The following is a 121,896-nucleotide window of genomic DNA, read 5'->3' as shown; positions in this document are numbered from 1 at the left end:
TGCACCTAGATGGCTCAAATCTGTCAAGCGTCTTGACTCTTGATTTTGGCTCAGGTCATGATCTCATAGTTCAGGAGTTCGAGCCCTGCATTGGGCTCTGCACTGACAGCACAGAGCTTCTTGGGATTCTCTCTCTCCATCTCTCTGTCCCTCCCCCGCTCATGGTTGCTTTCTCTCGCTCTCTGTTTCTCAAGAATAAACATTAAAATATATATGTTATCTTTATCCATTTCTCTAAATGAAAATGATCTCCAAAAGAGTTTAGTAGGAGTATAGTGATAGCACTATTATTAATGTAGAATATAAACTCCAAGTAGAGGGGGGAAATATGGAGTCAGTGTTGAGAATGAGTGTGGGAGAATGGAAGACCCAGAAAACTAAATTTTTTGAGTTCTCTAGTTAAAATAAAAAGGGTCAAACTTGATTTTTTGAAACCCAACTATATCCTGATTACAAGGCACATACCAAAAGCAAAGTCAGACAATGTTGGGGAAAAAAAGATGAAATAGATCAGGAAGATCCTAAACAAAGGAAATCTGGAATAGCTATATCAATATTAAAATAGACAAAATTTAAGAACATATCAAATAATGTTAAGCCACAATTCTAAACCTGTATGTATATACCAAAATAACCTCAAAGTATAAAAGCAAAAATCCTTAGAAATCAAATTGACACACTTTCATTAAAACAGATTTCAACTCAAGTCAAAGATGTAGAGTATTGAATAACACATCTTAATAATATTAATAAACATCTAGGTCTCTGCACCCTAACAATACACCTTTTTGTCAAGTTAATATGGAAAATTCATAAAAATTGGCAATAATTAGGCTCTAATATTTGCAAATGGCATATCGGACAAAGGGCTAGTATCCAAAATCTATAAAGAACTCACCAAACTCCACACCCGAAAAACAACCCAGTGAAGAAATGGGCAGAAAACATGAGTAGACACTTCTCTAAAGAAGACATCCAGATGGCCAACAGGCACATGAAAAGATGCTCAACGTCGCTCCTCATCAGGGAAATACAAATCAAAACCACACTCAGATACCACCTCACACCGGTCAGAGTGGCTAACATGGTCAGGAGACTATAGATGCTGGTGAGGATGTGGAGAAACGGGAACCCTCTTGCACTGTTGGTGGGAATGCAAAGTGGTGCAGCCGCTCTGGAAAACAGTGTGGAGGTGCCTCAAAAAATTACAAATAGATCTACCCTATGACCCAGCAATAGCACTGCTAGGAATTTACCCAAGGGATACAGGAGTACTGATGCATAGGGGCACTTGTACCCCAATGTTTATAGCAGCACTCTCAACAATAGCCAAATTACGGAAAGAGCCTAAATGTCCATCAACTGATGAATGGATAAAGAAATTGTGGTTTATATACACAATGGAGTACTATGTGGCAATGAGAAAGAATGAAATATGGCCCTTTGTAGCAACGTGGATGGAACTGGAGAGTGTGATGCTAAGTGAAATAAGCCATACAGAGAAAGACAGATACCATATGTTTTCACTCTTATGTGGATCCTGAGAAACTTAACAGAAACCCATGGGGGAGGGGAGGGGAAAAAAAAAAAAAAGGTTAGAGAAGAGAGCCAAAGCATAAGAGACTCTTAAAAACTGAGAACTGAGGGTTGATGGGGGGTGGGAGGGAGGGGAGGGTGAGTGCTGGGTATTGAGGAGGGCACCTTTTGGGATGAGCACTGGGTGTTGTATGGAAACCAATTTGACAATAAATTTCATACATTGAAAAAAAAAAATAGGCTCTAAAGCAAGTCTTAAAATTTTTCAAAAAATTGATACAACACCAAATTCTGACTACAATGTAATTTAGAAAATAGCAAAATTAAGACATGATACTTATGTAGAAAACCTGAAAGACTCCACCAAAAATTTGCTAGAACTGATGCATGAATTCAGTAACATTGCAGGATACAAAATCAACGTACAAAAATCTGTTGCATTTCTATACACCAATAATTAAGCAGCAAAAAGAAAAATCAAGGAATCGATTCCATTTACAATTGCACCAAAAACCGTAAGATACCTAGGAGTAAACCTCACCAAAAGAGGTCAAAGATCTGTACTCTAAAACCTATAGAACACTTATGAAAGAAAGATGGCACGAAGAAATGGAAAAACATTCCATATTCATGGATTGGAAGAAAAATAATAAAATGTTTATACCACCCAAAGCAATCTACACATTTAATGCAATCCTTATCAAAATACCACCAACATTTTTCACAGAACTAGAACAATCCTAGTATTTGTATGGAACCACAAAAGACCCCAGATAGTCAAAGCAATCTTGAAAAAGAAAAGCAAAGCTGATATCACGATTCTGGACTTCAAGTTCTATTGCAAAACTGTGCTGATCAAGTCAATATGGTACTGGCACAAAAACAGACACAGATCAATGGTACAGAATAGGAGACCCAGAAATGGACCCACAACTATTTGGCCAACTAATCTTAGACAAAGCGGGAAAAAATATCCAATGGAAAGTCTCTTCAACGAATAGTGTTGGGAAACTGGACAGCAACATGCAGAAGAATGAAATCGGAATACTTTCTTACACCATACGCAGAAATAAATTCAAAATGGATGAAAGAACTAAATGTGACACAGGAAACCATCAAAATCCTAGAGGAGAACACAGACAACAACCTCTTTGACATTGACCATAGCCACTTCTTACTAGATAATGTCTCCAAAGGCAAGGGAAACAAAAGCAAAAATGAATTACTGGGACTTCATCAAGATAAAAGGCTTCTGAGCAACAAAGTAAACAACAAAACCAAAAGGCAACCTTCAGAATTGGAAAAAATATTTGCAAATGACATTTCCCATAAAGGGTTAGTATCCAAAATGTATAAAGACCTTATACAACTAACACCTAAAATACAAATAATCCAGTTAAGAAATGGGCAGAAGACATCAATAACCATTTTTCCAAAGACATGCAGATGGCTAAATAGACACACGAAAAGATGCTCAACATCACTCATAATCAGGGAAATACAAATCAAAACTACAATGAGGTCATCTCACACCTGTCAGAATGGGTAAGATCAACAACACAGTAAACAACAAATGTTGGTGAGGATGTGGAGAAAGGGGAACCCTCCCTTATACTATTGGTAGGAATGCCAACTGGTACAGGCACTCTGGAAAAAAGCATGGAGATTAGTTAAAAATAGAACTACCCTATAATCCAGTAATTGCACTACTAGGTATTTACCCAAAGGATACAAAAATACTGATTTGAACAGATACACCCCAATGTTTATAGAAGCATTTTCAACAACAGCCAAATTATGGAAGGAGCCCAAGTGTCCATCAACTCATGAATGAAGAGGTAGTATGTATGTGTATACACACATGTGCGTGCGCGCACACACACACACACACACACACAAAATGGAATATTAACCATAAAAAAGAATGAAATCTTGCCATGTACAATGATCTGGATGGAGCTAGAGTGTATTATGCTAAGCAAAATAAGTCAGAGAAAGCTATCGTATTGATTCCATTCATATGTAGAATCTAAGAAATCAAACAGATGAACATAAGCAGGTGGGGGAGAAAGAAAGGCAAACCATAAAACAGACTCTTAACTATAGAGAACAAACAAGGCTGCTAGAGGGGAAGTGGGCAAGTTAAACTGGTGAGGAGTATTAAGGAGAACACTTGTGATGAGCACTGGTTGTTGTGTAAGTGATGAATCACTAAATTCTACTGAAACTAGCATTATGCTATATGTTAACTAAATAGAATTTAAATAGAAACTTGGGGTGCCTGAGTGGCTCAGTTGGTTCAGTGTCCACCTCTTGAATTTGGCTCAGGTCAGGTCATAATCTCAGGGTCATGGGATTGAGCTGTCCTTTGGGCTCCATGCTGAGTGTGGAGCCTGCTTAAGATTCTCTCTTCCTCTGCCCCCTCCCCCCCTCCCCACTGCTCTCTTTTAAAAAATTAAATAAAAATGAAACTATTTTTTTAAAAAAAGCAAAAATATAATTTTTGGATGTATCTATTCTTTTTACTTGAAATTTTAAAAATTAGGGTCAAAGATGAAATAAAGGAAATTTTTAACTCTATAAAATAGAATTTAGAAAAGTTCGTTATGGAAACACATTTTTAAGGGCACCTGGGTGACTCAGTAGGTTGATCATCTTATACTTGGTTTCAGCTCGGATCATGATATTGCAGTTTGCGGGATCAAGTACTGCGTTGGGCTCTGTACTGACCGCCTGGAGCCTGCTTGGGAGTCTTTCTCTCCCTCTGTGCCCCTCCCCAGCTTGGATGTTCTCTCTCTCTCTCTCTCTCTCTCTCTCTCTAGTAAACATTTTGAAAAATAAGTCAAGGGATTCAAAAACAAAAGGGTGGGGGTGCTTGGGTGGCTCAGTTGGTTGGGTATCAGACTTTGGCTCAGGTCATGATCTTGTAGTGTGTGGGTTTGATACTGCATTGGGATCCACACTGATGACGTAGAGCCTGCTTGAGATTCTCTTTATCTCCCTCTCTCTGCCCGTTCCATGCTCTCTTTCTCAAATAAAATTTTTAGAAACTTAAAAAAAAATAAAAGGGTAAAAATTATGACATATACATAAAACTTTGAAGGAGGATAAAAATTAAGTCCACTTAAAATGGATTCAGCAATCCCTATCAAAATAACACCAGCATTCCTTCACAGAGCTATAACAAACAATCCTAAAATTTGTATGGAACCAGAAAAGACCCCATATAGCCCAAGTAATCTTGAAAAAGAAAACCAAAGCTGGAGGCATCACACTCCCGGACTTTAAGCTGTATTACAAAGCTGTAATCATCAAGACAGTATGGTACTGGCACAAAAACAGACACGTGGATGAATGGAACAGAATAGAGAACCCAGAAATGGACCCACAAAAAATGGCCAACTAATCTTTGATAAAACAGGAAAGAATATCCAATGGAATAAAGACAGTCTCTTCAGCAAAATGGTGCTGGGAAAACTGGACAGCGACATGCAGAAGAATAAACCTGGGCCACTCTCTTACACCATACACAAAAGTCAACTCAAAATGGATGAAAGACCTCAATGTGAGACAGGAAGCCATCAAAACCCTCGAGGAGAAAGCAGGCAAAAACCTCTGACCTCAGCTGCAGCAACTTCTTAACACATCTCCAGAGGCAAGGGAAACAAAAGCAAAAATGAACTATTGGGACCTCATCAAAATAAAAATCTTCTGCACAGCGAAGGAAACAATCAGCAAAACTAAAAGTCAACCGACAGAATGGGAGAAGATATTTGCAAATGACGTATCAGATAAAGGGGTAGAATCCAAAATCTTTAAAGAAGTTATCAAACTCCACACCCAAAAAACAAATAATCCATTGAAGAAGTGGGCAAAAGACAGGAATAGACACTTCTCCAAAGAAGACATCCAGATGGCTAACGGACACATGAAAAAATGCTCAACATCCCTCATCATCAGGGAAATACAAATCAAAACCATAATGAGATACCACCTCACACCTGTCAGAATGGCTAAAATTAACAACTCAGGCAAGGACAGATGTTGGTGAGGATGCAGAGAAAGAGGGTATCTTTTCACTGCTGGTGGGAATGCAAACTGGTGCAGCCATTCTGGAAAACAGTATGGAGGTTCTCAAAAAATTAAAAATAGAACTACCCTACGACCCAGCAATTGCACTACTCGGCATTTATCCAAGGGATACAGGTGTGCTGTTTCAAAGGGACACATGCACCCCAATGTTTATAGCAGCACCATCGACAAAAGCCAAAGTATGGAAAGAGCCCAAATGTATATCTACAGATGAATGGATAAAGAAGATGTACATACACACACACACACACACACACACACACACACACACGTACTGGAGTATTACTTGGCAATCAAAAAGAATGAAATCTTGCCATTTGCAACTACGTGGATGGAACTGGAGGGTATTATGCTAAACAAAATCAGTCAGAGAAAGACAAATATATGACTTCTCTCATATGAGGAATTTAAGATACAAAAACATGAACATAAGGGAAGGGAAGCAAAAAGAATATAAAAACAGGGAGGGGGACAAAACATAAGAGACTCTTAAATATAGAGAATAAACAGAGAGTTGCTGGAGGGGTTGTGGGAGGGGGGATGGGCTAAGTGGATAAGGGGCATTAAGAAATCTCCTGAAATCATTGTTGCACCATATGCTAACTAACTTGGATGTAAATTTAAAAATAATTAATTTAAAAAAATGGATTCAAATCTAAGTGACCATCAAGTTCACATAGACTGCTATATACATCGGATGTTAACATTTATTTATTTTTGAGAGACAGAGCGAGACAGAGCACGAGTGGGGGAGGAGCAGAGAGAGAGGGAGACACAGAATCTGAAGCAGGCTCCAGGCTCTGAGCTGCCAGCACAGAGTCCGACGTGGGGCTCGAACTCACAGACTACGAGATCATGACCTGAGTAGAAGTCGGCTGCTTAACCTACTGAGCCACCCAGGTACCCCTGCATGGGATGTTATATATAAACCTATTAGTAATCACAAATAAAAAATCTGTAATAGATATGCAAAAAATAAAGAGGAATCCAAGAATATCATTAGTGAAAACCATCAATTCACAAGGGAAGAGAGCAAGAGAAGAAAGGAACAGAAAAGAATTACAAAAGAAGACCTTAAAATGAGAAACAAAATATCAATAAGCATATATCTATCAATAGTTATTTTGAATGTAAATGTAAAAAGACATAGGGTGACTGAATGGATTAAAAAAACCCACCTCTATGCTGCCTACAAGAGACTCATTTCAGACTTAAAGACACCTGCAGATTGAAAGTGAAATGATGGAAAAATATGCAAGTGTAATAAAAAAGAAAGCAGGGATGGCAATATTTATATTGGATAAAACAGACTTTAAAACAAATACTGTGACAAGAGACAAAGAAGGACACCATATAATAATAAAGGGAGGGGCACCTGGCTGGCTCTGCTGGTGGAGCATGCAACTCTTGATCTCAGGGTTATGAGTTTGAGCCCATGATGGGGATAGAGATTGCTTACAATCCTTAAAACAAACAAACAAAAACCTAGTAACAATTAAGGGAGCAGTAAGAAGATATAACAACTGTAAATATTTATGTACCCGACATGGTAGCACCCAAATACATAAAGCATCTGTTAAGAGACACAAAGGAAGAAATCGATAGTAATACGATAATAGTAGCAGATTAAAAAGAATTTTTTTTTAATGTTTTATTTTTAAGACAGAGCATGAGCGGGGTAGGGGCAGAGAGAGAGAGAGGGAGACACAGAATCTGAAACAGGCTCCAGGCTCTGAGCTGTCAGCACAGAGCCCGATGCGGGGCTCAAACTCACGAACTGTGAGATCATGACCTGAGCCGAAATTGGACACTCAACCGACTGAGTCACCCAGGCGCCCCAATAGTAGCAGACTTTAACACCGCCTAACATCAATGGATAGATCATCCAGAAGAAAATTAACAAGGAAACAGTGACTTTAAATGATACATTGAACTAGATGGATCTAACAGATATAGTCAGAGCATTCCATCCAAAACAGAATATACATTCTTTTCAAATGCACATGGAACATTCTCCAGAATAGATCACATTAGTCCACAAAACAAATTCAAAATTCTCAACGAATTAAAAAAATTAAAGTCCTATCATGCATCTTTTCTGACCACAATGGTATGAAACTGGAAATCAATCACAAGAAAAAGTCTTGGAGGGGCACCTGGATGGCTCAGTCGATTAAGCAGTTAAGTGTTTGACTTTTGGTTTTGGCTCAGGTCATGATCTTGCAGTTCCCGGATCAAGCCCAGCTTTGGGCTCTGTGCTAAGAGTAGAACATGATTGGGATTCTCTCTCTCCTCTCTCTTTGCCCCTTACCAGCTCACACACCCATGCATTCTTTCTCTCTCAAAATAAATAAACATTAAAAACAAATCTGGAAAGAACACAAATACATGAGGGCTAAATAGTTGCTACCAAATGGGTCAACCAAGAAATCAGAGAAGAAATTTAAAAATACTTGGAGACAAATGAAAATGAAAACACAGTGGTCCAAATCTTTACAATGCAGCAAAAGCAATTTTTTTTTAATGTTTTTATTTATTTTTGAGACAGAGAGAAAACACTAGCTGCGGAGGGGCAGAGAGAGAGAGGGAGAGAGAGAACCCCAAGCAGGCTCTACTGTCAGCACAGAGCCTGACGTGGAACTTGATCTCAGAAACCGTGAGATCATGACCTGAGCCACAACTGAGCCACCCAGGTGCCCCAAGCAAAAGCAATTCTAAGAGGGAACCTGATAGCACTATGGGCCTATCTCCTCAAAAAGCAAGAAACATCTGGGGTGCCTGGGTGGCTCAGTGGGTTAAGCGTCCAACTTCAGCTCAGGTCATGATCTTGCAGTTAGTGGGTTCGAGCCTGCGTCAGGCTCTGTGCTGACAGCTCAGATCCTGGAGCCTGCTTCAGATTTTATATCTTGCTCGCTCTCTCTCTCTGCCCCTCCTCTGCTCATGTTCTATCTCAAAAATAAACATTAAAAAAAAAAAAAAAGGCAAGAAACAACCTAACCTTACACCTAAAGCAACGAGAAAAAGAACAAAGCCCAAGACAGTAAAAGGAAAGAAAAAATAAAGATTAGAGCAGAAATAAATGAAATAGAGACTAAAAACACAATTAAACTGGGAGCTAGTTCTTTGAAAAGGTCAACAAAATTGATGAACCTTTAGTAAGACTCATTTAAAAAAAGAGAGAAATCAAATAAATAAAATCAGAATTGAAACAGGAAAAGTAACAATCGACACCACAGAAATATAAAGGATTGTAAGAGTAGTGTTACTAAAAATAATATGCCAACAAATTGGATAATCTAGAGAACATGGATAAATTCCTAGAAACATAAAATCTTCCAAAATTGAATCAGGAAGAAACGGAAAATTTGAACAGACTGATTGCTAGCAAAGAAATTGACTCAGTAATCAAAAATCTCCCAGCAAAAGTCCAGGACCAGATGACTTCACAGGTGAATTCTACCAAACATTTAAAGAAGAGTTAATACCAGGGCACCTGGGTGGCTCAGTCTGTTGGGCGTTTGACCTCGGCTCAGGTTCCATCCCCATGTTGGGCTCTGTATGGGCAGCTCAGAGCCCTCCCCTGCTCATTCTGTCTCCCCTTCTCTCTCAAAAATAAAAAAAATTAAAAAAAACATTTAAAAATAATGAATGAATGAATGAATGAATGAATGAATAAAAATAAAGAAGAGTCAGTACCTACTGTCTCAAACTATTCCAAAAAATACAAGTGGAAGGAAAGCTTCCAAATTCTGAAGCCAGCATTATCCAAATACCAAAACCAGATAAAGACCTCACAAAAAAAAGAAAACTAGAGGCCAATATCTCTGATGAACACAGATGTAAAACTCCTCAACAGAATGTTAGCAAACTGAATCCAACAATACATTAAAAAGTCATTTACCACAATCAAGTGGGATTTATTCCGGGGATGCAAGGGTGGTTCAATGTTTACAAATTAATCAATGTGATACATTCTATCAACAAGAAAAAGAATAAAAACCATATGATCATTTCAATAGATGCAGAAAAACCACTCAATAAAGTACAGCATCCACATCCATTTATGATAAAAACTTTCAACAGAATAGATTTAAAGGAAATAAGCCTCAAAATAATAAAGGCCATATGTGAAAATCTCACAGCTAACATACCCATTGGCAAAAAACAGATTTTCCTCTAAGATCAGGAAAAAGACAAGAATGTCCGCTCTCACCACTTTTATTCAACATTGTACTGGAAGTCCTAGCTGCAGCAATCAGACAAAAAATAAAAGGCATCCAAATTAGTAAAGAAGAAGTAAAACTTTCACTATATGCAGATGATAGGATACTATATAGAGAAAACCCTAAAGACTCCATCAAAAAACTAGAACTGATAAATGAATTCAGTAAGGTCACAGGATACAGTGTTAAATACGGAAATCCACTGCATTTCTATACACTAATAATGACGTAGCAGAAAGAGAAATTAAGAAGACACTCCCATTTAAAATTTAAAAATTTAAACTCCCATTTAAAATTTAAAAAAAGAGTAAAATACTTAAGAATAAACTTAACAAAGGATGTATTCCAAAACCTGTTAAAAACTGATGAAGAAATTGAAGATGACACAAACAAATGGAAAAATATCTATGCTCATGGATTGGGAGAACCAATACTGTTAAAATGTCCCACACTGCTCAAAACAACCTACAAATATAATGCAATCCCTATCAAACTACCAACAGCATTTCTCATAGAACTTGAACAAATAACCCTAAAATTTGTATGGAACCACAAAAAACCCCACATAGGCAAATCAGTGTTGAAAAAGCAGCACAAAACTGGAAGTATCATAATCCCAGATTTAAAAGCTATAGTAATCAGTAAGTTTATCATATAGTAAACAGTATGGTACTGGCACAAAAATAGACATATAGATCGGCAGAACAGGATAGAGAACCTAGAAATAAATCCACAGTTTTATGGTCAATTAACTTACAATGGGAGAGGCAAGAATATACAACAGAAAAAAGGCAAACTCTTCACTAAATGGTACTGGGAAAACTGGACAGTACATGCAAAAGAAACTGGACCCTTTTCGTATACCATACATGCAAAGAAAATTCCAAATGGATTAAAGACCTAAATGTGATACCCGAAACCATAAAATCCCTAGAAGAAAACATAGGCAGCAGTCACTTTGATATCAGCCATAGGAACACTTTTCTGGATAGGTCCCCTTTGGCAATGGAAACAAAACCAAAAATAAACTATGGGGACTACACCAAAATAAAAGTCTTTTGTACAGTGAAGAAAACCATCAACAAGACAAAAAGACAACCTACTGAATGGCAGAAGATACTTGCAAATGATATATCTGAAAAGGGGTTAATATCCAGAATATATAAAAAACTTATACAACTCAATACCAAAAAAACAAATAATCGAATTAAAAATGAGCAGAAGATATGAATAGACATTTTTTCATGGAAGATGTACGGATCGCCAATAGTATTAAAAGGTGTTCATCACCACTTACCATCAGAGAAATGCAAATCAAAACTGCAATGAGATATCACCTCAGTCCTGTCAGAATGACTAATAAAAAACACAAATAACAAGTGTTCACAAGGATGTGAAGAAAAAGGAACTGATGGAAATGTAAGCCGGTACTACTAGCCATTATGGAAAACAGTATGGCAGTTCCTCAAAAAATTAAGAACAGAATTATCATATGATCCAGTAATTCCACTACTGGGTATTTACCCAAAGAAAATAAAAAAAAGAATTTAAGGGGCGCCTGGGTGGCTCAGTCGGTTAAGTATCCGACTTCAGCTCAGGTCACAATCTCGCGGTCCGTGAGTTCGAGCCCCGCATCGGGCTCTGGGCTGATGGCTCAGAGCCTGGAGCCTGTTTCAGATTCTGTGTCTCCCTCTCTCTGACCCTCCCCCGTTCATGCTCTGTCTGTCTCTGTCTCAAAAATAAACGTTAAAAAAAATTTAAAAAACACGAATTTAAGAAGATATGTGCACCCCTATGTTTATTGCAGCATTATTTAAAATAGCCAGGGTATGGTAGCAACCCAAGTGCCCATGGATGCCCTTAGATGAATAGATGAAGATGTGGTGTATAATACAATGGAATATTACTTGGCCATAAAAAATAATGAAATCTTGCCATTTGAAACAATATGGATGGATCAGAGGGTATAATGCTAAGTGAAATAAGTGGGTCAGAGAAAGGAAATACCATATGATTTCACTCATATGTGAAATTTAAGAAATAAATGAATGAAAAAAGAAACAAAAAAACAGACTCTTAAATACAGTGAACAAACTAGTGGTTGCTAGAGGGGAGGCGGTGGGTGAAATAGGTGAAGGGGATTAAGACTACACTTATCTTGATGAGCACCGAGTAGTATACGGAACTGTTGAATCACTATTCGTACACCTGGAACTAATATAACACATCAATAACTGATGTTGGTGAGGACATAGAGAAATTGGAGCCCTCTTACACTGCTATCAAAAAATGTAAGACGGTATAGCCCCTTTGGGAAACTTGGCAGTTTCTTAAGCATAAAATTACCTTGTGACTTAGCAATTTCACTCGTACATATCTACCCAAGAGATACTACAATACATGTTGACACAAAGATAAGTATGCAAATATTTATAGCAACATCAACTATAATAGCCAAAAACTGGAAACAATCTAAATGTCCATCAACTGCTGAATGGATAGACAGAAATGTTATATTCATACAACAGTAAAGTACTATTAATAAAAAGGAAAAAAAGGGGGGCACCTGGGTGGCTCAGTCAGTTAAGCCTTCGACTTCGGCTCAGGTCATGATCTTGTGGTTCCTGGGTTCGAGCCCCGCTTCAGATTCTGTGCTGACAGCTCGGAGCCTGGAGCTTGCTTGGGATTCTGTCCCCCTCTCTCTCTCTCTGCCCCTCCTCCCCCTCTCATACTCTGTCTCTGAAAAATAAATAAACATTGAAAAATAAATAAATGAGGGGTTCCTGGGTGGCTCAGTCAGTTAAGCATCCGACTTCAGCTCAGGCCATGATATCGAGGTTTGTAAGTTCGAGCCCCGCTTGGGGCTCTGTGCTAACAGCTCAGAGCCTGGAGCCTGCTTCAGATTCTGTGTCTCCCTCTCTCTCTGGCCCTCCCCTGTTCAAGCTCTGTCTCTGTCTCAAAAATAAAATAAAAACATTTAAAAAAATTTTTGTTTAAATAATTAAATAAATGCATAAAAGAAATAAATAAAAAGGAATGAACTGAAATGTATTACAACATGAATTTCACAATGTGCTAGTGAAAGAATGAAACATGAGAAACTACATATATTCCACTTATATGAAAATTGCAGAAAAAGGTACATTTATAAGGACAGAAGTAGATTAGTGTTTGCCTTGGGCTGGCCAGTAGAAATGGGAAGTAACTGTAAATAGGCATGAGGGATCTTACTGGAACAATGAAAATGTTCTAAGACTGATTTATTGTCATAGCTGTTTCATTTGATAAATTTACCAAAAATCTCTTTTTCTTTTTAACGTTTATTTATTTTTGAGACAGAGAGAGACAGAGCATGAATGGGGGAGGGTCAGAGAGAGAAGGAGACACAGAATTTGAAACAGGCTCCAGGCTCTGAGCTCTCAGCACAGAGCCCGACACGGGGCTCGAACTCATGGACCGCGAGATCATAACCTGAGCCAAAGTCGGATGCTCAACCGACTGAGCAGCCCAGGCACCCCATCTTTTTTTTTTTTTAATTTTTAAAAAATTTTTTTAACGTTTATTCATTTTTGAGAGACAGAGAGAGACAGAGTATGAGTGGGGAAGGGGCAGAGAGAGAGGAAGACACAGAATCTGAAGCAAGCTCCCGGCTTGGAGCTGTCAGCACAGAGCCCTACACGGGGCTCAAACTCATGAACTGTGAGATCATGACCTGAGCCGAAGTCGGACACTCAACCAATGAGCCACCCAGGTGCCCCATCTTTTTTTTTTTTTAATATATTAAGTAATTTCCACACCCAACCTGTAGCTCGAAACTGCACCCCTAAAATCCAGAGTTGTATGCTCTACTGACTGAGCCAGCCAGGCACTCCCAAAAGTCTTTTATTTGCACCCTGGAAATGGGAAAATGTTATATATAAACTATACCTTAGTGAAGCTGTTTACAGAACAAAATAAAACCTGTGCAATGTAGGGGCAGCTGGGTGGCTCTGTCAGTTGAGTGTTGGACTCTTGATTTCAGGTCATGGTCTCACAGTTCATGGTATGGAGCCCCACGTTGGACTCTGTGCTGACAACTTGGAGCCTGCATGGGTTCTCTCCCTTTTTCTCTCTCTGCTCCTCCCCAACTCTGCTTGTTCATTCTCATTCTCTCTCTCTCTCAAAATAAATAAGTATACATTTAAAAAAACAACAGGGGCACCTGGGTGGCTCAGTCAGTTAAGAGTCGACTTTGGCTCAGGTCATGATCTTGCAGTTCATGAGTTTGAGCCCGCACTGGGTTCTGTGCTGATGGCTCAGAGCCTGGAGCCTGCTTCAGATTCTGTGTCTCCTCTCTCTGCCCCTCCCCCGCTCACACACTGTCTCTCTCTCTCTCTCTCTCTCTCAAAAATAAACATTAAAAAAAAAACACAACAAACTTGTGCAATGTAACCAAACCAGTCTTTAAAGGGAAATTTATAACTAAGTGCTTGTATTATAATAAAGGAAGAGTTTAATATTAATGAACTAAGTGTTTACTACTCCATAAAAGTTAAAAGATTACAGCAAATATTAAAAGAAATAAAATATTCCAAAGAAAAGATCAACAAAACCAAAGCTGATACTTGAAGACTAATAAAATACGAAGGAAAGGAAGACACAAATAAAAGCCTGAGTTTTGCAAAATAGAAGATACAAAAGGGAATAAAAAAATTAAAAGGGTACTATGAATACTATTTGCCAATAAATTGAAAACAAACAATGAGCAAATTACTGGAGTATCTTGACCTTATCAAAACTGACTAAAAAATAAATGGAGTCTAAATACTCATCTTACCAGGGGTGCCCGGCTGGCTCAATCAGTAGAGCATGCAACTCTTGATCTTGGGGTTTTGAGTATGAGCCCCACGTTGCATGTAGAGATTAAAAATAAAATCTGGGGGCACCTGGGTGGCTCAGTTGGTTAAGGGTCCGACTCTTGATTTCAGTTCATTTCAGCTCAGATCATTTCATGAGCTCACGGTTCATGTGTTTGAGCCCTGAGTTGCATTGGGCTCTGTGCTGACGGCATGATGGAACTTGTTTGGGATTCTCTCTCTCTCCTTCTCTCTCTGCCCCTCCCTCACTCTCAAAGTAAATAACTTAAAAAAAATAAATTTATAGTCTACCTTCAAGTGATATCCCACCACTTCACGTACAGAACCTTTCACTAGTATACTTCCATTGATCCCCTCACACTTTCTGCTACCGTTGTCTTACATCTTTCTTTTACAAGTATTAAAAATCCCATAGAACATTATCACTTTGTTTAAACAGTAGACTATCATGTAAAGTGATTTATCTAATAAGGAAAACCTTTTATGTATGTACTCAGGTCAATCTATACCATTTCCACTGCACTTAATTCCTTTATGTAAATTCATATTTCCATCTGGTATGATTTTTTTTTCTTCTGAAAGGCTTACTTGAATATTTCTTGTAAGGCAAGTCTGCTGGTAATGCATTCCTTCAGCTTTTGTATATCTTAAAAAGTATTTGGGGGCGCCTGGGTGGCTCAGTTGGTTGAGCATCCGACTTCGTCTCAGGTCATGATCTCACAGTTCATGGGTTTGAGCCCGGAGTCGGGCTCTGTGCTGAATGCTTGCTTGGAGCCTGAAGCCTGCTTCGGATTCTGTGTCTCCTTCTCTCTCTGCCCCTCCCCCGCTCATGCTCCGTCTCTCAAAAATAAATAAATGTAAAAAAAAAATTTTTTTTTAAGTATTTGTTTCAGGGCACCTGGGTGGCTCAGTTGGTTAAGCAAACGACTTCGGTTCACATCATGATCTTGGGGTTCGTGAGTTCAAGCCCCACATTGGGCTTGCTGCTGTCAGCGTGGAGCCCGTTTTGGAGCCTCTGTCCCCTCCCACTCTCTGCCCCTACCCCACTCACGCTCTCTCTCACAAAAATAAATAAAACATTAAAAATTTTTAAATAAAATTTAAAAAATAAAATAAAGTATTTGTTTCATGTTCTATTTTGAAAGATATTTTCTCCATTGTCCCTGCGTACCTGTATCAGAGAGACGGTTTTCCTCCGTGCTCGGTCTGTGTGTTGTGGTTGCAGCCTGCTGGTGCCTGGGACCGGGTGCCAAGTTCATGGCAGGAGCAGGAGAGATGCCCTATTGTCCTAACTCCGCCTCCATCTCAGGCAGGCCCTTTGTGCTTTGACTTCCCAGGTGAGGTTTTCTCAGGGTTCCTGCTCTTCCTACCTGTGGCAACCAAACTCCGCCTTGTATCTGTGGTTGGTCTAGGGTGGCTGTTTGCTGCGCCGCCCCCAGCAATAGGCAGCATCTGTTTCGTATCTGTATCCAGCCCTCCCCCAGGAATGAGAATTTTTGCTTCTACTCTTCCCCCGGGAGCAATAAATCTTTACCTATGTCTTCGGAGAGGCAGATGGATCTTGCTTTTACTGCTTCTCCAGCCAACAGCAGATCTATGCCAGCGTCCTGAGGTCTTCGTACTTGGTGAACCGCCTATGGTTCCGCCTATGGTCCTTAACAAAGAGGCTTTGTAGAGGAGAAGGATCCTAGAAAGCTAGTGGAGCTTTAAACTTATTCCTCCACAGCCAGCAATCACCTCCTCATTTGCAACCAGGTTGGCCTTTCCTGGTCTCCTGCACCTGTCTTGCTCCCCTCCACAAACACCTGGCGAATGAAGGCTGATAGTGAAGTGCTTTCAGGTGAGTGGAAACTCCCTTTCTGTCTCAGACCACCCGCCAGGACTGGCTTTGAGGCGGATGCCTTGTGCAGCCACATACAGCCCACACCTAGAAGGTCCTCACGCTTGATTTAATGCTCGCTGTCACCATCTGGAATTCTTCATTTTCCAGCGAGGTTTCCCACATTTTCATTTTGCACTAAGACTCACAAATTAAATAGCCAGTCCCATTCCAAAGTGATACAGCGGCTCACGCTTGGCCTTTAAAAATGTTAAAATCTTAGCTGGATTTGTCTTATCTGTTTGTATAGCACCCACAATTCTACCGAACCTCTTCCTGTCTCTCCTTGTAGTGGATTATCCCCTTTGGAATTCTGGTTGCCTGAATCCTTTGCAGCCTCAGCAATCTGAGGCTCAAAAATGTTATGGTTTTGTGCATCATCCAGCTGCTTCTTGTTAGAGAAAAACATTCTTTACAGCTTTATCCTAAGTAAAAGGATACGTACGGTTTAGAAGGATATATATTGTTATTTTTAGGATCTGTTTCAGCTAGCAGAACAATTAACTGATTAAGACTAATCCCCCCCCATCTCCTGCCACCTTTATTTTTAATTTTTAAAAATGTTTTAATGTTTATTTATTTTTGAGAGACAGAGCATCATTGGGGGAGGGGGGGAAAGAGAGAGAGAGAGAGAGAGAGAGAGAGACATAGAATCTGAAGCAGGCTCCAGGCTCTGAGCTGTCAGCACAGAGCCCGACGACGTGGGACTCAAACTCACAAACCACGAGATCATGACCTGAGCTGAAGTTGGTCGCTCAACCGACTGAGTCACCCAGGCGCCCCTGCCCTTTTTTTTTTTTTAATCTTAAGCCTGTTGATATCATTAAACAGTTTATCATGGAAATTATACAGAATTAGAAAGAAGAGTATAAGGTACCCTAATGTACCTTTTATTAGGCTTTAATATTTATTCAGCTATATGCCCACCTACTGTCCTCTCCCCATTATTTTGAAGCAGATTTTTACCATAATTCCTATGATATTGCAGCATATATCTTTAGAGATAAAGATTCTTTTCTTTCTCACCTAACCACAATGCCATCATCATACCTAAAAATAATTCCTTAATTATGTTTCTAATTTTTCCAACTCATTTCAAAGGGACTATAGTATAAAAAATAGTATTATTAACCAAGAATCTAAAAATTTAAGGTTTGTGTCCTTTCTCTCCATCCAGGGTTAGAAATTAGTTTTGTAACCAAGGAAACAACCATCTATCATTAGCGCTTTAGCGGTACAACTAATAGTGTTTTTTCTTTGCTTAAAGAAAAATATATTGCTATGCAAAGAAATAGCCCCAATGATGTTTGTGTTAGAAATTGGGGACACAGGAGGAAACTTTATGCCGCAAATTTTAAAGGCCATTTGCTAATTACTAAAATTTGGCTTTTTAAAAGAGAACAAAGATTGTTCTTTTTTTAAATATGAAATTTATTGTCAAATTGGTTTCCATACAACACCCAGTGCTTATCCCGACACAAAGATTGTTTTTTAACGATAATATTTTCTGTAGTCTGTATCCTTGGAAATGGATGATGATGGACAACTGAAAATAGAGTCTATGAAAGTCTGTGATCAGAACAGGTAAATACGGAAGTGTTTGTTCATTTTCTATTGTATTTCTATCTGCACTTGAGTCTATTTCAAAGAATAGTGGAAGCTTACTGACTGTTTGAAAGGAGCCCTAAGACATAGTGCCAGCTATAGAAGTCAAAGAATCTACACAGAACAGCAAAAGGCATTCATCCTAAGGCCATTTCAACCTGTTAGGGAAAATATCCTGAATGTTTCTTGTACTAGTTCTCCCTTGCCACATAAAAAATTCCCCACCGCGGAGCTGGCTACCACAGTTCCTAAGTAGCATAGTTTCTTGTTAGCTTTCACAATATCAGTTTTTCAAGGGGTCTAAAAATGTGGGGTCCTTTTTTGCTTTTTTAATCAATTGTACATAAGCATAGAAAGTCCAACAGGACATACTTTTAGTATACAATTTTAGTCACACTTATTTCTGGGTATTGAGATTATGGGTTATTTTGTTTTCATAACTTTGTAAAGTTTTGAAACCCTTTGAGGACATCCGACTTCGGCTCAGGCCATGATCTCACAGTTCGTGGGTTGGTTAGAGCCCTGCATTGGGCTCTGGAGCCTGCTTTGGATCTGTCTCCTTCTCTCTCTGCCCCTCCCCGTTCATACTCTCTCTCAAAAATAATTATTTAAAAAAAATTGGGGGGGGGGTCCCTGGGTGGCTCAGTCAGTTAAGCATCCATCTTTGATTCAGGTCATAATCTTGTGGTTCATAGGTTCAAGCCCCGTGTCGGGTTCTGTGCTGACAGCTCACAGCCTGGAGCTTGCTTTGGACTCTGTCTCCCTGTCTCTGCCACACCTCCCCTGTTTGTTGTGTCTCTCTCTCAAAAATAAACATTTTTTTAAAAATTAAAAAAAAAATTGAAACCCTTTCACAATTTGAGTCTTTTTTTTTTCATTAAAATTTTTTTTTAATGTTTATTATTTTTGAGGGAGAGAGAGAGAGAACAAGCAAGGGAACAGCAGAGAGAGAGGGAGGCACAGAATCTGAAGCAAGCTTCAGGCTCTGAGCTGTCAGCAACAGAGCCCCACACAGGGCTCAAAGTAACAGGCTGTGAGATCATGACTTGAGCTGAAGTCGGATGCTCAACTGGCTGAGCCACCCAAGCGCACCCCCTTTTTTCATTTTGTTTTCAATGTGGGATATTCCAGAGACCAAAAAAAAAAAAAAATGTTAAAGGTAAGACAACTTATTTTTTTCAAACATATATTAAGCACATACTGTATACTAAGTACTTCTGGAGGGAGAAAAAGATACAATTCTTGCTTTTAAGGAACTGTTTGGGAAAACAAAAACATACCTATAGTACAGTGTAATAAATTCTACAGAAAAGGTAAAAGGAGCACTAAAGAGGGGCCAAAACACAAGAGGAGTCAAGTTAACTTTCTTAAAATGTTCATTTATTTGTTTTGAGAGACAGAGTGGGGTTAAGGCAGAGAGAGAGGGAGAGAATCCCAAGCAGACTCTGCACCACCAGGGCAGAGCCCAACGCGGGCATCTGTGAGATCCTGACCTGAGCTGAAATAAAGTTCCCCAGAACAAGGAGCTTTTTATACCACACTTGAGAGTGGAACTTGGTATTATCGTACATGAATACACCATTGCAGGAAAATGAAATGACCAGATATGAAAACAAACAAAAAAAACCCACCCAGGGGCGCCTGGGTGGCTCAGTTGGTTAAGTGTCTGACTCTTGGTCTTGGCAGGTCATGATCTTACAATTCATGGGTTTGAGTCCATCAGGCTCTACACTGGCCATGCAGAGCCTGCTTGGGATCTCTTTTCCTCTCTCACTGCTCCTCCCCTGCTCACTCTGTGTCTCTCAAAAGAAGTAAACTTAAAAAAGTGTAAAAAAGCTCACCTGTATTTTCATGTTTTCATTGTTTTACTATTATTTTATTTTTAGAGAGAGAACATGAGTTGGGGAGAAGGACAGAGGGAGAGAAAGAATCATAAGCAAGCATGGAGTCTGACACAGGGCTCGATCCCACAACTCTGGGATCAAGACCTGAGCTGAAATCAGGAGTTGGACGCTCAACTGAGTCACCCAGGCACCTTCCCATTGTTTTATTTATAAAAATATTGATCCACCTGGAACTTCCAAATGTTCCAATTTAATGTAAGGTGAAATGAAATAAACCTTGACACTGATTAAGTAAACAAAACATACCTATCAAAAAGAACTTTATTTTTTTAAGCCTTTTTTTCACCTTGTTTTTATTTTAATCACCCAGTGTTCATCACAAGTGCACTCCTTAATCCCTATCACCTATTTCACCCATCTTCCCACTCACCTCCCCTCTGGCAACTGTCAGTTTGTCCTCTATAGTTAAGAGTCTGTTTCTTGGTTTGTCTTTTTCCCTTTGCTTGTTTCTTAAATTCTACATGAGTGAAATAATATGGTATCTTTCTCTTACTTTGCTTAGCATTATACTCTTTAGCTCCATCCACGTTGTTGCAAATGGCAAGATTTCATTCCTTTTTATGGCTGAATAATATTCCATTGTGTATGTATACCACATCTTCTTTATCCGTTCATCAACTGATGGACACTTGGGCTGCTTCCGTATCTTCGCTATGGTCAATAATGCTGCTATAAACATACAGGGGCATGTATTGCTTTGAATTAGTACTCTTGTGTTCTTCGTCTACTTAGTAGTGTGATTACTGGATCATAAGAGTTCAATTTTTAACGTTATGAAGAACCTCCACACTGTTTTCCACAGTGGCTGCACCAGTTTGCATTCCCACCAACAGTGCAAGAGGGTTCCCCTCCCTTCACATCCTCACCAAAACCTGTTTCCTGTACTATTGATTTTAGCCATTCTGACAGGAGCGAGGTGATACCTCATTATAGTTTCGATTTGCATTTTCCCTGATGATGAGTAATGTTGAGCATCTTTTCATGTGTCTGTTGGCCGTCTGTACGTCTTCTTTGGAGAAATGTCTGTTCATATCTTCTGCCCATTTTTAATTGGATAATTTGTTTTTTGGGTGTTGAGTTTATAAGTTCTTTATATATTTTGGGTACTAACCCTTTATTGGATATCAAAAAGAACTGTAAAGCATTAGAGACCTTTGAAATGTCTTTAAAGTTTCATTTCTAGAAATAAAGCAGAACAAACATTTCTACCTAATAGATTTTAAAGAGTTTGACTGAACTGTGAAATGTTCAGTATGGCAAGGTGGACTGAAGAGGCAGGAAACAAAGTCATATGATTTTGTTTTTCAACACAGTGATAAATGATGTCAGCTAGGAAAAATACAAATCATGGAGTGCCTTACTGTACACATTTTTACCTAGTTTTCAGATGGTACATTATGACGGCACATTCCAAAAACTATTATATGCAGAGATTAATCCTTTTCTAATCCTTCGTGTCCATACATTCCCGAGGATATCAACATTAAAATGTTTATTGCCTTGAGCTCAATCAAGGTATGGCATGATTTTAACGTGAAACCTTTACTGTCCTGTAAGATCATGGCATAACTGATTTTATGTAAAACAGGTCATTCTCATTTCTTAATTAGTTGCTCTGGTCTTTTTCTTCCACATTGAGTACAGTATCCATAGTTATTCCAATGTCCTGCAGGGACCAGCCTTCCTCTACTTCCAGAGGCCTTCTGGGAAAGGAAGTAGAAAGGCTGTATAGAGATATGTGGTACCCAATTTTCATCATCCAGTGAAATAAGACCTAAAAGATAAAAAGTTTAGTTATCAAATACTGTGCACAGTTGTATCCCTCTAGATTACCATGATATTTTACAATTCCTTCATTGTTAAATCATGCCCCGAGGAGTAATAAAACAAAACCTTCTAGAATTTAAAGGAAAATAGCATACCATGAATTGTGAGATGCAAATAACCCTTAGTACCTTTTGGAAGTTTCAGAGAAGGCCTAGGGACTATAGGCATCTATAGACAGCAGAGGCATTTAACAACTAGGAAAGTCCCAACCACAAGGAATGGGGTGGTTATTCAACATAGAAAAGTTGAGAACAAAAGTTTAGCACTTGGGAAAAAAATTATTTAGATCAAAACCTAAGCCAATAGTCCACATCAAAATCACTCAGGAACTTTGTCACCATAGACCTATCCAAGCCCTAGGGACTCTGCCTTAGGATAGTCCAATTGTCAATGGGCCACCCCTATAAATTGAAAACATTTCCTGTTATGAGGATTTCCATAGTAACCATCAAAATGTCCACTTACTATTGCCTAAAAATGCCTGCCAAAGGATAGTTTGCTGCTTTAGGAAGAAACCTGGATACTACAATGTTCTCGAAGGAAGCTGGAGTAGCAACTACAGATAATCTCTGACTTCTCCTGCTAACCACCATCCAAGAACCTACTGATATTCCATGTAACAAATGTACATCTAAGTCATAAAGCTTCCTAATTTTCCAATATTTGGATAGACCTTAATTCAACCAATTCCCACATTATACCTTTGATCATTTATCTTATTTCTACAGAATAAATTCTCATAAATGAAATTAATGAAACAAAAGATCTATTTTAAAGGTTACACGGGTAAATTATCTCATAGGAACAGTGTCCCAATTTATAAATTTATAGTCATAGGAACAGTTAATGAGAATCACCATTGTCTCCACACACTAGCCACAACTGGCTTACTCTTTTTCTTTTTTTAACATTTATTTACTTTTTGGGAAAGTGCAAGTGGGAGAGAGGCAGAGAGAGGGAGACAGGATCCAAAGCAGGCTCCATGCTGTCAGCGCAGAGACTGATGTGGGGCTCAAACTCAAGAGGCGTGAGATCAAGAGTTGCCCCCTTAACCAACTGAGACACCCAGGTGCCTACATTACTCTTCTTTTTAATCTTTGACAATCTGATAGGTAGAAAATTATGTCTCGTTTTAATTTACACTTCTTTGATTCTAAGTAAGGCCAAATATTTTTTCCCTATTTTTATTTGTCACTTTTATTTTTCTTTAGGAAATCCTAAGTGGTTTTTGTTTTTTTTTTTCAACTGCCATCCTACTGAGGTGTTTACCTTTTCCTTGATTTGTATTTTAGCTCTTTATAAAGAAATGACTCTAGGGGTACCTGGGTGGCTTAGTCAGTTGAGCGTCCAACTTTGGCTCGGGTCATGATCTCATGGTTCATGGATTCGAGCCCCACGTCAGGCCCTGTCCTGACAGCGTGGAGCCTGGAACCTGCTTCAGATTCTGTGTCTCCATCTCTCTCTGCTCCTCCCCTACACACTCTCTCTCTCTCTCTCTCTCTCTCAAAAATGAATAAATGTTAAAAAATTGTTAAAAACAAGAAAGAAATGACTCTATCATACATAGATGTAAAATATTTTCTCCAAATATTTCTTTAACTTTACAATTTTTTCTTTATAGAATGTTACATTTCTATGCAGTTGAATCCATCAGTATTTTCCATTATGGTTCATAGCATGCTCATCACAGAAGGTTAAATGCAATCAGGATAGAAAACTAGATATATTTCAATACAGTGCATAATTATATGTTTAAATGCACTTAAAAGTAGAAATACACCAAAATATTAGCAACTGACCTTGGCATTAGACTATAGATCAAGCCTTTTTTCCTCTCTACTTTTCTATGTTTTCCAAATTATTGCTAATGAACACAGCATTGTTTTTAAGAGAAAAAAAAATCCATTGGAACAAAAGGAAATAAGCCCTAAAGAATGATCTGAAAATTACATCTAAGCAATAGGGCTTAAGTTAATCATCTATCAGGGAAAATGGGAACAAAGTTAATACTGTCTGCTTCTGAAGGATATTAAAGCACATTATCTACCAAGCTGTGAAAATGTAATTAATTAAAAAACAACAAATACAAAATAGGAAAAGAACTGGGGAAAAAAAAAAAACTGAAAAAAGATCCAGCATGCTTAATTATCCAAATTTCCACAACACAGAGTATGTATAAATGCCCTTTACCCTTACCTGAAGGGAGCGCCACACAAGGGAGTGGTAATATCTCCCCCACTGCATGGGAGAAAACTATTGTCAAATTCAACAGAAACATTTCTCAAAATATGAATTTTCTCACCTGTGAACTGCAAGACTTAAAAAACCTTCTTCTCAGGACCCTCCCACTTGGACATCGGAGAGCAACAGCAACTACCTGAGGAATAAAAATGTTCAAATAAGAATTCCAATCCAGCGTGCTCTGCAATTCCAAAATACTACTCCTATGAAACATCCGTAATTCTAAAAAGCTGTATGGGGTTTTATAGGCATTTAGCTCTGAGAGCAGTAGATCAACGTGAAGGTCCAGATAAAATTCACCTGAAACATAAAAATGTCTTCTGAAATGGAAGAGAACATCTTTCTCTTGATTGAGATCAATGACACAGCCTTCTGGCAAGGACACCAGAGACTAGATGCTTCTGTCTGTCCAGATAATATCAAGGTTGCACAGGGGCTTCAAGATTCATCTACCAAACCAAGAAGATCCAGTCCACCTTAGAGTCTACAGACAAGAAAAACACCGGGTTGCAAGGAAACAAGTGTCCCAAGTTACTCTATCATCATAAGCTGTGCGCCATGCCTGTGTCCTCCAAGCAAGTGACAGACAGGCGTGGAGTTGGTCCTGGATGCTGGAAACTCTAGGAGACCTCCTCTCCTGGAGGAGCTCCTGCTCCATCTGCTTTACGTATTGTTTCCCCATCAGTTTCCCTTTGATAAAACAGTAAAATAGCTAAAAAGACCTTGCAAACTACCAGTTAATATTATAAGACATTAAAAAAAAAAAAAAAGATGAAGAATTAATAATTTATTCTGATGGGCATTATTTACCAGTCAGGACACCCTTTCTTTTTTAAAATTTATTATTATTATTATTATTATTATTATTATTATTTTAATGTTTATTTTGGGAGAGATGTGGGGGAAGGTACAAAGAGAGGAGGACAGATGATCTGAAACTGGCTCCAAGCTGACAACAGAGAGCCTGATGCAGGGCCCAAACTCACGAACTGCGAGATCGTAACCCAAGCCAAAGTCGGATGCTTAACCGACTGAGCCACCCCAGGTGCTCCAGGAAACCCTTTCTTATGGCTAACATTATCATAACTGTCCTGGGAGTTATGCAGGCATCGTAAGATATAGAAATGGTGGTTTTACAGCAGCACCTACCCCCTTCAGGAAAGCCATGTTAGAAAATATTTCCATTCAAGTAGATAAGGTATTTGATTCATATCCAAATCAGTGCAATGCTGAGCTCTGTTGTACTTCTACTAATGAATAGTTTTATAATAACACACCAAAAAAATCACAAAACAGCTGAATCACAGATTTGAAGTCAATTTTGCTTATTTTTAGAAATGACAAAATTTAACTTTTGCAGTGAGGTTTTGTTCAAAGCCTAATGATCTGAAAGCAGAATTAAAGCCAAATTCTTTATGAGAAACTAGGGTTTCAAATATACTGAATTAAAGGGGCACCTGGCTGGTTCAGTAGGTTAAGCATCTAACTTTTTTTTTTTGTTTCTTTTTAAGCATCTAACTTTTTTAGTTCAGGTCAGGGTCTCACAGCCACATATCAGGCTCCAGTTTGACAGTGCTTGCTTGGGATTCTCTTTTTCCTCTCTCTGTCCCTCTCTCTCAAAATAAAAATTATATATATATAATATATATGTTAATATTTTCCATTATGTTTAGATACTCGAGAGAAATTAACTATCATTGTTTGAAAATCTAGCAACTGTTTTGTTATTACAATTACTATGAAAATTGGTTGTGCTGTTTCTCCTAATATTACTGACAGCATAGAGGATTGACATATGAATGGGTAAAAGACATGGGACACAATCCAAATTGGAAAGTAAATCACAATGCCAAACACAGATTGTTAAATGAAAGCTAAATTAAAAGCGGCAGCAGGGGCACCTGGCTGGCTCAGTCAGTGGAGTGTGTGAATCTTGATCTCTGAGTGGTGAGTTCAAGCCCCAAGTTGGGTGTAGAGATTACTTTAAAAAAAAAAAAAATCTTAAAAAGAAAAAGTAGCAGCAATAAACAAAATTTAATTCCCAGGGACTCTTTAAAATGAAAGGTAGTTTACAATAATGAAAATAGTTGCAGACAGAAAGAAGATGGGAGTTTGTTTGGAAAGTTGACACTTTTTTTTTTTTTTAACATTTGTTTATTTTTGAGAGGCAGAGCATGAGTGGGGGAGGGGCAGAGAGCAAGAGACACAGAATCTGAAACAGGCTCCAGGCTCTGAGCTGTCAGCACAGAGCCCAACGTGGGGCTCGTTCAACTCACGAACTGTAAGATCGTGACCTGAGCCGAAGTCAGACATTCAACTGACTGAGCCACCCAGACAACCCTAATGTCATGTGTTTTAAAACCAGAGTAAAAAAGGTGCTCCCAGTCAAACCTAAGCTATATCTAATTACGTCTGTATTATAAATGGGTGTGAGAATGTAGAAGGGTGTATGTCAGGACAGACATATCACAGACATGAATTTTTTCGGTATAACAGAAAGAAATGAGAAGTTTTTTTCTCTCTCTCTCTTTTTTTTTTTTTTTTAATTGTGTTTCTCCTCAAGGATCAGTATCTGGATTGCATGTTTCATTTTCTCTATTTTTGCATGACTTCTGGATTTTCCTCAGACAGCCAAAGTATTCCATTGAAATGATGCAAGTGTGTTGATAAAATTAAGACCCTCCCAGTGGCAGACTCACGACTGGTTTTCAAGGAGTATAATAGTTGCCAAGCTCTAAGAAATAGAAAACCATCAGGGCTTCCCTTTGCCTAAAGGACTTAATGGCTTTAAAGACACATGCTCCCAGTACATTAGAGACCTGTCTGAAATTCTGCTGGGCAACCACAGGAAGGCAGCACAGAATGCAGCACAGCAGCTGGGCAGATGGAAACTCAGTGCAGTGTGGAGGTTAATTGAACCCTGACCCCCAAAACAGCAAACCATCCTTCAATTCAAACATCTACACAGCAGCTGCATGCTTCATTTTCTCTTTGTTAAGGGGAAAGCTACAATTTGAAGTCATCTGCCTATCTTTGAGAGAGAGTGTGCTCGCGCAGAAGCAGGGGAGGGGTAGAGGGAGAAAGAGAATCTCAAGCAGGCTCCAGGCTCATCAGGGAACCTGCAAGGGGCTCAGTCCCACAATCCAACCCTGGGATTGTGACTTGAGTCAAAATCAAGAGTTGGTCCCTAAACTGACTGAGCCACCCAGGCGTCCCTGATTTTTTAGTAAAAAGTAACCCCTGGGCTCCTGGGTGGCTCAGTCAGTTAAGGATCTGCATTCAGCTCAGGTCATGATCTCACAGTTCGTGGGTTTGAGCCCCACGTCAGGCTCGGTGTGGTCAGTACAGAGCCCTCTTCAGAACCTCTGACTCCATCTCTCTCTGTCCCTCTCCTGCTTGCTCTCCGTCTCTCTCAAAATAAATAAATAAACAAACAAAAAATCTAGAAAAAAACAAGTAACTCCTTTGCTGACCTAAAGTTTTGGAAAAGCCCATGTATCATATCTCTGCCTGATGAGGTGGGGGGGGCTCTAAAGACCCACTCGGTGGATGGCAGGCTCCAAAACTGGACACAGGCTGAGAGGTTTGCTATCACACCACGTTCAAAACAGACCTAATTACAGGGCTATCACATAAACATGCGTACTCTCTTCTTTTTCTAAACCCAAACTGAGATAAGACATACTCACTTGATGTTAAAGAAAACAAAATATATTTAATTTCCAAAGAAAAAAATGAGCTTACTTCGTCAGCTGTTTCAGGAGGTTCTTCAGGTAGATCAAGAACCTAAAGAAAATCAAGTATTACTAAGAAGAATGTAAACATTTTGAAGAAAAAAAAATAATCTCAGTGAGAAGAGTTCCTTTTAATATAGAGTTTAGACACATCTAAGCCTAATGGAATCTTTTATTTATTTTTAAAAATTTCTTTAATTATTTATTTATTTTGAGAGAGATGGAGAGAGAGCGAGCACACAGACAGGCGGGGCAAGGGCAGAGAAAAAGAGACAGAATCCCAAGCAGGCTCAACACCATCAGCACAGAGCCCTATGTGGGGATTGAACTCAAACTGTGAGATCATGACCTGAGCTGAGACAAGAGTCTGACACTTAACAGACTCTGCCACCCAGGCACCCCAATGAAATCTTTTAATATACATTTATAAAAATGTACAATATGAAAGGGCTCAATTAAACATTTTTGGTAAGCCATTCTGTGCTAAATACATGATAATAACAGGATGTGGGATGATAGCTACCAATCTATGCATATTTAAGAATCTCATTTTTATGATATTCCAAGACACTACATAAAAATATACTATTTAAAGACACAGAGGATAAATATTAAGTTCAACAGACCCCAAAGTTATTTAGGTTCATACGTATACACATTTTAAATGTGTATTTTTCTTCACTGGCACTTCTAGGGACTGGATAACAAACATTCACTTCGGTTGTCTTCATGATTTACTCATGTTTCCTTATTTCTGTTTATCTATTACAAAACCAGGTGTTCAGACCATTTTCTCTCGTTTAACAGGGTTACCAACAATTTCACCTTCAGGGACGCTTTTTGTTTTTTAATACCACAGACTCATGTTTTCTAGCATTGTATCTAGCCAACATTAACTGCATCTTATCAAATAAACCATTTACTTTCCTTTGGTATCAAAAGCCTGACAGTCAACCAAAATTTACCAACAACATGAGACGATTCATGTTATTAACAAAAGGCTAAGACTCCTAAAGTTTTAATTAGTCCATAAGATCTTTTTGAAATGCTAGAAATAGTTCAATGACTTGACTGCCACCCTCAGGCCCCATTATGGGGCTAAGAAACCTCAGACCAAGAGGCAACACATTAGAAACTATGTTCAGGGAACATATGGCCTCCCAGCATCCCTTAAGAGTCAGGGCAAAGAGATTTATTTCCAACCTTTGCCAGATCCAAGTGAGGGTCAACTTAAGGATTAAAAATTTGAAAGAACAGAAGTAATAATGAACCTCAGCACTGTTCCAAAATGAATGGTTGCTAACCCATTCCCTGGAAGGGCTACTGAGAAAAATATTACCCACGTTAGTAATATTAGCCACTCGGGGGCTTGGGTGGCTCAATTGGTAGAGCGTGCAACTCTTGATCTAGGGGTTATGGGTTCAAGCCCCATGTTGGGTGCAGAGATTGCTTAAAAATAAAATCTTAAAAATTTTTTTTAATAAAAAATTAATAATATTAGCCTCTCACTAAATATGGGTTAATCATGTCTTAGTTACCTGTAGGAATATTTCCCTTAGTAAACGTTTTTCATTTCTACATAATAAAATTACTTCCTCAAAAGAACGGAGTATTTTGTAAATCTGTCATTTATCTTCATAGCTGCCTTCTAAGTGTGGTTCAGAACATTAATATTAGTATCAAATAGCAAAGTGGTTTTTAATGAAGCTGATCCCTTTATAAGGTAGTGAGAAGACACCATCTGGATTAAAAGCCAGTCCTAATCTTCACTCAGTATACCACCTCGCCCAGAGAACCATATTCCTACTGCACACTGATACAATTACATGAGTAGGCATTCAGTAATGAACCTCCTTCTGCGTGGGCTGTTCAGCAGATGGTGAAACTTTGGTTAGAGGCTTAGGCAAGTTCCGTCTCTTTGCTGCTTCTCTGCTGTTTGATGTTTCAAAAGATGTCTGACTCCCATTTTCAAGCACCAATTCTTCATCACCCTGGTCAAAAACAACAGACAATTTCTAAATAGTCTCTAGTATAAACTTTGTTCAATTCACAGTGGCTCTTTCTTTTACCCTGACGGCATTTCAGTAAAAAATGACATTTCGGTTAAAAAACAAAACAAAACAAAACTCAGGGGTGCCTGGGTGGCTCAGTCGGTTGGGTGTCCCCTCGGCTCAGGTCACAGTCTCGCAGTCTGTGAGTTCGAGCCCCATGTCAGGCTCTGCGCTGACAGCTCAGAGCCTGGAGCCTGTTTTGGATTCTGTGTCTCCCTCTCTCTGCCCCTCCCCAACTCACACTCTGTCTCTCTCTCTCAAAAATAAAATAAAAACATAAAAATAATTTTTTTTAATTAAAAAAAATTTAGTAAAAAATACTGGCTGGCTCTGTTGGCAGAGCATGCAACTCTTAATCTCAGAGTCATGAGTTCAAGCCTCTCATTGGGTGTGGAGTCTACTTAAAAAAAAAAAAAAAAAAAAAAGAAAAAAGCACTTAGTCAATATTAGGTCCAGAAATTTAAAGCATTATTTCCTTGGACAAGAAAACATAGAGCTTAACATCCTGTAGAAACTACTCTTATCCAGCCCTGGGGCCCCCCCTGATAGACACAAGGCTGAGAGGCATCTTTCCATTTTAATTGATCCCCACAGTTTTTAGTAGGGTGGAAGAAATAAGAAAACCTGAATGATATCCTTTTCTCCTTTCATTAAAGGATGCAAGACAGTGCAAGGGATTATGCTTTAAAAAGCTGTGAAAAGAGAATAGGTATGTAAAAACATGTCTGTGTATGTAACCATGAAATACTTCCATAGTTGAACATGGCCAAAGTATCCTGTTACATATATTTTAGTTCTCAGATTCAAACTCTGATCTTCCTTTTGAATTAATCACTTTAGAAAGCAAAGGAATTTATTCCAGAAACCATATTACTTTTTATTAATACTATCCATTAAAACATTTTCCTGAGCAAGATAATTAACTTAAATGTCAAATTCTCAGATACATACTTATTAGTTCAAAAATACCCTTTTCTACATCCACTGACTTGTAAAAGTTCTCTTCATCAGACTAAAATGGCCACCATTTTGGTGGGCTGTTTTATTCCTTTATCCTAAGAAAACCTGGTGGAAGGGGAGGGGCAATGGGAGTCAAGAGATCTAGATGCTCAATAGTTAACTGGCCAAACAGGCTGACTGCAAAGTACCAGGCTCCATCAGCTGCCGCCTACACTTTCTCTCAGCAATTAACATTCTGATTCTCACATTTTTTTTTTTAAGTTTATTTATTATTGAGAGAGATAGAGAGAAAACCAGTGGGGAAGGGGCAGAGAGAGGGGAACAAAGGCCCAGAGAGCCAGATGCGGGGCTCAAACTCACAAACTGTGAGATCATGACTTGAGCCGAAGTCGGCTTAACTGACTGAACCACCCAGGTGCCCCCTGATTCTCACATTCTTGATAGTCCTAAGAGCCTTAAGTCATAACAATGCCAGTGGTCTGCTTGGTCCCTGACTTCTTGTTGTCCCCACTAATTAGGTTAAAATATATGCTACTAGTGTCATGAAGACATAGCCTGAAAGCAAGGGGCAGAATGACTAATTCACTTTGTGACCATTTGAGAAAAAGGTGTGGCCAGCTAAAGTCAGGCTTCTGAACAGAAGACAAACCGAACAGAAGACAAACTCATCTCCGAAGTGACATCACTCCACAGAGCAGGCACATTTCATGCTGCACATCTTTCGCATTAATTTCATTACCCACCCTTGATGAATATTTACCATTATGAAATGGATAACAATGATGTCTAGCTTCACAGTAAGAATCCTGTTAACCTTTACTGGATCATTTTATTTATAGGATAGTAAAAGATACAATATAAATAGAAAGCAAAAAAACCCAAAAATTGTTTGGGACAGAAATGATCTTACACATAAAATCTCTGACTAGTTACTCTCAAACTTAATTTTTTTTTTTTTTTTTTTTTAGGTAGGCTCCAGGTCCAACATGGGGGAGCTTGAACTCATGGCCCTGAGATTAAGAGTTGCATGGTCTACCAACTGAGCCAGGCAGCCACCCCTAAAACTTAATTCCTTTATGAATATCGTTTTTCCTCTGTAAAAAAACTTTGAGCTGAAAACTACCATTAGCAAATGACAAAAGTTCATACTCAATGCCAAAGGAAAAAAGAGTCAAAGGTTAATCTGGCTTTATAGAAACAGAGCGAAACATAATGAGTATAATGTGAGCTTGTCATACCTTGGAGATCTTAAGGAAAGATCTGAATTTCTTCATATAAAATATGGTGATTGGTCAACAGTTTTCTCAAAGACAACTTTATGTTAGAGCTTCTCAAACATCTAGGTTATATGCTCTTTGGGCACCAAAAGCACTTAAGCCTTCAACACACAAATATGCTCTATGTACCATCATTAGCAATAAAGATTCCTAAAAACCAGACAAGTTTAACATCATTCGAAATTTTAAAAACCCAAATATGTAATATGCTTGTACATTATATGTACTTTTACATTATATGTCATATACATATATCACATGTATGTATGTAGTAGCAGAATTCAAAATATAAACTGAGACTATTTTCTAACCCCAAGTTTATGACCATTGCTTAATTTCCAAGTTTCACCCGTCATCTGATAAAAGCGCTCTTCCAGTTTTCTCAATTTCATCTCCTGGTGAGGTTTTAGAACATTCTCTATGTATCTGCTGACCTATTAAAAAAAATAATAAATGAGGTGTTATTACCATAACATTCCAAAGATCTTCCATGGTCTATAAAGTTGTAAATAAGAAACAGGTTAACAAATTTGTGTTTTCTTTCACACTAAATTTTGTCAAAAAAGCAGCATCCTCCTTTTACATCACTCTCTAAAAATCTGCATATATACCTAAAGCAGATAAAAACAAATGTTCTATGCTTATGCTTATTTGGCAGTTGGCCTCTAGATATTTTAATGTGTTTTCAGTGCAACAAAAACTTACTACGAGCTAGGGATACAAAGATGCATAGGATGTGATGCTTGGCTTCTAGGAGCTTAAAGTCAAAGCCATTTGTTCAAGGCACAATGCCCAAGGCAAGAAGTCACTTGGAAAAGTGTTAATGAACAGCTTAATCATAGTAAAGTAGAAAATATTTTTGGGCTTAAAAGAAATGGGAGATTCTGGTGGGGTTTTTTTGTTTTTATTTTTATAAGTTTATTTATTTACTTTTTGGGAGGGAGGGGCAGATAGGAGGGAGACAGAATCCCAAGCAGGCTTGCACTGTCAGCGCAGAGACCAACGTGGGGCTTGAACTCACAAACTTCAAAATCATGACCTGAGCTGAAGTCAAGAGTTGGACGCTCAACCAAGTGAGCCACCCAGGCACCCCAGAAAAAGAATATTGTGAACAACTGTAAACCAACAATTCAGAAAACCAAGATGAAGTGCACAAACTCCTAGAAACATACAAATTGCCTAAACTGACTCAAGAAGAATTAAGAAATCTCAACATACCTAACAAGATATTGAATCAGTAATTAAAAGCCTCCCAGTAAAGAAAAGTAGATTCACAGGTGAATTCTATCAAATCTTTAAACATTTTTTAATGTTTATCTATTTTTGAGAGAGAGAGAGCGTGTGCATGTGTGTGTACACAAGTGGAGGAGGGGCAGTGAGAGGGAGAGACACAGAATCTGAAGCAGGTGCCAGGCTCTGAGCTGTCAGCTCACTCAAGGCCCGAACCCACGAACTTCAAGATCATGGCCTGAGCAGAAGTGGGATGCTCAACCAACCGGGCTACCCAGGTGCTCTTCTATCAAACCTTTAAAGAAGAGTTAACACTGTCTTGTTGACACTCCAAAAAATAAAAGTAAGAACAGTTCCTAATTAATTACATGAGGTCAACATCATCCTGATACCAAAGCCAGGCAAAGACACTACAAGACTAGTACAAACCAGTATCTCTTATGTAGATGCAAAAATCCTCGACGAAATTCTAGCAAACTGAATCCAAAAACATACTGAAAGGATTATATACCAGCTATGTGTGATTCATCCCAAGAATGCAAGACGTTTCAACATAAGAAAATCAATCAGTGTAATACATATCAATAAAACAAAGGGGAAAAAAATACATGATCATCTCAATTGATAAGGAAAAAACATTTGACAAAACTCAACACTCTTTATGATAAAAATACTCAGAAACTGGGAATAGGAAGGAACTTGCTCAACATAACGAGTAGCTAGAAAAAACCCATAGCTAACATCACATTCAGTGGTGAAAGACTAAAAGCTTTCTAAGACCAGGAACAACACAAGGATGCTGGCTTTCACCACTACTATTCAACACCATTTAGAAATTTTAGCTAGAGCAATAGGCAAGAAAAATAAACAAACACCATTTTGGAAAGGAGGAAGTAAAACTATCACTATTCTCAGATGACATGATCTTATATAGGCATATATTAGAGATACTGAAGGTCAGTTTGCAATAAAGTAAATATCACAATAAAGCAAGTCAAATTAATTTTCTGGTTTCCCAGTGCATATAAAAGTTATGTTTAGGGATGCCTGGGTGGCTCAGTCAGTTAAGTGTCCGACTCTTGGTTTCGGCTCAGGTCATGATCTCATGGTTTGTGGGTTTGAGCCCCAAATCAGGCTCTGTGCTGACAGTGTAGAGCCTGCTTGGGATTCTCTTTCTTCCCCTCTCTCTCTGCCCCTCCCCTGCTGGTTCTCTCTCTTTCCTTGTCTCTGCTCCTCCCCCACTTGTGCTTTCTCTCTCAAAATAAATAAACTTAAAAAAAGTTATGTTTATACTATACTGTAGTCTACTAAGTGTGCAATAGCATTAGGTCTACAAAAAAGTACATGCCTTAATTAAAAAATACTTTCTTGTTAAAAAATGCTAACCATTATCTGAGCTTTCATTGAGTTGCAATCACTGATCACAGATTACCATAAAAAACATAATAATAAAACATTTGAAATATTGCGACAATTACCAAAATATAACACAGAGACACGAAGTGAGCAAATGCTGTTAGAAAAAAATGGCACCAATAGACTTGCTCAATGTAGGGTTGCCATAAACATTCAATATGTAAACAAAAACAAAAACAAAAACAAAAACAAAAACCTGTATCTGCAAAGCACAGTAAAATGAAGTACAATGAAATAAGGTTTGCCTTAATAGAAAATCCAAAGAATCCATGCACAGCAATCACTAGAGCTAATAAATAATAAACAAAGCGCAGGGTACAAGATCAACACAGAAAAACCATTTGTATTTCTATATAGTAGCAATGAAAAGTCAAAAAAGGAAATTAAAACCACAATTACATTTAAAACAGCATCCAAAATAAAATACGTAGAAATAAATTTAGCCAAAAGGGTAACTATGTACATTGAAACCTATAAAATATTGTTGGAAGAAATTAAAGATATAAATAAGTGGAAAGACATTACAGGCTTATGGTTGAAAGTTTTAATATCATTAAGACGTCAATACGAGGCAAAGCAAGGAAGACTTAATATAAAATGTCAGAACTACCCAAAGCAATCTATGGATTTTGATGTAATCCTTCTCAAAAATCACAAAGGCCTTTTTCACAGAAATGGAAAAGCCAACTCAAATTTATTTGAAAGTGTAAAGAGCCCCAAATAGCCAAAACAATATTAAAAAAGAAACTGAATTCCCACCTCACACTATATACAAAAATATATACACACTATATACTCAAAGTGGATTAGTAACCTAAATATAAAAGCTACAACTATACAACTCTTTTTTTTTTCTTTTTACAACTATACAACCCTTGAAAGAAAATATATAGGGGTAAATCATCATGGCTTTCAATTTGGCAATGGATTCTTAGAGGGACAATGGATTTGGCAATGGACACCAAAAGCATGAGCAACAAAAGAAATAACTGGATTTCATCAAAACTTTTGTGCATCAATGGAAAATATCAAAATAATGAAGAGAACCCACACAATTGGAGAAAATACTTGGAAATTATGTATCTGATAAGAGTCTAGTATCCAGAATACATAAAGAACTCTCATTAAAAAATAAAAAAAGACAACACAACCCAAAAATGGGCAAAGAACTTGAACAGACATTTCTGCAGAGAAGACATAAAAACAGACATTCTCCAGCAAGCATATGAAAAGACATTCAACATTATTAGTCATTAGGGAAATGCAAATCAAAACCACAATGTGATACCACTTCATGCTCATCACAATAAGAACTTATTGTTTATTTTGAGAGACAGAGTACTTGGGAGGGGCAGAGAGAGAAAATCCCAGGCAGGGACACAGGGCTTGAACTCATGAACCTCAAGATCTGAGCCAAAATCAAGAGTCAGACACCTAACCAACTGAGCCACCCAGGCGCCACTACAATGAATATTTAAAAGGAGGTGGGGGTGGGAAAATATATGTCCGTGAGGAAATGGAGAAATTGGGACCCTCAGAAATTGGTGAGAATATAAAATGGAATAAACAGCTGGTGTAGAGAACAGTTTGGTGGTTCCTCAAAAAGGTAAACACAGAATTACCAGATGACCCAGCAATTCTACTCATATATATATATATATATATATATATATATATATATACCCAAAAGAACTGAAAACAGGTACTCAAAGAATTGTGTCCAAATATTCATAGCAGCACTATTCACAACAGCCCAAAGGTGGAAACAACCTAAATGTGCATCAGCAAATGAACTGATAAACAAGTTTTGATACATCCATACAATGAAATATTATTTACCCGCAAAAAAGGAATGAGGTACTGATACATGTATATGGATGAACCCCAGAAAACATTATTCTAAGTGAAAGAAGCCAAACACAAAAGGTCACATATTATGTGATTCCACTCATATGAAATATCCAGAATACATAAATCCATATAAACAGAAAGCAGACATAGTTGCCAAAGGACAGGAGTGGGAATGGAGAAGTGACTATTTAATAGGTACGGGGTCTTGTTTTGGGGTAAAGAAAATGTTTTGGAACTAGAGAGAGGTACTGATTGCATAACACTGCAAATGTTCTAAATGCCACTGAATTGTACATTTTAAATTGGTTAATTTTTTTTAATTGGTTAATTTTAAGTCATGTGAATTTGACCTCAATAATTAAAAAATCTGAGCACATGGGGCACCTGGGTGGCTTAGTCAGTTAAGTGTCTGACTCTTGATTTCAGCTGAAGTCATGATCTTACAGTTCATGAGTTTGACCCCGAGTCGGGCTCTGCACTGAGAACACAGAAACTGTTTGGGATTACCTCTTTCCTCTCTCTCTGCACCCTGCCCCCCACTCTCACATGTGAGCATGTTATCTCTCTCTTTCAAAATAAACTTAAAAAAAAAAAAGTCCAAGCACAAATGCAGAAAGCAACAGACCTTGATTTTAAATGCCCCAAGATGTTCTGCATTCTCTTTATATATACTCTCTAAAAATTATGCTTTACCTTTTCACCCTGTGCCTCTTGTTGTTTTTTCCTGACAAGTTTTTGCCTTTTTTCATTCTTCTCTTCTTCTTCTAAGACATCAAAACATAAAAATGCTTTTTAATTCTCAAATATCGTAAGTTGAATGCTCTTTTCTCTGAAAGTAGTCTGTAGATAACATTTTGGGAGAGACGAGCCTTCAAAAAAACAGACTGTGTTTTTCAAATGATGAAAATGAGGTACATGCAGACAGTTCAAACAAAGAAATCCACAAGTAAAATCTGTAAGTAACGGTCTGTTCTGAAACAAAAATTCTCTAACATTCATTAATATCATATGTCATAGTTTTGGTGAGGAAGCTTCAAGAATGATTATATTGGATTTTTCATGCTAGGGCTTCAGCAGCTCCAAAACATGGCATGAAAGCCCATTTCTGCACATGAAGTGGAGAATGCTGCCCTGTAGGCATGTGTGCCATTTGGTCACCCTTGACATGACAGTAAAAGCATCATACCTGGGCGCCTGGTTAACTCAGTCAGTGGAGTGTGCAACTCTTTTTTTTTTTTTTTTTTTTTAATGTTTAGTTATTTTTGAGTGAAAGAGAGACAAGAGTGTGAGCAGGGGAGGGGTAGAGAGAGAGGGAGACACAGAATCTGAAGCAGGCTCCAGGCTCTGAGTTCTCAGCAGAGCCCTATGTGGGGCTCGAACTCACAAACTGCGAGACCATGACCTGAGCTGAAGTTGGATGCTTAACCAACTGAGCCACCCAGGCGCCCCATGTGTGACTCTTGATCTCGGGGTTGTGAGTGTGAACCCCACATTAGGTATACAGATTACTTAAAAATAAAGTCTTTTAAAAATAAATAAAGGGGCACCTGGCTGGCTCAGTGGGTAGAGCATCTGACTTCATCCCAGGGTCATGAGTTCAAGCCCCACATTGGGCATGGAGCCTACTTTAAAAAAAAAAAACAAAAAACATATGGGGCACTTGGGTGGCTCAGTGGGTTGAGCCTCTGACTCTTGGTTTCGGCTCAGGTGATCCCACAGTTCGTGGATTTGAGCCCCAAGTCAGGCTTGCACTGATGGTGTGGAGCCTACTTGGGATTCCTTCTCTCCCTCTCTCTCTACATCTCCCCCACTCTCTCTCTCTCTCAAAAAAAAAAAAAAAAAAAAAAAAGTTTAAAAAAAAATTCATACACACATATAAGCGACATGCCTAGACCCCAAAAGTGGAGTTTGCTTGGAAAATCCCATGACTGAACCAATATTAGGTTATTAGCCACTGAATGGCAAGAGAAAGAATTTTTGCTGTTGTATAACCTTTTTTATTCTAGGTACACTAAGTTTCATTTGAATTAATTTCATTTAACTGTATTCCCTTGAGGAATTAGACATCTTTTTGGAAAATACATCCTTTAACCTGCCTGGCTCCTTAAATAGGAGTGTTCTTTTCTGTCAACAACTTTCTCTCCTGGCAATAAATATATCCTCAAGTTTATTAAGGAAAGATTAGGGCAGCAAAGCACATAGGAAAGCAGAAGGTCTAGTCTGGCCACTAACTTGCTATGTGATGAGTTAGACTTAGTGATCTTAAGACTCCCCCTTGTGACTCTGAATCAAAGAATATAGTTTCTAAATAAATCAACAGCAGGTGATTAAGGGGCTTTAATCCCTTTTTTCTTTTTAAGTAGGCTCCACACCCAGCATGGGACTTGAACTCATGACCCTGAGATCAAGAGTCACATGCTCTACTGACTGAGCCAAATAGGTTCCCCAAAAGTCTTTAATCCTTAAAGCCACTGAGAACTGACTGCTTCTGAACTTGTGATACACTTCATCATGCAAATCTTTACAAAACACGGAGGATTAAAGTTTTGGATGAATCTGAAGTCTTGTATCTCAATATCTGATGACACTAGGGAAGATACAAAGTGTATAAATATGCGGATTTTTTACTCATTTAAAGGAAATCTGACAATAATTAAGCACTTTATATAGTCTTAATTACTTCTTAAATAGTTTTAGCCTTCAGTGACGACTATGTCTCAAAATCATTAATCCGTAAATGTACCAGAATGATGTACACTCCAACAACAAAAAGGTACAGTTTAAACTACAAAAACTATGTCAAATACACATTTCCCTTATTTATAAAACATAGAATACTTGACCATTTAATGCCTGTAGCAAATATCCTCCTGATGTCAAATGCACTTAACACAAAATTTCCAAGAGAAGTTACAATGCTCTTATTTAATTTTCCAATGGATAATTTGAAGTATAAGACATCAAATAATTTACCAAAAGAAGAAAAGAATTTCAAAAATCTATGATTGAGAGACCCTAAAACATCTAGATTGTCTTTTATGTTTGGGTTGAACAGTATAACCTTTTAGGATTATGGTTATACTCATGGTTAATTTGGAAAGGCTATAAATTAAGCACTGCTTATTTTCCTGTCATTTATTTACATTTAAATAAGTAGCAAAATGAAACACAATGTACCAAAATCACTATTGGCAAGCTTCTTTGTAAAAGGATTTAAAATGCAGGCTTTAGTTTTAGGATTCATCTTTTCTGAAGTGAACTACAATATTGTTTTAAAAGGCTTCTAACACTTTTAACATTGTCAAAGGCTTTGACAATTTTTTACTTACCAAAATTACAGTAAAATTTTTGCTTATCAAACATAAAATAAGAACAAGCATGGTTTCCTAAAATTAAGAGTAAGCACTTAACTCTATAGGTAAGTGTGTAAACAAAAACTGCCAAAGTGAAAGGAAAAATTAGGTTGAAAAGCCTCCACAGATTAACGGTAGAAAACATGACCATTTGTTGAATAGTTTATAAACTGAAAACATAAACCTCAAAGAACAATGAAACTGCACAATTTAAAATCAGAGAATTTGCAATGTATCAATATAGAAATGCTGTCATTTCAAATGTGTATACAAGGATAATGTACAATTTCCCATAAAAATGTTGGGATTTATAGTCCGTTAAAAATCAAGACTAAAGTAATGATCAGCTGAAATTATATGCCACAAATTAACAGTAAATGGTTCTAATTATGCAAAATCCTAGAATAAATAATAAATACTCTAAAGAGTAGAAAATTATAAAAGGGTAGCATAAACAATAAACTTACCTTTCAGATACACTTGGGAAGATTTAAATGAATTAAGCCATGAGGTAGTCACAGAAATAATTAAAGTAAGAAGAGCAAGTAGTAAGAAAATCCGGCCACACAGCAAAATTAGATCTTTAACTCCTTAAAAAAGTAAGAAAAAAAAGAATAATAATAATTAAAATTCAAAATATTTTCCTTTTTAAAAATTTTAATTTATATTAATTTATATTAAAATTAAAATTTTAAATTAAATTTATATTATGTTTTAAAATTTATATCCAAGTTAGTTAGCATCCAGTGCAATTGTGATTTCAGGAGTAGAATCCCAGTGATTCATCCCCTACATATAACACCCAGTGCTCATCCCAACAAGTGTCCTCCTTAATGACCCTTGCCCATTTGGCCCATCCCCCCCACCCAAAACCCCTCCAGCAACCCTCAGTTTGTTCTCTGTATTTAAGAGTCTCTTATGTTTTGGGGCACCTGGGTAGCTCAGTCAATTAAGCGTCAAACTATTGGTTTCAGCTCAGGTCATGATCTCACGGTTCATGAGTTTAAGACCTGCATTGGGCTCTGTGCCCTCCTTTGGATTCTCTCGCTCTCGCTCTCTCTCTCCCCCTCCCCTGTTTGCATTCTCTCTCTCTCAAAATAAATAAACTTAAAAAAAAAAAGTCTGTTTTGTCCCTCTCCGTTTTCATATTATTTTTGCTTCCCTTATGTTCATCTATTTTGTATCTTGAATGCCATGAGGGAAGTCATATGTACGATATTTGTCTTTCTCTAATTTCACTTAGCATAATACACTCTAGTTCCATCCACATTGTTGCAAATAGCAAGACTTCATTATTTTTGACTGCCGAGTAATATTTCATTGTATACCACATCCTCTTTATCCATTCATCAGTCAATGAACTTTGGCTACTCTCAATAGCACTGCTATAAACATTGGGGTGCATGTGCCCCTTTGAAATAGGACATCTGTACCCTTTAGATAAATACCTAGCAGTGCAATTGCTGGGTCATAGGGTAGTTCTAGTTTTGATTTTTTGAGGAACCTCCATACAGTTTTCCAGAGTGGCTGCACCAGTTTGTATTCCCACCAGCAACGCAAAAGGGTTCCTCTTTCTCCTCATCCTTGTCAACATCTGTCATTGCCTGAGTTGTTAATGTTAGCCATTCTTAAAGGTGTGAGGTGGTATCTCATTGTGGTTTTCATTTGTATTTCCTTGGTGATGAGTGATGCTGAGCATTTTTTCATGTGTCTGTTAGCCATCTGGATATCTTCTTTGCAAAAGTGTCTATTCATGCAAAAGTGTCTTTTGCCCATTTCTTCACTGGATCATGTTTTTTGGGTGTTGAGTTTGATAAGTTCTTCATAGATTTTTAGATACTAACCCTTTATCTGATATGTCATTTGCAAATACGTTCTCCCATTCTGTCAGTTGCCTTTTAGTTTTGCTGATTGTTTCCTTCACTGTGCAGAAAGTTTTTATTTTGATGAGGTCCCAATAGTTCATTTTTGCTTTTGTTTCCCTTGCCTCCGGATACATGTTAAGTAAGAAATTGCTGTGGCCAAGATAAAAGAGGTTTTTGCCTGCTTTCTCCTCTAAGATTTTGATGGCTTCCTGTCTTACATTTAGGTCTTTCATCTATTTTGAGTTTATTTTAGTGTATGGTATAAGAATGTGATCCAGGTTCATTCATTTACATGTTGCTGTCCAGTTTTTCCAACACCATTTGCTAAAAAGACTGTCTTTGTTCCATTGGATATTCTTTCCTGCTTTGTCAAACATCAGTTGGCCGTATGTTTGTGGGTCCATTTCTGGATTCTCTATTCTGTTCCATTGATCCATGTGTCTGTTTTGTGCCAGTACCATACTGTCTTGATAATTACAACTTTGTAATACATCTTGAAGTCTGGAATTGTGATGCCTCCAGCCTTGGTTTTCTTTTTTAGGATTGCTTTGGCTATTTGGGGTCTTTTCTACTTCCATACAAATTTTAGGATTGTTTGTACAATCTCTGTGAAGAATGTTGGTGTTATTTTGATAGGGATTGCATTGAATATGTAGATTGCTTTGGGTAGTATCGACATTTTAACAATATTCTTCCAATCCATGAGCATGGAATGTTTTTCCATTTTTTTGTGTCTTCCTCAATTTCTTTCATAAGCTTTCTAATAGTTTTCAGTGTACAGATTTTTCACTTCTTTGGTTAGGTTTATTCCTAGGTATTTCATGATTTTTGATGTAACTGAAAATGGGATCGGTACCTTGATTTCTCTTTCTGCTGCTTCATTATTGTTGTAGAGAAATGCAACTGATTTCTGTGTATTGGTCTTATATCCTGAGACTTTGCTGAATTCATAGATAAGTTTTAGCAGTTTTTTAGTGGAATCTTTTGGGTTTTCCACATAGAATATCGTCATCTGTGAAGAGTGAAAGTTTGACTTCCTTCTTGTCTATTTGGATGCCTTTTATTTCTTTGTGTTGTCTGACTGCTGACGCTAGGACTTTCAACACTATTTTGAATAAGAGTGGTGAGAATGGACATTCTTGTGTTCCTGACTTTAGGGGGAAAGATCTGTTTTTCCCCATTGAGGATGATATTAGCGGTGGGTCTTTCATATATGGCTTTATGACCTTGAGGTATGATCCTTCTATCCCTACTTTCTTGAGGGTTTTTATCAAGAAAGGATGCTGTATTTTGTCAAATACTTTCTCTGCATCTATTGAGAGGATCATGTGGTTCTTACTCTTTATTTTATTAATGTGATGTATCAGGATGCCTGGGTGGCTCAGTCAGTAAGCGTCCGACTTCAGCTCAGGTCATGATCTCACGGTTTGTGAGTTCGAACCCTGCATTGGGCTCTGTGCTGACAGCTCAGAGCCTGGAGCCTGCTTCAGATTCTGTGTCTCCCTCTCTCTCCACTCCTCCCCCACTCACACTCTGTCTCTCTCCCAAAAATAAATAAACATTTAAAAAAATTATTAATGTGATGTATCACATTGATTTGTGAATATTGAACCAGCCTTGCATCCCAGGTATAAATCCCACTTGATCGTGGTGAATAATTCTTTTAATGTATTGTTGGATCTGGTTGGCTAGTATCTTGTTGAGAATTTTTGCATCTGTGTTCATCAAGGAAATTGGTCTATAGTTCTCCTTTTTAGTGAGGTCTTTGTCTGGTTTTGGAATCAAGCTAGTGTTGGCCTCATTGAATGAGTTTGGAAGCTTTCCTTCCATTTCTGCTTTTTGGAACAGCTTCAAAAGAATAGGTGTTAACTCTTCTTCAAATGTTTGGTAGAATCCCCCTTACTTTCCTTGATACTAATAACAAATAGTAAGGCATTAAGAAGATTATTTGTAGTAATAAAGAATAGTAAAAGTTAAGCAACTGTCTTATGATTTTTTTCACGTACTCTCCTTTGTGAGCTAAAATTCATCATGGTTGATTATTACCAGAACAAATTTTCAAAAAACAATTTTAGAACATCTTCGGTCTTATGAATATAGGTATAATTCATGTGACTGACTATACTTATAAACATTATGACTATCAATAATGCATAAATTCTGGTTTCCCTCTGTCCAGAGAGGTAGGTAAAATTGTCCCATTGGGAATTAAATTGTGACATTAGCATCTTGTCAAATTCTAGTTTGTTCATTCATTCACTTAAAGATTTATTTTTATTTTTTTAAGTAGTTTCTATACCCAACATGGGACTTGAACTCACAATCCTGAGATCAAGAGTCACACGATCTACCAACTGAGCCAGCCAGGCACCTCTCAAATTGTAGTTCTACTTAAAAACAGTCATTCAAAAACACCAAATTCATATTTCTCACAGTTCAATTATGCAACTCTGTACCTCTCTATTCCTCAATATTTATTCGGTTATTTGAAAATAAAATCATTATATAAACACCTAGAAAAAAGTAAAACTTCAGTATTTGGTCTTCTTTTAAAAACAAAGATGAAAATTAAATGAGAAAAAATGTAGTAAGTACTTACTTATGGTAAGTACTTATGGTGTAACACACCATTGCTAAATGGTGAAGGAGCAGGTATAAAGTTGGGTTAGAAATGGTTTCTACCCTCCAGGAGTTTTTAGTTTTTTGGTTCTCAAAAGTCACCAGACAGAGGTACAGAAGAACCATCTTACCTATGTGATCAGGGCTGGTAGTCAATTAAAGATTAAAAAATGATTTATATATACACACTTAAATATTTATTTTTATTCAAGTATAGTTTTCTAAACTTGTGATAAATATTTTATTTTAACTGAAAACCAATATATAGAGGTGACTGGGTGGCTCAGTCAGTTAAGCATCTAACTCTTGGTTTCAGCTCAGGTCATGATCTCATGGTTCGTGAGCCTGCACCAGGCTCTAAACAACAGTGGGGAGCCTTCTTGAGATCCTCTCTCCTTCTGTCTCTGCCCCTACCCGCTGGTGTGCCCTCTCTCTCAAAATATAACCTTAAAAAAAAAAAACCTCAATATATATTTTATCCTTTAAAAATAAAGCAACTTAAAGCTGTTTAAATACTTCTTTTGTTTTGCCTCACAGTCCTCCAACTTTTTGCCAGCATTAGCTGTTGATTCAAGAGTTGTTCAAGACAACATCTAATTAAATCTAGGGTATTTTGGCTATTACAAAAGTAATTTAATACCTAGAGTATTGGTATTTAGAGAAACCACTGAGTTATGGGATTTATGTTCCACGATACTGCTTTTTGTTCTAACAAGCAAGCAATTTGCAAACATCATATGGGAATATAAAAGAACTAGACTTATGTTTGTTTACGTCTTTCAAGTAAAACTTTTTTTATTAAATTGGCTTTTTGGGGGTTTTTTTGGTCCATATTCTCAAGAGCCCATGTGCAAGACATTTCAAAGAGTAACAAATGTAAGGAAGCAGCATTAAAATACTTAGCTTGATGTGCCTGGCTGGCTCAGTTGGTTAAGCAGCCGGCTTCGGCTCCAGTCAGGATCTCGTGGTCTGGGAGTTAGAGCCCCGAGACGGGCTCTGCGCTGATAGCTCAGAGCCTGGAGCTTGCTTTGGATTCTGTATCTCCCTCTCTCTCTGCCCCTCCCCTGCTCGTACTCTGTCTGTCTCTCTTTCTCTCTGTTTCTCAAAAATAAATAAACATTAAAAAAAAATTTTTTTAATAAAATATTTAGCTTTAAGTACAAGTAAAAATGTACTGACAATGAAGGCTTTTACACAGTAGAAAAAAGATAGGAACCATTTTTCAATGTTTGTCCAAAAATACAGCCCAGTTGAATGAATGGGTCTAGGAATTCTAGTTTTCCAATTAGCAGCCCCAGCTAAAAGTATCTATAAGTATATACTGTTACTGGATATCTGGAAAACAAATATCAAGAAAGCAAAGCAGGGGTACCTGGCTGGTTCAGCTGATAGAGCATGAGACTCTTAATCTCAGGGTTCTAAGTTTGAGCCCCACATTGGGTGTAGAGATTTCTTAAAAAATAATAGTAATAGTGGTGCCTAGGTGGTTGAGTCAGTGGTCCAGCTCAATCTGGGCACAGGTCATGATCTCTTGGTTCGTGGGATCAGGCCCTTTGTCAGGCCCTGCGCTGACAGCACAGAGCCTGTTTGGGATTCCCTCTCTCCCGTTCTCTCTGCCCCTCATCCACTCATACTCTCTCCGTACCTCCCAAAATAAATAAAATGAACTTAAAAAAAGATAATAATAAAATCTTAAAAAAAAAAAAAAAAAGAAACCAAAGTAAACAACCATCAGTTCACAACTGAGAGGTTTCTAGGAGAAAGGAATTAAGTAAAAAAAAAAAATCAGGAACTAGATGGAGATGCTACCAGGAGTCCAGTTGCATTTTCTAGAATTTTTGGCCTGCTTTATTAAATTAGACATTGTCGGGGCACCTGGCTGGCTCAATCGGTAGAGCATGAGACTCTTGATCTTGGAATCATGACTTTAAGCCCCCAATTGGGCATGGAGCCTATTTTAAAAAAGAAAAAAATTTAAAAAATAAATAAAATAGGCATTGTGATATTTGATGGGAACACAAAAACAGATTAGATGTGGTCTCTGCCTTCAAAAAGCATATTTTCCTGTTGTCAAAGCTGATTATGTGAGATTTCCTTCTGCAACCTTCCATAACTACCTTCTCATTGATCAGTGACTTAAACGTTAGTGCAAAGTAGAAGAGATTCTAAATTAACAGAACAGAGGTGGATGCTGAAAAGACAAGAGGGGGAGCATGTAAATTCTGGACTAGATAAGCGTGAATTTAACATTTCTGTATATCATTTGGATAAAGGTCTTGTTAGATTCCTATATAGACTGAGTGAGTAGGAGGCTTCTAAAAGGACTTTGAAGGGGCGCCTGGGTGGCGCAGTCGGTTAAGCGTCCGACTTCAGCCAGGTCACGATCTCGCGGTCCGTGAGTTCGAGCCCCGCGTCAGGCTCTGGGCTGATGGCTCGGAGCCTGGAGCCTGTTTCCGATTCTGTGTCTCCCTCTCTCTCTGCCCCTCCCCCGTTCATGCTCTGTCTCTCTCTGTCCCAAAAATAAATAAAAAACGTGGAAAAAAAATTAAAAAAAAAAATAAAATAAAAGGACTTTGAAGATTTTTTAAAAAAGCATTTTAAGTTATTTCAAGCAACATTTCCAAGTACCTGAGTGGGGAGAGAGGAAATATACAAAGCTAAGTTTCATCAGGATCTCAAACTTTAGAAATGAGTATAAGGGATACATGCATGTAAACCCATGACTAACATATCCAAAAAAGGACTGATTCTCCACAGGCCCACCATTTTCCTCTCAGTTTCCCTTTTATCCCGGGCACTACCAAGCACTTAGGGTTGTTCAACTTCACTTGAAGGAGTTATCCTTGAATCCCTCCTTTCCCTCACCCAAACATTAATCCATCCACAAATCCTGTGGATTCTACTTTGTAAATATCCCAAATCTGTGCACACTCCATCGCTGTTATCATCCTAGTCCAGGCCATCATCACTAGTCTACTTCTAGAGCCTCACTTGCTCCACTGCTTCCACTACAGCCTCCCTCCAAAACATCCTCCACAGAATCCAGCGACTATCTATATCCGCCTCCATCATCCATCCATCTATCCAGTAATCCCTAGGACCAAAGTGGGGCTTGAACTCACCATCCCAAGATCATGAGTCACATGCTCTACTGACTGAGCCAGCCAGGCGCCCCTCCAATAACCCTCCCTAAATCTCAGTTTCCTCAAGTGTAAAATGGGGATTATACCCCACCCACACCATGGTTATAATACAGACTGGAAGAAATAATGAATAAACAGCACTTAGAGTTAGGTTTATAAGAGGTGGTCAGTGAATGTTATTAACTCGATCCACTCTCCCCTTTAGTCTTCCTGATCCATCCACAGTGGTCTTCATCCTTTTTCTCCAATTTGTCAATTCCTTTGGTCTAGAATGTTTTTGACCCAGGCTTCGTATAATTTAAATCTCTGCTTAAATTCCTCAGAAGGCCTACATCACGTCACCTGTTTCCTTGTGAGCGTTCAAAACAATATGAAAGTAGTGTCTACATATGTTCCTGTGCTTTCTGCCAGCTTCTGTCTCCTTGCACACAAAACTGGAAAGACACTTTCTCTGCGAAGAGAAGTCAGCCTCCTCAAAGCCCTGAGGGTCTTGCTCCCTGGAGTGGGGCCCCGGCGCCGGAAGAGAGGAAGGCGCTATGCAGCCTGGGAGTCGTAGTCTAAGCCGCACGGAGGCGACGTGGCCATGAGACTGGAACCTTACGCAACATTCATGGGATAGTTACGCGGATGCGAGCGTCAGAAGGAAAAAGTCAACAGTTACCTAGATCCGGGATCCCACGCCGGAGCTCTAGACACAAGAGGGGGAGAGCAGAGAAGAGGAAAATGCCAATGACCCCACGAGAAGCCATGATAGCGGGAGCCCCGCGTCCGGGCGGGAGGCCCTCCCCTTCCGGTTGCGCCTTCTGTTGGAAGGTGATGTGGAGCCCTTGCTATGGGAGGGGTTTTCGGGGAGAGCTAGACCCTGAAGCCCGGCGGTTGGTTCGACTGAGATAAGCCCCTGTTTTGAATTCATAGTCTGTAGCCTTATGTTATTAGAAATGCAAGTCATTCCCCCCACGTCACATGGTGTCCCGGAGAGATAAGCATTCTGGCAGCCCGCCTAGCCCAATCTTGTGAAAGCGAAGCTTGGGCGCTAGCGCGGCAGCTCCCCAGAGTCAAGGCCCGCAGCGCTCGCCCTTTTGGACTCTGTGGAAGCTGTGAAAAAGAACTCAAGAGTAAAATGTACCGGAAGAGAAAAGTGTACGGGCTGTTGACGCTGTGAGAAGGCAGCCCCGCGCCTCGGCCTTGTGTCCTAGGAGGCGACTGCGGGCTTTGGGTCGGAGCTACTAAGCACTCCTCTGCTGAAGCACCTTCCTTATCATCCTAACGGTTCCCGGCCTCGTCTGCGGCCTCTTATTACTGTGGGAAGATGCTTGTAAAGTGGGGCCTGGCACCTAATTCGAGATCCTGGAGACCCTTGGAGTCCCACTACCCCTTGGTCTGCGTCTCAGTTTTGCCAATAGGTGTTATTGTTAATGACTAAGTTTGGCCTCAGTTCTATGACCTCATTGCCATCCCATGACTTACCTCCGTGGCTCTTCTGCCAAACTACAACTCAGTTAAGCTGTGGTGGTCCTCACAATTTACACAATTTAATGCTTGAAATTTCGTTTTCTGACCCATCCGTCAATCCTGCCACCTCACCCTTCCACTGAGTCCAACTGACGTTTATTGAACCCCACGGTTCGCCTGGTGCTGTAGAACTCTGGGAGATTCAAATATATGTAAATTACCGAATTTGTCCTCAAGAAACCCAGTTAACTAGGGGCGCCTGGGTGGCTCAGTCGGTTGAGCGTCCGACTTTGGCTCAGGTCATGATCTGGCGGTTGGCAAGTTCGAGCCTCGTGTTGGGCTCTGTGCTGTTGGCTCGGGGCCCGGAGCCTGCTTCGGATTCTGTGTCTCCCTCTCTCGCTCATGCTCTGTCTCTGTCTCAAAAAAAAAAAAAAAAAAAAAAAAAGAACAACAACAACTCAGTTAACTAGTCTTGTAAACAGATAAATGGAATACAGCACCTGAGCCCTATGATAGGGATATACACACGCTCCTGCGAACCCTACCCCGAGGGCCCAGAGGGAAGGGCTTTAAACTTGAGAGGGGAATGAGGACCACAGGGAGAGTGGGATTTCAAGTTTAGGAAACTGAATGTAGGGAACTACAGTTTGAATATTTAATAGTTTAAATATGAAGAAGTATTTAGGAGTTTACAATATTGCAGTTTAAAGCTCGAATAAAGGTGTGTAGGTATGTTGGAGCTAGGCCCACAGGGGACTTTGCTTTGTGTATAGGCTAAGAATTTTGTCCTGAAAGTGAAGGTGAAAACTAGGAGGGCACAATCTCAAAATCAATCGGGGTGAAGTAATATAAATTATAACATGTAATACCAATTAAATAATTAAATGTATCAACTCATTCAGAAATTCTCATTTGTTGTCTTCGGGAAGACAGGAAAAAAAGTTGTACGGCTCTTACCATCTTCATTTTGGTATGATTTCCTCCTTTATTATTTTTTTTCATTCTCTGGCTTTCTATATTCTTAATTTCATCTATTGATGGCTCCAGACATCTGTCAAGACAATAAAGTGGAGGCTTGCAAGTACTCCAGATTTGCTTGGGGTCATACACATTTCCCAAACCTTGTTGATTATGAACAAGGTTCACTGTGATTGTCTACTGCTAGCTACCTCCTCGAAAAAGGCGACTAGTATAACCTGTTTGAGTAAAACCAAATTTCTTACTGCATTAAGTGAGAATACTATTTTGACAAAATCTTAGTAGTGTCTCAGAGAGGAGGTCAAGAGTGAATTTTATGAGGTTTTGGAGTTTTGGTTGGAATGGTTTAAGGTGGGCCTGTTTGATTCATCTGTTTTGATTCATTTGGCATTGGATATAGTGCATGGTATAATAGTTTAGGACTGGTGGACTGAGCAAGATGAGGGACTTGATAGATTAGGTCCCTTTTTTAATAAGGAAGGGGATTTGCCAATTGAGTGATCAGTTCAACTTGTCAGTGCCTTTAAAGGAAGCTTTTTGCCCAGATGAGCAACCTATTGTTCAGGTAAATGGATTTTCAGGAAAATTTAAAGCTAACAAGTTATGTACTGATTGACAGCCTACTTGTGGGCAAGAATTTCCTGGAATAGTAAAGTCAGTATGTTGATTTATGTAGTTCTAAGAGATGAAAATTACTGTAGATGTTTCATTTCCCACCAAAAAATCTTAAGAACATCATTGAGTATAAGAGGAAATGATTTTAAAATCTAAATAGTTTGTATTAAATGATTATTAACATTCTTAAGACACAAATTTCACATTTTTCGTAACAAGCGATACAACCCGTTTATGTATTAAAAAAAAAAGTAGAATTGTTATTTAACACGTTTAAAAATGATAATATAATCATATTTGGTTAGGGAGACAAATGTGTATTATAATGTAGCCTGAATTATATATATTAAGTATCCAGACTGCTTTTGTGACCTAAATTGGAATTTTTGCATTAAAAAAAAAAACTAGTGGGGTACGCAGGTGGCTCAGTTAAGCATCGAACTCACTCGATTTCAGCTTAGGTCATGATCTCACAGTTTGTGGGGTCGAGCCCTGTGCTGTGCTCTACAGAGCTTGCTTCGGATTCTTTCTCTCCTCTCTATGTCTCCCAAAATAAATAAATAAGCTTTAAAAAAATCAACTAGTTAATTTTTTCAGTATTTTTATTAAGAATTTTTTCAGCCCAGGGCACCTGGCTGGCTCAGTTGGAAGAGTATGTGACTTTTTTTTTCTTTTTATATAAATATACATATTTAATTTATGAAAGCACATGAGAGAAAGCAAGCAGGGGAGGGGCAGAGAAAGAGGGAGAGAGAGAATCCTAAGCAGGCTCTGTCCTCTCAACGCAGAGCCCAATGCAGGGCTCAAACTCATGAACTGTGAGATCATGACTTGAGCCAAAATTAAGAGTTGTAGGCTTAACTGACTGAGCCACCCAGGCACCCCATGGAAGAGTATGTTACTGGCTCTTGATCTCAGGTCATAAGTTCAGGTCCCACCTGGGGTGGAGAGATTACTCAATAAAACTTAAAAAAATGTTTTCAGACAAAAATGTTGAAAAGAATTTACAGTGAGTATCCATATACCCACTCTACCACATAATAAAATAAATAATAATAATAATAATAAAACTGATTTTATCAAATATCTATCAACTTTCTTTCTTTTTTTCTTTTTCTTTCTCTCTTTCAGCACAAGCTGTGGAGAGAGGATAGCGCGGGAGAGAGAGAGAGAGAGAGAGAGAGAGAGAGAGAGAGAGAGAGAGAGAATCCCAAACAGGCTCCATGCTCAACACAAAGCCCCATGTGGGGCTTGATCCCATGAACCTGGGATCATGACCTGAGCCAAAATCAAGAGTTGGGCGCTCAACTGACCAAGCCACCCAGGCACCCCACAACCTGTCTCTTTTGATGCATTACAAAGATATGCATGATGCAGACATTAGTACACTTCCCCAAAAATACTTCAGTGTGCATATTATTAGCTATAATACATGAATATGTATACGCAACTTCAGCATGCTGCTCATTAACTACAAAGACATAAACAACTGTACCATTCCTTGAGTTCCAATATAAACATTGTTAAAAGATAAACTGTGGCATATAAAATATTTTAAGTGTTTATTTGAGCAAAAATCTATTTGAATTGGGCAGTATCCAATCCAGTAGATACAAAGGAGCTCTGAGTTGCTATATGAAAATGAAAGACTTTTATAGCCAGAGGGAGAGTGAACAAGGAAGTTATTTTAGGCAAAAAAAAAAGGGGGGGGGTTGGTTATTGCAAGCTTACTTTCCTTTAGGGGTGTTTCAGGCAGATTACTGAAGTAGTGCTGAACAGGCAATTCCATTTCTGGGAGAGCCAAAACTGTAATTAAGCCTCAGTTTGGTGACGTGGGGCTTAGCACAAGATTTGACAAATCTTGTCAAATATGGGTCTTGTTGTCTTTTTAATAGCATACACCCATATCCCTCTCAAGACAAAACTTTGCCCAGAAAATAACCATTGCTCTGTCATTTTTTTTTCTACCATGGATTAGTTTTGCCTCTTCTAGGACTTCTATAAATAGAATTAGTGTTTGGATTAGGCTTTGTTTATATAGCAAAATTGTTTTTAACTTTTTATTTTAAAATAATTATAGGTTCACATAGAGTTATGGGAAATAGAGAGATCACATACATTTCTCTTTACCCAGTTTCTCCCAATGATAAATTCATGCATAAACCATAGCACAGTATCATAAACAGGAAATCAATATTGGCACAATCTACCAATCTTATTCAGATTTTACAAGTTTTACATACAATCATGTGTGTGTATATGCATGTGTATTCGGTTCTATGCAATATTATCACTTGTATTGATTCATGTGACCACCACCAGTCAAGATACAGAACAGTTCCATCACAGGAATCTCTTGTGCTACCTTTTTATAGTCATAATCACCTCACTTTCTATCCCTTAACACCACCAAATCCTAGGTAATCAAATGTATCTCTAGCTTTTTAATTTTGTCATTTCAAGGGTATTATGGGGATGCCTGGGTGGTCCAGTTGGTTGAGCAGCTGACTCTTGATTTCCCCTCAGGTCATGATTCCAGGGTTGTGGGATCAAGCCCTGTGTCGGGCTCTGCACTGAGCATGGAGCCTGCTTAAGATTCTCTCTTCTTCTGCCCCTCTCTCCCACTTGTACTCCCCCACTTTTAACAACGACAACAACAAAAAAGAGCATTACGTAAGTGGGATCCTATAGTGTATGACATTTAGAGATTGGCTGTTTTCACTCAGTATAATCTTGAGATCCACACAAATTGTTATGTGTATAGATATTCATTCCTTTTTTAAAAAAATGTTTATTTATTTAGGGGCACCTGGGTGGCTCAGGCGGCTGAATGTCCAACTTTGGCTCAGGTCATGATCTCCCAGTTCATGGGTTTGGCCCACATAGGGCTCTGTGGTGGCAGCTAGGAGCCTGGAGCCTGCTTCAGGTTCTGTCTCTCTCTGCCTGTCCCTCCCTCCCTCCCTCCTTCTCTTTCTCATTCTCTCTCTCTCTCTCTCTCAAATAATGTGTATTTACTTTTGAGAGAGCACAAGCAGGGAAGGGACAGAGAGAGTGAGGAAGCACCAGGCTCTGAGCTGTCACACAGAGCCTGACATGAGGCTTGAACTCACAAACTGTAAGATCATGATCTGAGCCTAAGTTGATGCTTAACCAACAGAGCCACCCAGGTGCCCCTCATTCCTTTATTATTATTATTATTATTATTATTATTATTAAATGCTTTTTAAAATTTATTTTGAGAGAGCGAGTGAGCATGTGAGCAGGGGAGGGGCAGAAAGAGAGGCAGAGAGGATCCCAAGCAGGTGCTGTCAGCACAAAGCATGACTCTGGGGCTCAATTCCATGAACCACAGTCTCATGACCTGAGCCAAAATCAAGAGTTGGGTGCTTAACCAACTGAACCACTCAGGTGCCCCAATATTCATTTCTTTTTATTGCTGGATACTATTCCTTTTTTTTTTTTTCCTCTTTAAGTAAACTCTGCACCAAACGTGGGGCTTGAACTCATGATCAAGAGTCACAGAAGGGAGAGGGGGAGGATGATGTGACTAGAATAGTTATATAGAGCTATTACTATGGTAGTACTTCATTTGTTTAGCTGAGAGGTGTGGATGTTCGCTGCATTATTCTTTATATTTTGTTTACCTTTACTATTGCAAATACATTTTGAAAGTAACGTTATAGAAATAATTACATATTTAGATTCATAATAGGAATATTAGTGTTATTTCTAAAGATTTTTATGCTATCCCCCATTTTCTTTCAAAATACATTGGTAACACAAATGGAGATCAAAAGGTGAAAGAACTATTGAGTGCATGTGTGATTTTCCCCTAGATGTGTCTTCTCAGGTAGTGTCCAATTTCCCAATAGCAAGCAGACTTGTTATTTTTGGAAAGATTCCTTCTACTTACCGTAAAATTTTCTTTTTGTTAATCTCACATTCAGTTACACCTATTGTTCTCTGTCTCTTCAGTGTTTATCCCTTGCCTCAATATTAAACACTACTGAGTAATGTTTGTTGTGTTCATTTCCTCATATTTTTATCCTCATAAAGGACTGCAATTATCTTTATACATGCATCATGAGAAATACATTTCATTGAGCAACTTGTATGTGCAAGCTTCCTTCTATACCACTATTTCCTGTACAGACTTCTCAGACTGTTTATAGAAATACTATTACCACCTTCCTTCTAGTATAATACATCTTGATCTGTAATCTCAACACAAAAGCTGTGATGTAAATTAGTCACTGATGAGTCATGAATACATTTCCTACAAATTACACTATAGAAAGAATGCAGAGGGAGAAAGAGGCTACATTTATTTTTTTAATTTATTTTATTTTTTATTTTATAGAGAGTGCAAGTCGGGGAGTGGGACAGATGGAGAGAGATAGAAAAAGAATCCCAAGCAGAATCCATGCTCAGCACAGAGCCTGACGCAGGGCTTGATCCCAAGACCCTGGGATCATGACCTGAGCCAAAATCAAGAGTTGGACATTCAACTGACTGAGCCACCCAGGTGCCCTAAGAGACTGCATTTAAAAAGGAGAGTATAATGCTAAGTGAAATAAATCAGAGAAAGACAAATACCATATGATTTCAGTCATATGTGGAGTTTAAGAAGCAAAACAAAGGAAAAAAGAGACAAAAAACCAGACTCTTAACTATAGAGAAGAAACTTATGGTTACCAGAGGGGAGGTGGGTAGGGGAATGGGTGAAATAGGTGATGAGTTTTAAAAGTACACTTATCATGGGGCACCTGGGTGGCTCAGTTGGTTGAGCATCCAACTCTTGATTTTGGTTCAGTTCATTATTCCAGGGTAGTGGGATCAAGTCACTTGCTGGGCTCAGCACTGACAGCGGGGAGCCTGCTTGGGATTCTCTCTCCCTCTCTCTCTGAGCCGCCCAAAATAAATAAATAAACTAAAAAAAAAAAAAAAAGAGTACCTTTATCATGACGAACACTGAGTAATGTATAGAATTATTTTTTTGGTGTTTTTTTTTTTTTTTTTTTTTTTTTAGAGGCTCCACACCCAACATGGGGCTCACACGATCCTGAGATCAAGACTCAGATGCTCTACCAACTGAGCCAACTATATGCCCCAATGTATAGAATTGTTGAATTACTATATTGTACACCCGAAACTAATATAACACTGTGTTAATCATACTGGAGTTAACATTTTAAAAATTCAATTATACACTTACAGTAGGTAAATTTTATGTATGTAATACTCAATAGTTTAAAAAATGAATGAAGAAGGGATAAAAAATGATATTTGACATTTTCTCCTACACAAAATGTCATTTAAAAACATCTTGGATCTTGTATTTTTACCACAGGACACTATCTATAATGGTTTCTTTCCAGTAATGGTTAAGACCACAGACTTCAAAGTTAGGACTTTATGATTTGAATTCCCGCTCTGCCATTCACCAGCTGATCTTGTACAAGTTATTTATCCTCTTGGAACCTCAGTCTTTTCATCTATAAAATGGAGATAATAATAGTATTTATTTCTTGGGATGAGGAGGGGACAACATAGAGTTCTTAGCACTGTGCTTATTAAAGCTGTTAAGTACAGTGCTTAGCTTAGTACATATTAATTATTGGTTTATTATTTTGACAAATATTTCACAGTGTCTTTGTAGAAATCACCTAAGTGTGTCTAGTGTTCAAAAAAAAATTCAATGATGCAATTATTAAAAAAAAAATTTTTTTTAAATGTTCCTATTTATTTTTGAGACAGAGAGAGACAGAGCATGAGCAGGGGAGGGGCAGAGAGAGGGAGACACAGAATCTGAAGCAGGCTCCAGGCTCCGAGCTGTCAGCACAGAGCCCGATGCGGGGCTCGAACTCACGGGCTGTGAGATCATGACCTGAGCTGAACTCGGATGCTTAACCAACTGAGCCACCCAGGTGCCCCCAATGATGTAATTATTAACAGATGAAATAATTGCTTGGGGCTCTGCTATTTCTCACCAATCATGCTAGTTTATAATGATGTCATGAGTCTGTCACACTTGAATAACTTAGTTGATTTTCATTCTCAGCATTTTTTAAAAAGTTGTTTTGTTTGTTTAATCTTTACACCAAACATGGGACTCGAACTCATGACCTCAAGATCAAAAGTTCCATGCTCTTCTGACTGAGCCAGCCAGGCACGCCGATTTTCAGCATTTATTATCATCCTGAAACTACCTTTTATTAACTACATTAACTAAATTTTTACTTTAGTTGATATATATATATATATATATTTATATAAATATATATACATATATTTGTTTGAAGAGAAAACTTAGAAACAGTCTAAACTCTTCGTGCTTGGGATATGGCTACCTGTTCCCCTTCCCATGGAAGTCAGAAGCAAAAGGTAAAAACACTTAAATGAAAATATTTTAGTCCCAAACAATACCTTATAAATCTTTAGTTTCAACATATTGCATGGAATTATGTAATTAGGTGGCCAAAAATTCTTTCCTCCTTTAAAACTAGCAGGGACATAAAACTGTACCTCCTTTCATCGTCTTTATGTTGTTTTATGGCATCCTTTTCCTCCCATATTTCCTGGTTCAAGACTTGTCATCATTGAGTATTGTACCCTCCCCCCCAATCTGTCAACTTCACTTCCTTATGCCTGTCCAATCTGTTCTTCCTATCTGTTCTCAATACTGCCACCTTCGCCTCCTGATACAGTCAATTTCACCATCTCCAGTTCATTTCATATATTTCCAGGGAAAGATGCTTCTGAGAAATCTTCAGGGACTCCTTATCACCTCTGGAGTGAAGTCTATACACCAAGCAAGGCTTTCCAGGACTCCACCCATCTTCCATTACCCACTTCAAAATGCTTATAGTCCGGCCAACCTGTGCTCCTCTACTTCTGTATCTACAATTCTTACCAACTCATTTCCTCCACTCTTTATTTGACATGCCCATCTCCTTTTTGTCAGCTTTCCCATTTCACAGATGAAGAAACTGACATCTAGAGAGGTGAAGGGACTATGACAATGTCTGTGGTGGAAAATGAATCCAAGTTTCTCAGACTCCGATTCTTTACTCCTATCGTTTTTTGGCCTTTTGGCTAAGATCAAGGGCGGACTCTTTATTCCTAAACACTTCAGTGTGTATCTCTTAAGAACAAGGATATTCTCTTACTTGAGCACAGTACAACGATCAAACTCAGGAAATTTTGCATTGATGTAGTGCCATCATATATTATACAGGCCACAGTTCAAATTTTACCAACTATCCTTCATAGTGAATTTTCCCCAGTCCAGAATCCCATCCCGAATCAAACCTTGTCTTTGTTTCTCATATTTCTTCAATATTCCTTAACCTGGAATAGTTCCTTTGCCTTGCTTTATTTTCAAGACATTGATAGTTTTTAAAGAGTACAGGCTAGTTGTTGTAAAATTCCCCTCAGTGTGGGTTATTCTGAGTGTTACCTCATGATTAGATTCAGATTATGGATTTCCAGCAGGGATACTACATAAATGAAGTTGTGTACTTCTTACTGCATCACATCACAGGGCACACCACAACTGTCTCATTACTGACAATATTCAACTTTGATCACTTGGGTATGGTGGTGTCTGGGTCCCTGTAACGTTACTTTTTTTCCCCTTTGTGATCAATAGGAATCTGTGGGGACATATTCTAAGACTGTGTAAATAAGCTCCTCCCTGTCCCCCCAATCAAGTTTTCACCCAGGTGGTTTTAACATTCACTTATGTTTAATCACACAATTATCATTATGAATAGTTGTAAAATGTTGATTTTTCTAACTCTGTTGCTCCTTCTACATTGTGTGGCATTGTACTGAAGAATTTTCCTTTCTTCCCCAATATTACTTTTTTAATCAGGGGGAAAAAAAGCTTAAAAAAAAAAAAAAAAGAACTGGATACCATTTTAACTGGAATGCAGTTAGCTCCCATTCGCCTTCCGTGTGCTGGGCTCACTTCTCTGTGACAGGGACCTTCACTCCTGGACCTACAGCGAGCTCTCTCAGCCTTGTGAGTGGTGGTCTGGGCCACAGCCTTGCAGACGGTGGACTACCACCACTCAAATTTAAAGCCCACTTACTCCTCTGTGGTGTTGCTGGTGGTTCAAGCTATTCTAAAATGACACTCCAGTCTCTATTGCTAGGGAGTAAAGTGCTACCTTTATGCTTAACCTGTGACTCACAAAAATATTTATTCCAATGTTTCCCAAACTAAATGTGCTTTAGAATCACCTGAAAGCTTAAAGTGTAGATTGCTGGGGTCTGGCCCCCAGAGACTCGGATTTAGTAGATCTGGATTAAGGCCCAGGAATCAACACTCGAACTTTGAGAACACTATCTCCAAAATAGTGAAGGGCAAACCTCCCTTCCTTGAAAAGTTGCCGCCACTGGCAACTTCTAAGGTGCCCGCTCAGGAAAAGCCGAGTGAAACAAGGCGTTCATCCTTCCTCGCCCCACCGGCCTTCAGAAACGTACATTCGGTTGATGCCCTTCGGGTGCGGGGATCCTAGGTGCTGCGGTGAAGGCGGAGATCTCCCTAACCCGCTCTCTGTGGGCAGGGCCTGCCGGCTGGCGCGCAGGGGGGCGGGAGGGGGCGGGTCCCCCTCGGTGCCCGCCAGGCCGTGGCCAGGGAGCCCCACCCCTCCCCTGAACCCCCTCCCCCCAGCGCCCGGACCCGGTGCTTAGTCACCGTGAGGCTGCGCTTGCCCGGGGCGCGGCAACCCCCCTTACTCGGAACCGCCCGCGGGGCACCCCCGTCGTGCACTTCCGCGTGCATGGCCCTGCTGCCCCGGTCCCTGAGCGCGAGCGCGGGGCCGAGCTGGCGGCGGGCGGCGCGCGCCTTCCTTCCCCGCTTTCCGCTGCCTCAGCCGCGGCCCGCCCGCGCCCTCTCCCGCGCCATGGCGTGCAGGCAGGAGCCGCAGCCGCAACACCCGCCGCCCGCCGCAGACGTCGCGGCCTCGTACGACTACCTGGTGATCGGGGGCGGCTCGGGCGGGCTGGCCAGCGCGCGCAGGGCGGCCGAGCTGGGCGCCAGGGCCGCCGTGGTGGAGAGCCACAAGCTGGGCGGCACTTGCGTGAGTACGGGGTCCCTGCCCGCGCGTCTCCTGGCGCCTCTGCGTCCGCAGCGCCGCGTCCCGCAGCCCGGCTTTCTCGTCGCTGTGCTGGGGCAGCCTGTCCTTTTTCCTGGTGCTGTCCGTCCGTCCGGAGATGGGTCCCCAGCGCCGCGCTCTCCGCTTTCCCACCCGCATCTGAGGTCAGGGTCCCAGCAGGTTTAAAGGAGAAAAGTGTAATAGGGCTCCCTTGCACCTCCCACAGCTGAGCCTAGGTCTGTTTCTGCCCAGGTGCAGTGTTAACCGTAGGTGGTTACTTCTCAAGGTGGAAGAGTATTGTATTCTTGCAGCTGGCTGGGGACTGGGACTGCATCCCTTGAGGAATGCAGATCCTGATCCTCTCCTTTCAGCTTCAGGGGCAAAATGATTTACCGCACTTTCGAATCACCTAAGGAGTTGGAAGAATTCTGCCTAGGTTCCACGCCCATGGCTTCTCATTTCACTGGTCTGAAGTGCAGCCTGGGCTTTGGGATTTTTAGAAGTTCCACAGGTGATTCTGGTTGCAGCCAAGGTTGACAACCACTGCCTACAGGTTACCTTAATGTAGGGTTTACAAAAATTCTCAGAATTTTGTCTTGTTGGGCCAGGGAGGGATTTTAAAACTGCTCCCCAAAAAGAAGGTTGTAAATCTTATGACTGAGAAGCTTTATCATTAAAAATAGTTGTTGTTGTTTTTCCCCCCGTGCTATTGGTGTGGCTTTTTCTATTACAAAACTTGGGGGAGGAACTTGCTGTTAATATTTAAAATTCTGCATGCAAGAGTAACCTGGGGTTGGGGATGGGTTCTCCACATTCTTTTGGAGACTGATGTTTAAATTATACCATACTGGGAACTCCTTAAGGGCAGGGATGGGTTCACGTGTTTGTGTACCTCATATCACCTTAACGAAATGTCTTGCTCAATAATCATATGTGTAATAAATGAAACTCAAAATTGACAGTTTGTGAAAGGGCTGAGTCCATTGTCCTGTAAGCAGTTTTCAAGTTCAAGGGGCGCGTGGGTGGCTCAGTAGGTTAAGCATCGGACTCTAGATTTTGGCTCAGGTCATGATGTCATGGTTGTGAGATGGAGCCCAGCATCCAGCTCTCCCCTGAGCATGGAGCCAGCTTAAGATTCTCTCTCTCTTGGGGCACCTGGGTGTCTTAGTCCGTTAAGCTTCCGACTTTGGCTCAGGTCCTGATCTCGCGGTTTGTGAGTTGGAGCCCTGGGTCTGTGCTGACAGCTCAGAGCCTTGGAACCTGCTTCAAATTCTTTGTCTCCCTCTTTCTCTGCCCCTCCCCTGCTCACACTGTCTCTCTCTGTCTCTCAAAAATAAATAAATGTTAAAAAAAAAAAAAATTCTCTGTTTCCCCCTCCCTCACTTGTGCGCACATATGTGTGCTCCCTCTCTCATTCTCTCCCAAACTAAATAAAAAAATAAACATTCATGTTCAAAATGAAAGTGGGAATGGAGGAAAGGATTGTCAACTTGGACCTTGACATCTTAGTCCAGACTCCCTTAGAAGTCTGTCTCTGCAGAAAGATTGAGGGGTGCCACTGTGAGACCCCCTGGACAGGTGGTGCGAGCACTTGACAACTTCTTATCTTCGTATCTCTTTACTTTTCTAAGTTTTCCTTCTGTATTATGTCATGATCAGCTTGTGGCATCCATCATCATTGCCTGGTTCCACTGGTATTAGTCAAAAAGGGGCTCGCCCCATTTCTAGGTTCTGGTTAGGAATATGAATACAGTAAGAGGTGAACTACTTCCAAGAACAAGGCGAAGGACAGCTCTGGACAATGGGCCATTTACTTCTTCCTTATAGCGTGTCTGGCCTTGCTTCTGTCATTCAGCTGCAGCAAGTTTTATTTTCCTGTAAACATTGGTATCTTGGGGGCAATCTCATTTCACATTTTCATGACATTCCGTTTGGGTTCTTCCCAAACTGGCTTTCGGTTTTGAATTACAAGGAAGGGTGTAGGTATGTGATGAATATCAGAGAAGATATAACGACAAGACGTGAGTTTAGATTTAAGAATTCCAGTTATCTGGGCTATCCATAGTTGCAATAAGAAACTTCTGATGTCCAGTGATTTCCAAGTGGGCGTAGGGGAAATGGAGGCCCTCTGAAGCACATCATTTCATTTGTTCATGTCTTCATTTCCTGTGTTCTGAGTTCTAAGTACTTGGATTGAGGCTGGCAAGAGAATAGGGTAGATACAAACATTTGTTTGTTTTAATGTTTATTTATTTTTGAAAGAGAGAGAGAGCGTGAGCAGGGGAGGAACAGGGAGAGACGGAGACACAGAATCCGAAGCAGGCTCCAGGCTCTGAGCTGTCAGCACAGAGCCCGATGTAGGGCTCGAGCTCATGAGCTATGAGATCATGACCTGAGCCAAAGTTGGACACTTAACCAACTGAGCCACCCAGGCACCCCTAGATACAAACATTTGTATGATAAAGGTCCCCTCCCACAGGAAATTTGCAAAATGGTGGGGGAGCAAAATGTAGACAGTCAACTCCAAAGTGATGTGGTCAGTGTTAATTGCTCCTGATGGTAAAAAGTTACAGTAGTTGAGAGAAGAATTGGAATCATCACTTCTGCCTGGGCACCATGGGATGAGTGATTTTGTGAAGGAGAGAGTGTCTTTCTGAACTTGAACGGATAAATACCATTGTTTGACAGGGTAGGGTCAGAGGCAAAGGCAGAGAGGCAGGATATATTGTGTAATTGAATTTGATTGGCACACAGGGTATCTAATAGAATAGAAGTAAGACATAGGAAGCTGATGAGTACATTGTAGTAAAAAAAGAAGTTTCTAGGATGGCTTGGCTGGCTCAGTCGGTAGAACATGTGACTTTTTTTTTTTTTTTTTTAACGTTTATTTTTGAGAGAGAGGGAGAGGGAGAGGATCTGAAGTGGGCTCTGCACTGTCAGCACAGAGCCCGGTTTGGGGCTCAGACTCACAAACTATGAGATCATGAAGTTGGACACAACTGACTGAGCCACCTGGGTGCCTCTAGAGCATGTAACTTTTGATCTTGGGGTGGTGAGTTCAATCCCCACGTTGGGTATAGAGCTTACTTCTTCTTTTTTTTTTTTTTTTTTAATTTTTTTTTTCAACGTTTTTTATTTATTTTTGGGACAGAGAGAGACAGAGCATGAACGGGGGAGGGGCAGAGAGAGAGGGAGACACAGAATCGGAAACAGGCTCCAGGCTCCGAGCCATCAGCCCAGAGCCTGACGCGGGGCTCGAACTCACGGACCGCGAGATCGTGACCTGGCTGAAGTCGGACGCTCAACCGACTGCACCACCCAGGCGCCCCTAGAGCTTACTTCTAAAAAATGAAGTTTCTGGAAGCACAGTGAACTGTGTGGAGGGGTTTTTGAGCATGAGAGTGACTCAATAATAAAAGTGGGTTTATGGTAGTGGTACTGTTGAGAGATGTCCCTTGGAGAAGTCAAGTAGAAGTGTCCTTAACCATTTTTTTCCTAAATAAAATATTTTGATTCTGGAGATTGGTGAATTTTTTAAGTTGCGGTAGATGAATTCACACTGAAGTTTCAAATTAGACTTCCTGTAGATAGTGGGATTGTGTTTTGTTTTTAATTGTTTTATTTTTGTTTGTTCATTTATTAATTCATATTCCAGGTATACAGGTACCTTTTTAAATGCTGGGGTCACAGCAGCAAACAAAGCAGTTAAAAATCCCTGTCCTCATGGAGCTTACATTGTAGTTCCATGCAATATTTTTGTAATAATTTTTTAAAAAAACAAGTTTTTGTTTTTAGGGCTTTTTTGTTGTTTTGTTTTGTTTTGGTCTGTTTGAAACCTTCCTGCACTGAAGTTTAGACTTGGTGTGATAAAGCTAGAAGTGATTTTGGAGGTCCACTAATCCAGTCAGACTGTAGTTTAGTTTATTTTTTTAAATGTATGTTTGTTTTTGAGAAACAGCACGAGCCAGGGGGGAGGGGCAGAGAGAGGATGAGAGGGAGGATCCAAAGCAGGCTCTGCACTGTCAGTGGAGAGCCTGATGTCGATGTTGAGGCTCAAACTCACAAACTGTGAGGTCGTGACCTGAGCTGAAGTCAGGACACTTAACCGACTGAGCCACCCAGGCTCCCCAGACTATCGTTGTTTTAAAAAAAATAGCACAAACATAAGCTTGCTGACTTAATTTTTTTTAGGGTAATGGCCTTTAAAAAAATTCTATCACTATCTTTTTTTTTTTTTATCAAGAATGACGTTTTCATAACAAGTAGGAAGCTTATAATTTCAAGTAAAGGACAGTGCTTTAAATTGAATACTTTTAGCTTTATGAAACCCTACATGGACCCTATTATTTTCATTTTTTTAAGGATTAGACTCACACGGGTACCTGGTGGCTGAGCTGGGTAAGTGTCCAACTTCGACTCAGGTCATGATATCATGGTTTGTGAGTTCAAGCCCCACGTCGGGCTCCACACTGAGTGTGGCGCCTGCTTGGGATTCTCTCTCTCTCCCTCTCTGCCCCTTCCCAACTTGCACACACTCTCTCTCTCTCAAAATAAAAAATAAACTAAAAAGAAAAAAAAAAGGATTAGACTTACACAGATCCTTGTAGGAATTTGGGAAGCATTGTTCTGGTTCAGCAACCTCACTTTACAGAGAAGCTGAGTGCCAGCTAAAATGTGGTTGAAAACAAACCAAGCATAGTATAACCTCTGGAATTGGTGGCCTAGCCATCAGAAACTATAGCTTTGGTGTATTTATGTGGAGTAAACTGTGACTTGTTGAACCTGTTTAGGCATTGTTCTTTACTACAGGGGAGGAAACTTATGACCCTTCTTGCTTAGGAACCAAACATCATTTACTCCAAAAACACTTAGTTAAATAGTCTACCACATAGGTCTTCACTTCATAGCTCCTGATTTAGTAGATGTAGGGTGAAGCCTCAAAGATGTATTTTTAAAGTACTCTATTTTTTGTTTGTTTGTTTGTTTGTTTGAGAGAGAGAGAAAACAAGCAGGGAGAGGGGCAGAGGGAGAGAGAGACTCTCAAGCAGGCTCCATGCTCAGAGTGGAGCCCAATGCAGGCTAGATCCCATGACCCTGGGATCATGACCTGAGCTAAAATCAAGAGTGAGACGCTAACCAACTGAGCCACCCAGGCGCCCCTAAAGAGCTACATTCTGATTTTGTGATTTTGGCGTAACATGAGCCAGACACAATGGTAAGGCCTTCATACAAAGAAGGGACTGTATGAAGCATTAGGATGAATCTGGTGAATCCTGATAATTGTGTGGGTTAGATGACAATTAATTTGGTCCTGGAGTCATTTCCTGGTTTCATAATTTTATGCCTCCAAGGTTGTCTATACAGTATGACTATTTATCTTGATTTTCTGACTCTTCTTCAGTCTTCCTTTTCTATTATAAATCTTTTTTATGTTTATTTTTGAGAGAGAGAGAGCATGGGAGGGCAGAGAGAGAGGGAGAGAGAGAGAATCTCAAGCAGGCTCCCTGCTGTCAGAGCAGATTCCGACATGGGGCTCGATCCCACGAACCGTGAGATCATGACCTGAGCTGAAGTCAGACAGCCAACCGACTGAGCCACCCAGGTGCCCAGTCTTTCTTTCTTTTCTAGGAGGCTTTTTTTCCCCCCTTTTTAATTCTGTGATCTGATAGAGTAGGCCCCTTCCAAGGAGACTTCTATTTTCAAGATGAGTGATGTGTGTTCATGTACTTAAGAATTCATCTTTTCTTTGACAGAATTTTTTAAGCTGTTAAGTTCAGGTATGAGATGACTTTGCCCCATATTGTGTTGTCTAGGGGAGGAAAAACTTTTCTTCTATCCTCTGAGGTTCAATAGCTGGAATCTGCAAATCAGACCAACAAGAAGCAGATTAATAGGGGTTTATTTCTCATGCACGTGGGACTGTCACAGAGAAGTAGTGGGGGAAAAGGAGCACTTAGGCCTGGGAGCTTGATATCAATATAAGAAAGCGTGATAAATTGTGGAAAAGTGACTAGACAAAGGAAAGGGGGTTTGGGCTTCTAGGAACAGTAAATTGTGGGAAGGTAAATATGTGAGGGAAACTAATAGAAGATAAAGGTTACTTTAATAAGGTTTTTTTGGTGCAGATTCTGCTTTGCTGTCTTTCCATTTTTAGTGATAAGGGTTCTCCTCCTGGTACAGGAGAGGGGTCGGGGACACCTTCACAAAGGGAGATTTCTGCCTTGCTTTTAAGCGGAAAGGGAGGTGGCAGAGAGGTCCTCCTTTGCTCTTTCTTAATTATCTTCAGCTCAAAATCTGTATGCCAAAATAGCATATTTTGGGGTGGCATGTTCTGGTCTCCTTTAGTTCATAGTGAAAGAAGCAAGAGGGACCAGGGTTGCTACTAAACTTCTAATGGCTAAACCAGGTCAAGAGGCATGTGTAGCTCTAATAATATGATTCCATCTTTAAATTCATCTTTATTTTTCTCCATCAGACAAAAAAAAACAAAAAACAAAACTGTAGTACTAAGGTATTAGATTAGATGCTAAAAGTGGGAAGCTGAAAGAAATCCTCTATTTTTTTCCTAGAATTCAATTAAAGATAGTAATCTCTTATTGCCTATTGCAATTAAGTCATTTCTCGGGGCAGAAAAGTAGATGATCTTTGAATTCAGCTTTTGGCATCTCCGAAAAGTTAAAATGTAGTACTTCTCTCATGATCAAATGTAGACCAAGGAGAAATGCAAAGATTGACGAAAGCCAAGGTGAAAGAGAACCTTCTGGGAGCTTTGTATCTGCGGTTCAGTTCTCTGCCTACGCAGACGTGGGAAGAGTTCACTTGAGGAAAAATTCTTTCTAGCTTACTATTCCCTTTGCCCCAGGGCCTGTGGGAGCACATGTTCCAGTGTTCTTGCTGAGTGTATGGATTCTGTGATAAAGTAACTGGGTTCTTGTGGTATAGGCATGTGGTTCTCACCAATCAGAGTTGGGTAGGTAGTAAGGGTTGATTACCAGGACAAACCCCTTCTTTTCTTTTTTATTTAAATTGAGGTATAGTTGACATAGAACATTGCATTAGTTTAGGTGTACAGCATAATGATTCCGTATTTGTGTAACTGAAATGATCACCACCAGAAGCCTAGTTAACCTTGTCACCATACATAGTAGCAAATCTTTTTTTCTTGTGATAAGAACTTTTTAAAAAATGTTTATTTATTTTGAGAGAGAGAGAGAGCACATGCACATGAGCGGTAGAGGGGCAGAGAGAGGGGGAGAGAGAGAATCCCAAGCAGGCTCTGTGCTGTCTGTGAAGAGCCCGATGTGGGGCTTTAAGTCATGAACTGTGAGATCATGACCTGAGCTGAAATCAAGAGTCAGACACTTAACCAACTGAGAGCCACCTAGGTGCCCCAGTGATAAGAACTTTTAAGATCTACTCTCTTAGCAACTTCCAAAAATGCAATATAGTAATATCAACTATAGGTACCATGCTATACATTACATCTCCATGACTTACTTATTTTATAACTGGAAGATTGTACCTAGTAAAGTTCTTGATTATTAATGTCGCTGTGAACTGTGCTGTATGGTGCCAATTGGAGATGCCAGCAGAAGTGGAGGTTTTAAGATGCCTGAGAAACAGGCTGCTCAGAAGACTGTATTTATCTAGGCTGAAAACCATTACTTAGCAACATGTAAGTCAACCTAACTTGAAGGTGATAGTGTGCACTTTGATATTATGATGTCTATCTCCATAAGGCTAAAACATGCTTTTTTAAAGCTTTCACTTGACACGAAATCTCTCTTAACAGATTTTTAAGCATACAGTATGGTATTATTGACTATAGGTACAATGTGGTACATCGGGATCTCTAGAACTTTACTCATCCTGCTTGACTGAAAATTTGTGCCTGTTGATTAGTAACTTCCCATTCCTCTCCCACCCCTGCCTAGATCCTGGCAACCACCATTCCGTTCTTTGGTTCTATGAATGTGACTATTTTAGATATCTCAGGGGCACCTGGCTAGTTTAGTTGGTGGAGCATGTGACTCTTGATCTTGGGGTTGTAAGTTTAAGCCTCATGTTGGATGTAGACATTACTTAAAATAGATATCATATAAGCGGAATCATGCAGTATTTGGCTTATTTCCCTTATTTTAGTATAATGTCCCAAGGTTGAGCATGCATTTTTATTTTTCTTAGTGTTTATTTATTTTGAGAGAAAAAGCATGAGCAGGGGAGGGCGAGAGAGAGAGAGAGAGAGAGAGAGAGAGAGAGAGAGAGAGAGAGAGAATACCAAGCAAGCTGTGTGCTGTTAGCACAAAGCCCGATGCAGGGTTCATTCTCATAAACCACGAGCCAAAATCAAGAGTTGGATGCTTAACTAACTGAGCCACTCAGGGGCCCCTGAGCATGCATTTTTAAATGGATATTTACAAAAAGGAGATCATACCTTCAGTACTGACAGTCCTCAAAACCAGAAAATTACCCTAGTTTGTTTTGTGGGTTTAGAGTTTCATAAAGTGTGGCACACCTATGTTCACAAGTGCTAAATAAAGGAATGATCGGAAAGGGTGGGGTTAGTTGAAGTAGGCAAATCCTAATGTTGAAATTGGTCTTTTGATTTACCCTGTCGATTGTTTAATTTTTTTGTACCAGGTTTAGTATAATACTATTGAGCTGTCTGCCTAAATCTGCCTGAATCTGCCAGGCCAGAAAAGAAAGCCTGGCTCTGAATCCCTCACAGGGTTTTACTCTTCATAAAAGGTACTTTGAACAAGTTATAACAGAGAGTGTTTCTTGTAGAGTGGGATTAAAGGAATTTTATATAAAGACCTTGGGCATTTGTAAGTGGATTCCAGTCAGTCATAATTGATAACCATTTATTCACTGGGTGTTGCAACATTTGATATTAAATTAGGCTGTAGGATCATAGATCAATTTCTTTTGGTGAGGGGGCAGGAGATAATGGTGTTAATGAGGTGACTTTTGGAAAGAACTAAGGATGAGGGCTGGTTGTCTGGAGAACCAACCTTATGATTTGAGGCTTAGGATTTCATGCCCATCCCCCCTGGCCTCTTGGGAGGGGAGGAGGAAGAGGACCTGGAGGTTGAATCAATCACTAGTGGTCAATGACTTAATCAATCATTCCTGTGTAAGAGAAGCTTCCTCAGGGGTGGCTCATTCGGTTGATCATCCGACTCTTGGTTTTGGCTCAGGCCATGATCTCCCAGTTCATGAGTTTGAGCCTCACGTCGGGCTCTGTGGGGAGCCTGGTTAGGATTCTCTCTCTCCCTCACTCTGCCCCTCCTCTGCTCATGTGTGCTCTCTCTCTCTCTAAACACTTAAAAAAAAAAAGGAGCTTCAGTAAAAACCGAAAGGATGGGGTTCAGAAAGCTTCTAGGTTGGCAAACACATGGAGACTAGGGGAGGTGGTGTATCCGTGGGAGCTCCACGCCTTCCCACATACCTTGCCCTATGCATCTCTTCCACCTGCCTGTTCCAAGGTTATATCCTTTTATAATAAGCTGGTAATCTAGTAAATAAAATGTTCCTCTGATTTCCATGAGCCACTCGCAATTAATCCAGCCCAAGAAGAGGGTTGTCAGAACCTCCAAGAGCTGGTCGAAAGCACAGGTGACTGCTGGACTTGAGATTGGCCTCTGAAGTAGGGGCAGGAGGCAGGAAGACTGAGCCCTCAACCTGTGGGAGCTGATGCTGTCACCAGGTAGATAGTGTCAGAATTGAGTTAATTGCCTGATGGTGTGGAAAAAGCACACACTTCAGAATTGGTGTCAGAGTTGTATAGGCACAGGGCCAAGTGGTCTTATTTAGTCACTGCAGGTGTAAAGCTGATGAAACTCAACAAAGACAGAGATCTTTGTTCTGGTCGCCTACATATTCCAACCCCTAGAACAGTCAGTCATGCACTAAGTAGGTATTCAGTATGGAGTTGCTGAAAGAATGAGTTGATGAAGTGATAGGGTTTTGCTTAGTGGATGATGATTTGTCCGTCATATTCTACATGCTCCTTCCTCAGACCAGTCTTGAACTAGATTGTGGGATGCAAAAGAGGAAAACAGGAAACTTTAGGCAACTCGGGGGTAAAAGACAGAAGCGGGGAACCAGAAGAAGGAAATTTACTATCGAGTGCAGGAGACATTTTTTGACAGGTGCAACTGTTAATGGATTGAATCCATCGACATGGGCAATGTGAAGTTTTTTTTACCTATCTAAGCAGAATTGAAGGTGAGAGGGGCTGGCCTAGAAAAATGGTGAAGCTCCTGAGTTTTTCCACATGTATCATCAGATTCTTCACATGTTCTGTCCCTGTCAGGAGAGGCCCCTGTCTTCACTGTGAGCCAGTGCTGGCCGACCAACTGAATGGGCTTCTGAACACGAGGTGGGGATAGGGAGTTCTTGTAAGACTGCGAAGGAGGCAAGGCTACTGGAGTGTCTCTGGCGTTGAGTGTAGTCAGGAGTGCTCTGAGGCTTATCACTGGTTAATGCCCCCCTGGGGAATGAGGGTTCTGCAGGGGAATTTGCCAGGTGAAAAGTATTGTATGTTTCAGGTCTTACCAGCTGTGGGTACCCCTGGGCAGTCAAAACCCTGAGAACCCATCACCCTGGTGTCTCAGTCTGGGAGGCAAGCTTTCTGCCACCAGTTTATTTGTTCCTGAAAGGGAGCAAGCCACCCGGGGAATTTATCTCCTCTCTTTCCAGTAAGCCTTTTGTGAAGTTGGGGATCCAGCAGTCTGCAGAAATAATTCAGAAGCATCAGTGTCATCATCAGATCTATCATAAATTAGAAAAGACGTGCTTTTTTTAATGCATTATCTCTCGAATCTTCTCAAAACCTCTATCATGTATTACCATTCCCATTTTATTGAATAAGAAACTGAGCTTAAGAGATTTAGAAACCTACCCACCAACAGCAGTAAGTGGGAGGGAAGGTTGGGATTCAAACTCATGTCTGTCTGCCTCTAGACTTGTGTTCTTTCTGCCAACCGAATGTACTCATGTACTCATCAGCTAGAGAATAAGAAGCATGACTATATATAGCTCTCCACCCCTGGCTTCCACAGCTCTGTTGGTAACTAATTGCTGTTTTCTTCTAAGTCAAAGAGGCATCTAGTTGTTGTGGTGTTGTGCTGAAGTGTAACTAGGTTTCCAAAACCATTGGAAAGTCCTGGAGGCATATTACTAGGAGCTGCCAAAATAGGGTGAGTGGTATTTCAAGGTCACGGGCTCTTCAATCATAGCCCTGGGCTGCCTGGGTGGTTCAGTAGGTTAAGCATCGACCCTTGATTTCAGCTCAGGTCATGATCTCACAGTTAGGTTCATGAGATCCAGCCCCACCTCAGGCTCAGGCTGACAGTGTGGAACCTGCTTGGGTTTCTCTCTCTCCCTCTTTCTTTCTCTACTTCTCTCCTGGTTGCATGTGTGAGGGCTCTCTCTAAAAAAAAAAAAAAAAAAAAAAAAAAAAAAAAAAAAAAAAAAAAAAAAATCATAGCCCCAACCACAGATCCAAAGTGTACTGTGCTAGAATATAAACTCTTTGACCCAAAAAGGTCACCATTTTCCACCTTTTTCTTCCTCTGATTTCTAGCCCAAGGCTTTTAGGAAATGTTGTGATTCTGCTGCTGCCCCTTGAGCCAGCAGCTCTGATAGGCTGAGAGACTGTGGTTGACGTAGTAGGCTCCATGAGAGCAGGGACTAACTATATCCATTTAGCGCTTTCTTTTTTGCATAATGCCTGGCACGAGTGAATGCTTAATCAGTACTTCAAATGAATGAATAGTTGCAAGTTAAAACATTTTAGAAGTCAAAAAGGCAGAAACTTCTAAAAAGTAAATCAAATTCATAACACTTGAAACCAGTGAGTCGGGCCATCTTGGGCCTTAGAAGAAACATGTTCCAAACTTTTTAAATAGTGTCAAATGTACATGAGTAAATTGATGATGTGTGAGAGTGGTTCAGAACATTTAATGCTTTATGATGATTTAAATTGCTTTTAAAGGTTCCTGGGAAGTTGGAGAGGGTTGACTATAGGACAAATGGAGTGTATTTATTTAGTATATTGAGATCATCTCTCCTTTTAGAGACATCGATTTTGTAGTCTGTCCTTGTTGAAGCCTCTTAGTGAGTGAACTGCAGGGTATAGAGTTGTGGATAGAGGGACTGGGAGGGGGTGCCTGGGTGGCTCAGTTGGTTAACTGACTCTTGATTTCGGCTCAGGTCATGATCTTACAGTTCGTGGGATCAAGTCCCTACATCAGGATCTGTTTAGCACAGAGCCTGCTTGGGATTCTCTCTCTCTCCCCCTCTCTCTCTGCCCCTCCCCTGCTCGTGAGCTTTGTCTCTCCCATAAATAAATAAACATTAAAAAAATAAATAGGTTAAGCACTCAACTCTTGATTTCAGCTCAGGGCATGATCTCACAGTTAGTGAATTTGAGCCTCCAGTCAGGCTTTACTCTCCCTTTCTCTCTGCCCCTCCCCTACTCTCTCTTCTCTGTCTCAAAAATAAATACACTTCAATTAAAAATAAAAAAAATACGTAGACAGACAGGCCTTTAAAAAAAAAAAAAAAAAAAGACTGGGAAGCACCTCGCCTGCCAAATGAGCTGGAAAAGGCAGGTCTGATGCTAAAATCATTGCCACCATGGAGCTGGGATTCAGCTATCTTCCTTTCCTCTACCACATAGGAAACAGTGAGAGAGAAAGTCATACATTATTCTGATTGCTAGTAGAAAGTGCTTCCTGAATAGCCTGCTTGTAACGCTGCTGTAGGTGTGAGTCCTTCATTTTGCTGGGCTTGAATTCTGCACCCTTCTCTCAATCCTGTGAGTTCCTACTTCTGTTGCCTTCTGACTCCTTATTGTAGCATAATCTCATAAAAAAATCCAAGTCCAGGGGCGCCTGGGTGGTTCAGTCGGTTAAGCGTCCGACTTCGGCTCAGGTCATGATCTCGCGGTCCGTGAGTTCCAGTTCCACGTCGGGCTCTGGGCTGACAGCTCAGAGCCTGGAGCCTGTTTCAGATTCTGTGTCTCCCTCTCTCTCTGCCCCTCCCCTGTTCATGCTCTGTCTCTCCCTGTCTCAAAAATAAATAAACATTAAAAAATTAAAAAAAAAAAATCCAAGTCCACCACTAGATAGTATATGACTTGTCTCTTTCTAGGAAAAAACCCTCCAGATGACTGATAACTTGAAACTGCATAGAAACAAAACATAACTCACTCTTTTATAATTCCTGAGTGCAGAATAATAGGAAATAAGAGTGTTAAAATGAAAATGCAGGAGGTATGCTGCCAGCAAGTAGCACAGCTAGAGGAATAGAAGGTGACTGTTCTTAAGACCTTGTTTTTCAAGTATTCCACGTCTCAGTGAGATTTGGACGGGCTTCTTTTACTCTAGCATTTCAAATAAAGTCCCTTGGCAAGTGCATATGTAGTTCAGATTTCACCCCAGGGTGCCCGGAAAATATTCTGTAAGATGTAGGCTTATATTCTTTGGGCTTACAGGGAACGAGTCTAGTTCCTTATGGTCATGATCAGCAGAGCTGTAAGCACCTGATGTAAATTGTGTCTGGAAGGCACCAGTATTTAAATATTCAGTCTTTACTCTGTCAATAGACAGGAGTGAGCATGCTGATTTTTTTTTAAAGGATCTGCAGTTGAGACCTCACTTAAATCTCCTAACTTTGTTGTAGTGGCCAACATGTCACCAACACTTCCCAGTCAGTATTTATAAGGTTAAAGGGTATCTAGAATATACATTACATGGCAGATTTCCAGAGCTGAGGGGTCTCTAATTACGGTCTATATTCTAATTAGTCTTACTCTTAACCTAGCTTTTCCCCTCATATTATAAATTTTAGCATGTGATCAAAGGAAATAAACAGATCTAAACAAAAATTTATATGTAAACATATATCACAGCTTGTTTACATGGACTGCTGGGAAGAATTTCTCTATAAAGGGTACGAATAGTTGTTTTCTGAAAACAGCTGCTTAGTTTTTATGTGAAATCTTAGAACTATCTGTGTTTTCCTTTGTGTTTTGGCTGTTAGAAGACTAAGAATCAAATGTGTGGGGGTGCCTGGATGGCTTAACCAAGCATCCTACTCTTGATTTCAGCGCAGGTCATAATCTCTCAGTTCATGAGATTGGAGCCCTGTGTCTGGCTCCACGCTATGATCGCAGAGCCTGCTTAGGACTCTCTCTCTCCCTTTCTTTCTGCCCCTTCCCTGTTCGCTCTCTCAAAAATAAATAAATGTTAAAAAAATAATTTCTTTAAAAAAAAAGAATCAAATTTGTGGTCTGTCTCTGCAAGCATATATACATGGACACACACACACACATATACATACAATAGCATGGATGAACCTTATTGTTTGATTCTTCATTATCCTTTGGTCCTGAAAAGTTATGTAGATTTCAGCTAGAGACTTTTTTCAGAGGGGCATTCTGAATGTTTTACCCAGCATATGCCATGATAAGTCTCCCAGAAATCCCCTAGAATAGCTGCTCAGATGTTTCAGTTGCCCTTATTCAGCTGGTGGGTTTTCTTACCTTCTCTGCTATTTCTCTTCTGCTTTCTCCTTCTGGGTTCTGTGCAAGCTTAGGCTTTGGCCGCCTCCCTACTGATACGGTCCCTGCACTGCATAGCCCCTGGACATGGAATTATTTCCCCCTCTTTCTCAGTGACTGCTTTTCTTGAAAAAATGTTAATGACTAAAATTCTCTGCCTCATCAAGATATGAAAAAGAATATTCATATCTTTTCTAACTCCATAGTAGAAAAAAGGAAGTACTGTAAATTTGACTTAGAACTTAAGGAAGCCTCCTGGGTTGATGCTTGGGGTTCATTTCTTTCAGGTTTGTTTGATGGTTTAATATTCTTAAAATTTGTCCTTTTTTTTTTTTTTTTAGGTGAATGTTGGATGTGTACCCAAAAAGGTAGAATTTTTATTTCTTCTTCCACACTCCTTTCACATATTTGATAAAGCAATGCATTGATTTATTTCTTTTGAGTGAGTGAATGAGATTATATCTAGGTCTAGTAGTTAGGACTGGTCATCTGCACAGAATTGTTTTTTCTCAATCTAAATTACTGAATGGAATCTTCTAAAGTATTCTTATTCAATTCTGTAGCCTCATGGATTCGCTTACCTGTGGTGATATTGCTCCTAGTATCTGTGGTACAGATTACATTGAATGAACTTGTCCTTTACCTGTGACGAAGAGGAAGAAATGGCAGTTCTTATTTCCAAAGCTGCATCTTGCTTATACTTGCAAATAATTTTACTCCATATTTGAATGTACTTTCAAAACATGTTATAATCCCAGATGACAACCTTTTGTTACTGAGATTACATTCTAAATTGGTGTTTTTTTGGTAACAGGTAAGCAAATATTCCTAATCTCATCAGTGACACATAACAGAGTAATTCCAGGAGGGTTTTTTGTAATCTGTTCCCTAGTGTGGGTAGGTGTTTTTTAATCATAGGAAAGTTTCCCTTTTGCTGTGGGACAGTTCCTCTGTTATTTTTTTTTCTTAGTCTTAGATTCTGGAATCTGTTCTAATTGAAGTCATGCAGTTATGATATATGAATTATGTATATCAGTTATAAGGTAGTTTTATGTAGTTTAAACCAGTTATGGTAGTTAATCCATTAATAGGCACTACCTCATTATTTAAAAATATTACCTGGGCATAGTGGCCTGAATTTGTAATATTTTGTTCCGATATATTAAAAACATTTATTTAAGTATTTATTTTTGAGAGAAAGAGAGAGACAGGGGAGAAGCAGAGAGGGAGACACAGAATCCGAAGCAGGCTCCAGGCTCCAGGCTCCAAGCTGTCAACACAGAGCCTGATGCAGGGCTTGAACTCACAAACCATGAGGTCATGACATGAGCTGAAGTTGGACACATAACTGACGGAGTCACCCAGGCGCCCCTGTTGCCATATATTATGTTTCATTTATTCCTTCTATTATGATCACATGTGCAGGACATTTACCTTATATTTTCATAGGGCTCTACTGACTTCAAAGTGCTTTTGCATTCTTAAAGATCAGTTGGTAATTGCCTCTTGTTTTCTAGAACAGGTTGAAGCCTAGAGTAACTTCCCTCCAGGAGGGTAGAGTGGGGTAGCAGCACAGAAGGAATCAGATGGGTAGGCCTGCTACTACCCTCATTAGGATGAGCCTAGAAGCCCAATGTGGTTCATATACAGCACCTTCTCCAGAGAGTGTTTGAGGCTATAGCATCATACATAATACAAGTTGGAAGTAAATAAATATTGCCCCTCATGAGGAGATGAGGTATAGTGATGTTTCTTTTCTTTTAAAAATTTTTTGTTTAATGTTTGTTTGTTTGTTTATTTATTTATTTTGAGAGAGAGAGCGAGAGCAGGGAGGGGGCAGAGAATGAAGGAGACAAAGGATCCAAAGCAGGCTCCGAGCTTACAGCAGAGAGCCTGATGCAAAGCTTGAACTCATGAACTGTGAGATCATGACATGAGCTGAAGTTGTACGCCCAACTGACTGAGCCACCCAGGCGCCCCTATAGTAATGTTTCTTAAAATAACCTATTTTATTTTGTAGTACTAAGAAACCTTTCATGTGCATTAAGATAGACCATCTAGCAGATAAAATGGTTAATGCTATATTAAATGAGTTTCACCTCAATTAAAAAATAAACAGGGCGCCTGGGTGGTTTGGTGGGTTAAGCATCTAATTCTTTCTTCGGCTCAGTTCATGATCTCACAGTTCGTGAGTTTGAGCTCTGCATTGGGCTCTGGGCTGACAGCCGGAGCCTGCTTGGGATTCTGTCTCCATCTCTCTCTGCCACTCCCCCATTTGCTCTTTATCTCTCTCTCAGGATAAATAAAAATAAACTTAAAAAAAAAAAAAAAACAGGGGCACCTGGGTGGCTCAGTCGGTCAAGCGTCTGACTTTGGCTCAGGTCATGATCTCACGGTCTGTGAGTTCAAGCCCCGCGTCGGGCTCTGTGCTGACAGCTCAGAGCCTGGAGCCTGTTTCGGATTCTGTGTCTCCCTCTCTCTCTGACCCTCCCCCGTTCATGCTCTGTCTCTCTCTGTCTCAAAAGTAAATAAACGTTAAAAATATATATATATATTAAAAAAAAAAAACAAAAAAAAAACAACAACAACAGAATCCAGCAGGGCCATCAGTTCTTCATTTTTAGGCATAAAGAGAGAACGGTACAAAGAAGGAATCAAAGACTTGTCAAAAATGGAGTCTCAGGCTTGTCTGACAAAGAAAACTGATAGTTTGTCATATAGAGTTCTGGATGCTATCTTGTATTCTGTTACCTTGATGATGAGTTGGCATAAAAGGCCTTTACAGATTTCAGGCTGCATTCCACAGAAATGTGCAACAAATCTTTGAGTTCCAGATGTCTAATTACACACATCGTTACAAGGACATGTTCATAGGTACTGAGTATGTGATAGGGATTTATTCTCTTAAGGTTTTCAGTCCTCATCTTTATCTCAGAGCATCTTCTAAATTACTTTAAAGCTGCAGATGCAATTCAGTTTCCTAGCACCAATCACAAAAGACAGGGCTTCAGGAAGTCTGAAAGTTAAAAAGAGGGTGTAAGCAGTAATAAATTTTACTGGAAGGACTATGAGTCTTATAACATCCTGCTTTTATAGAGTTTATAAAATAGGGAGTTAATAGAAGTAATATCCCCCAACATTTCAGTAGCCTCCCTGTAAAACCTGTCTGGTCATATTTCTGAACTTTCTCTTTTAAAATGTTTACTTTTAATAAATTTCATATATTGGATAAAAAAAAAATAAAAGTAGGACACAATTTAACAATCCAAAAAAAAAAAAAAGAACAGTATTATGTGTTTGTGAAAATGTGGAAAAAGAATCCTCTTACACAGACTTGGTAGGGACGTTAATTTTTATAAACACCTTGGAAGATAATTTCACTATTAAATTTTAATAGACATAAAAAAATGTTTACTTTTGTTTTTATTTTAAAATTCAGTATTTTTATCTGCTTTTATGTGGTTACCTTTTGTGCATGATTTCTTTTTTTCCTCAGGACTCACGCACTACTGTTGTTGCGGGATTTTTTTTTTTTTTTTACAGGTAATGTGGAACACGGCTGTCCATTCTGAATTCATGCACGATCATGTTGATTATGGCTTTCAAAGTTGTGAGAGTAAATTCAATTGGCGGTAAGTGTTAATGCTTAGAGGTTCTGTTTACCAATATTAATATTTTTCTTTCATAATTAAATGAGCCATAAACTTTTTTGGGAGGATGTTCCTGTGGTAAAGTATATATAACATAAGCTTTTGGAGGTGATGGCTATATTTGTGGCCTTAATTGTGATGATGGTTTTAGAGATATATACTTATCTCTAAACTCACCAAGTTATATACAGGAAATATGTACTGTTTTTTGTATGTCAGTTGTACCTCAATAAAATGGTTTTCAAATACACAAAGTCCATTTTAGCTATTTTTAAGTTGTCAGTACAGGGCCATTAAGTTATATTCATAGTGCTGTACAGCTATCACCACCATCCATTTTGAGAACTTTTCCACCATCCAGAACAGAAACAATGTGTTCATTGAACAATACCTCCTCAGCTCCTCCCCCCAGCCCCTGGTATCACTCGTGTACTTTCTGTCTCTATGAATTTGCCTGTTTTAGGTACTTTGTATGATATTTGTTCTTTTACCCCCGGCTTATTTCACTTAGCATAATGTTTTCAGAATTCATGCATGTTGTGACATGTTTCAGAGTTTCATTCCTTTTTAAGGCTGCATACTAGTCCCTTGTGTGCATACCACATTTTGTCTATTCATTCATCCTTCAGGGGATTTCTAGGTTGTTTTCACCTTTTATCTACTGTGAATAATGCTTGACTTACAAATCCCTGGTTTCATTTCTTTTAGGTCTGTACCTAGAAATGAAATTGCTGGGTCAAATGGCAATTCTGTGTTTAACTTTTTAAAGGAACTGCCATAAACATGTAGAAGCCATCAAATTTTCAGAATTTTAGCAAAATCATTCATTTATTCAACAAATATTTATTGAGTGGCCACCAAGTACTTAGGCACTGTGCCAAAGCAGCTGTCCTTATCTTCTTTGCAGAAAAACATTTACATATTGTGGGTGCCTACCGAACATTCTCCTTGGAGTAGAATGAGGGTTCTCTGCGTTTGGCAGGGGAAAGGGGTGACTGCCTTCAGAGATACTCACTCATGGGGTTCTTATTGACTCTTCTGTGTGTGTGTCATTCTCTGCTGATAGGGGCATTCAGGGACAGGTGCCCTACTCACTAACTGAAAGAAGAGAATTTTGTTTCTCAGTACTGACTTAAGTTTCATTACAGTGTTATAAAGGAAAAGCGTGATGCCTATGTGAGCCGCCTGAATACCATCTATCAAAATAACCTAACCAAGGTGAGTGTGCTGGGAACTCTGAAGAAGGAGCTATTCTTTGTTGGAGTATGCTACTAATCTGACCAGACAAAAACACAACCTTCGCACATATCTCTTGTTTCTTTTCTTTCTTTTGCAATTAATGATTTTAGGTTGACCTGCCCAGAACAGAAGTGTATGTCTCAGTAAGCCAGTCTTTTTTCTTTTTTCTTTTTTTTTAAATTTATTTATTTTGAGAGAGACTGAGTGCAAGTGGGGAAGGGGCAGAGAAAGAGACAGAGACAGAGAATCCTAGGCAGGCTCTGTGTAGTCAACATGTCAAGCAATGCGGGGCTTGAACCCACAAAACTGTGAAATCGTGACCTGAACTGAAATCAAGAATCGGACACTTAACCGACTGAGCCACCCAGGCACCCCTGGCCAGTCTTTTTTCTACAGAGCGGGCAGTGCATGCTATGATTGGTGGACCAGGTGTCACAGCATGGCTGTACCTTGAGTAGGTCTGGCCCTCCAGTTAGTTCCAGAAACCAAAAACACAAGAGACTGATGTACACAACAATATGCTAGTTAATTCATTAAAATCAGAAGTACCGTCTGGCTGGAAAGCTGTCGTTCATTTGTTCACAGCAACCTCGTCCTTGGTGACTAGATCTGCTCAACAGACCAAATTATGGTTCAGACAGTTGCTTCTGTGAACGAAGTCTGATTACTCTGCCTAAGAACACTGGGCAGGGGTGTGTTTGCCTTTAGCAAATCTATATGGTCCTTTGTTAGTCTGAGGCTTTTTCTGCTTTAGTGCTTAGGTGTCGTACTTCTTCAACTCGGGACTGCTGGTGGCATTGATAAATGGTGCACCTTCCAGCTGTGCTTTTTCTTGACAGCATATTTCCCACCACCCTTTGTTTGCCTTTGTGGTTTCACTTTGCAGTTTCTAAGATTTCTGCACAGCTTGGATTATATTTCAATCTGTAGATTCTTAGTGATACTTGGGCCACCATAGTCCCATGGCAGCATGTTTATAAATCAATTTTTAGGATGAGTTACTTCTATAGATGGCTAACCTCATATATTTTTAGGTCAATTCTTATTCATTAGGTTTATTTTTTGGAGGGTGATATTTTCTGACCTTACTCCCCAATTCAAGGGAGAAATATTTGGGGCCTTCAGTGCCCTCTACACTGGTGACAAGAGATTTTAAGGCTGTTAGACATGGTAGAGGTACCACTCACTATACTAAAACATCCACATCAATTTTTTTTTTAAATTTTTTTTAATGTTTATTTATTTTTGAGACAGAGAGAGACAGAGCATGAACGGGGGAGGGTCAGAGAGAGGGAGACACAGAATCCGAAACAGGCTCCAGGTTCTGAGCTGTCAGCACAGAGCCTGACGCGGGGCTCGAACCCACGGACGGCAAGATCATGACCTGAGCCGAAATCGGCCACTCAACCGACTGAGCCACCCAGGTGCCCCCAATTTTTTTTTTTTAAATGGAGCAAGCTAAAATACTTTTGCAGAAGAGACAGGAAAATCACTCAGAAAACAGCAAAAAACAAAACAAAACAAATCTTGGTGTCGTAGAACTTAACTATGTGTGACCTTATGGGAAAGGAATTACTTACAGTTGATGCACAAATTCTGAAGAGGAAAGGAAACCTTCTGTCAAATATCTTAGGAAATGAAAATAAACATTGTATCAGTTCCTCCCCCAGATGATTGTTATTGCGGGTTGACCCATACCCTTTTTTGTCTTCTGAAGGAAGGTTTCTCTTGTGGCTTCTGGCATTGATCTCAAGTCAGCTTGGCTAAAGCAGGGCATCTATAAAACAGACCTGAAGGGCTGTTTGGAAAGGAGGGAATAACTTAATTCAGAACCAAGCATGTTCCAAAATGTTAAAACATGCTATTTTGTGATCAGGCTTCCACGATTCCATTATCCTGGTAAGTCGCCCACATTTGCTTGCCAATGCACGTATCATGGCTTCAGAAGCTTGCCAGCAGTCCCTAGATGGAGGCCCTGGCTCAGAGGATGCCAGAGTCTGCATTCTCAACATCTCTAGCATCGAACTTCATTGTCATGTTTCTGGTTCTTCCATTTTGTTTAGGAAAACAGAAGCACTGCATTTTCCTCCCTTGGCCAAAATATCCCTCTTTTGCCTCTACTCCCTTCACCTTTATCCTTTGTCTTTCTCGGCCTTCTGTCCCTCCTCCAGACACGCCATTCTTCAGTGTGATTTCATTGCAAGTGAGGAAGACCTTCTCCCTCAATTCCCGGGGACAAGGATGTAGCGTTTTTCCTTGTGGAGGTGATTTGCACATGTTTTTATTTTTCAGTCTCTGGATTTTGGCCCAAGATAGCATCTTCTTAAGGTACACTTCCAGCAATCAACTGGCAACCCCCTTACCTAAGTATCAGTTAACAGAAGTTCTGCAGAAACTTAAAACATTAGAGAGCTGTCTTGGCATTGGTAAATGTAAAATCCAAATCCTCTGTAGAGAAATGGAAAGAGCTGATAAGTTGCCACAGGTGTTTTTATGTTGAGAACAGGCTAATGTCGATGTCACGGTTCCTTTTCCAGTCCCATATAGAAATCATCCATGGCCATGCAGCATTCACAAGTGATCCCAAGCCCACAGTAGAAGTCAGTGGGAACAAATACACTGCTCCTCACATCCTGATTGCCACTGGTGGCGTGCCCTCTCGTCCTCAGGAGAGCGAGATCCCTGGTGAGTCTTCTGAAGGCAAATGCTTGTTGGTAAGAGTCAAGAGGAGTTTACTGTTGTCTTCAACCTTACAAGCCATGCCAGGGGATCTGCCTATACCAGTTCTTTCTCTTGGACAAGGCCACACAGCCATGAGAGAAAGTCTCTGCAGAACCTAGATGTAATTGGGGTAAGTGGTAGCTCGTGATGGGGTGAAGAAAGATATTTCTTCCAGCTCCAAACGCATACATACTACAAGTAACACAGGAAGAAAAATCAGCAAAGAGTCTGTTCCTTTCCTTCTCAGCATGGCAGAGATTGTCATCTGCCTGAATTTGTCACGTGGATTGTTATTTACAAGACAGGTCTTGAGTTACTCTTTTGCTCAAGGGAGTGAAATCTTGTAGGGATGAAACTTAATTACCTGTTAAGCCTCTGTGTGCAGTTTTCTTACATAGAGAATTCTAGAATTAAAGTAGTAAGTATTTTCAGGTAGTCATATTTGCTCTTGCATTTTGTGCACACAGGGATGAGCCATGAACATACTGCCTTATTCTGACATAAGAAACATTGTTCATGTCTTTCTCCCCAACTAGATTATAAGGTCTTTCTGGGTGGTGATCATAGCTTATACATATTCTGTATTCTCCCTGGATTGGCTTCAGAAGACTTGTGACCAATCTGAATTTATATGGGAAATTTTGAGCGTATGTGCATTTATGTGTTTTATTCTCTCTGGGGAGAGGATCCAAAACTTGCCACCGGTTTTTAAAGGGGGTTCATGACTCCCAAAAGGTCAAGAACAACTACCATAAAAGATAGTAAGATGCTGTTCTCAAGTACCTTAAAATTTAGTTGGGAAGATTGGACATAAGCATCCTAATATGAAACAGTCTCCAGGATTGATAAGTCAAAAAAGCAAGGTGTGGAACAGCGTGTGTAGTATGCTCCAATTTGTGTCTTTCTGAAATTTCTGAAAAGGCAGGGAGACTATACACACACTGGAATATGTGTGGAAGGATACTCTAAGCCCTGTCATGCTGACTCTCTGAGGGTCCTAGAGGTTGAGGGTGGGAAGGACTTCTGCTTTTCACTAGATGCTCTGTTGTGCTTTTTGGATTTTTAAGATACATACATTTATTAATTTAAAACCTGTAATAAAAACAAATGCAAAGAAATAAAAGGTAAGTGTTCCAAGTTTTGTTCTCTTTCTTTCTAAGTTTTATTTTTGAGAGAGAGAGAGCAGGGGAGGGGCTGAAAGAGAGAGAGACACAGAATCTGAAGCAAGGTCCACATTCCAAGCTGTTAGCACAGAGCCTGATGCGGGGGCTCGAACTCATGAACCATGAGATCATGACCTGGCTCAAGTTGGACACTTAACTGACTGAGCCCCCCAGATGCTCCCCTAGATGGTGTTTTCTAGACAGTGAGCCTTGGGTTGTTCACAGGTGGGACAGATTACTAAGGGATGGCATAAAGCAAAACAACTTACCAGGAAAGGGGCTCACACACTGAGCGGTATATGCTGAGGAAGAGGAAGACTGAAAGAACCAGTGGGTAATAAAGATGTCTTCGAAGGACATTCAGCCAGTTCAACCAGTTTTTCCAGCACTGAAGTTCTGGGGGCAAATTCATTAAGCTGAGACTGGAAGAGGGTCAGGGCCAAATTGTGGAGACTTACAGAGTTAAGTGAAGGAATCTATAATTCATGACAACTGGGTCAAATAATGGTTAGCTTATAAATAGGGTAGTGACAAGATCTAAGTGATAATTTTAGAAAACTAATCTGACAGTGACTTACAGCGGAGGGAGATCAGTTCAGGAAGCTGTCACAGTAGAATGTACAGGGGGTGAAGACATGGTTACGAAGCCCAGCATTAGCATCTGACCTATACGGGAAAAGCTCAGTTCTGCAGACAGTTAACTGAGCCACTGTTCCATGCCAGCATCAGAGAAGAGAACGGGCATAACAGACTCTGAGAAGGGAGAGTCAGGTACTGTATTTCAGGACACATTACAAAAAGTGTATTCATCACACCTGAAATCAGGATGTGTCCTTTCATCATGGTGCCTTGAATTTAGCAAAGTGCAAATTTTTTTTTCTTAAATATTTATTTTTGAGAGAGAGAAAGCTCAGGGGAGGGGCAGAGAGACAGAGAGAGACAGAGGATCTGAAGCAGGCTCTTGTGCTGACAGCAGCAAGCCTGACGTGGGGCTGAAACCCACGAACCGTGAGATCGTGACCTGAGCCAAAATTGGACACTTAACCGACTGAGCTACCCAGGCTGATTAGATATTGTGGTGGACCCTTGAGAGAAGGAATCACAGATTGACAACTTAGGACTTCATTTGGATTATTGGTGGAAGGTGGTCCATTTAACTGAACTGGTGAACTTGAGAGAGGGATACGGTTGGAACATAAGGTTTAGTTCTAAACGTACTGAGTTTGAGGCAAAGTAGAATTATGTGGCAGGGCAGTTAGAAATATGGGACTGGCACTTAGGGAGAAGGTCACAACTAGGATATTTGGAAGTCATCTGCAGTGAGGGAAGAGTTGGTTGAAACTTTTGAAGAAAAATGGAGAAGAGGGTTGAGGCTGAGCCAAGGGGCAGGAGAGCGAAGCAGAGCTGACAGTCTATTCATGACGGCCAAGAAGATCCTAGTTCCTCAGAGAAATGTTAAAGGTGGTTGTTACTGCTCTTTTTTTATTCCTAGACAGAACAAAAATGTGCACTCAGGGAAGACTGGGTTGGGAGGTTCCCAAGTGGAAACTTGGATAAAACTTGTTGAAACAGAATGTGATGGCTGAGAAAATGTCCGGGTCCTGTACAAAACGTTGATGTCGTTTTACAAGAGGAAGCTCAGTCTATGTGATCTGTATTGCATTTTCCTATATAGGTGCCAGCCTAGGAATTACCAGTGATGGATTTTTCCAACTGGAAGAGTTGCCTGGGTAAGTTGGTTTCCTTCCCAACCTCAGTGTTCCTTCTTCCTCAGTCTCTCTAGCTAACATTTCTTCTTCCTCCCCTTCCCAACCATTAAATGCAGGCATTCCTTGAATTGTCTTCTCCTACTTCTCTTTTTTCAACTTTGGGTATCTCATCCACTAATACCCCAGTGAACGACTTGGATCTTTCATTGCACTTTTTTGGACCAGAATCAAATATAGGGTGGTTTTGGAGAATAAATAGTAAAGTCCTAAAATGATCTTCTTTCTTCACCTGGATACAGCATCAAGTGATAATGTGTCTCAAGTAACTGATTCTGGTTTCCAAAGCAGCTAGTGCAAAGGGAATCTCCATGAATGAAGGCTTTGTCACTGTCACAAAAAAATAGGTTTTCTGAATTTGTCCTTTATGTGTGTTTGTCCAAAACCTTAGTATAAATTTGTCATGGATTTAGATACATAGAGAAAAAAATATACTGAGGAAGATTGTTTCTCTAATTTGAAGAAGCTGCCCGTTGGAGGTTTTCTAGATGGAGAGAGCTTCCTTTCACTCCTGATAAGCAAGGACACGTAGGGGCTGGAGGAGGGACCCTTTTCACCCAGGGACTGGCCTTTGTCCCCTTCTGAGTAGCACTCATGCTGGAATCAGTATTGCTCAATTCTGCTGCTCCCTCAGTGGTGCTTCCAGTCCAGTTGAGGTCTTAATCCTGTGTTTTTCTAAAGGCCTTCGTGGAGGGTGACTAATGATCCATGTCTATGCCTTTACCTTTAATGATCTGGAGCCACAGTTAATAAGGGGCAGGAGGGCTTCTCTGCAGTTCCATAGCTGCAGTGAAAACCTCCCATTGAGATATTTGGATCAGGCCATCTTCTGGCTTTGAGAAAAGCACAGTCTTTTTAGATTTGCTGTCTGCAGGGCATACAACTATGTTAGAGAACAGCTTTTCTTCCCTCACGATCCACCCTGTACTGTTTGGTTTTAGGATTGAATGATGACACATGTGAGAATGTTCCCATAAATGTGGTCATGACTTGTCATGTTTGGATGATGTAAGTCAATCTAGACTCACCCTCAGAGAAGCTTCTTTATAGATACTTGTCCATTAAAAATTTTTAAATAGGGGCGCCTGGGTGGCGCAGTCGGTTAAGCGTCCGACTTCAGCCAGGTCACGATCTCGCGGTCCGTGAGTTCGAGCCCCGCGTCAGGCTCTGGGCTGATGGCTCGGAGCCTGGAGCCTGTTTCCGATTCTGTGTCTCCCTCTCTCTCTGCCCCTCCCCCGTTCATGCTCTGTCTCTCTCTGTCCCAAAAATAAATATAAAAAACGTTGAAAAAAAAAATTTTTTAAATAAATGATTTAGGGGTGCCTGGGTGGCTCAGTTGGTTAAGCATTGGACTCTTGATTTCAGCTCAGGTCATAATCTCATGGTACACGAGATCGAGCCCCATGCTGGGTGCTGCCCTGACAGTGTGGAGCCTGCTTGGGATTCTTTCTCTGTCCCTCCTCTGCTCATGTTCTCCCTCTCAAAAATAAATAAACATTTAAAAAAATGCTAGCGGGGTGCCTGGGTGGCTCAGTCAGTTGAGCGTACGACTTTGGCTCAGGTCACGATCTTGTGGTTCATGAGTTCAAGCCCTGTGTTGGGCTCTGCACTGACAGCTCAAGCCTGGAGGCTGTTTCAAATTCTGTGTCTCCCTCTCTCTCTGCCCCTCCCCTCCTCACACTCTGTCTCTCTCTCAAAAATAAACATTAAAAAAATTTTTTTAATGCTACCAATACAAATTTAATAAATGAATGTATGCATTTTAGAAACAAAAGACTCTGGGAACATAGGAACTGAATGAACAATTTTTTTTTCTTCTTTTTGTAAGAGTCCTTTATCATTGTTAATTTGGTAAGTAAGTAATTAAAGAAAGAACAGATTCTGTAGGTAAGGTACCCTGTGCTATGGGCTGTATGATTCAGTTTTTGCCCTCATTGGGCTTTTTTTTTTTTAAGTTTATTTATTCTGACAGAGGGAGAGAGAGAGAATCTCAAGCAGGCTCTGCGCTGTCAGAACCCGACACGTGGCTTGAACCCATGAACTGTGAGATCATAATCTGAGCTGAAATCAAGAGCCAGATGCTTAACCAACTAAACCACCCAGGCACTCCCTCATTGCACTTATGGTTGGATGGAGGCCGGGGCATTGACCTGTGGAATGTTGTGGTCCAAGTCGTTCCAAGGGCCATAAATGATGAGACATGCTCTGGGAACTTGGAGGATATAAGATCATTTCTGGGGGATACTAAAGTGGTAAGAGGTAGAAGAGAGGTGCCTCTGGGAGCTGAGAGCAAAACACTGAGGTCACAGTTCTCTGAAGAAGCTAGCTTGTTTACACCTGTTTCTTATATGTCCCCTCTGCTTAGAAATATCCTCAACTCCTGTAGGAGCTGCTCATCTTTCAGGAATCCAGAGTGTTTTCTGAGTCCTCGATCCTGCACACACTAACTGGTGACTCTGTGCTTTGGCACATGCCGGCACGTGTCTCCCCTCAGGAATTCCTCTAGGGTGGGAGCTGCTACCCACCCCGCCTAGTACAATGCTTAACCAAAGTAGTAATAATAAGTGTTTGGGGAAGAAAAATGGGTAAGGGGAAGAAGAAGGGGAGGGAAGACCCAAAGAAAGGAGAAGAGATCAAGTATAGTAGAAAAGAGGGAGGTAGCACTGGAAGAAGAACTGTTCATTGGTTTCCAGGCTATGTAGACATTTCTCTTGTCAAATCCTGGGTTGTGAGATAAGCTGACTTGCAACCATTTGGGTTCACACTTCATCCTCTATCTAGATCAGAGCCTTCTGATGGCACAGACTCACCACATGGATACCTTACCATTAGAAGGTGGTAAAGAAGAGTTTCCTTTGTTCTTCCCAGATGGCCTATGTCTTTAAAAAATTTTTTTAATGTTTATTTTTTAGAGAGAGAGAGAGAGAGAGAGAGAGAGTGTGTGTGTGTGTGTGTGTGTGTGTGTGTGTGTGTAAGCAGGAGAGGGGCAGAGAGAGAAGGAGACACAGAATCCAAAGCAGGCTCCAGGCTCTGAGCTGTCAGCCCAGAGCCCAACACTGGGCTTGAACTCACCAACCATGAGATCATGACTTGAGCCAAAGTCAGACCCTTAACCGACTGAGCCACCCAGGTGCCCCCAGATGGTTTACTTCTTATCCAAGCGTTATAATGATGTTCGAGGACTGTGCTTAAAGTGTTCAAGAACTCCAGCCTTGAATGGGATGGCTCCGCACTTACCTTGTAGGCTGCAGCTTGGAAGTACCCTTCGTTGCTCTAGGCCCAGGATCACCTTCTCCACCACTGATTCTGACCTCTGTCAGCATTTATCTAGTGTTTAAGATGCCTTCTTAGACCAAAATTTATGCAGGGAGTCTAGTTTTAATTCAGACCTGACAACTTAAATGGCTTGCTTTAATTGGCCTTTAACCTATTGCAAAGATTGGTAGAATTGAATAATGATCAAGGAGAAGTTCTGAGCAGGGAAGAATTGTGGTGAGCATGTTGCCAGTTTTAGTTTTAGGTGCAAAGGTCCCTCATGAGGTATCATCTCTAGTGTCAGGTTTTTTTTTTTGTTTTCTCTCTGAAGAAATGAGGCTAAAGAACTTTTAACAACTAACAATCTATTTCCCTTCTACAAAGGGATATTTTCCATGTAAAATTGCCATATAGTATCCAGGATTGAATCTTGGAGCAGCAAAAGGAAATGAATGGAAACACTGGTGAAGTCTGAGTAAAGCCTGGAGTTTAGTCAATAGCAGTGTACCAATGCCAATTTCTTAGTTTGGGTGATTGATACATGGTTATGCAAGATGTTAACTTGTAGAAAAACTGGGCGAAGTGTATACAGGACGTCTCTGTGCTATCTTTTCAAGTTTTCTGTAAATCTAAAACTATTCCAAAATAAGTTTATTTACAAAAATATTAACCCTCTATCTCATTTTAGTCGCAGCGTCATTGTCGGTGCGGGTTACATTGCTGTAGAAATAGCTGGGATTCTTTCTGCTCTGGGTTCAAAGACATCGCTGATGATACGCCATGATAAGGTAAATTCTGTCCTTTTCCCTTCCCTTTGCTTGATGTTAATCTTTTAAAAGTCCACACTTAAAATATTCTATGTTGTCATTAAATATTAGGGTCCAAAGCATGTGGAGGTTGGTTGGTTTGTTCTGTGTGAAACCACAAAGGAGCTGTTGAATTGGGCCTCATGTCCTTACCAGCTGCCAGTAGATGATAATGATTTTCATTTCATCAAACTGGTTGGTATTTTTTTCATGAAGTGCTAGATAATATCAGGTGCCTTAGTAAGGAAACATGCAGGCTTAAATATAAATATTAGTTAAATTGAACAGACTGTCGGGTTAATTTCTTATCCTGGAAATCAGTTTCACATGGTCAGGAGGTAGTGTTAGATTATTAACACTCAGTCAAAAAAATTTGCTAAATTCTTTGTATTAAAAGAAAACCTACCAAACCTACATGCACAATTGTGTTCATGGCAGCATTATTCACAATAGCCCAGAGGTAGAAGCAACCCAAGTGTCCATTGACAGACAGATGAATACACAAAATGTGTATATCTGTGCAATGAAATATTTTTCAGCCTTAAAAGGAAGGACATTCTGACACATGCTCTAGCATGGATGAACTTTGAGGACATCATGCCAAGTAAAATAAACCAGTCACAAAAAGATGTATCTGATGTGATTTCCACTTACATGAGGTATCTAGAGTAGTCAAGCTCAGAAAAACAAAAAGTAGAATGGTGGTTGCCAGGGGTTAGGTGCAGAAAGAAATGGGGAATTGTCTAAGGACAGGAGAAAAGTTTGGGAGATGGGTGGTACCACAAAGTGAAAATACATAACACTACGGAACTGTATCTGTAGAAATGGTTGAGTTGGTAAATTTAATGTCATGTATTTTTTACCACAATATAAAGATAATAGTGATAGAGGCAGCTTATAGATCATCTTATTGAAATGCCATTGATAGATGAAATTAAGACCAAGCAAGGTTTTGTGACTATTAATTAGCATCATAACTGAGAGTCAGCTAAGATCTTAGAAAGCCCAGGCCAGTACAATTGACCCTTGGACAACTTGGGGGTTAGGGGTACAGACACTTTGTGCAGTGGAAAATCTGAGTGTAACTTTTGACTCCCTAAAAACTAATAGCCTCCTGTTAACCTTGACATGAAGCCTTACCAATAACATAAATAGTCAATTACCATATTTCATAAATGTGTTATGTATATATTTTTTAATGTTTTATTTTTGAGAGACAGTGCAAGCAGGGGAGGGACAGAGAGGGGGGGTGAACAGAGGATCCAAAGCAGACTCTGTGCTGATAGCAGCAAGCCCAATGTGGGACTTGAACTCACGGACTGTGAGATCATGACCTGAGCCAAAGTCAGACGCTCAACTGACTGAATCACCTGGGCGCTTCCTGTATGTGTATTATATATCAAATCCTTAGAATAAAGTATGCTGGAGAAAAGAAAGTGTTACTAACAAAATCCTAAGAGAAGGTCACCTGGCTGGCTCAGTGGGTAGAGTACATGTGACTCATGATCTTGGGGTTATGAGTTCAAGCCCCACATTGGGCGTAGAGCTTACTTGAAAAGAAAAGGAAAATCCTAAGAGAAAATACATTTACAGAATTGTACTGTAAAGAATCTGCATATAAGTGAACCTGTGTAGTCCAAACGTGTGCTCAAGGGTCAACAGTTTTTTTCTGCTAAAATGCAGCCTCTGTGTCTTACCTGGTGAAGTGTTACTTTATATTTTTAAATTAATCATGGAAGTACCACTGGATTTTGGTACAGTACTAGAGCTTTCAGAGACCTGGTTTGAGGCAATAGCAAGAGTGTTGGCCTAAGAATCTAACTGACCTTAACAAGCGTGTGACTTGGGTAAGTCATTTAATGCTTCGAGGACAGGATTTATCAGATCCCTAACCACTCAGATGCTATGGTTCTAATTCTTGATTATTTGAGCAAATAGAAGGAGACAAGGGAAACTGATAACCCAGGTCAACATATACTCGAAGGAACTTTCTCTTTGCCTTTGAGACTTGTCATATAATTAACCCCCAGGAGAATAAGGAAACAAGCTGCAGCAGTTTGCCAATAGAGTGCATAATTCCTGCACTTGGAAAATAGGCTCATTTGCATCTGTACTTGGCCTTCCTGCCCTCCCTAAACCCCAATGCATCAGGCTCATTCTCCCTCTTTTCCCTGTCCTGGTATAACTCCGTTTTAGAACTATCCTACGAATGACTCAAGACCTCCCACCTTTTTTTTTTTTTTTAAGTTTATTTATTTTGAGAGAGACAGACAGACAGTGCATGTGCATGTGCACGAGTGAGAGGAAGATAGGGAGAGAGAGAATCTTAAGCAGGCTCTGCACTGTCAGCACAGAGCCCAACACGGGGCTCAAACTCAAGAGCCGTGAGATCAGGACCTGAGCCAAAGTCAGACGCTTAATCGACTGAGCCACCCAGGTGCCCCAAATCCTCCCATTTTTACCCTGTCTGGGGTTTGTCACAAAGAAATCTCCAAGGCCATGCTCTTGACTCTTCTGCTTAGATAGGAGATTTTGCTAGAGAGATCCTCCCTTAAATCATATCAGAGTGGAAGCTGCCCTGGAATACTGAAACAGGAAGGAGAATTTTTGGTCCCAAGATATAATTATGGAAAAGAGGAGCAAGTTTGTGAGGAGAAGGACATGGCAAAGATAGTAGAAGCCTGAAGGTTGCCTGTTTAACTCTAAAACTGGAGTTGGTGAAGTCAGACGTAATACAGACATTGGTGGTGACGTAGGAAAATAGATTAAAACTCTACTTACAATACGGCTGTGAATGAAGAAAGAGATAGGAGGGAGGATACTGATACTTGGCTCCCAAGTTTGTAACATATCTTTTTTTTTTAAATTTAAAGCCAAGTTAGTTAATATACAGTGTAATAATGATTTCAGGAATAGAATTTAGTGATTCATCACTTATATATAAGACCCTAGTGCTCATCCCAACAAGTGTCCTCCTTAATGCCCATCACTCCTTTAGCCCATCCTCCCACCCACCTCCACTCCAGCAGCCCTCAGTTTGTTCTCTGTATTTAAGAGTCTCTTAATGGTTTGTCTCCTTCTCTGTTTTTGTATTATTTTTGCTTCCCTTCCCTTATGTTCATCTGTTTTGTTTCTTAAATTCCACATAGGAGTGAGATCATATGATATTTGTCTTTCTTTGCCTGACTTATTTTGCTTAGCATAATATATTCTACTTCCATCCATGTTGCTGCAAATGGCAAGATTGCATTCTTTTTGATCGCCAAGCACTACTCCATTGTGTGTGTGTGTGTGTGTGTGTGTGTGTGTGTGTATACACACCACATCTTTATCCATTCATCTGTTGATGGACATTTGGGCTCTTTCCATACTTTGGCTATTATCTATAGTGCTGCTATAAACATTGGAGTGCAGGTGCCCCTTTGAATCATGTAACGTATCTTTAATCAAATTTTATTCCTTTCCCACCACCCATCCCTCTGGTGGCTCTGTTTGTATACAGGTACTTAGAAATTTTGATTCAATTATCAGTTCAAACTGCACTGAAGAGCTGGAGAATTCTGGCATAGAGGTCCTGAAGTACTCACAGGTATGCCCAAGCCCAGGTCACGCTGATAGCCCTTGGTCATCTGTATGTTGTGAATCACACTTTCTGCTTTCGGCTTCACCTGAGTGTTTTATAAACACAAACTCTGTGTCTACCCCCATCAGTGGTTCCCTTTCTAGAGTACTACCAATTCTTTTCTTTATCCTACACAGCTGTATTTCTCAATATATTAGTGAAGCCAAGGTATAAAAGATTAAAAATCTGGTAGTTGAATTTAGTTAGAACTAAAACTTCATTTTTTTTGTGCTCAAATGCCTTATTGAACATCCTTAATTTCCGAGTTTATATTTTGAGGAAATAATATTATGGAATCTATTTTTAAAGCAGACCCTTTTGAATTTTGCAGATGGATCAAATTATAAAGTACTTTACTTCTTAGGGAATCACTAAATTTCAGAATTTTCCTGGAGCATTAGGCTTATAAAAGCATTTTTCTCCCATGGCTGCCCCCTCTCGGCGATGGTCCTATCAAGTAAAATAATAAATGTGAACTTGCTTTATGAATTTGTAAAAGTACTAAACTGGTAGTGGGGTCAGCACCCTTTAGGATCTTTACTAAACCACATGCACCAGCTTCTCTGACTCGACTATCACCTTCTCCTCATTCTGATTAAGAACATCTAGGAGAATATCACTTGTGGGGTGTGAGGAAGTGTCTTAGTGATGCTACTACAGCCCATTTCCTCTCCATGCTGTAGTTGCGAGTCACTGTGCTTATATTTGTGTCTTAAATTTTTATCACCATTTTTAAGAGGCACAGTTTAAAATACCTTGTTTTTAAATTTTTTTAAGGATTTATTTTTGAGAGAGAGAGAGAGAGTGAGCACGTGAACAGGGGAGGGGCAGAGAGCACAGGGGACAGAGGATTCCAAGCAAGCTCTGTACTGACAGTAAGAGCTGGATGTGGGGTTTGAACTCATGACCTTTGAGATCATGACCTGGGCTGAAGTTGGATACTTAACCGACTCAGCCACCTAGGCACTCCTAAAATGCCTTGTTTTTAGGCTGAAGCGTTAGGGTGTTGACACGAGCTTCCAGCTGACATTTCTGGCCGTTGGCTGGGTGATTTGGGCCAACTTAGGAAACCGTCTTGGCCCCTGGGAGTTGCCATGTTGGTGGCCTTTGGGCAAAAGTGAATGTGTCAGCATGGAGGATCCACATGTAGGATTCAGTGGGGATCTTTTAAATGTTAAGGATTCTAGTTTCCTCTTTGCTTTCCTTCTTCTCTCCCTATCCTCAATTAACACAATTTTATTTGCCAATAGGTCAAGGAAGTTAAAAAGACTTCCTCAGGCTTGGAACTCTGCATGGTTACTTCAATTCCTGGTAGGAATCCCACCTTGACCACGATTCCAGATGTTGACTGCCTGCTTTGGGCCATTGGGCGGGACCCAAATTCCAGTGGCCTGAATTTGAACAAAGTGGTAAGTTGACTTAGTCTAGCCAAAGCATTCTTTTTTTTTTTTTTTTTTTTTTTTAATGTTTATTTATTTTTGAGAGAGAGAGAATGGGAGCAGGAGAGGAGCAGAGGAGAGAGGGAGACACAGAATCTGAAGCAGGCCCCAGGCTCTGAGCTGTCAGCACAGAGCCCAATGTGGGGTTTGAACCTATGAACCATCTGAGCCAAAACCGGACGCTTAACCGACTGAGCCACCCAGGCACCTCTAACCAAAGCATTCTTGAATCTGTTAGCAGTTCTGTGTTCTCCAAAACATGGCCACCTAAACTTTGGTGGGTTCTATTAGGTTTGTTTCTCTTTATTTCATGCATCCAGTTTGTCATCAAATCCCATTGCTTTCCATAATTGAAAAAAATTTTTTTCCCTTTTTAGTATTGTCACCCTACATCAGGTCTCTGCCACCTCAAATTTAGATTGTCCAGCAGTGCCCTGACTAGCCTCTTCCTTGCAGATTTCCTTTTTACTATGATACTTGTCTCTTTAAAGCCCTGTAATTATTCCTTATTATCTGCGGCTCTAATCTCAATGCTGAGTATGTCAGTCATCCTGGACATTGTAGGTGTTTGGGGACGGATGTGGATGTGAAGCCGATCTAACAGGGTTATACTTAACATTCTTACTTTTTTTTTTTTTAAGCTTATTTATTTGTTTGAGAGAGACAGACACAGTGTGAATGGGGGAAGGGGTGGAGAGAGAGAATACCAAGCAGACTCTGCACTGCCAGCATAGAGCTTGACGCGGGGTTCAGATCGCAAACCGTGAGATCATGACCTGACCTGAAACCAAGAGTTGGTCACTTAACCAACTCAGCCACCCAGGTGCCCCTTTCTTAGTTGTTGTTTTAAATTTTTTTTTTAATGTTTGTTTGTTTGTTTTGAGAAAGAAAGAGCCAGGGAGGTGCAGAGAGAGAGAGAGAGAGAGAGAATATACCAAGCAGGCACAGCACTGTCAGCACAGAACGTAATGTGGGGCTCGATCCCACAAACTGGGATACCATGACCTGAGCCGAAATCAAGAGTCAGACGCTTAACTAACTGAGCCACCCAGGCGTTCCTGTTCTTTTAAATTCTCAAGGGAAGCTTACTGTAGTTGCTTGGGGTCTAGGTGCCAGAGTTGGACTCAATTTTGAATCTTAGTTCTTTTTTTTTTTAAATTTTTTTTTTTAACGTTTATTTATTTTTGAGACAGAGACAGAGCATGAACGGGGGAAGGTCAGAGAGAGGGAGACACAGAATCTGAAACAGGCTCCAGGCTCTGAGCTGTCAGCACAGAGCCCGACGCGGGGCTCGAACTCATGGACCGCGAGATCATGACCTGAGCCGAAGTTGGCCGCTTAACCGACTGAGCCACCCAGGCACCCCATTGAATCTTAGTTCTGCTACTCACCAGTTATATGTTCTTAGGCAAGCAGCTTAATTGCTCTTAAGTTTCAATTGCTTCATATAAGTATAGGAATAAAAATAGTACTTGTCTTACTGGTTTATAGAGAAGGGTATATGATGAGAAAGTGCATGCAGAGTAAATAGTTTAGATGCTGGTATACAGTATGAACTTTGTCCATGTTAATCAGCTGCTTTTGTTATTGATGACGATTCTCCAGATACGCTGTGCCACTCTACAAGTAATAATAGGATTGCTTTATGTTTGAGGTTTATGTATTTGATGGAACCTCTTGAATGGTGTGTAACATTTTGATTTGTGTTCTAATATTAATATCCTGTATCATGTAGATTCCTTTTTCATTTCCTATAAGGTATTTTTTAGCATTTTCTTTTTTTTTTTTAATGTTTATTATTTTTGAGAAAGAAAGAGAGGGGGAGAGAGACAGAGAGCAAGCAGGGAAGAGGAAGACAGAGAGGGAGACACAGAATCAGAAGCAGGCTCCAGGCTCTGAGCTGTTAGCACAGAGCCAGACGTGGGGCTCAAACTCACAGACTGCGAGATCGTGACCTGAGCTGAAGTCGGCCACCCAACCGACTGAGCCACCCAGGCACCCCTTAGCATTTTCAAAAGTAAACTATCCAGAAAGATGTTTTCCTTCTTTTTAATCTTACTATTTGATGAAATTTAGTAAAACTGGTTTTATTAATATGAAAACAGACAACTAGTCTTCCAGGTTTTTATCTTTTAAGAGATATTTTGCCATTGTACAGATACAGGCAGTGGTAGGTCCAGTTTTCAACTATTTGCTGAATCTTTAAAAAATGAGATAAAAGTTTTCAGCCTCACTCAATGTTAAGATATAGTTGTATAATGCAAATGGAATTATTACTATGTGTAGGTCTTTTCAACATGTTACTAATCTACTTTAATCTTGCCAACTCTTTGAGAAGTAAGGACGAGGCAACCAGGAATAACACAGAGATAATAATCGGTCCACCAGGCTGTAAACTCCACGGGGCAGAGAGCATATCCGTACTTCTTATTACTATTCACAGTGACTAGGTTAATGCCTTATTTGTACCAGAAACTCAAGTATTTGTTGCTAAATAGGTGGCTATACAAGGTCCCATAGCTAGTAAGTGGCAGAACTGGGATTTGAATCCAGGTCTCTCTCCTTCTAATGTTTATACTCTTAATTACTGTGCTACCTACGTCCACTGTCTCTTTTCCCACCTGGGAGTTTATACACCTGGGATCTGCAAGGCCATCTTCTTGGAGCAAAAATTTAACTCAAGATACAGGGGAAAAAATTTGGTAAAGAAAATGTCAGTATGTTTTAGAATGCCAAACTTACTCGGATTTTTAAAATTAAAATGGTAAGCCACAGGGTGCCTGGGGTAAGCATCTGACTCTTAATTTCAGCTCAGGTCATGATCTCATGGTTTCGGAGTTGGAGCCATGCTGACAGAGCCTGCTCTCTGTTTCTGTCTCTGTCTCTGTCTCTCTCTTTTCTCCGCTCATGCTGTGTCTGTCTGTCTGTGTGTGTGTATCTCTCTCTCTCTCAAAACGAATAAGCTTAAAAAAGAATTTGTTTAAAAAATAAGTTAATTAAATTAAGTTAAAATGGTAAGCCTCCAAGAAACCTGCTTTTGATGACTGCTTCAGGCTGTCCCCTCTAAGTTATGAGTTAGTATGCTTCAAGAGGAGCACTTCAGTGGAAAGAGTTTTAAAAGCAGTCTTCGATGGACTTAGCAGCTATACGAGGTAGCGCATCTGTTAGCTGAGTGTTTCCTTTTCACGCTTACCTGGTTAGTTGAATTGTATTGCAAAGGCGGGTTCTGTTAAACACCCCCAAATTGGATAAAGTGTTTACATTTTTAAATTAAGCAAAAGATCTGAACTTGCCTACTTGTTGAGATGTTTTTCATCTTGTGGTCGAGGGTTGTGGGTTTTAGAGATTTGGGCTGAAGAGGTGTTTGAGATGAAGTAGATCCAGAGGTTTGATCTTCCATTTTTTGTGGAGAGGCCAAATATTTACATGATATCCTTTCAATGTTTTAGGGGATTCAAACTGATGATAAAGGGCACATCATAGTAGATGAATTCCAGAATACCAGCGTAAAAGGTGTCTATGCAGTTGGAGATGTGTGTGGAAAAGCTCTTCTCACTCCAGGTATTGTTTCCTCTTTTCTTGGGTAAGAGAGGCTCTGTGTGTCAATATAAAACTGTTTATATAACAGTCAAATCAGCTTAAGCAAAGTGTCTTTTAAAAAAAAAAATTTTTTTTTTAACGTTTTATTTATTTTTGGAGAGACAGAGTGCAAGCAGGGGAGGAGCAGAGAGAGAGGGAGACACAGAATCCAAAGCAGGCTGCAGGCTCCAAGCTGTGAGCACAGAGCCCAATGCGGGACTCGAACTCACGAACAGTGAGATCATGACCTGAACTGAAGTTGGATGCTCAACCAACTGAGCCATCTAGGCGCCCCAAAGTGTCTTTTTTTTGTTTGTTTTTTATTTTTGAGAGAGAGTGAGTGAGCAGGGGAAGGGCAGAAAGAGAAGCCCAAGCAGGCTCCACACTCTCAGCACAAGCCCGACATGGGGCTCAAACTCACAAACTGTGAGATCGTGACCTGAGCTGAAAGCCAGAGTCAGATGATTAACCGGCTGAGCCACCCAGGCACCCCAGGATGGTGTCTTAATGTTGTCAAAATAATAAGAATGTACTGAAATAGTTTGGTACCTTATGTTTTCTGAATAATATTCATTTTTCCTTAAAAGACTTTAAAAGTGCTTAGTGAAGACTGAAATTGTTACAGAGATGATGTGACCACCCTCTGAAGAGTGCTTAAGTTAGGATCTGAGTTGCATGTGGTGACAGTGGAAGGAAGTGGCTTTGGGAATAAGTAATTTAGAGTGACATTCTTATATGATTACTTAGTCTTTTTTTTAAAGGTTTTTATTTATTTTTTAAGTAGCTTCCATGCCCAACATGGAGCTTGAATTCTTGACCCTGAGATTGAGTAAGAGTCATGTGCTCTACTGACTGAGCCAGCCAGGAACCCGAATTGTTTATTCTTGATGTGACCAAGATTGACTCACCTCCCCCAATCCCATACCTCAGTTTACTTTCTGAGTTAACTGGCACCATTTCAAGCTCTTTGTCCCACCTTTATAAGCGCCTGCTTTCACTCTATACCCCTTGTGCCCCTGTGGTACCTTACCAGCCTTTCCAAAATGGCCCGGGCTCTTTCCTCAGAATAGAGATTTATCCCAATCTAATACCCAAAGCCTTTTAGCCCTTTTAGGAAGTTCTCTTAACAAAAGCAAAATAACAAGCAAAGTTTCAAAAACTTGATAACATAATCTAATAGTCAAAAATTATATCAAAGTGAAGAGAATTTCTTATGTATCCGACTGATATCTTATTTTGGAAAAAAAACTCAATTTGAAATCAGCAATATTAATAACTGATGCTTTTACTGAATGCAGGCATTTTTTTCTAAATATAGAGATAAAAACAGGCTAAGGGGAATAAACTTAAGTCAGAAGCAAAAATAATTTAAAAAAATTTTTTTTAGAGAGAGAGCATGAGAGGGGTAGAGGGAAAAAGAGAGAGACTATTAAGCAGGTTCCACGCTCAGTGCGGGGCTTGATCCCATGACCCTGGGATCATGATCTGAGCCAAAACAGAGAGTTGGGACGCTCAACTGACCGAGCCACCCAGGCACCCTAGAAGTAAAAATAATTTTTAAAATAAACTTAAGGGGTGCCTGGGTGGCTCAGTCGGTTGAGCATCTGACTTCGACTCAGATCATGATCTAACGGTTTGTGAGGTCGAGCCCCACGTCGGGCTCTGTGCTGACAGCTCAGAGCCTGGAACCTGCTTCAGATTCTATCTTCCTCTCTCTCTGCCCCTCGCCTGCTCACACTCTGTCTCCTCTCTCAAAATTAAATAAACATTAACAAAAATTTTTTTAATTAAAAAACATCTTACTGTGTCAAGTCGGTAATAGTACGACTGAGCATGTAACGGGTGATTGTCTGAGACCATGAACATCAGACTCACATGGGCCCAGGACTCCCCTTGGACAGCAAGGGAGAGTGGGAAAGAGGGGGGGTCATTCACCATCCAGAAATGTGGTCTTTATCCTTGCAAACCAGAGCTCACCCCTAATGCATCAGGACCAGCCAGGGATGAGGAGCCACAATGTTCCTGATAGAGAGGCTGAGGTTGCGGGGCCTTCTAGAGAATTAAAAAAACGAAAACAAAAACACCTTACTGTGAAATGAATATGATTATAAAGTAAAACTGCAGTTGCTCAAAACTGATGTAGTTTGCTTCATATTGTATTAAAAAGCTAATATACTAATAAAGTAGGTGACTGCCAGATTGGGAACTAGTGTGTCCCCTCCCTTTTTTTTTTTGCCTTAGTAGAGTGTACAGAATTCATATAAGCTGGTAGTTTTGAATTGTTAACTAAGTCATTGATAGGCCTTCATATTGAGCTAGATCTTATCATGAACACTGGCATAAAACTTTGTCAGAAGTAGTATGTTAAGCCAGATGAATAAATGGTTAGTAGAACAATTCTGTTTTAAAATGAACAATAAACTGAAACACGGTTTTAAAAATATCTTTACAGTTGCCATAGCTGCTGGCCGAAAACTTGCCCATAGACTTTTTGAATGCAAAAAAGATTCCAAACTAGACTATGACAACATCCCTACCGTTGTCTTCAGCCACCCCCCTATTGGAACAGTGGGACTCACGGAAGGTAGGTATTTAAAAATGAAGGTGATTTATAGTTTCTTTCCTTCCCCCTAACTTCAGGGGGAAGTTTCTGGCTAAATCTGTCTTACCCCCCTAAGTTACATTCCTTTTTGGTTGCCTCTTATCACAATTCCAATTTCCTCCTTAACTACTAACACTTGGAAAATATAATTCCTTTTCTACAACTCACCCTGTGGATCTCTTTGCCTTTTTTTAGCTTTTTTATTTCAAACTACCTTCAGAGTTAAAGAAAAGTTGCAAAAATATAGTTCCCCTTATCCGTGGCTTCAGTTTCTGTGGTTTCAGTTACCCATGCCAACTACAGTCTGGAAGGAGATGATCCTCCTGACTTCTTGTCAGGTCAGTAGTCGTCTAACGCTAGGTCTCAACGCCTACATCATTCACTTCACTCATCTCCTTACGGAGGCGTTTTATCATCTCACATCTTCACAGGAGGGGTGAGTGCAGTGTGATAAGGTATTTTGAGAGAGAGCGCATTCAAATAACTTTTATTACGGTGTGATGTAGTTCTATTTTTATTAGTTATTAATCTGTGCATAATGTATAAGTTAAACTTTATCATAGGTATGTATGAATAGGAAAAAATTCTGTACATAGGCTTTGGTATTATCCATGGTTTCAGGCATCCACTGGGGATCTTGGAACATTTTCTCTGTAATAGGACACACTGTAGTACAAAGGACTCCTGTATACCCATAACATTTTTGCTTTACCATATTTTCTCTCTCTACACATACACACAGACACACATGGTCTCACACACACACACACACACACACACCACACACGCTTCAGTATCTATTTCCTAAGAACAAGGTCTTTCCTTTACATAAGCACAGTACAGTTTTCAAATAATAACATTTAAATTGAGACAATATTGGGTAGAGGGATAGGCAAAATAGGTAAAGAGGATTAAGAGGTACAGACCTCCAGTTATAAAATAAATAAGTCATGGAAATGAAAAGCACAGCATAGGGAATATAGTTATTAATATTATAATAACCTCGTATGGTGACAGATGGTGACTACACTTAATCACGGTGGGCATTTCCTAATGTTTGTAATTGTTGAATTAGTATGTCTCACACCTGAAACTAACATAATGTTATATACAACTATACTTAAGTTTACAAAAAAGGTATTAAAAAAGAAATAAATTGATGCAGTATTAGATCTTATTCACATTTTGCCAGTTATCTCAAATAATGTCATTTTTTTTTTCTTTTTTAGATTTTTTTTTTTTTTAAGTAATCTCTACACCTACGGTGGGGCTCAAACACACAACCCTGAGGTCAAAAGTCCCATACTTCACCCACTGAGCCAGCCAGGTGCCCCTCAAATAATGTCATTTTTAACGTTTTTTTTTCCCCCCAAGGCCAGGATTCAGACCAGGATGATGCATTGCATTCAGTTTTCATACCTCTTTGGCCTCCTTTAATCAAGAGACAAAATTCCTTAGCCTTTCTTTTGTCTTTCATGACATCAACATTTATGTTGTAGAATATCCCTTGTTGTAGTTTTGTTCAGTATCTCCTCGTAATTTGATTCAGGTTATATATTTCTGGCCATCTCTCTTCTTCAGTAACTCGGTAGAATTGCTTAAGTTTTTGACAGATGCTTTTTTCCCCCTGTGCATTATAGATGAGGCCATTCATAAATACGGAAAAGAAAATGTGAAGACCTATTCAACCACCTTTACCCCAATGTATCATGCAGTTACCAAAAGGAAAACAAAATGTGTGATGAAAATGGTTTGTGCCACCAAAGAGGAGAAGGTATGGGAAAAATGCAGTAAGTTTAAGAATGTCTTCAGGCCTGTCAGGGATGGGGGTATTCTGGTGTGGTGGGAAGTGGGGAGACCAAGTAAAGAGTTAAGCCTTCTCTGATTCAACTGGTGCAGTCCCACTTTTATCTGAGAGAGAGAGAGAGTGGGTGCTGGGGAGGGGAGAGAGAGGGAGGGAGACAGAGAATGCGAAGCAGGCTCTATGCTATCAGCGCAAAGCCCGACATGGGGCTTAAACCCATGAACTGCGAGATCATGACCTGAGCTGAAGTCAGGCACTCAACTGACTGAGCCACCCAGGTGCCCCAGGATCCACTGCTTTTAAAACATAAGAGAGAAAGGTTGAACACCACAGATAGCCCACTGTCATTGACCCATGGGCTAGAATAGATAGGTACCTCAGAAATACTGGTAAGTGTAAGATAAATTTATTTTTTCACAGTTTATTTTTATTTATTTTGAGAAAGATACAGAGAGCAAGCCAGGGGAGGGGCAGAGAGAGAAGGACACAGAATTCCAAGCAGGCTCCAGCTGTCAGCACAGAGCCAGATATTGGGCTCAAACCCACAAACCATGAGATCATGACCTGAGCCGAAATCAAGTGTCGGACACTCAACTGACTGAGCCTCCCAGGTGCCCCTATTGATTTACTTTTAAACAAAATATTTTTGTGCCTAAATTTTATACATTCTAACTTTGCTAAGAATATTTGCTGGAGGTGAACATTAACCTAGGTTTAAAATTATTGAGAAACCAAACTGGGAAATGTGATGTGAAACAAATGTCTCTTAATGGTCCTTCATGCAGTCATCCAGTAGGTATGGATTGAGTGCCTCCTGGGGGCCATCTTCGTGCTTGGTCATATAGAAAGAGTGGGAAGCAAATGTAGGCAGGTCCCCTCTGTCTAGAGATTAAAATCTGCGGGGAAGATGGACTGTAATTTTTCTAGTCCCCAAATACATAGAGCATTGTAATTGTGATAGAGTCATGATGGACATATATGGAGAGATCACGTGAAAGTAATTTTACTTGGTTGGGGAGGCAAGTGTAGGTATCTGAAGAATGAATGGGCTTTCACTCTTAAAGAAGGGGAGGAAAAATCGTCCAGACAGAAGGAACAACTTGTGCAATGGAGAGGGCATGGTGAATACTCAGAACAGAAGGAAAGCTGGTGGGGCCAGAGCGCGGACAGCTTGAGGGAGGGCTGTGTGGGGTGGGCAAGGGAGGGATGTTGAGGCAGGACTGCATAGCACCAGGCAGGCTTTCTTATGCCATACCCAGATAGGAGATACAAGTTTTTTAGAGGTTTTAAAATGTCACTTATCTCTCATGACTAGTAAATAATTGATTGGTATACCTAATAAAAACTTACGTTAAGAATTTTTCTTTTTTGGGGGCGCCTGGGCGGCTCAGTTGGTTAAGTGTCCGTCTTTGGTTCAGGTCATGATCCCGCGGTTTGTGGGTTCAAGCCCCATGTCAGGTTTCTGTGCTGACAGTGCAGAGCCTGGAGCCTGCTTCAGATTCTGTGTCTCCTCTCTCTGGCCACCTGCCCCCCAAAGATAAAATAAACATTAAAAAATTAAAAAAAAATTTTTTTAACATTTATTTATTTTTTCAAGAGACAGAGAGCACAAGTGGGGGAGGGTCAGGGAGAGAAGGAGACACAGAAACCAAAGCAGGCTCCAGGCTCTGAGCTGTCAGCACAGAGCCCAATGTGGGGCTTAAACCCATGAACCGTGAGATCATGATCTGAGCCAAAGTTGGATGCTTAACCAACTGAGCCACCCAGGCGCCCCTCCCTCCATTTTTTTTTTAAAGAAAATTTTTTTTCCCCAGGTGGTTGGGATCCATATGCAAGGAATCGGGTGTGATGAAATGCTGCAGGGTTTTGCTGTTGCAGTGAAAATGGGAGCAACAAAAGCTGACTTTGACAACACAGTTGCCATTCACCCTACCTCGTCAGAAGAACTGGTCACACTTCGTTGAGAACCCAGGGACTCCAATGGCTGGCAGCTGGACCAGCAGACCTTCTGAAATGAACCAAATAATCATGTTTACTCACTGTTCCCCTTTTATGTGTTTCTTTATTGTTATCAGAATATTCCAATAGTGGAAATTTTCAGTGAATAGTAAGAACTTATTTATGTAATTAGAAATTTGTTTTGTTATCCTGGCTTTCCATTTGATTTGCATCTCACAATAACCAATTATTTTAAAGTTTTTTTTTTTTTTTTTTTTTTTAACAGCTCTGTGCTAGCTGGGTTTTTTGTTTTGTTTTGTTTTTGTCTCAGCCTCATCCCAGGTATAAAATTATATGAAGTACAGTTAATTAAGGTACTTGAATGAACATAGCTTGCTAATTTTTATAGATGAAGCTGACAGCAGCTCTTCACATTTAGATAATGCAAGTGCACAGGTCATTTTAACTTCTTTTTTTTTTGTAAGTAGGCTTCACGCCCAGCATGGAGCCCAACGTGGGGCTTGAACTCATGACCCTGAGATCAAGATCTGAGCTGAGATCAGTGGACCCTTAACTGACTGAAGCAGCCAGGCGCCCCTTGAACTTTCTTTTTTTTTGAAGCCAGTACTGTGCTCTGCATATCGCAAAGCTGCTTCAAAATTGTGACCTTTCTGTCAAAGCATGTAACACGAGAGACCTGCCTCCTCTGTTTTATTTCTTTTGTTTTAAAAGATTAAAAATTGTGTTCCTTTTATGAGGTGAAGTACATCAAACTTGGGAAAGATTTATATAAGGGACGGACATTTTAGAAGTAATTTCTTCTTTCAGAAGGAGAGGAATTCAGATACTTCAGAGTCCCTTCTTCTGCTAAGAGTTCATAGTTAATGAATGACTTCAAGTTTTTTATGTGTCCTTGTAATTTGTTTTCTGAAAACCATTTCCAAAAATCTGAAAATAAAATCACAGCCTTTTCTTCTTACGAAATTTGTTACTATAGAGTTTATAGGTAACCATTCATTTTCTGAGAATATTTCACATTGGAGCATTACATGCTAACAGTGAGTTACCTTAAGTAGGTTTAAGGCCTTATGGGGGAAAAAGATTTTTATAGATTAAGAGCAGAGGTATAAAAGAAACATTTAGCAAAGGTAATAGTTGAGTTGGAAGAACAGTCTAGAAATCAGTTAGGTTTTTAGCATTTTATTTCCATTAGCTTTTACCAGCTAGGTAAGTTAGTTAAATTTTTCCATGGCTTTCATTAGTGACATAGTGCTAGTGACTTCTTTCATTAAGCTTTTACTGAACGTCTTTCTGGTTAGCCATGGCCAGGTTGCTGCCTTGAATTATTAAGTAGGTCTAATGTCAATAGAAGAAAAATACTACATTAGTAACTAGGTTATGTAACTGTTGAGGTAAGAAAATGAGGTGAAAAGACCCGGACATGGACTGACATAACCACTCCCCATCTCTTTTCCAACAGAGAAAAAACTTTGGGTAGTGGGCCAAGGTTCTGGGCTCTCCTGACCTGGTTTGTTTCTTATTCTGCATAGGGCCCAGACTTTGGGTGTTTCTTTGTAAGAAACAGGGGAGACCCTAGTAGTTACATCCACTCTGACACCATGTATTTTTTTTTTTTTTAATTTTGGAAAGAGAGAGAGAGAATCTTAAGCTCCATGCTAAGCGTGGAGACTGATGTGGGACTTGATCCCTTGACCCTGGGATCATGACCTAAGCCTGAGCCAAAATCAAGAGTCAGACACTGAATCGACTGAGCCACCCAGGTGTCCCTAAATACATGTATTTTTAATTTTTTTTTCTTTTTTAAAAATAAATATTTATTTCAAAGAGAGCGCATGTGCACATAAGCTAGAGACAGGCAGAGAGAGGGAGAAAGAGAGAGAGGATCCCAAGCAGGCTCCATGCTGTCAACATGGAGTTCTATGCAGGGCTTGAACTCCTGAACCATGAGATCGTGATCTGAGCTGAAACCACGAGTCAGATACTTAACCAACTGAGCCATCCAGGCATCCCAATCCTATCATGTATTTTTTATCTTAGGGGTTCTTCGCACTGTTTTTTTCCCCCCTGGGTCTATAGCAGGTTTGGAGGTAACCTTTTCCAAGTTGCAGTCTTCATTCTCATCAGTTCCCAAGTGGGTCCAGCCTGTGAGTGATCTGGCACAACAGCATCCATTACACACAGCACAGGGGAATGTGGAAGATACACAAGAGCACGTTGTATAGTATCTGGCACATTGTAGGCAGTCAGTAGATACTTATTGAAGGAAAGACAGGGTACAATTGACCCTTGGAACAACACAGGTTTGAATTGTGTGGGTCCACTTATATGTGGGTTTTTTACAGTTACAGTACTGTAAATGCATTTTCCTTCAGATTTTCTTAGTAACCTTTTCCCTAGCTTATTTTTTTAGTGAACTCTATGCCCAGTGTGGGGCTTGAACTCATGACCCCAAGATCAAGAGTTGCAGAGTCACATGCTCTACCGACAGAGCCAGTCAGGTGCCCCTCTAGCTTATTTTTTTATAATGCATATAACATACAGAATATTGTGTTAGTTGAATATTTATGTTATCAGTAAGGCTTCTGGCCAACCACAGGCCACATTTTGGGGGAGTCAAAAGTTATACAGGTTTTTTTTTTTTTTTTTACTGCATGGGGGGTTGGTGCCCCTAACTCCACATTGTTCAAGCATAAACTCTACTTGCTTTCAAGTAATCATGTAGTTTGGAATAAGAGATAGAATTCTATAAAATAATTCAAATCAGTGTGTTAATCACAGGGTAACCATATAACCTATTGACTAGAATGGGGCACTTTTGTGAGTGAAAGGGGGCACAGTTAATTGGGACAATTGGCACTAAGCATCTTTGGAGAGGTGGCAGTATACAAGTTCATAAGAGAAAGTGCCCTTTTTCTGGGAAAACTGAAGTCTATAAAAAAGCAGTTATTTGGGTTTGGAACTTGGGATTGTGGAGATCAGAACATGTGGAAGGTACAGCGAGGCAGACAGGCAAAGTACATATGAGAAATGATAGAGTTCAATTTGGAGCATAAGAGTGGATGTTGGTTTTGTGTAGAATAATTTTTGTAGAATATTCTTACCAACTTGTATCTTATATACCTGAAGACCTGGTTCTGCATTGTTGCATGACAAACTTCCTGAAAGCTTAGTGGGTTAAAATAGCAACTTTCTTTTTTTTTTTTTTTTCTAATGTATCACAATTTTGTGGGTCCGGAATTGGAGCAAGACTGAGCTCGCAAGGATGGCTGTTGGTGTTGACAAAGATCATTTGTTGGTACTCAAGTGGTAGATGCGCTGGTCTAGAGAGTCTAAACCCATCATTCATTCATGTCTGGCACTTAGACAAGGATGACCAATTGGAATGCTGGCCTTAGCTGGGACTGTAAACCTCAGTGCCGACATGTAGTTTTTCCAGCTTAGCAGTCTAAGCGTTAATGGACTTACATGGATGCTCAGGACTCTCAGAGATTGTTCCAAGATTCCCAGGCAGATGCTGCAAGCCTTATGATCTAATCATTGGGGTTCTAGAACACCACCTGCCATGTGCTGTTGGTTAAGCAAATCATTAAGGCCAGCCCAGATTTATGAGGAAGCGAAATTGGACTTCACCTCTCAGTGGGAGGAGTGGTAAAGACTTTGTCAACCTACTCAGTTTACAAGGCTTGCCTTAAACCACCTTTGTGAAGACTTCTTTAATAGTTTTGTATTACATGTTCCCATAACACCTTGTCTCATAATAGGTTTATAGTCACATAGTACGTTTCTACTACATACTCACCTGGTATGTGTCATTTTACATTTAACGTCAAGCAGTTTTACATTCTCAGTGTCAAGTTTCACAGCACCATTCCTGATCTATCATGTAGCAACTTTGGTTGCAAGAAGGCAAAGGTGTCTTACTGTGTGATTTTTGACACTAAAGTAGTAGAAAAGACCAACATTTTAATCCTTTATTTTTTTGTAAAATTAGTAGGCAGGATGTTCAGGTGTTCAAGAAACTTTTCCCTTTCCATGAATCTGACCTGGATATAGATGAAGAGCTATTAGAGGTGCATATGGAAGATGGTTTCCATTGTGCCTGACTCCGAAATACTCTTATTGCCATTACCTTTGGTACAATATTTTAGCATGTTGATTCTTAAATGAAGATCAGAGTCCATGTTTTTTAAAGGTAAGAATGGGGCACTTGGGTGGCTCAGTCGGTTGGGTGTCCTACTCCTGATTTCATCTCAGGTCATGATCCCACAGTCATGAGATCAAGCCCTATGTTGGGCTCTGAGCTGAGCATGGAGCCTGCTTGGGATTCTCTTTCCCTCTGCTCCTTTCCCTCCTCATGTGCTGTATTCTCTAAAAGTAAAAAATAAGGAGCGCCTGGGTGACTCAGTTAAGCGTCCGACTCTTGATTTCCGCTCAAGTCGTGATCTCATGGTTGGTGAATTCAAGCCCTGCATCGGGCTCCATGCTAACAGTGCAGAGCCTGCTGGGGATTCTCTCTCTCCCCCTCTCTTAACCCTCCCTGCTCCTTCTCGCTTCTTCCTTCACTTTCTCTCTCTTCCAAACTTAAAAAATAAAAATTTTTAAAATTAAAAAAAGTAAGAATGATTATATACAGTCATTTCTGTATTCTGTGTAATATATTTTACATGCTATTTAATTTGTTGGGGCAGTGTCAAAAGGTAATGTGTTGGGTGCTAGGGCTGGCTTGTTCCTAGACTTTAAAAGTTTTTGTTTGTTTTGTAATACTTATTTTGAGAGAGAGTGTGTGCATGCAGACAGGGAGAGAGACAGAGAGAGGGAATCCCAAGCTGACTCTGTGCTGATAGTACAAAGCCCAACCTGGGGCTCAAACTTACAAACCATGAGATCATGACCTGAGCTGAAGTCCAATGCTTAACTGACGGAGCCACCCAGGTGCCTCTAGACTTTGTAAAGTTTTACAGAAACAATTACCCTTTTAAATTCTTCATCTGTAAGTTGTAGTAGCAGACATTTGTCCTTTTTGGCTGTTCAGCATCTAGATTCCTTAAGTTTGGGGAATCCCAACTTTAATGAGCCTTGGAGACAAAGCCCATTTCCCCCATATAAACCTGAAAATGCCAGATGCATGTTTTCCCAGGCTCCCTTGCAGCTGGGGAGACGGCACATGTATAGGCTTGACCAATCAGATGCACCTACCCCTGACTACTCAAATCAGTGATGCAAAGAAATAGGGATAGGAGAATCCATTCCAGTAGCAGGTGATGGTAGCTGTGGCAACAATATCAAGGGGCAGCCTGGCAGCAGTACTAGTCCTTCCCATGTCAGTTTCTAGCTATGGTGGCTAGAACCCCATGGCAGCAATGGTGGACTCACTGGACCATTTCTGAATCATTCTGGCCACCGTGGCTGTAGCTGCTTAGCCTCAGCCTGGATCATCAGCCCTTCTGTGAGCCACCCTATATAGGATACGTTTCGTTCTACTTAAATTAGCCTATGTGAATTTCCAATGTTTAAGAACTGTGACTAGTAGTTTTATTTCCTAAAACAATCTTGAATTGAAAGAAAGCTTATCTATTCTAGAACTTGTTGCATTGCCATTATTTGCCCATGTATCTCTTCCTTTGCTCCTTTCAAAGACAGGGAGCACGCTCCACTGTGTATTTTCACTGTTTACTAAAATGCCCCATAGTTTTGAATGAATGAGAGTGGTGGAAGATGACAGCAGAGAATTAGAACATGCTGTTTGGAGAGGACCTTGATAAATGGATGAAAAGATTAGCCATAAGGAATCATTAAAGATGGTGATGGGGTACCTGGGTGGTTCAGTCGGTTAAGTATCCAACTCTTGATCTCAGCTCAGGTCTTGATTTCAGGGTTGTGAGTTCAAGCCCCGTGATGGGCTCTGCACTAGGCACGAAGCCTACTTGCAAAAAGTGATAATAATTTAAAAATGGTGAAAGGAAATGCCATCAAAGTGGGATTGGAAGATTAAAGTAGAAATAGGGAAGGGCACCTGGGTGGCTCAGTTGGTTAAGCGTCGGACTTCGGCTCATGTCATGATCTCATGGTTCATGGTTTGAGCCCCACATCAGGTTCTCTGCCATCAGTGTGGTGCCCACTTCATATCCTCTGTTTCCCTCTCTCTGCCTTGCCCCTCCCCCTCAAAAATAAACATTTAAAAAAAGTGAAAACAGGAAAAAAGTGGAGAGTAGGGTGGGAGATCAGAAATGAGGCTGAGACTGTGTGAGGTAACAAAAGGTTTGGATTGGGGTGGTGGCATTGGGAATGGGAAGGGATGTATACAAGAAAATTTGCAACAGAAGAATCAACAGGATTTGTGAACTGGTTGAATTTAGGGCTTGAGGAATAGGGAAGAGTCAAAACTAGCCCTGAAGTTTACAGCATAAGGGACTGGGAGAAATAGGACACCATTAATGGATCATTCATAAAATCCCAACAGATGGAGAAAGTTGTTTAAGAGGGCAGATGCTAAGTTTTGGACTTGTGGTCCCAGTATGTATCTGGATATGGAAAAGATGAAGTTTAGGAGAAAAGTCAGGACTAGGGAGACAAATTTGTGAATTACACACTTGGAGGTCATAGTTAAAGCTCCCAGTATGTATATACATATTTGTATGTGTACACACACACACACACACACACACACACACACACACACAACCCTTAAGGCGAGAAGGCATGTTGAGAGAGAGGAGGCCAGAGTGTCAATATTGCCCACACTGAGGGAGATAAGGGGCCAACACCTCAGAGGAAAGAGATGGAGCAGGAGTAAAGCCACAGGGAGAGAGCTTGAAGGAGAAAGGAATGGTACATAGGAGGCCACTGAGCCTAAAGACTTCGGAAAGCTACAGGAATATACAGGAGAGTCAATGTTTTTTAGCAAAGGACCAAAGGAACCCTTGTTGTTGGACAAGTTGGGTTTGTTACTTATTGCAGGAAGGCGTGACATGGGGTCATAGGATGCCTCAGCAAGAGGTTTTTTGGTTTTGTTTTGTTTTTTTTTATTTGAGAGCATGACTAGGGGACAGGCAGAGACAAAATCGCAAGCAGGCTCTGCACTGACAGCGCAGAGCTGGACATGGGGCTTGAACTCACGAAACTGTGAGGTCATGATGTGAGCTGAAACCAAGAGTCAGACACTTAACTGACTAAGCCACCCAAGCACCTTAGCAAGAGATTTTTTTAATGTTTATTTTTTGAGAGAGCGTGAGCAGGATAGAGACAGAGAGAGAGAGGGAGACACAGAATCTGAAGCAAGCTCCAGGCTCCGAGCTGTCAGCAGAGTCTGATGTGGGGCTCAAACTCATGAACCATGAGATCATGACCTGAGCTGAAGTCGGTTGTTTAACCAACTGAGCCACCCAGATGCCTCTCAGCAAGAGTTCTAATGGAGAACCCATTATAGGATATGGACTTCCATTGGGTAACTCTGGGGAAAGTATCAGAAAGCAGAGGTTGATTCTAGGTTGGTATCGTCAGAAAGAAGGGGGCAATCTTCTGATTTGATACTACAATACATGTTTTTAGGGAGGTAGCTCCACACATACAAACACACCAATTACTAGTAATTGGTAAAGAAGTAGCAACAGCTAATTCAGCAAAAGGGGGATGTGTGGTATTTCGTGCTGCATAGTGATCTTGACTAAAGTGAGTGTTCTATGAAATTTTATGTTCAACAGGGGAAGGATTTAGATGAGAGCATCAGATTTTTTTTCAGACATCATAGGTATGATAGATTGATCAATAGATAGATCTCTATTATGATAGAGAAGAGAAAGGGGAAGTAGAGTTAAGGGAACAATGGGACAGACAGGTTTAAAATTCTACAAATATTTGTTATGCTCCTTCTATAAGCCAGGCCTCAAAGCAAATAGAAGCTTTGGGTCACAAAAGAAGCAGACACCTTCCACTCAAAACCAGAAGCTCCAGTTGAGGAGTAGGGAAGAAGGAGAGGAGGCACAAAGTGCTTTGAAGCCTAAAAGTTCTGCGCCTTTGGCCTTTGGTCTCTGGCTCTGTGAATGGCCATCTGCTGCCAATGAGGCTCATCTAATGTGTACACATTAGAAGTACATTAAACGTGTACACATCCTCTTTGTTGTCCTCAGACAAACATGGGCTTTTCTTCCTAAATGTAGCCCTGTCCATTCACCAAGTTTGCCTATTATGGGGAGGGAAAACTGACAAGTGAACAGTGTAGTCAGAGCTGTGATAGGGAAAGCACTAGGAGCTATGGAGCAAACCACGGGCATGAGCAACCCACACTGAGGGGTCCAAGGAGGCTTTGGACTTGAGAACTTTCCTTTTGTCTCTGCATCATAAGTTTCTCTTTCTTTATTGGATAAGAACCATTAACATACACAATTCGGGTACCTTAACTCCCATTGAACCCAAATCCTTCCTTGACCTTGTATCCTCTCTTGCTTTATTATTTTGCATCTATTTCTAGAAAAACCTTAAAAGAATTGTCTGGACATTCTGTCTCCTCCCTCAGTTCTCAGGCATTCATCCATATTATGGAAACTGCCCTAGTGAAGGTCATTAATGACTACATGGTATGAAATGATGGTATAAAATGGTTAATACTGCTAACTGGTAATTCTCAAGCTTCATCATGTATGACCTCTCACCAGTATTTGACATTTGGTCAACCCTTTCTTTTCTCGAGATTTCTTCACTTGCCTTCTGGTATACCCATTCCCTCTTGGTTCTCTATCTCCTTCACTGACACCTTCTTCTCAGCTCCCTTGGTGGTCTTACTTGGAGTGTCCTAAAGCTCATTGCTTGGCCTTTTCTTATCTCTCTGCATTTTCTTGGTAGATGACCTGATCTAGTTCCATGGCTTTAAATACTATCTCTAGGCTGACTCCTACAGCCAACTTCTTACCCCACAACTCTACCTAGATGTCTGATAGGTATTGTCAGCTTAATGTGGCCAAACAAAACAATTTCCTCCTCCAAACTTGCTTCTTTTCCAGCGCAGCCCATCTCATTGAATGGATTACCATTCATTCAATTACTCAAAGCCAAGATTTGCAGTCATCCTTGACTTCACTCCTTAAGTGAAAGTCCTTATAATGGCTTGCAAGGCTTTATAAGATTTGCTCTGTTCCACACTGGCTTTCTATCAGTTCCTCAAAAAAAGCATCAGTTTGCTCTACCTAAAAAAACTCTCTCCACCTCCTCTCCTCCCATGGTTCACCTTCCCTCTTCAGTTCTGTGCTCAATTCTCACTTTATCAGAGGTGCTTTCTCTGATTCTATCAATCCCTATCCTCTGGTCCTTTCATATTCTTCATATTGTTATCCAACATTATGTCATATTTTTCATTTATATGAATATATAAACTAACAAATGTATATTTATACAAATACATAATTTATATATTTATATATACAAATACACATTTTATATGTCTACATATAGATACAGGTATATAGATATATTTGTGAGTGTGTATGTATGTCCATCTTCCCCACTAAAATAGCTCCACTAGGGTAGGAACTTTGTATTGTTCATCTGTGTGTCCAAATAGCACTAGGGTAGAACCTAGATCATGGCATTTGTTGAGTGGGGAGAATATGGCATGAGGTGATGGGCATGATGATTGGAGCACTACATCAAAGGGACTGGAGATGATATTGGAAAGCAGTTGAGGTTGGGATGTAGGTCCTTCAGAGGTGATAGGACTTTACAATAGAGATATATGTCTGGGCAAAGTATTATTTTTAAGAAAGTTACCTAGAGAGAGTGGTGGTTCAACACCCAGCTTTGTGGGTGTGTTTAAAGGAGACTAGCCTGAATCTCAGATGAAGAGGAAGGGACTGGATGAAAAGGGGCTATAGATTTCTGTGGATAGGATGGGACTTTTGGGTAGAGTTGAGCATCCTGGTAGGTAAGAAGCTCCTTCCAAAGGCAGAGGTGAAAGGGGTTAGTCAGGACTCAGAGATCAGGTTAAAGTACTGAAAAGGGATTAGATCCAACAAATTGCTCCTAACGAAGGAGTGAATTCAAAGGATGAGAATGAGTCCAGGAGTCCACCTTGTCAAAGGCATAAGGTAAAGGGTGGCATTAGATAGATCTGATGGATATACTATCTGTATACGCCCTTATCAGGAAGACAGTGAAGACACTGCCAGGCAAGGGGTTATTGGGATAGCTAACTATGTCAGAAAAGGATGGTGTTGAAAGTAGAGACTAACTATAGATGGGGTGTCAAAATACCAGTTGACCACTTACGAAGAGTCTTGAAGTCAATAGGACACAGGGTGGTACTCAGCTTCATAGCTTTATAGGAGCAAAAGCTAAAAAGTGTGAGTGAACTCACACTGTATCAGGTTGGGGAGGAATTCAGTGGCTTTCAACCATCAAGTTTATTCCTCACTCATGCTACGTGTTTATTACGGATGGGCCACACTTATGCTTCGTATCATCTTCATTCCAGGATCAGGTTGACAAAGTGCCCCAATCTGGAATATGGTAGTGTCTTGCGGCAAAGGGAAAGCAAGACAGTGTTTTTTTAAAGCTAGCTCTTAATTAAATCTCCTTGGATGTCTCATATGTCATTCTGTTTGTTGCTTCCACACGACTTCTGAAACAGAATGCTACGGGCACCAGTGACAGTCACAACAAAGTTTATTGCAATAAGAGGCAAGGCCAACCGATCGGGACAGACACTCTTGACCAGAGTGCAGTCTCGAACAGCTGGGGTACAGAGTTTTTATAGCTGACCACATTGTCTTATCATCACCTGGGAACAGAACAAAGAAATAGTTCCCAGATGGGGGTGGAAACAGTTCAGACATGCCCTTGCCCCAATCCAAACACTAATCCAGTTGATTTTCCTTGAACTTTTGTTCCCTTGATTGATAGGACAAGGCTATTATCTCTTAATCTGCAGTGTTAACACAAAGCTGTTATTTCTTAAGGCTACAGGTTAGCCCTACAATACAATTTAACCCTTACACTGTTCACATTCCATTAGCCAAAGCAAGTCACATGCCACTCTTGTGTTCAGGAAGAGGAAGTGAATAATTATGAACAATTACACAATCTACCACAGATGCCATTGGGTTTGGCAATTGGGAAAGCCAGATCGGTGACCTTTGAAAAGAGTTTAATTGGAGAATTGGGTTCTAATAAGTAATAATAATAATAGCTATAATTTACTGATTACTTGCTATAGTTCACATACTGTGGCGAGGGCTTTATATTTATTATCTCATTTTAATTCTCCTTATGAACTCCTCCTCAATTTGTATGTTGAAACCTAACCCCCAATGGGCTGGTATTAGGAGGTGGGGCCTTTGGGAGATAATTGGGTTGAGAGGGTGGAGCGCTCATGATAGGATTAGTGCTTTATAACAAGAGACAGGAGAGAGCTTGTTTGTGTCCTTCCTTTCTTTCTCTCTCTCACACACCCACCCTCCACCCCCAACCTTGTGAGGACACAGCAAAAAGGCAGCCATCAGCAAACCAGGAAGCAGGTTCTCACCAGATACCACACCTGCTGATACCTTGAGCTTGCACTTTCCTCCAGAACTTGGAGAAATAAATGTTTGTTGTTTAAGCCAGTCACCCAGTCTGTGGTAATTTGTTATAGCCACCCAAACTGACTAAGACAATCCTTCCATCGCAAATGAGGATTAGAGAGATCAAGTGTTGGCTCAAGATTAGAGAGATCAAGTGTTGGCTTCCATCGCAAATGAGGATTAGAGAGATCAAGTGTTGGCTCATAAGACTTCATAAGATTGGCTCAAGGTCATAGGACTAGTAAATGATGGAGCAGAGATTCAGGCCAGTTCTATCTGGCTCCAAGGCCAGTATTTTAATCCCTGCAGAGTAAAAGTTACTAGATGGAGGCAATAGCATATGTTTTCTTTTTGGAGAAATTTTGTGAGCATGAGGAATGTAGGGTAGCAGAATATGCTCCACAAAATATGCCCCTTAGGCATAAAGATTATTTTGAACTTACGATAATTGAGAAGCAGATATTAGAAAGCTTTATACCCTCCCTTCTATTAGCCTAAAAGTAGAAAATAAATTATAAAGGTGTTCTCAAAAAAAAAAAAGTATCCTCCCTACTCTCTCTACCAAGAAGGACAAATTTAGTCACTGGAGACAACTTTATTTTTTTAAGGACTTTATTTCTTAAATATCTCTTTATTTTTGAGAGAGACGGTGGGGGGGTGGGGGGTGGGGTGGGGGAGGGACAGAGAATCCGAAATGGGCTCTATGCTGCCAGCAGAGCCCGATGTGGGGCTTGAACTCACGAACCGTGAGACTGCAACCTGAGCTGAAGTTGGAGCACTTAATCAACTGAGCCACCCAGGTGCCCCAAGGATTTCATTTTTAAGTAATCTCTATACCCAATATGGGGCCTGAAGCTACAACCCTGAGATCAAGAGATACATGCTCTACTGACTGAGCCAGTCAGTTCTTTTGTTATTGTTCTTTTGTTAGAATGCTAAATAAACTCAAGTTCTATCCACCCCTTTGAGTTACTCATCTCCAGGTATTCCCATGTGTATGTGTGATGCTCATTAATAAACTGGTTTGTCTTTCTTTTGTTAATTTATCTTTTATTAGTCTAATTACAGGGCCCCTGCTGGAAAACTTACAATGAGGTAGGGGAAAAAAGACTATTCCTCCTTTATGGGATGAGTGTTTGAGAAGGAAGCAGGGACCTGGGAAGATATTTACAGGGTTGGGTAGGCTAAGAAGGCTGAGGGAAAAGGCTCTAATGGAGCAGAAAGAGTTAATGCTAGGGAAATCCAGGACAGGTGATAAGCAAAATACTTACTTTAGCTTTGGGTTGTGTGGATGTGAACTAATTTGCTTTTCTAAGCTAAATTTGCTAATTTGGCTATTTTGAGAATTTAGGTATCTATTTCATGTGTTGAGATAGAGTAACAGGTGAGGGGAGTTGAAAGGCAATTATTATTTGATGGTAGAATGAAGGAAACTTATTTGTCTTCAGTTTTCCTCTCCCAAGCAATTGCATAATGTGAAAAATTAAGTTGTAAAATTAAACTGCTACATAAAAAAGAATAAAGTTCTGATATATGCTACAACATGGATGTTCCTTGAAAACATTATATTAAGTGAAATAAGGCAGACAGTAAGAGACAAATATTGTATGATTCTACTTGTATAAAATATGTAGAATTAGGGCAAATTCATAGAGATGGAATGTAGATTAGGAATTACTGGGAGCTGGAGGGAGGAAGGAATGGCAGGTTATTGCTTCATGAGTACAAAGTTTCTGTTTGGGGTGATGAAAAATTTTTGAAACCGTAATGATGGTTGTACTAGATTATGAATGTAGTTAATGCCACCAAATTATATACTTTAAAATGGTTGAGGAGCACCTGGGTGGTTCAGTCGAGTGCTCAACTCTTGATTTCAGCTCAGGTCATGATCCCAGGGTCATGGGATTGAGCCCTGCATTGGGCTCCACACTCAGTTTAAGATTCTCTCTTTCTCTCCCTCTGCCCCCTCCCCCAATTGCACACTCTCTAAAAGAAAATAATAATTAAAAGCAAATAAAATGGTTGAAATGGCAAATTTTGTTATATGTCACAATTAAATAAAATAGTAAAAACATTAATTCACTATATTAGAATCCTGTGATTATACTGAGTTGGGGTTCGTGAGTTCAGGCCCCATGTTGGGCTTTGCACTGACAGCACAGAGTCTGCTTGTGATTCTCTCTCTACCTCTTCTCTGCCCCTACCCCACTTGCACTCTCTCCCTCAAAAGTAAACATTTGAAAAATTAAAAAAAAACAAAACAAAAATAAGTCACCATACTTCCCACCAAAGAGTATACAGGGTATTATATTCATTCATGAGGTAAGACATGAATTGCTATTATATTAGTGGCTTGGATCATTCTTCATAAAATCTGACACTAACCTGGAAGTACTGAGGCTGCCAATATGTAGGTGGTCTGAATTATTATAAAGATTTATTTAAACACCAGTGGTGGTGGGGCACCTGGGTGGCTCAGTTGGTTGAGCGTCCCACTTTGGCTGAGGTCATGGGTTTGTGGGTTCGAGCCCCCTGTTGGGCTCTGTGCTGATAGCTCAGAGCCTGGAGCCTGCTTCGGATTCTGTGTCTCCCTCTCTCTCTGCCCCTCCCCCACTTGTGTTCTGTCCCTCTCTCTCTCTCTCAAAAATAAACAAACATTAAAAAAAAAAGTTTAAACATCAATGGTGGAGGCTTCAAGTATATTACAAATAGCCATGTCTCTATTTTTCACTTGGTGCCTGCTCCTTCTCCCTATTACTCATTAGTTTTTGCTTTTTTTTTTAACCAATCTCTGACTTTACTGGGTTGTACTATTCCAGCAAAGTTACATTTCCTGAGGGCGTCAGATGAACATCAAGTGGGTTTATTAGAAAATCCTCTAGGATGAAACTAATTTCAAAAAGCCACACACAAATCACCTTTTGGCTTTATTTCCAAATTTTGAATACAAATTTATGTATTATCTCATTTAATCTTCACAACAGTCCAAAGCAAGTACCCCATTATGGTAGTACAATTATTATTCCCATTTCTCAGGTGAGAAAACTGAGGCACAGGTTAAGTATTTGACTAACCAGTACTAAGTAATTAAACACTAGATACAGAATAGTTGAGCACTGGCTTTGATGCCGCTTTAGGTTATAAGAGTGGAATGACAGCCACAGGAACTTCGACACACTCTAATACATAATAGGAGTGAAAGGCCACAGAAATTTGACACACTCTAATACAGTGATGGCTGTGGGTAACGTCAATTATCTTTTTCGTAGCTTTATTCCTACCTCTTTAAGTTGCTTCCGAATTCGAAATCCTTTTCTAGGGGTTTTCATAGGCGTGGATTTTAGAAGCCAGGCTCCACGTCCGTATTTGCCTTTGCTAGCTAACTATGCTGTGTTGAGCAAGTCATTTAGCTTCACTAAATGGAAAGGAAACTTACAAGTTTCCTCACTTGTAAGACAGCTGGAACTGGTGACTTAGGTGCTGGTGACTAGCGTTCGATGAAAAGTACAAAACACCTGGTAGATACTCAATAACTTGAAAGATCGCATTGCCACTTGGGTTAAACAGATTCCAGAGCATGCTGGAGGAAGATCTGGTAGCTTTAAACTTCTGCAAAGGAAAGATTTTCTTTTTTTAGCAATGGCTACTCTCAAGCCGCTTGTCTCATTCTCCGCCCCGCCCCCTAACCCCTAGTTGTTTTAGAAATCCAGGACGCCCCAGACGGCTGATTGCCCGCCCGCGGTACCCCGGTCGGCGCACGTGATGACGCATGCGCGTTCTCGGCTGCGGGGGCGCCGCGGTGCCTGCCGGGACTGAGCTCCTAGTAGCCTGATCAGGAAGTGGCGGGCGGAGTCCGGGGCCGAGTCGCGCCGCCTTAGCTGCAGCCGCCGCTGCCGCTGCCGCCAGTGCCGAGACCCCGGCCTGGCGGGGCTGCGCTGGGAGTGCGTACGGGCAGGCGGGGGCGCTGACGAGAAGCAGGAAGCGGTGGCCACGCGGGCGTGGGCGGCTGGTCGAGGTGGAGGCGCTGGGAGGCGGCGGCCGGTCGCGTGGGGTGGCCCTCCTCGCTCAGGTAGGGGCTGCAGCCGCCGGGTGAGGGAGCGGAGCCCCGGCCTGTTGTTCTTCAGGACCGCCTCCTCCCGAGCGGCGAGCTAGTGTTCCATCTCTCCGGAGGCTGGGGGCCGCGGTTCTCTGCGCGAAACACCAAACACAGTAACAACTTCTTGGGGGCATTGTCTTTTAGGCCGGAGGTCCATTGAGCAAACTTTTGGGTTGGAAAGAGAGGATATTGGCAGTCGAAGAGCTGATTGTGTCTCTTCTTAGCCTCCGACTTTAACAGCCGAGCGAAACGTGTGTGGAGTTTGGGGAACCACGGTGTCCAGCTAAAGGCTGTGATTTAGATGCATCTTCACGATTTTTTTTTTTTTTAAGCTGTCTGTTGGAGACTTGGTTTGTAAAGATTCCTAAACTTCAGTTATTACAGTTGTTGTCTGCAAAGTATAAAGACCTGTTCCAAATCAAAACGCTACGATACCTTTTCGTCCCACCCTACATTCCTGTCATTTAAGAGGTAGGCAGCCTCATTTCATACCTTGCTGACTGTTCTTAGCAGTATTCTTAGGTGCCAGGGGCCGCTCTGGGGCTTACGCAGGGAAAGAAGGAAAAGTGGAAAGGTTGAAGAAAAATCGAACGATACCGTGGAAAGAACGTGTGATTTCGAGCCAGAAGGTTCTGATTTAAGTTTTGGCTTCTCAGTGACCATCCATGGAGGAACACTTGATCCCCGAGTTGTGCTGATGATTTTTGTTGTTGTTTTACGGAAAATGGGCATGGTGATGTATCCTGTCTACTACCCAAGTCAGTGTATGTAAAGCAGGACAAATTGTTTGAGTAGTCTGAAAAAAAGGAGGAAAAGTTAGGTGGAGCATGCGATGGTGAGAAAGAGGACATTAAGTCTTTTGCTCTAGGTGCCATTGAATGGTACCCGTGTCACACAGGTCGCCTTTGTCTTAGAGGCCTTTACCAGCATTTCAGGTCTGGAGTAGGACGCATTTGATTTAGTAGGCAGGGCATTCATGTCCTGGCCTAGGTACTTACAGCTGTGTGACCTTAATTGTACCTCTTCACTTCAGATTTCACATTAAAATAAGGGGTAAAACTAACAGGTTTCGTCTCAAAGAGTTGTGAGGCTCAAATGCTGTAAAGATTTAGGGTTTTTGTGAACTGTAAGGCTTTCATTTAAGTGTGTTGAAATCATGATTAAAAGCCTGGCTTAATTACCTGTCTTTACAAGGTGAAATAAACATCTACACATATTTTCTGTTTTAGGCTTGTTGCCCCCACTTTATCACTTGCGATTTCTCCTTTTTTCTCCCACACTTTCCCTCCCCTCCTCTCCTCAGGACTGTCTCCCACCTTCCTCACCCTGGTATAATCATTTTTTTTCAGATCCAACCCAGAATAGTAACACTGAAATAACACATACTTGTATTGCTTTATTTAAAAAAAAAAAATGCTTTTCATGTCTCATTTTAAAGTTGGGCTAGATGTAGACAGTATTGGTAAGTGTCTTCATTTTGCCTATGATAAAATTGGATTTAGGTCTAGTGGATGGCCTAGGGTCATGTTGCAGTTTAGAGAGTAGTACTGAGAGAAGTCAGGTCCTTGGATTCCAGTGCCTGTGACTCTCACTCAAATAAAGTTTACTCTGATTATTTCTTATCAGTGCTTATTACATTTTTAACTTTTACCACTCTGAGTCACATTTTATCCATTGCTTTTTAAGTGAGGTGCTCAATCCTTTCATGTTCTTCAGCTTAAGCCGCGTGAAGGCAAGGGTTTATCTTCCAGAACCCTTCAAAGCTTGGGAGTTATGCAAACACAAGACAAGTACACAAAGATTGAGGTCACAAACACAAGACATTTAATAAAGGCCTGTGAAACCTGTAACGAGGCTAGAGCAATTTAAAGGTGTTTTTGTGTTCGTTATTCATATAACAAATATTTATTGAGCTGCTCTGTGCATGAAGGCTTTCAAAATTAAGATACAATCTTTTTCCTCCCAGACCTTCCTTCCCTACTTGTGAAGAATGCAGAAATCATTTTGTGTCAGTTTGTGTGCTTCCTAGACTCCATGGTGTTCTAGGAGAGTTCAAACAAGAGAGGAACTTTTTTTCTTTATAGAGGTATAATTGACACACAATGTTACATTAGCTTCGAATATACAGAATAGTGATTTGTACAACTCTGTGCCTTATGCTGTGCTCACCAGAAGTGTAGCTACCATCTGTCACCATACAGTGCTGTTATAGTACCATTGACTCTATTCCCTGTGCTAAACTTTTCATCCTGGTGATTTATTC

General features: G+C 40.2%; 3 protein-coding genes across 4 annotated transcripts in view; 2 read left to right on the top strand and 1 right to left on the bottom strand.

Annotated features, from left to right (window-relative positions):
* Positions 1-21,382: 21,382 nt before the first annotated feature.
* Positions 21,383-48,759, bottom strand: UBXN8 (UBX domain protein 8). 2 transcript variants are annotated; one of them, XM_007093937.3, is made up of 8 exons: positions 48,324-48,754; positions 40,503-40,625; positions 37,376-37,446; positions 32,497-32,619; positions 29,748-29,888; positions 27,908-27,949; positions 24,225-24,299; positions 21,383-21,869 (listed from the first exon to the last, which is right to left on the bottom strand). In XM_007093937.3, exons 1-8 carry the CDS (start codon positions 48,409-48,411, stop codon positions 21,702-21,704), a joined length of 831 nt encoding a protein of 276 aa, XP_007093999.2. In that variant the 5' UTR covers positions 48,412-48,754; the 3' UTR covers positions 21,383-21,701. The 2 variants fall into 2 exon arrangements, 1 of the variants encoding a protein (XP_007093999.2); XR_006216567.1 differs by lacking the exon at positions 21,383-21,869 and adding an exon at positions 24,464-24,647 and having other exon boundaries at positions 27,853-27,949; positions 48,324-48,759.
* Positions 48,760-59,388: 10,629 nt separating this feature from the next.
* On the top strand, positions 59,389-104,498 carry GSR (glutathione-disulfide reductase). The gene is made up of 13 exons (XM_007093975.2): positions 59,389-59,796; positions 74,725-74,751; positions 77,927-78,015; positions 79,182-79,251; positions 81,810-81,957; positions 84,832-84,886; positions 88,866-88,965; positions 92,486-92,572; positions 93,856-94,014; positions 97,494-97,605; positions 100,076-100,207; positions 101,866-101,999; positions 103,844-104,498. Exons 1-13 carry the CDS (start codon positions 59,497-59,499, stop codon positions 103,991-103,993), a joined length of 1,563 nt encoding a protein of 520 aa, XP_007094037.2. The 5' UTR covers positions 59,389-59,496; the 3' UTR covers positions 103,994-104,498.
* A 14,886-nt stretch (positions 104,499-119,384) lies between these two features.
* Positions 119,385-121,896, top strand: part of GTF2E2 (general transcription factor IIE subunit 2) — a 78,869-nt gene continuing 76,357 nt past the window's right edge. The window contains exon 1 of the mRNA XM_042983134.1: positions 119,385-119,606. The gene's annotated coding sequence lies outside the window, so the exon portion shown is untranslated. The remainder of the gene's footprint in view (positions 119,607-121,896) is intronic.

This window comes from Panthera tigris, chromosome B1 (assembly GCF_018350195.1).
Source record: "Panthera tigris isolate Pti1 chromosome B1, P.tigris_Pti1_mat1.1, whole genome shotgun sequence".
Classification (NCBI taxonomy): Eukaryota; Metazoa; Chordata; class Mammalia; order Carnivora; family Felidae; genus Panthera; species Panthera tigris.
The sequence above is the reverse complement of the archived record's forward strand: the minus strand, read 5'-3'. Positions and strand labels throughout refer to the sequence as shown.

What these genes read in the sequence shown, in the direction of transcription:
- UBXN8 (XM_007093937.3), bottom strand. Translation starts at nt 48,411, where the DNA reads ATGGCTTCTCGTGGGGTCATTGGCATTTTCCTCTTCTCTGCTCTCCCC. An exon ending in GCGTGGGATCCCGGATCTAG is followed by an intron (nt 40,626 to 48,323) that starts GTAACTGTTGAC and finishes TACTTTTTTAAG; the next exon opens with GAGTTAAAGATCTAATTTTG. An exon ending in AAGAGGCACAGGGTGAAAAG is followed by an intron (nt 32,620 to 37,375) that starts GTAAAGCATAAT and finishes TTTTTTTAATAG; the next exon opens with GTCAGCAGATACATAGAGAA.
- GSR (XM_007093975.2), top strand. Translation starts at nt 59,497, where the DNA reads ATGGCCCTGCTGCCCCGGTCCCTGAGCGCGAGCGCGGGGCCGAGCTGG. An exon ending in TCAGGAGAGCGAGATCCCTG is followed by an intron (nt 81,958 to 84,831) that starts GTGAGTCTTCTG and finishes TTTCCTATATAG; the next exon opens with GTGCCAGCCTAGGAATTACC. An exon ending in AACAGTGGGACTCACGGAAG is followed by an intron (nt 100,208 to 101,865) that starts GTAGGTATTTAA and finishes TGTGCATTATAG; the next exon opens with ATGAGGCCATTCATAAATAC.